Genomic DNA, 142,500 nt, shown 5'->3' on the forward strand with positions numbered 1-142,500 from the left:
TTTTGTATGTTTGTCCATATTCGCCCATTGATCGAGGTAACAGTGAATAAAACATTTTGCGTTTTGGCTCCTTGGTTGGTTGAGAGGAGATGCAGGCATTGTTCTCATCAATGAAAATCAGACTTATGCTTTAACTTAACCGAAATCATGCTCAATCATCCGGACTGTCATGAATGTAAACCTTAAAATACTGAACAGCTTACTGAATGAAAGCTTTTTCTCAGATTCATCTCCGTACAACATCTTTACCTCTCTGACTTCTTGTCAGACAAAATCAGAGCTACTGATAGAGCTCATCTCAGATTTTTCCTCAAGCATCAACTCTTCCTAATTTGTTTTATAAACTTTTATGGGTTCCCTCCGGGTACTCCGGCTTCCTCCCACCGTCCAAAGACATGCAGTTTGTGGGGATAGGTTAATTGGAAAATCCAAATTGTCACTAGGTGTGAATGTGCGAGTGAATGTGAGTATGAATGGTTGTCTGTCCTTGTGTGTTAGCCCTGTGACAGACTGGCGACCTGTCCAGGGTATACCCCGCCTCTCGCCCTACGACAGCTGGGATTGGCTCCAGCGCCCCCCGCGACCCTGAAAAGGAAAAGCGGTAGCGAATGGATGGATGGATGGAACTTTTATGATAAACCCCACCCACACATCAGATGCTACGTTACACACTCACATACCTCTGAATTCCCACCAGATTCAAAAGCAAATGGAAGGAAGTGGCCGTTCTGTCCATCTCTCCAACGCCAGCCGGTCGACTCTGACAGTGTGATTAAAGGTTTGTCATTTGTATGGTTCTCATCTGTGCTCGTGTGTCTGGATCCAGCAATACCACCAAAACCAAGAGAAAACCAGACCTCTCTGAGTGAGACCTGGAGGTAACGTTGACATTTCTGCAGTGCAGAGTCACGAAGGAATACATTAAATAAAGAAATGTAGGCAAACTTAAGTCTTAGGCTGCCTGTTGCTGATGAGCCGACTGTGAGCAGCTGGCTCTGGGAGCTGCCCCTGATGTTGAACGTTGTGTTGAGTTTCTTTCTGCTGTGTGGGTCTCGTGTGCACAGCTGATGATGGGGATTGGTCCCAGAGCCGGCTCCTTAGCAGGGTTGACTGCTTATAGCTAAACATTGTCATACTGTGGCTCTGAGCGACACCCCAGCATTACCACACTGCACTGCATACTTTCTGTGGCAGTGGATCATGGATCATGGTCAGTGAGTTGGATCACCTTGGTCACTTTATATGACTAAATAACTGACAGGTTATGTTAGAAAACAGCAAAAATGCCAGCGTTAATTATTGATCGCTGACTGCGGCGGTCTGTGTGCAGTAGACGAGCGGGGCTGTGTGCTTGTGGCACTGCATCGTAATGTTTGCATTAATATGTATGAAGCATGTTCATTATGCAACCATGAGTCTGTAAATGCAAAGTGGATGTGAACAGCAGTAATCAGAGCTGCAAACTTGGGCCGGCTGGTTAAGTCTCATGGCCCGAGGAGTCCGGACCGTGTCCCGCATCCATGCTCACACTTTCTCCTCAACATTTATTGTCTCTTAAACTGCTGCTATCAAACAGGAAGGACAACTTCCTGTAAACACGCAGCAGTTGAACAGTTCAGTTCAACACTTTTCATCTTCATGATTCATGAGGGCTGACCTCTGCACCAGACCTTTAAGCTGATCATTGCTAGCAAAGACTTGTGACTCAGGGTTCATTATGCCCGCTGGATTGGTTGATTCATATAATGACAGTGATGTCATCACACAGCGAAAAACACGTCTAGCCGCCATTAAAGTGTGGTTACAAAACTCAGGACGTGCACGGCCGGCTGAAACGACACCAAAGCGCGCCACACGTGAGTAGCTGTGACGTCATGTTTGTCGTACAAGAACAGCGAGCACGACGGCCCCATCATGGGGGCACGCTTGTGCAATGATTAGCACCGTCACCTGGTTTGGACCACCTGATTGGCTGGGACCTTTCTGCAGTTTGTATGTTTTTCTGTTTTTGTGTTTGCTCAGGTAGGTGTGGATGTGTTAGCCTGGCACGGTCCTTCCTCTGGTGAGAGGAGGCTTGACTACATCTGAATTTAAATAAAGTTATTTAAAAAGTTCACTCTGTGAAAACGAGGTAAATGCTCCAGTACATCAGTTTGTGGTGCTCCACCACTCGTGCTGTGTTGGGGTAATTGCGGCAGAACTAAACTGCAGGAAAAGTTGACAAAGTCATCTCTCCGTTTATAGTCACCAGGCTCAGGTCGGCTCTTTCCTTCCTGAAATCCACTATTTTCTTCTCGGTCTTCCTGGTGTTGAGGGGGAACTCTCTGGTGGAGCACCTCTTCCCTGTACACAGTCATTGTTGATTGCTGTTGCTTTTCTATGATGGTTTTAATTGCTTGGACAGCTTGAGTACACACAGGAGAGGAGATTTCTTTCCTGACTTACATGAACGTGCGTTTATATTTCCTGCTTTATGATGTCCTCTCAGTCTTTTGGATTCTGGAAAAGCTTTGTGTGTGAGTCATCGTTGAAAACAGTAAAATAAGTTTAATAAAGATGTTCGAGCTGTCAGGAGAGAGTAGTGGAAACATTTTCCTAGGACATTCGGTGAAGTAAACTTTAGTTTTAATTGAATTCCAGATTTGCTTGCACAGATTGTGTTTGTATGTGACAGTCAGCGGCTCCATGGGTGTCTCTGTTTGTTTGCATCCTAATTACACCTTGAACCCAGCAGTCAGCCGGCTGCACGGCTCTCTGAGCCTTACAGCACACCGTACAATATGCTTGGAAATCATTGCTGAGCTAGCGAGGGGTTACCAGGGAGCTAATTAGCCCCGAGTGTATCTTCAGTCTGTATTTATCAGGTTTTTTTCAGTTTGAATACTGAAGAAACATTTTCATCAGTACTTTTGAATCGACAGTCAAGATATTTAGTCTGAGGAGTCAGCTTTAGGATATCTGATATCTATGTTTGAGCACATGAGGGGCTCTGCAGAGGTTCAGGAGGGGTAACGCCACATTGCCTCATCAACATTTGGCTTTCTCATGATCTGGTTTCAGACCAGATCATTTTTTATAACTTGAGGTGCAAACTTATGTCCAAATTCAGCAAACAGCAACGTTATATATAAGTATTTACATTAACATGCAGGCAGTGCCTCTGGCGTTTCTTCTACAACTATTTGCAGAAGCATCAGGTGTCACAATAAGATGCAACACAGATTATTCGTCCCATTCTAGTTCCTGACCACAACGAGACAGAGGGGCACATTACAGGCCTGCCACACAGGTGTATCACTCCTCGTGGCTTTGGTGGCTCTTCGCCAGCACCTGCGACCCTCAGGAGTTGCCTCATGTTTCGATTATACTGCACACTAACTACGCAAAATGTCTAGAGTCTTTATACGCGCTGATAATATCGCTCTTCTCGCTTTTGCCATGACTTTCACAACTTTTCTTCCTCAGAAACAACTTCAAAGATTTGCCTTGACATTAAAGTGGTTACAGTTCATTTATTTTAAGGTATTTTTGTGCATCTAAAACTACAAACCATAAATGAAAGGAAATAATATCTGTGTTTAGTTTTTAATGTTTATGGATGACTCGTGTAAATTGCACGCCACTTAAGTTCAACCTTGAGTTCAAAGATGTTACTGAAAGAGGTCGCAGGTATTATTATTCCACCTGCAGTGAAGCCATTTTGCACATGTCAGGGATGCTCACAGCTAGGGTTGCCAACTCCCTGAAAAATAAATAAGGGACACCTCGTGGCCAGGGCCGGGCGACCCAGTTGTCTTCACCCTTCCCAGTGTGGTGAATTTTCTAGCTCTTTTTTTGTGTGTGAAATTATTTTTTTAACCATTTGACTTGAAGTTGATTTAAGTAGATGCATATTCTATTCTTTGTGATATGAACACATGTGAAACAAATGATCATTTAGCCATTTATTTTTAGCTCAAAATGACAACATTAACACGATAAAACAGGTCTCTTTCTTAAACAGAAGCCTGTCATGCTTAACTTTTGAGAATATAAGTAAATCTTTCTTTAAAAGAACTCTGTCCTGCTTAACTTAAAATAATAGAAAACAATAGAAAGAAAAACATTCTTGTAACAGTGCACATTTAGTGCATTTAGTACAATTGGCTTCAGTTGAGGTATTATTTCAGCTTTTCTAATGCTAATCAGCTGCTCCTGTTTGTAAACCCGCTTGTTCCCATGATTACGCATCATAACTCATCATCATTATTCATCTATGTATTACTTTTATGTATTAGTCATCTATTTGTTGTAATCATCTATCCTTGCAGTTGTTTATTACACAAAATAAATTATATTATCACACTTCTGGCCACATAGCGCTGATATTCACTGCACATGCCCATATTAACTTTTTCCAGCCAGGTGTTTTCCTTTTCCCATTCTTCCCTTTCTCTGAGGGGAACAAACATTGCTGCTCTAATGCTGGGCTCACACTGTGCGATTTTTGGCCCATTTTGAGCCGATTTTTGAGTGATCGGACCGATTTTGGCCTTCATCGTGCGTCGTGTAGTATACGTTGGGTAACGAGAAGTGATTAACACCTCACGACCAGCTCCCGATCATCAATCGCTCGTGAGGGTCTCACCACAGCCGCTCACACTGCTCGCGCGCAAACACGTAAACGTTGGTGTAAAAGACGGAGCAGCGCGGCTGTGCAGCGTGTGATCTGGACACAAGCGATGGAGGCACAACTTGTAGAACTTTGGAAAGCTCATCCGAGCCTTTTCGATGTGGCATCACAAAATTATCACGACCACAACAACCGTGAAAATAGTTGGATTTACACTGCTGCTCAATCACAGCTGCCTGATCAATGTTTTTCATTAGCAATTTAGCAAAGTTGATGGTAGTGGTGTGTCTGTGTGAGTGAAAGACAGAGAGAGCGAGCGACAGATTTTCTGTTATAACCTTCATTTTATGGAGGCACAGTGTGAGCACTCAGGTTGCATCAGAGCATCGGGCGGTATAGTGTGAGACCTGCATCGTGACCTATGAACGTCTAACCCCTGTGAGTCAATCGTGCAGTTTGAGCAGGAGCTGAATAACGTGACTGAAAAAATCGCACAGTGTTTGCCCAGCTTTAGGTTTACTGTCATCCGAGACTCGCACCGCAGAGTCGGCGTTTGTTCCCCTGTTGGCCATGCTTCTTGTTGTGGTCATCTGTTGTCTTCCGGTATTTTCTCCGCAAGCGACCTTTCCTCGACCAATGAGATGAGCGGTAATCTGAATTGTCATACTCGAATTGTCATAAGTGTGCTGTCAGCTCATTGGTCACAAAGCAGGAGAGGGGCTGGGAATTATGTTTTCAAACAAAGTGTTAATTCCATTAACATTTATAGACTACTTTTGATTCTCACTGTATTACGGGACAAAGTGCGTCCCTTATTAGCTCAATACGGGACGTGTACTTTTGTTTCGAAATACGGGACGATTCCGTATTTTAAGGGACGGTTGGCAACCCTACTCACAGCACTCTGATATTAAACTGAGATTTCTTTAAAAGCCCTTTCTTTTCCTTTCGAGGCTTTTTGTCGGAGCCCCCTGTAGTGACGTTGCTTGGCAACAAGATAAACACGTGGCCTGTGAGGCGATGTGGCGTTACGCTCACAGCTCTGCAGCATCAGACCAGCTCTCCAGTGTCCTAATGGAGGCACAGAATAAAGATACTCCACGCTTCTCCCATTTTATCTGATCTTGCCACTGCCACTCAAACCCACTTCTGCAGCATGTTGCAGTCACATGACTCACCCAACCAGCACTAAAATCACCTGCCGAATGTGAAGGATTATTACTTGGGGGAAGTGCAGTGACTGCCTCTGTTCGGAGTCCTGACTGAATCAGAGTAAATGGAGCTAAACAGCTTGTTCACCTCATTATTTGCACCATTTCAGTATTTGATGTTTTCCATGTATAGAATTCAGTACGTGAATTCCCTGTGACAGACTGGTGACCTGCCCACGGTACCCAACCTATCACCCAATAACAGCTGGGATAGGCCCCAGCCCCCCTGTGAACCCAAATAAGCGGATGGATGGGTTTTTGCCTTCATACCACCTTGAGCCTTTACATCACCTACACCCTGATTTGAGGCGTGAAACAAGCAGCAGCAGAAAAATGATAACAGCGAGTTGCTTCTTACCAAAGTATGTCTAAATTCCACCCATCCATCTTCTGCTGCTTATCATGGGGGCAGCAGTCCAAGTAGAGATGCCCAGACTTGCCTCTCCACAGCCACCACAGACGTTGGCTGATTTTTATATATTTGTAATATCAGTGAAAACCCCCAAAAGTTTATTCTGTTCATCTGGACGTAGCGCTTTCAGTGGGAGAAACGTTTCGTCACTCATCCAAGTGACTTCTTCAGTCTCAGCTGACTGCAGGTCTGACTGCCGAGCATAGTGTTACCAGTATTTTAGGGGTAAAGCCAAAGAATCATTATTTATTATTCATTTCTGACTGATGGCCGTCCTTCACTGAGTCTGATTCTTCCAGAGATGTTTCTTCTGTTTAAAAGGGAGTTTTTCCTTCCCATTGTCACCAAGTGCTTGCTCATAAGGTGGTCGCCTGATTGTTGGAGTTTCTCTATGTTATTGTAGGGTCTTTACTAGGGATGGGTACCGGTACTTTTGAAACGGTGCCGGTGCTTAAACGGTGCTCAAACCGGTGCTTAAAGAATGGAGAACACAAAATTGGTCCAAAAACCTCTCATGTTCAGCTGTTTTTTTTGTAAAAAGATAACAATGTTAGCCTTTTCTGCAGCTATGGGGCACATATGGTATCACTCTTGGCTGGAAGCAGTGCTTAAACAATGGAAAAAACACAAACTTTGTCCAAAAACCTCTCATGTTTAACTGTTTTCCACTTTTCCTTTGGTCATTTTAGCCTTTTTGGCCAGGGTGAAGGGAGTATCTGTCATGGTCCTGGGCCATGTTGGCCCAGTGTTCTTAGGTTCCTTGTATGTTTGTATTTTGTTCCTTGCTTAGGCCATGTTTTCTGAGTTGCCCTGTTGTGTTGTTCCCTAAGTGTTTTCCCTTCATGGCTTTTACCCCCTGTGTGCCCCTCTGTGTATCTGTGAGCCCTCATGCTGTGTGGATTTCCCTGTGTTCCTTGGTGAGCTTTATGTTAGTTTTTCCCAGTCTAGTTTTGTATCGCCTATCATCTTCTGTTACGCAATAAAGCTGCCTTTTGAGTTCATTCCCTCGTGCCTGTGAGTCCTGCATTTTGGGTCCTACTCCTGCCTGCCGCACAGCGATTCGTGACAGTACGACGTCACCAGATATGGACCCAGCAGCACTCAACCCACCAGAAGAACTGCGTCTGGACATTATCTACTCCGTGGAAAAACTCCTGCATCTGTGGCTCGAACATGAGGGGAAGGAATTTCGCCGTGCTGTGGAAACCAAACTACAGCGTTTAATCTCTGGTCTTCCCTGGCTACTCAGTGCGCTCCACCCACTCGAACAGGATTTAATCCACAACGAGCTCCACCTTCATCCCCCAGCTGCTACTACCCACCTGCCTGAAGGGCCGGATGTGGAGCCGCTCGGCCCGTCAGAGCCATCATCAAAAAAGAAACGGCATTCACGCCGCCGACGCGCCACCCCACAGCCGGACATTCGGCCTTCTAATTCACCTGCTGTGCTACCAGAAGCTCAGTCGGCTCCCTCGCAGCTACTTCCAGCTCGGTCAGCTCCCTCGCAGCCCTTCCCAGCTCAGTCAGCTCCCTCGCAGCCCTTCACAGCTCAGTCAGCTCCCTCGCAGCCCTTCACAGCTCAGTTAGCTCCCTCGCAGCCACCCTCAGTTCAGTCTCCAGTGTCCCCCTCAGTTCAGTCTCCTGTGTCCCCGCTAGCTCAGCCATTAACTCCACCACACGCTCCATTTTCACCTCTACCATCGCTTCAGTCATCAGTTCGGTCTGCCACTCAGTCGCCCTTAGTTCCGTCATCCACACTACCACCTGTTTCCCTTCCACCCCAACCATCACTACACCCAGCCATTCAGGCTGCTACTCAGTCAGACATTCAACCCATAGCCCTGCCGTTAATATGCTCTGTAGCTGAGCCACTAGCCGCCCGACCCGCAGCCACTTCAGCCACTCCTCCACCCGTCACACCTCCACTACAACCATCACTGCAGTCTCTAGCGCAGTCACCTGCAGCTCTGCTTTCCCCAGTGCAGTCTCCAGTGTCCCCAGTGCAGTCTCCAGTGTCCCCAGTGCAGCCTCCTGCAGCCCTGCTTTCCCCAGTGCAGTCTCCAGTGTCCCCAGTGCAGCCTCCTTTAGCACAGTCACCCACTCAACCACCAGCACCACAACCGTCACTACCTCTAGTTCATTCCCCTGTGAAGTCATTAACTCCACCACCTACTCCACTCTCACCACCACCGTTACTACAGACATCAGTTCAGGTCCCCGTGTGTCCAGCAGCTCAGGTCCCCGTGTGTCCAGCAGCTCAGGTCCCCGTGTGTCCAGCAGCTCAGCTCGCACCTGAACCTTTGGCCCAGTTCCCCGTAGCAGTGCGGTTTTCTAGCCAGCTTAACGTTGAGCCCGGGGTCCCAATTCTCTCTGGCTCTACATCGGCTCCTGCTGGAAGCTCGGATGAGCTCATCCAGCACTCCGTGGCTCCCGTGTCGCCATCTACCTTGTCCGCTGGGGGTTCCAGTGAGCCCAGCCAGCACCTCCTCGTCTCCGCTGGAGGGTCCGAGGGGCCCGTTCAGCCTCCTGTCTCCGCTGGAGGGTCCGAGGGGCCCGTTCAGCCTCCTGTCTCCGCTGGAGGGTCCGAGGGGCCCGTCCAGCCTCCTGTCTCCGCTGGAGGGTCCGAGGGGCCCGTTCAGCCTCCTGTCTCCGCTGGAGGGTCCGAGGGGCCCGTTCAGCCCCCTGTCTCCGCTGGAGGGTCCGAGGGGCCCGTTCAGCCCCCTGTCTCCGCTGGAGGGTCCGAGGGGCCCGTTCAGCCTCCTGTCTCCGCTGGAGGGTCCGAGGGGCCCGTCCAGCCTCCTGTCTCCGCTGGAGGGTCCGAGGGGCCCGTCCAGCCTCCTGTCTCCGCTGGAGGGTCCGAGGGGCCCGTTCAGCCTCCTGTCTCCGCTGGAGGGTCCGAGGGGCCCGTTCAGCCCCCTGTCTCCGCTGGAGGGTCCGAGGGGCCCGTTCAGCCCCCTGTCTCCGCTGGAGGGTCCGAGGGGCCCGTTCAGCCTCCTGTCTCCGCTGGAGGGTCCGAGGGGCCCGTTCAGCCTCACGCCGCATCAGCTGGAGGGCCCGAGGAGCCTGTCCAGCCGCCATCTGCGACCGCCTCGTCCTCGTCTGGTCCTGCCTCCGAGTCTTCGTCCTCGTCTGGTCCTGCCTCCGAGTCTTCGTCCTCGTCTGGTCCTGCCTCGTCTGGTCCTGTGCCCACCAGGCCATGGCCAGCACGCCTGGGACTGGAGGGCCGCCGCCGCCTTCCGCGCGGTCGGCCCCCTGAACTGCTCCGTTGTCTCCTTCGCCGCCGCCTTCCGCACGGTCGGCCTCCTGAACTGCTCCGTTGTCTCCTTCGCCGCCGCCGTTGCCTTGCGCACGGCCGGCCTCCTGAACTGTTTCCACGTCGCCGCCGTTGCCTTGCGCACGGCCGGCCTCCTGAACTGTTTCCACGTCTCCGCCGTTGCCTTCCGCATGGTCGGCCCCCTGAACTGCTCTGTGTTTGGGTTGTTTTCTTGGGCTCCGGTGTTTGCTGTGCTCTTCTTTTGTTTTCTGTTCCGAGCCCTCCGTCCTGGGCCCCCGCCGCCCGCCCTGGGTTGTTTTCTGTTTGGTTTTGTTTTTCTGTGTTTGGGCTGTCTGGAGCCAGCCCTTGAGGGGGGGGTACTGTCATGGTCCTGGGCCATGTTGGCCCAGTGTTCTTAGGTTCCTTGTATGTTTGTATTTTGTTCCTTGCTTAGGCCATGTTTTCTGAGTTGCCCTGTTGTGTTGTTCCCTAAGTGTTTTCCCTTCATGGCTTTTACCCCCTGTGTGCCCCTCTGTGTATCTGTGAGCCCTCATGCTGTGTGGATTTCCCTGTGTTCCTTGGTGAGCTTTATGTTAGTTTTTCCCAGTCTAGTTTTGTATCGCCTATCATCTTCTGTTACGCAATAAAGCTGCCTTTTGAGTTCATTCCCTCGTGCCTGTGAGTCCTGCATTTTGGGTCCTACTCCTGCCTGCCGCACAGCGACTCGTGACAGTATCTGCCATCAAACAAGAAGACAGCCACATGTAGCTATGATGGTGTTTGCTAGTTCACCTTACATGCATTAATTTAATAACGTGGTTAGCCTACTCAACGTAAATTACACATGAACAACATTAAGCTACTCACGCAGAGAAGAACGGCTGCTGCTGCCATCATCATTTCTGTTACACTGGCAGGGCTAGGGGCCAGGACTCTCCTCTTCGGGTTCTTGGGGGATGTTGCTAACTCCGGGTCCGATAACAGGCACCACACCCACAGTAGATGTGCTCGGTGTGAGATCTCACAGCAAGCTATCAAATACGGCGCATTTCTCGGCTTTTAAAAAAAAAAAAAAACGCTTTGCATCACCAGCTGTTTCATCGGATTTGAGGTGTTACCTCCTTTGACAGTATCACAGTATCAGCTTAAAGCACTTGTTGCAGGCTGCTGAGTTTGCATATTTTGCTGTGAAGTACAGCCAGACTTTTGACCACTTCGCCTTGGGCATTTTTAAGCTGTAGCTCTGCTCTAAAAGAACGTACGTACCTGGACCCGCCTACTATCCTCGGAAACGTAAAATGATTGGCTAGAAGTGTATCACAGCTCAGGAAAAAAAAAGCACCGAAATAAAGCACCGAAATGTGCGCTGCTTTTCGGTCTGGTTACTACCGTTTATGTCAGAACCGGCGCCATGATACCGGTACCCATCCCTAGTCTTTACAATATAGATCGCCATGAGGCAATTGTTGTGATTTGGCGCTATATAAATAAAATTGAATTGAATTCACTCCAAGCCAATGCAGAGGTCCTCAAACCTGCACTCTTTCTAATGGCCGTCACTCTGTGGTCTCTGTCTCGAAAACGTGTCAGTTCAGTGTTTCAAGTCGTACTGAATCCAAAGTTGTGTTTATTTTGTGTTTAATTATCGCTCCCATAGGGTACGCTGCAGGCACCGGCCTCGGAGCAGTGTGATGTTAACTCAAAGCCAACGACAAAAATCTAACCTGTGGCATAAACATGATGAAAATCTCAAAATTCACAAGACCATCATCTTAGGCCCTTCTGTTAAAAGATAATTACGTTTTCCAGAAGAAACCCGTTTCGAGCCGTATTCATGTTTTTTGAGTGTGGCTATCACAGAGAGTGGGAGCTCTCAAGAATGTAGAGGCTCTTCGGTGGAGAATTTTTCAGGTGGATCATCTTCAGTTCATCTTTCTGGAGGCATTGAGGTCAACTTTGGTAGAAGCAGCATGGAGAGCACAGCCTCATATTATTCCTCTTCAAGTGTGGAGCAGATGTGGAAGGTGGTATAAAGAAAACTGCGCTGTGACACGTGAGGTTTATTCTGCACAAGGTGAACTTATTTAACTTTTATTCAGAGGAAGCCAGCAGATCCATTTTATGGCAGCAAACAGTCAATACCCAGATGAGCCACTGCGCCCCAAAAGCCACTGAATTTGTACTCGAAGTACAATCTGAGCTTTCGTCAATACTCTCCACGGCCATGCACAGACAAGATGTCACAGATTTACCGAGATGCTGATTCAAGCGAGGCCAATAAAACCACATTCGACCAGGAAGAGGATCAAGATGGCGGCTCCAGTTTGATGCTGGCTGTGAAAATCGCTTTACAGCATTTTTATGGGATATTTTTTGTTTTCGATTTGCCGTTGTCGCCTTCCTGTGTCGAGTATTCTTCTGGTTTATCTTCCTGCTGTGATGTAGGGAGGACGTTTTTATTGTTTACCAGAATCACGGGTTGGTCTGTGGTCTGGAAAACATCCAGGCTAACAATTTTACAGCTGCACAGTTTGTTATTCGATAAATCTTTTTTCTGACACTGTGTACCGATCCAACTTCCTCTGTTTCTGATTTGATACCAGTACCTTGGCTTTGGCTGTCTGCCTGTGCCGAGCATGATCTGAGTTCAGTGTTAATTTAATACACAAGTGTCTTTTATGTTTAAGGCGGCATCAGGCCCAGGATAAATAAAATGAAAAGTAATTAGACTGAGGAAATTCATTTATTTGAACTAGCTCAGAGCTGTTTCTGTTTTCACTCTGTGTTACGTGCTGATAAGAGACAGGTAAATATTAATAACCGAGTTGATGGAAACATGTTACCGTGACCTTAAGTGTAATAAAAGTTTCCCAGAACTGTGAGGAGAACGCATCGTCATCGTCTCGACGATCCGTGGCAGCAGTTTGGGTTTAAGTAGAAAAAACATGCAAACGCACAAAGAGATGCTGATGATGTTGCTGCTGTTAGACCTCTGCTGCTGCTGCTGGCCTGCTGCATGAGTACGACACCGACCCAAGTCAGAAACCTCAGCTCTGTTTCCACCGTGCCCAATTCAGTTTCCTGAGTCTGGATCAGACCAATGTCCAGTCAACTTTCTCCAAATCCGCCAATAGAAAAGCAGAGATGAACTCATGGGTGCCTTTTTTGTGGAAAGCAAACTTGATTAAAAAAAAACCTTTTCATTTCGTATTTATTACCAAACACCTAAGCAAAATGTACTAAACAGTGAGTGCTGCACATGTACTATATCCACATAAAGTTTATGGTAGATTAAAACAAGTTTCAGTGGGGCAAAAGACACAATAAGCTGCACTTCACACTGGTTTTGCTGCACTACAAACGTCTTAAACTTAAAGGAACAAAGAAAACTGAATATACAGAAAATATAATACTAATTCCTTAAAAGTAAATACTGCCTGTTGTGCACTGCCTTGGCAGATGGTGGCATTCTCTGAGTGGATCTTGTTGTTCGTTGTTTTCGGGGCTCAGTTTTTGTTGTGCATGAGTTCTTGTTTTTTACGCTGGGTGATGCCGCCCTCTGCTCCAGATGTTTAAGAAGTCTGCAGATGAGCAGACGCTCCCACTAAAACGATGTAATCAGTCATTTGGTTAATCATTTCCACTGTAACTTGCATTCATTTTGGCCCTTTTCTTGTCATTTCACCTTTAACCCAGCAGCCCTTTCGTCACTTCACTGCATGTAGCTCAGAAGATCAAACTGAAGATCAAACCGGAGCTAATAACCCGACCTCTGTTTGAAACCTGCTGTGAGGAGTCGGCACTGATGCAATCAAACATCAACCAAACTCAGCGGTGAGAGGACGTTGATGGATTAATGTGATGGAAATGGAGTTTTCCACGTCGCTTGGTGCACGTTTCGCCCTTTTGTGCTGAGTTGGTCTAACCCAACGATCCCTGGCGGTATCAGACCCTCGCCTTTATCGTTGCTTTGACTTGGCACTGATCCCACCAACACAAATCCTTCCTCGTCCTTTGTACTCTGTAATTAAAGTGATTCTGATTCAGAAACTTCACTTCCCCCATCCATCTTCTATAATTATTTGTGAAGCCTATTTTAAGTGCAGGGTTATTAATCATGTCATGGTTGAAGCACCCCCGGGTCTCTGAGCATGCTCGGAGAGATTTCCTTTCATGAGCGGCAGGCTGCTGTTGGTATCGAGCCATCTCAAAAGCACTTCACACACCGTTAACCATCTGGCTTTTGTTGAGGGAAAATCTAATCTTCACAACAAACTATTGTGAAATGTTTGCATGAAAATTTATGCTGCAGAGAAGCAACGCTGATTTGGACGGCCGTGCTAAGACGCCGTTTTTACTTCTTATAAGTCACCTTTACTCTTTCATCTTCAGCATCATTCTGTCATCTGCACAATCTTTTTCCCCGATCCCCCTTTTTTTCTGGGGCAGAAAGTATTTCTTATCCTCCTCCTGCTCCAACTGTCATTTGCCAACGAGCCTCAAGGATAGAAAAGTGGGCGTGTGAGCAGCAAATCACTGGCTCCAACTTCCAGACCATCTGGGAAAAAATATGTGTGGGGAAATGAATGAATAATATTCCTCTCCTCCTCCACCTATATCTCATCAAAATGTTAATCCAAGTCATTTTTGATGTCTGCGTGGACGCTAAATTTTCTCCCCAAACTGATTTATGGCCTGTGACACCCTGCAAACAACTCACACGAACTCCGAAGCAGCCAAGAAATCCTGGACTGGCGATGTATAATCTCTACTAACTGTAAGTGTGTCACACCTTAAACCTTCATCGGCTCTTTGAACGGCACCGGTGCAGGCCAGCAGTCACTATGGGGCAGGGCTGGGACAAAACCCTGAGGTTAATGCCTCAGAACATGGAATGACATCAAGGTGTCATCATGCATTTTATGGTCACAATATCAAAGTGACCAAACCCCTAATTACAGCATCCAGAGCAGTGATTAAGCCCTAGTCATGGAGGCCTGGAGACTGGTCAGTGAGACCCTTGGTAACCACCAGCTGCTAGGGAAAAAAACTACATTTCTCTTCTGTTTGGCGAGTGGTTGCTGGTCGTTTTAGAAAACCCCTCAGGTAACCCGACAGTGGTTATGAAGAGATAGATTTCTTCAGAGAAGCCAAAACTCTTAAATATCAGGCTGTAAACAAGGCAGACTTTTTAACATGGAAGTCTTGGGGGGACTAACTCACCTAGAGCCTCAAGTGGACATTTGAGGAAGTGCAGTTTATGCCACCTCCATAGTCACTCAGCCCTCAAGATCGATTTTTTTGTTTTGTTTTCTGTTTAGAAAAATAGCACTCATAGTTTCAGTATCTTTTTCTGATTGGGTAGGTGGCTTACATCCTTCCTTCAGAATCACCTGCTGCTTTCTTCACTCTTCGTCTTTACCACCACACTAACCTAAAAATCCTTGGAAAAGTGATTGAAAGTGTTGGCTCGGAGGTCATACTTGAACATCTCTGAAACAGTGCCTTCGAGAAAAAGGGGCTAGTTCACAATAAAACCAATCATTTATTTTATAAAGTCATTTATTCACCAAAAATGTCTCATATAGAGAAACCTTGGCACCATTGTTTAACAGTAAAACCCTCATGTGGCTTTGCCTGATAATAGAAAACTTCAGGAGTGCTACTTAACTGAAGTGGGGGAGAATGGGTGCTAAGGGGTAGTCTCAGTCTCAGATGGGAAGTTCCTGGCTCCAGGTGGAAAATATTCCTGCCAGGTTGAAAAGAGTTATTTCCCAAAATGTTATACTGCTCCATTTTTCCGATGTGTTTAACTAAGTTTTGGTTTTCAGGCTCTCGGGTGCACAGGCTTACGTCAGAGCCGTACCGCGAAGCCAATGATAACAGCTCCCTCCTCGTCCTCGGAAATCCCGGAGAGCGGTGAGTGTGTTTGAATGCCGACTGTATTAGACTTGTAAATGCAATCTGCATTTACACCCAGCTCCCTGAAGGTCATCGTTTTGTTATGTTTTGTTTGTGATGCTCATTTTACTTTCACCCTCTACCCAAGAGTGGGGGATACATTTCCTGCTCGGAGGATGAAGGCTGTAATGATTTTTGAGCTCTTACTCCAACGTTGTTGTGCAGCTCAACACGTGAGGGACTGATTGACAACATGATTTATGCTTTTCTGTCCCAATGACATTTGGTCAGAGTTTAGTTTGTAGTAGAAGCACAAACAGAGGAAATCCATCTATCCATCCATGTATCGTCACTTCAGACCCCGAGACTGAAACGACATGGTGGCAGGCAGAACACCAGAGTCACTGCTGAAAACCAACAAGTGTGCCTTTATTCATATTTTAGGCTCTCGGTTGTACAACATGGTGACCTCTGGCTCCAAAGAGCATCCATCAATCAGCAGGTGATCAATTGCTGTGTCCACCTTTTATATTCAGTTCAATTCAGTTTTATTTGTATAGCATCAAATTACAACAACAGTCACCTAAAGGTGCTTTATATTGTAACGTGAGGTTCAGATTTAATGTGGAACTTGCAGGTTCAGTCTGCTCATATTGTAAGCCCAAAGCTCGGATCAGTGGGGGTAGGGGGGTGTCGAGAAGCACTCCAGTATAAAATCCTTTAAATGTAGCGGCTCCTCCAGGGAGGAGAAAAAGAGGAAGACCACAGAGGTTGTAGGTTGTAGTGAAGGAGGACGTCCAGAGGGTTGGAGTGACAGAGGAGGATGCTCGGATAGGGTGAGAACACGGCAGATGATCCACTTTGGTGACCCCTAAGAAAAGAAATCTTTATGAAACCAGGACACAGGGAGAAGATGCAAACTCTTCACACAGCAGAGCAAAGCATTTAATGGGCTCGTGTTGGGTTTTTACCAGATTTATTGCAATTTCATGACTAATAAAATACAGATGATCAGTAAAATCTGTGAGCTTTTGGCAGCTTTATTTTTATTGAGCTGCTTTCGCAGTATTTCCTGCTCATACATCTAATCAAATATTTTATTAATCCTCTCATCGTTTGACAAATGATGTGGAGCCCCTGAATATTTGTCTGTATTTCTGGGAAGTGCTGGTGAAAGCAGAAGAGTCAGAGGCTGGTTTAGGGAAGCAGATCTAAGTTTTCCATGTCTGTGGTCTTCAAAAGAAGAAAATGTGATTCCCAGGATATGTGACTGCGTTTGCAAACTGCAGATTTCATCCTCAGAAGCGTGGCTGCTCCGGTAGTGGTAATGATTGTCTTTGAACAGATAATAACCTTGATGGCTTTTTCTCAACATGAGAGGTGGAAAACGAGGAATGAAAACATCCAAGCTTTTCGTGTAGCGGAAATCACGAGATTCAGAGTGAATGTAAAAATAAAACTGTGTTTTTCTGGAAGATTGCCGTGTCTCTTTGTACCTACTGACATGTATTGATTGGGTGGTAGACGGGTACACCTGAGGCATCAGCGTATGAGGAGAAGAACACGCTCTCCATCATTTATGACATCTTGTTTTGTAGAGAAACCCCTTCCGGTGTTCCCCTTGCACCTCAGTTTGATTCTCCGTCCTCGGGGCCTCTCCGATGTCTTCGTTGCCTGTTTGGAAGGATTTCAGACACGGACGGGTTGACAGATTGAGTTGAAGCTGAGGTCTTGACTCTCAGCGGCTGTGACAGGGCAGCAGATCTCACCTCATCATCAGACCTCTTCCACGCTGTGCTCGCCGTGGGAGGCGCGTCGCTGGCAGCTGATGTGCGCCGACAGCCGGAGAGGAGATCGTGACGCAAATCGTGACAGGTGGCGAGCGGCGTGTTGGCGGGTGTTGAGCCTTCTTTAACCTGTAGTATCTCCCGTGTTCTGCTGACAGATGGGTTTCTCTGTAAATCACTGTGTTCACCACTCGCTGTTTGCTCCACCTCAGGTGAAGCAGCCTGTGTGGGGATTATCAGCTCTAGACTCTCAGACTATAAGTTGAAGCCACTACAATAATAACAACAGAACCTCGACAATCACATGATTCTCTATGGGCTGAATCTGGCGACAGTGGAGAGGAAGAACTCCTTTTTAACAGGAATAAATCGCTAAGAACAACAAACAGGAAAAACCACAAACTGCATAAAAGAGAGAAAAGACGATGGCAGTGTTGGAGGAACGTCAGTACAAGAGGAGTGGAGGTCATGTTAACAGCATTAATTTGACCATGGGAGGAGCAAATGTGGTGTCTCTGTATCATAACATTGAATAAAAATCCTCCAGTGTGGTCCATCTGTGACCATGAGAGAGTCAGAGGTCCCAAAGGAGCACGTGCAGCAGATTTCCTCCTGGTGAAGTGAACTTCTGACCATGACAGTATGGGTGAAATCCATCCTTCCACTTCAGGCTCGTGGCGAGCTGGTGCACACCTGGAGAGTGTGTCACAGAAAGACCATTCACACCTACGACCCATTTAAAGTCGCCACTGTGGGAGGAGGCCGGAGCACCCAGACAGGACCTATAAGGACACTGGAGGAACATGGGAACTCCACCCACACGGCCCTGGCCGACCCAGACAGACCCAGCAGTGTGAGACAGCAGTGCTAACCGCTGCACCACTGTGCCACCCTGTATCGATGAAATGGTGCTTATGTTGAACATGATAGAAACTATCACACAGAAGACGAAGGCCAGTATATTCTGAGAAACTGTTTGTGTCTTTTTGGCTAGAGTTATTTTTTGCGTGGCACAGGAGGGAAAATGTGTGTGATGTGACTCAGTATGAGTGTCAGATAAAAGTACGCCAAACAAAAGTCTGACTGCATCCAAACTGAAGCCCAAAAACTGTTCCCAGCAGGACAGCAGCTGAAATAAAAGGAGTGCAAGAAGACCATTGCACAAGACCTTAAGAACAAACCCGGGCTTCCTTTTTATCCTCATTGTATTTACTCAGGAAGAGAGTTAGGAATAATGTGATAGAGTTCGTCCTAAATGACAGGCAGTGTCATGCACAATTTATTAGATTTTGAAGTTGCATATGAAAGAGTGTTTGTGTTTGTTGGGATCTGGGACCTTAATAAAAACTGGATGTCAAGTACCTCAAAGTAAACAATGTAATTTGTCAGTTAATCGTTGAAACTTTGAGCCTTAATAAAATCCAAATGTTTGAGTCATTAGAAAAATCTCCCCTATAAGGCAGTTAATGAGTCACTGACTGTGTTGGGGTGCCTGGGTCGTCGACCCAGAGTTCTGAGTGTTCATTATTATTGTACTTTGATTTTTGCCTTTATTTATCATTTCTAGTCTTTTGGTTTCTTTGTCAGAGTTGTGCTTTCTGCTTTCTGTTCTGTTCCATAGTTGCTGTACCGCTGTGTCTGTCTACGTCTCTGTTCCCTCTGTTGCAGTGCCTGCCTGTGAGTCTGTGTCTGTAAGTTCAGTCTGTGTTATGTTTCCTGTTTTACTTTGAAAGTCCGTGTCTCATGTGAATGTGTCTGGTTGTGCTTCCTTTGTCTCATTAGGCCTGATTTACCCCAGCTGTGTTTCCCTCCTGTTACCCATTCCCTGATTGCTCCCTCTGTGTATTTAAGCCCTGTGTTTCTCTGTGTCAGTGTTGCGATCTACCGTTTACTATGCTGTGTGTCGTGCGTGCGTGCGTGCGTGCGTGCGTGCGTGCGTGCGTGCGTGCGTGCGTGCGTGCGTGCGTGCGTGCGTGCGTGCGTGCGTGCGTGCGTGCGTGCGTTTGTTTGTTTATTGTTTGCTGTTAGGGAAAATATTCTAAAACACTTCTTCAGTAAAGACTCAGAGAAGAGAAACACACAGAACTTCTTGCTAGCAAGGGCAGCCTCCAGACTGAGACTCGCACTAAGAAACTGCCCCGGTCTTTATTTATACTTGCGCGCGTGTGTGTGTGTGTGTGTGTGTGTGTGTGTGCTTTCATATAACATGAAGGCACAAAAGGTACATCCTTGGTCACAAAGAGGGCAGTCTCCCCCTCACCCTAAATAACATGGTGAGGAAGTCCAGCAGTTCATCTATATGTAAAGAAGCACTTAAACTAAAACAAACATAGCTACGTTAATCCTACCGTAAAACAATAAAACAAGGTACGAACTCTCATGCTCCCAGGACGTGGGGGTGCATTCCTGGAGTGCACACCAAGCCTGCAGCCTGTTAGAGATCACACACAATTGATTATATGCCTCTAAGTATACATGGTTGAATATTTCCTAATACAAATAACTACATGCAGTATTCTACTATATGCAAACTTATATCACTAAAAGATTATACTGACTACTAAATACAATTTTCCATTGACACTTGTATTTTGGAAGTTTGTTACTTTGAGTTCACGTCTGTTTCCGGAGTCTGCACTTTGGGTCCTTTTCCTGCCTGCACAAAACCGTTTCATAACAACACAAAAGATGGCCATTTCCTCTGTGACGCCAACCAGTTGTGTTAAGATTACTGCTTTGAAGCATCAAGCTGAGTGTTTTTGTTTTTGCCATCACCATCTTGTTTTGTTTTGTTTTGTTTTGTTTTTTGTTGTTTTTTTTAAACAAAGCTCGAACAAGAGATTCCCATTGTATCCTTGTATCACTCTGGTGAGTATCATAATTTCCCCCGAAAGAAAGAAAAACATGATTTTTCATTCAGTTAAACTTGAAATGAACAACTGAAACCATTAACCCACTGCTGGTCATTAGAAACCGTGCTTCTTCTGAACTGCCTCTTCACTAATGAACTCTTAAAGTTATAAGGTAAAGACCCTACAATAATACAAAGAAAACCCCAACAATCAAACGACCTTCTATAAGCTACTACTTGGCGACAGTGGGAAGGGAAAACTGCATTTTAACAGGAAGAACGGAGGGGTGGGCATCTGCCACAACCTGTTGGGGTGAGAGGAAAAGGACAGGACAAAGACACGCTGTGGAAGAGAGCATGAGATGAATAATAACGATTAAATGAAATCCAGAGTGATCGTAGCCAAAACTGTCCAGGTATCTTCTGCAGAGCGCAGGACACGAGTCACCTTCATCTACAGGGTCTCATCCCTCATACAGAACCTTGTGACTCAATTCCATTTTCCATCTTCTCCGAGGAAAAGGTGAAACAAGTTCACAAAGATGGCGGCTGATGTTCCGTCACCTTCGCCGTCGAATGGGTTTTAGGTGCAACAGAGAGAAGAAGAATGAATCCGTGGGGGCGCGCCGTCACTGCGTGCGGTATTAATGCAGGGCGAGCAGGATGAAGGCGTGAAGGAGGAGTTTTATTATTCGCCGTACGCCTGCTGCATTCTTGTCCTCCTGATACGTCCGGCCTCTCTCTGGAGAGCCGTTGTTATCCATCAGCCGGAGTACGAAAGGCTGAAAGGAAAAGGCTGCGTCACTCTGCTGGTCCACACACCCTCATCCATTTCCTTTATTCCCCCAGAGCAAGCGTCAAAATACCCAAACATCCCTCATGATAACAGACCAGCACCACCAGTCCATTATTCATACAAACACAGAGACACACATGGAGACAAATCAGCTTTAATTCTGCTTCACTTGTTACTCTTCTGCCTCTGAGAGGCTGGCCCAGACTCATCTCTATCATTCTACTGCCCTCTGCTGGACAAAGAAGGAAAGGTTCAGCAGGTTGGTGTCACAGGTAGGAGGCCAGAATACGGGGATCCAACAGAGGTCGACGAAAGGAGCCCAGCCTCTTAATGAAAAGTGGGCATAAATCTAAACCAGGCCATAAGCTCTGTGACACCTGTACCTGTTCTAAATGTCGTATTTGATTGACATCAGGCTTCGGGACAGTAACCAGGAAAACTCCATCAGAGCTCAGAAAACAAATAAACACCGCCAATATTTCAAACCTTTGGAAGGAAATCTTCTGTGACCCACCAAACCTCCACGCACGGCTCTGAATCAGAGCTGATGTGTTGTTGGACGGTTTGCAGCTGTTTTAAGGAAAGAGAAATGGTGACCTGCCCCCCATGTGGAGTCTTCATGGTGCGTTTGATCTCTGTGGGGGCATTTCATCTCATCTACATCGAGGTCAGATGCAAGCCAGCGCCGCTGAAATTAGAGGGGATTAATAAAAGCTGTGCTCATTAGTGGAGACACTGATTACCACCACGGGACTCCGTTTACTGCCTGATTCATTAGAACAACTTATTCACATCGAGTCAGACACAATTATCCAATTAGGAGGCTGCAACGCGTCCAGTTAACATTAATGAGACACAGAGAAAAGGTCTCTGCTCGTCTTCTCACTTCCACCTGGCGCACTCTGAAAAATGATCATGAATGTAGAGTCTGCGTTTGATTTTCCAGCATAGTTAACATCTTTGACATCTCTTCGGACCTCGCTGAAAATTCTAAAGGAAAGCTACCAAATCCTGTACTGTGCAAAAGTCTTGAGCCACCCCTGATTTATTTATATTTTGTTTCCAAGGAGACAGATTTTCTAGTCATTTTCAGGAGCGTCAGCTGATCATCTACTGTTCTCTGAAGCCTCATCACAGGATTTCTCAGAGGAAGGACGGCTGACAGGAAACCGTTCTTAATGAAGGGAAACAGGAGGAAAGGCTGAGTCTGAAGATCAGAAGAACAGTCTGATGGAGAGATGGATCCACATCATGATCAGTATATATAAGAGAGTATATATAAGGAGGAAGTCCAACTGTGAGAGTCTGCAGCCATCAGTGAAACAGGGTGGAGACTCTGTCATGGTTTCAGCTGCAGGTCAGTCAGTGGTGTTGGAGATCTTTGATGAACTGATGAATTATGAAAGAAGAAAAGTTCCATCAGAGTCTGATCCACCATCCAGTAACATCTGGAAACATCTGATTATAGTAGCTTCATGTTTCAGCCTGACAATGATCCAAACACACTGCTGTGGAGTAAAACCTGGATAGAAACACACAGGGGAACTCTATCAGAGCTCTGACCTCAGCATTACTGAAGCAGTGTGAGATCATCCTGGCAGAGAACACAACAAAAGGCAGAAACATCCAAAGAAGAGCTTTGAACATCCTTCCAGAAACCCGAAGAACTGTTCCTGGAGATCCTCACAGAGCTGCTCAGAGAGGTCAGCCTGAGCTGAAACAAACTCTGGAGTGTGAGTGTGTGTACATGTTAGGTATAGAAAAAGCATGTATATAATGTGTTTGAGTGAATGGGACTAGTAGTAAAAAGGCACAGTTTAGGTGAGCTTCTTTCTGGTTATCCAGATGTTGTTTCAGCTTTAAGTAGTCCTGACTTTAATCATTTCTTTTATGGAGCTTTGATTTCATCTGCTTTGCCTTTATTTTAATGTCCTCCATTTCTGCAGTGTGTTTCCCATCAAATGTCTTGGATGGTTGCAGTCACAGCGAAGGAGAGGGCGATGTTTGCTGTCCCATCCTTGTGTTCTGAGATGTGAAATATACATAATTATAATGCTAAGCTTACTTTCTATTGTAAATAATTTAAAAAAAAGACAGAAAGCAAAATTGAATTCACACATCTGGCACATTTTCAGGCCTTCCTTTTCTTGGACTAACTGAATTCACACTTGTTTCCTCCCAGAGTAGCATGTGATGCAAAATGGCAGTGTAAAGATTGGGAAGAGTATCCAGGCTCTCCACATCCATACAATCAAAGCTCTCAGAGGCAGGTTGATCTTCCTCCTCTAATCGAGCAGCTTAGCATTTCAAAGATTTATTTTGCTTCAGATGAATCATACAGTGAAGCAGTTTGCAGAAATGAAAGTGCAGCTGACGTGTAGAATTGGGAACAGTGGGCACTCCCTTTGAGGTTAATCAAGGGTTTGGAATGAGCTGCAGGTCTCGTATGTTTTAGGCGGTTTCCAAACATAATGAAATTCTCACAGACTTTAGCTGACAGGTTAGAATTTTTGCTTCTTTCATTTAAATCTGTTGTGCTCTGTGTGAGACTTGTACCTAAATTAATGCTTTCCCTGCCCTCTGCTGCCCTCTAGTGATACCAGACTGCAAAACTGAATCACATGACATGAAAGAGCACAGGAAGGAAAGTCGGCACAAACCCAGGAGACAAATGCAGTTGAACGTGCCCGGCCTGCAGGAGCTGCAGATCGGCTGTATGAGGCTCTGCCTCAGGTTTGGTTCAATTGATTGATTGATTGATTGATAATACTTTATTCATCCCGAGGGAACTTGGGTTAAGGCTGCCAGCCTTGCCAGCACCATCTTATCCTTCCGACCATACCTACATTACACAAACATCACGGGGAAGACAGGTCAGAGAGGTATAACAATGGAAAATGCACAACATGAGGAAAGACAAGGAGAAAAAAGAACTCCCCCCAGACTGAGCTCCAGCAGGGAGATCATGTGCTCAGCACATAGCCAATGAATCATCACATCTCACAACATAGAAGACATAAGCTTTGAAGGCGTTTGGACGGGGTGGGGGGGGGAGTGTAGGTGTGTGTGTGTGTGTGTGTGTGTGTGTGTTCCGTGTTCAACCGAGAGAAAGTGTTTTGAAAGGATTTTGAACAGCTGTAGCCGCTTCTTGTTCTTCGATAAGCCAGGTCTGAGCCAGCTCCATCAGCCAGAACTCTGTTACCGTAATTCCGAATTGGTAGATGTCGGTCAATGGTCAATATCCTCCAACAAGAGTATCGCTAGACACACAACGCAACCGACCATCGAGTATCCGGCAGCAAACATCTCTGCACGACAATCGGGCTCTCCCCAGCCCAGGAGGGTGTCAGTTTCATTAAGGTACCAGTTTGATCAAATCCATAATTCTTCTTTAGGTTTTTAGAGAACAAGTCTGGGAGACTCTCTTAGGGTTAGAGAATAAGTGAGACTATACAAAAGACATGAGAAGCCAAGCAGGAAAGATAAGGGAGAAGGAGAAAGTGCGACCACCTCTGTCAAGAGCCAAGAGTAGTATGGTCCATTTTCACTAAAACAAGCCTCATTGATGTGATTGAAGTCCTCTTACCTGGGTGTGCAGGCGCCGTAGTGCCCTGCTCTGTAGTAAGAGTTTGTCATTTTTAAGAGCTTGTGCTTATGAGTCTTCTGCTGCAGCACATAAGCTACTGTAAGGAGACTCCAACAAGCACAATGTTTCCAAGCTTTTTCACCATTTTCAGTGAAAACTAAGTTCCAGGTTTGGTGTTTTAGTGCTTGGAGCCAAAACCAAAGCCAACAGCTTGAAACTGAAGCCAGCGCCATTCAACAGCACTAACGCCGCTAATCAGTCTGCGGCTCAGAGCTTCTCCCATTAAATATTAAGTCTGTGTACTGTTTTGCTATCGTTGAGTGAAAAGCCTAGTTCACGGGTGAAAAAAGGCCCTCGCTGAGCAGATACCAGGCCTGAGGGAGAGCGCCGTCTGTGTGTGTGACTGGCTCGGGTTAGGAGTCACGCTGTGATTCATGCTGTGACTGCAGGCTGATTTCATGAGTGACACATGGGTAAAGATGATGACTGAGCTGTGGCACATTCACATGTCACATTTATGAGTAAAAGTTAGAGAACAACAACAGAAAGTCGTTTATTATTTCTCTTGTCACGTTCTCCCATTGAGAGAGAACTTGTTCACTTAAGTTGCTGAGCAGTGCTGTGGTGCAGGGATTATTGTTTTTTCCCCTCATATTTGTTCTTTTTTTTAACGTAAACCTGACCAGTGTTGCTGCTACAAGCATCACTTGGTGACAGTTTAAGGAAGAACTCTAATTAAACAGGAATAAACCTCTAATAGAACCAGGTAGCAAAGACTTCTGTTAATTTGTGTCTTCTGCAGTTCTTTCCTCTTGGAAAGACTTGAGTTATGCATTAAACAGCAGCATTAACTTCAGGGCTGAACACTAAGCACGCTGTTAGCAGATCATCCCGTTAAAAACGCCACATCTTTTATTCGTTTATCATAGTGAACGTGGTGAGGACTCACCGGGTCCATTTGATTTGTGGGTGTAAGTGTGCAGACAGTTTAACAAAACAAACGAACTGTGCTCAAGTCATCTGTTATTCAGGTTAGAAGGAGCAGCTCAGCGTAATGAGATGTTTTTGTGTCCGAGCTGCACTATAATTAAAGTCTGAGGTCGAGTGAATTATTGGGTTAAATTTGACTTCTGCTGAACAGCTGAAGCCAAACACAGAACTGAAGCTCGTTTCCTGTGTGGTCGCTTCTGCAGACACGGGGGAGGACTAACGCGTTCACAGACTTCATAATTTACCATAAAGCCGACCCCAGCACAGATGTTAGGGAGGTTTCTGTTCTGCTTGCTGAGAAACCACGAGATGACTGTGCACTCGTTACTGTGACGCAGAGTTTGTCCCATATTGGTGGTTTGAGAAGTTTAGCAGATTCACGATGACAGAACAACTTTTGGTCTCATTCCTCTCACCTCCGGTCACGGCAGGTGGAAGCCCTTTCCTGAGTGTGATTGGGGGATATCTGGCTGTGTTTATGCTTCAAGGAGCCACTTGAACCCAAAGACTGACCTTCAAGCCTCATATAGGAACATTTTTCACGTTGAGCCGCTGTCCCAGGTTCATGTGTAGACACTGTGCTGGTGTTCGAAGGGACAGCGGCACATATCGAACTTCTAACTGAACAGATTGTGGCTTACAAAGAGTCCATTTCAGCAAAGCCGTGGACGCTGTGAGGGAAAGCTCTGTCTGCATGTCTCAAAGTTTCTTCCATCGGTGATGGTGGTTTTCCAAATATGCTCACTCACAAAGATCCACCAGACTGTATATGAGCAGAAGGGGTTACACGAAGCATTAAAGGCTCACCACAGGGGGGATTCATGCACTTTGGAGAGAACAGAACTCATGAACATAAGTCCAGGGACTTATTCCTGTTCCATTCTTACTCCACCATTGCCGAGTTTTCAGCTCTCTCTTTCTTTTCTCTCGTCTTCCTGACTGCTCTGTTCTTTCTGTGCTCAGCATCATATTTTACAGACGTGTCTGTTGCGGATTCTGGTTAACATTACATTTTCTGGGGCTGAGGTTTGCATTGGTCTGTTCACAGAGCAGAAATTCACCTCCGAGTTCACAACTATGCTGGAGAGACTTCCTGAAACAGCAGAAGGAGCTCGTGGACTGTTTCATTGATGCAAACGTCGGGGTGACCATTATTAGATTTTATTGTCAACTGACAATTATTTCCCGGCCTGATGTCGGGTGTGAACTCAAACAGGCTTGCTGTACACCACATGAAACCACCCTGAGTCACATTTTTAATAAAATCTTTTCTTTCTTTCTTTTTTAACTTTGAGCAAAACACATCTGGGCACAATCTGTAATTTTTTTTCATCTTTTTCTTTGGTTTCATAATAAAGGAGCAAAAAGTAAGTCGACACCGCGGCACCTTCAGCTGTTTATTTCCTGCCCCATCTCAGTTCAGTCATCCATCAGCGAACGCTGTGAGGACATTTCGTTCCAGTCTGAGCGTCGCTGCAGGTGAAGCAGCTTCACTGAAGTGTTTGTGCACGATTAGAAATAATAAACAAGTGTAAAGCGAGCTGGAGGATAGATGAGCTTTATGTGTGTTTCTGCACATGGACACTGTGTGCATGTGTGCGTGCTGTGTACACAGAGGGTTCATGTCTGTATGAGGCAGTAAAACAGCTGTGTTTGTACAGCATGTGTCAAAGTGTTTTACAGGAGCAGAGGAGGGTAAATTTAAAGGTCGTGTCACTGCGGAGGACTGAGCTGCTCATGTAAGACGTGCTGAATGAAGTTAGAGAGCAGAGAGGGTCACAGGCCTGATGGATGTGCAGTGATATCCCTGCAGCCTCATTACGTCCTGTTTCACAGATCACCTGAAAATGATGCTGACATCCAAAAGGAGGCCACGGTCACGCTCACAACTCTGTTGTCTCCGTGCTGGCTTGGCTGTTTGTTCGTCATCACAGAGCAGGATGAAAATCTTTGAAAAGTATATTTATATATCAACAAAATCTGAATCGTAAAGATGTCAAACATTCCTGCTGTTTAGTTAAGTGTGTTGTGCAGTGAGCTGTAAATGGTTCTGTGTATGTAATGTTGGAAGAAAAGCTGCTTATTTTTATTTTTTATTTTTTTTAATGGATCCTTATGAAAGTGAAGATTCTCTTTACACCTGTAAGGATTTCAGATGGTTTTCTCCAAATCGGATGGAGAAAGATGGATGGATGTACTTGCTGTGATGGCCACCTTTATTGAACAGGGGTCCGTTCTTCGTACCTCGCTAAGTAAGTTAGCTGGATTTGATTGTTGACGATTTCGCGTGATCTTGGATCGTTCGGTTCTCCGAAGCTCATCCGGGACTTGCTGTCATAGCAACAGATCCGTAAGCGTAAACCTGCTCGGGAGCAGGTTCACTTTATGTAAACAGGATTAGATCGCGGCCACTCAGGTATGTCCGCTTCATTTATACGAAAGCAACAGCGATATTTTTCCACTGTTTTTCCATAAATAAATATTATCAATGTAACTAAAGCTAATGCAGTATTTGATTCTGTTATTGATTTCATACAGATACATACAGGTCATTTCCTAAAAGAAGGGAAATGTACTATTAATCATTCTATTCCATGTATTTGATTATTTCAGATGTAATTCATATTTTAGAGTAGTAATAGTAAATTACTTCGTGTAATCAAGATGAGAGACCACGGCTATAAAAGCGAAGGTGGATTTGGGAAGTCTGTCGCAGCCATGTCCTGTCCGTATACGCGAGCCACCCATTGCGGAAGGTGCAAGATTGATAAGGAGAGTCCTCAGAATTCAGCGTATATTGCGGGATAGACAGGATCCTTTAGCTCAGCGCGACAGTGTGCTCATAGAGAGATATCGATTTTCCCGTGAGGGTATTATTTACTTAACCAACTTGTTGACGAGGGGGTGCAGGACCACCACCTGTCTTTTTTTGCTCTGCCCTTTTCTTGGTTGCTGTTATAAACAAACAAACAGATTATTTCAGGGTCTCTTTCCAAGAGACTAAAAGCAATATAAGTGATAAATATTACCATTCTATAGAATATTCTTATATTTCACTTTTACTTGTTCCCATGTTCTAGTGGGTCCTGTTGTGGCTCTAATGTGAAAGAGGATTTAATGTAATATAATATAATAGATTTACCCTACCGCCTACTGGTGTTGGCCAGAGGGGCCGATGGCGCGATATGGCAGCCTGGCTTCTGTCAGTCTGCCCAGGGCAGCTGTGGCTACAACCGTAGCTGCCTCCACCAGTGTATGAATGTGAGAGTGAATGAATAGTGGCCTTGTAAAGCGCTTTGGGTGCTTTGAAAAGCGCTATATAAATCCAATCCATTATTATTATTATTATTATGTTACTTACGAGTTTAATTTGTCAGCAACTTTCTGCCAGCCTTGCTTTTGCAGCCTTTGCAGTGTTCCCTTGCGTTTTAATTAAACTCTGAAACTCCTGAAATCCCTCAATCAAGAGTTCTTGCTCTGCTGCCGAAAAATACTGAGCGCGCTCCTTCGACATTTTCGCCGCCCAATCAAAGGGTTGCCGATCAGTGTTTCTACTATCGATGCGTAGCCCCTGTTAAGCCACCCAGTGATCTCACATTACTTCATCCAGCTATACTAATCGTCAACAACAGGTGTGTTCGGAGAACCGGAATAGCGAGCTCAAAGTTGGCGCGATGATTTGATCTTGGATGTAGTAAGCGAGGTACGAAGAACGGACCCCAGGTTTCTTTCTGCTGTAAAGTTGGATATTTAGAGGACACTAGTGGACGTTAGAGGAACTGCAGTTTTTTTTAGCACATCTTTCAGCTCTGCAGGTCACACCCATTGGAACGTGCTTCAGGTAGGGGTGCTGCGGGGAGAGCTGTATAAATGAAGTTTTCTAATATGATGGTGGGTTTTAGGATGAAGTCAGATGTGGAATAAAAACTAATCTTGGTGTCTTTTTTGAAGTCTCAGGTTTTTTTTTTATGAATGGAGGAATGCACTACAAGATCAAACTGAGCTCTGTGGGACCGATTACACTCTTGCTTAAGAAGGAACTTTTCTGTCCAGCAGGGTTTGCACACTTGGTCTGTAAACCGGAAATCTCACCACAGTGAAATTTCTCACCTCTCTTTGTATTTTCTTTTTGTAGCTCTCTAAGACTCTGAATGCAGGATTATTCATTCATTCATTCATTGGAACTACCGTACAGACAGGGCAATGAGTTCTGGAACAATGACACATTTCTCTGTGATCTCTGCTCAGGAATTACAGTTTAGTATCTTTCCATGAAACTCTAAAATAAAAGCTCCAAAGAAAGGTCATTGCATTGATGGAGGCCATCATTAGGCTGAAAATTTAAAATAAACCAGAGAGAAAGCAAACATTTTAGAGGTGGAAAAATCAGAATGTCACTGAGCAGCTCGGCAACAACAAAAGGCCTGAAAACGTGCATGATGACAGAATTATTTCTGTGCTTAAAAAAATAACTTTTAACCCACGAAAGTGATGCTCGAGGGGCCAGAGTATCACTGTCCAGGTCTACATTCAAGAAATGCCTTCATGAAATACACAGACTTTACAACAAGGTGCAAACCGCTGGTTACACTCAGGAGTGGGAAGGTCAAAGTTCACAAAAAAGCATCTAAAGAGCTGTGCAGATCTCCAGAAAATCCTTTGGACAGTTGAAACCAATATATAAATCATTTTGACAATAAATGTGGAGATTATTAGATTGTTGTTTCACTGCCACGGCTGCTGTTCCCTTTCCAAAAGCCTTGGTGGGGAAAAAAAGTGCTACGATGGATGCATCGTCTTTATTTCAGGAGGCCATAACCGTCAATCACCCCACATCCGACCACCGCAGATATGTTTCATTTTGGACAAATAAACTCTTCCACATTTGGTTGTTTGTCCTTCTGACCAGATGCCGCTTTCTGCTACATCGCTATTCAGTTCATTTCAGTTTAGTTTATACAGCGCCAAATCACAATAAGGCGCTTTATATTGTAAGGTAGACATAATACAGACAAAAACCCAACAATCATATGACCCCCTATGAACAAGCACTTTGGTGTCCAGGGGACTGGATAATAAGGACTGATAAAAGGAGGTTTGATCCTTATATTTAAGGTTATGTGAGAGTGGCCGGTGTTCCTACTTTGGTAAAACATCCTACCGTAAGTAGTTTATGCACATTTCTGCTGTCACAGAGTCATTCCAGCACAAATGTAAGTAGGTATGACGGTTTGCCACTTAACTTTGCCCATCAGAGTATGCTTGTAGCTCACATTCATAAAGCCAGGATGGTTTGCCACTTCATTTTACCCGTTAAAGTGTGCTTGTAGGTCCCATTCAGAAAGGTAGCATGGTTTGGCACGTATTTATACCCGTCAGAGTATGTTTCTAGCTCTTATTAACAAAGGTAAGATGATTTGCCACTGAATTCTAGCTGTAAAATTATGCTTCTAGCTCATATTCACAAAGGTAGGATGGTTCGCCACTTAATTTCGTGTTGTGCGCATGCGTAGAAACAACGGGTAGGATGGATTCCCAGAACACCTGTTCGTTCTAAGAAAACTGGGCACTGGGTCTGAAATGTTTGTTGTTCTCAAACAGTGAATGCAGCACGTTCATCAAAGTCCGTGAACTCAACATCACACTGAGTGTTTCAGAACAAACATCAGGCGAATGTGAAGAAAGTTCAGAAAAAAGCAGGGATCGAGCATGTGTCCTGCCCCACAGTTCAAAGAAGGCGAAGCTCCAAAAAGATGAAAAACTTGCTCCAGGTTCTCATGCTCTGTTTGCCCCCTCACAGGGAGCAAGTAGCGGGTCTGAGGGCGGGGAGGAGGAGGAGGAGGAGAGGGAGCCGCCGTTCTCCGGGCTCCTCCTGCACTGTTTTTGCGCGCAGCGATGGAAGCGGTGTGCCTGCTCCCCCTCCTCCTCCTCCTGGGATTCTCCGTGTCCTCGTCGGCGGTCTGGGACCTGGTGCTGCTCCACACAAACGACGTACACGCTCGTGTGGAGGAGACCGACGTTAATTCCGGGAAATGCGGCGTTAACGGGCAGTGCTTCGCCGGCGTGGCCCGGAGAGCCACGGAGGTCAGCAGGATCCGCAGCACCGAGAACAACGTGCTGCTCCTGGACGCCGGGGACCAGTTCCAGGGTACCGTGTGGTTCAACGTCTACAAGGGGGCCGAGGCGGCACACTTCATGAACAAGCTGCGCTACGACGCCACGGTAGGAGCGCCTCCTGTCCTCCCCAGCTCCGCTGTTCAGGTCCTGTAGATGCTGGGTTAACTGAGTAATGCTGAGTAATCAGATTACTCTCTATGGTAGTGATCGTAATTACCCGTCCCACACAGACATGACCCCCCATCCACCTCCTTCATCTGCTCTCTGCTGCCAGACAAACAAGGATGGGGGGGGTCTAATGAAGTTCAGTGGAGGACTGAAATTTAGAAAATGTTTCTGAGCTGATGAGATCCAAAGTTTGAAGAAAAAAGCACAAAACAGGCAGAGAGCGAGCTGCTTACTCACATCTGGAGAGCACAGCCACATGTGCACCAGCTCAGAGGGGTGAAACAGAACATCTGACAGCCCGAGTGCATGGTGCTGCTGTCCCTGAGTTAGTGTAAGAGCTGAAGCATTCAGACGGTCTGATCTGATAATTACCCAAATAAATTACTGCAAGATCCTAATTGCTTTTATGCCTTTAGGGGCTTTATGGAAATCTTAGCATGAAGATGAAGAGCAGGAATATAAGCATCTCAAACACAATTTTGATCTCTGCAGAGATGGTGGGGTCCAATCATCGTGCTGGTTTTAATTGGGAGAGGCAGACGCAGGACTGCACTCAGTGAAAGGCTTGATTTATTGGTTCAGGTTTAAAGGTTGCACTCGATTTTAATTCATCTAATTATTCAGCTTCTTCTCTCTTCTGCTTTTTAACTCTCAGACAGAATCAGAGATCCAAGTTTAGAGTCTCCATTTAATTTACTTTTGGTGGGTAACAAAAGTACGTTTTTATTGGCTCAGCAAGTCTAAACATTTCGTCTTTTAAATTGTGAAAGTGGGAAGAAGGATTTGTTTCTACCGGCCAAGAGAGCTAAATGTTACACAGCTGAATACAAGTTCATGAATGAAAAATAAAAACACATTACATTTAATTAATTTATGTGAAAATATGAATGACCTCACTGAGTACACAACAAAGCAAGTTTCCATAAGGCAAAACAATTTGCGGCTTGGTGAAACACTACACCCACTTAAACTCACACCATCCAAATTTAAAGGTCATCTTTACCCCCGTCAAAGGTTTTTGGTTTGGCCTGGAAACTCCAGCTCATCTCCTGTCATCGTTCACCTTCAGAGGCTTCAGGGTGTTTTACTAGACGTTTCTGCACAAAGTGTCACCTCAGCAGCTGAATTCAAGGTGTACAATCCTGCACGGCAAACTCCTAAATAAGCGCTTGTGAGCTGATGAGCCCCCTCCAGACTTAAATGTGGCCGGTTCCACTAACTCTGCTGTTTGGTCTCCGAGTTGTTTGCTCAACTCTGATCACCAGAAACAGAAACTACACCAGCGCAGTTTAACAAGGTTAACGTTTTCTTTGTATGAAGGTTTGAGGTCTGTGATGAGTTTATAGAAGCGCAGGAAGTGCACACAGAAAGAAGAAAGGAGCTTTATAGATCACGTACGAAATCATACAGAGTACAACATTCAGTGACATGTGTCGTGTCCGAGCTGCGGACGTAGCCGCGGCATTCCGTGGCTTGGTGTTTTGGCATGGGGGGCCTAGCCAGGACCCTTACTGTATACTGGGAGGGAATCTGACTTGCGGCTTCTTACCACTACACCATCCAGCTGCAGCAGGATTTTTATTTTAGCCCCAAACACTGAAACAAGAAAATAATTACATTTTCAGAAGAAACTCTGTCTATATAACCAGAACAGGTTCAAAAGCAAGAGAAGGTTTTTCATATGAAAGCAATGTTTGAGAAGGTTCCGTGGTTTTAGTTGGTGAGTGGACGGCTTCATGGCCATGGGTGATGTGAAGGCAGTTATGGTGGTCCAAACCAGAAGAAACTGAAGGACAGAGCGTGAGCTTAGTTGGTGGGGTGTTTTGAGTAACAACCAACTTCTGCTGATCAGTTCGTTCTTTGTCTCCAAGCTCTTCATTCCTTGTTTTCTTTTTCAGGTTTTTGGGAACCATGAGTTCGATAATGGAGTCGAAGGACTCATGAAACCGTTCCTGGAACAGATCAAGTGTCCCATTCTCAGTGCTAACATCAAACCGGACCACACTCTGAACGCAACGTTTGGGATCACTTATTTACCTTATAAGATATTTACCATTGGCAGAGAGAAGGTGGGCGTGGTGGGATACACCACACAGGAAACACCGGCTCTCTCCAAGCCTGGTAAGTGGCTCCTCTGAGCTTCTGACACATTTATAGTAATGTGAAAAAACTCCCATGGAAACTGTTTAATGGTTTATTAATGAACAAATACATCAGTGGATGTAGTGTTTTCCTGTGAAAGGAAGTAACTGGTATCGGGAACTGGGATCACGCTTTAATTTGGAAAATAACACCACAGCATTTCCATGAGGATTAAAACCCAAGCTCTGAGTTGGGCCTTTCCATAATCCTCCATTCATCTTATTTATTAAGATCCTTTTAAATCAGGTTACAAAGTGTTTCACTGGACAAGATTGGAAACAACCATCAAATAAAACATCTAAAGTGTTAGATGTGTTCTGGTAATGACTGCACCCTGGCACAGTGGAGAAACCCCACAGCAGAACATTTCCACTGCCATGCTTCACAGTTGCTGTGAAGTTCTTCTTAAAGCTCTTTGTTTCCAAAAAAGCCAGCTGGGGCTGTGGCCAGACAAGAAGACCGTTGATCCATCTGCCCAGGTCACGTGACTTCAGAAGGCCCATTCTGTGTTGTAGTCGAGTATTTATTTCCCCAGGAAGCTTCCCGTGGAGGTCAGATTTGTTCAGATGTGCCTTTGACACGAAGACTGCAGATCTGCTGGCGATGTTTTGGGGCTACTGAAGACTTCTGTGTTTGAATGAGCTGCGACGGCCGGTCCCAGGTGTTGGAACGTGCAACATTTATTGTTCCTTACAATGGGATGAATATACTTTGTCTAACTCGAGCTGTTAAAACATCCTTGTCTGTTGGCCACCAAATGGTCTTCAGGCCTACATGAACACTGAAATAAGGACAGGACATAGAAATACTTTGTTCTTCTTCCTCTTCACAGAAGTTTGTTGGTCACAGCAGAAATAACTGTTACTTATGATAAATCACAGATATAAATATGAAAATAGTGCCTGTGCTGTTTTTTGGATTTGGCTGAAAAGCAGACAGACATGCACAAACTGACCGGTGCCAGTGTTTCTCCCCAGGACCTCACCTGCAGTTCCTGGACGAGGTGACCTCTCTACAGGTACAGGTGGACAAACTTCGGACTCTGGGGATCAATAAGATCATCGCTCTCGGTCACTCTGGCTTCACTGTAGATCAGATGATCGCCAAGAAGGTCCGTGGGGTCGACGTCGTCATCGGCGGACACACCAACACGTTCCTGTATACAGGTAGGAAGGCGGATAAAGCTGTCACATCTGCCACATCTGTCACCTACACTGTGGGGCTCACACTATTACTGAAGGCTCAGGCAGTTTTTAACGATTTAAACTGATCAGCAGGTTATTTAATGCATTTAAATAAAGTTTATTTTGCTTGTTTTTATGTTTCTTTTTTTAAGTAATCTCTTTCAGTGGTCTGTCAGTGTTGTAAGTCCTACAATGCTGATTAGCATTATAGGCGAAACAACAGATTTTACTTAGACGGGTAAAATCCTCCTCATACCTCAGCTGATTTTGCCCTGTTAATGGTCAGGCGGTAAAAACAGTGACCTGATTTTTCATCCAACCAATCTTAGTTTTGTTTTTTCGATCTGCTGCTGTGGCTCTGCTCTTTCATGCATCTTCATGAGCAAAATCATTTACATCTTGCTTCATGCATTTCATTCTCCCGCAGTCCATCTCTGTGAGGCATGTCTTTGTTTCTTCATGGGAGGAAACTTTGAGTCTTCATCCCTCTGGCTCGCTTTGGAGTAAACAGGCTGTCTGTGCGAGTGAGCCTCTTATAAATAACTCTGAAGTGTTGCATGTAAATGGGCAGGACGAGGTTTGGACCTCTAACTGCACAGATGTTTTCCTGCAGTGTGGAACTGCCTTCACTTAGTGGCTTGGGCAGCGCTTCATCACTATTTGGGGATCAGGAAGGAAGAGAGTCCTTGAAGTCTTCCTGTTGTGCTGATGTTGTGCAGATAAACCTGCACAGCGAATTGGACTTGTGTTTAGACAGCCAAGCATCATTAATCAGCGTTGGTTAGTGGATATTCTAAACGTTGCTCTTTTTAGCCTTTAGCTTCTTCGTGATGGTAAACATTCCCCTGGAAGTGTCACGAATGCACAGATTAGACCTCAGACAGTGAAAGGATGTTACTGAAGAACAGGAGAGTAAAAAAGAGAACTGTTTGGAATTTCATTGAATGAATGAATATTTATAAGTGCAGATTTCACATCTTTGTCTCGGAGTGATGTCATCAAACTGAGTTGATATCAGACTAGAAGAAGCTCTTTGAGCCGCCTGCCCAGGTCACATGACTTCAGAAGGCCCGTTCTGTGCTGTAGTTTTGAGGCTTCCTTCCAGGAAGATTACCGTGGAGGATGAATCTTTTCAAATGTGCCCTTTCACACAAAGAGCTGAGAATGTTTTGGGGTTCCTGGAGACTTCCAGGTATTCTGAAAGCTTCATTTGATGCAGTTTCATCCTTCATTTTTGAGAAACTGCCGCGTGATTAAGTGATGAGATGTTTAGACCATTAATGGAAGACCAGCTGACAACAGTCTTTACACTTTATGATGTGAATTACTGCTTTTTAAAAAGTGTGGTGAACATGTTTTAGTCGTAGGGGAAAAAAATCTGCGTGTAGTTTATATTCAATGACTTCAATAATTCAAGTTTATATTCAGAAAACTTATCGTCTTTTTCTTTCCATCTTTTGTTTTTTCTGCTGTTTTTCCAGGAACTCCTCCCTCTACTGAAGTCCCAGTTGGTACATATCCCTACATGGTGACCTCAGAGGAAGGGCGAAAGGTTCCTGTTGTGCAGGCCTACGCCTTTGGAAAATATCTGGGTTACCTGAAGGTCTCTTTTGATGATGCTGGGAATGTAGTGAAGTCAACTGGAAACCCCATCCTCTTGGACAGCACCATCGAACAGGGTAATGAAGCAGAGTCTGCCATCTTTGTTCTTCGTTTTCTGTTTTTTACCAGATTCTTAGTGCCGTCTTTGTGCTGTTGGAGGATTTCTGATTGTAGTTGTCACAGGGTGACAGGGCACATGAGGGATCTCTGGCGTCTTTTGTGGATGTTTTGCCTCAGCAGCTGAAATCTGAATGTTCCTTGAGAGAGTTTGTGGGATCTTTTATCTTCTACTTGGTGCAAATTGGACAAATCTGATTGGCTGTCACATTTAGAGCTCACATTCTCTGAATGTATTTTGCCATTTTTGTGCTACGGTTCTGATTTTAAATTTCATGAATAGCACAAAAGCCCCTGGGACACCCTCCGAGCTGCACAGCTGTTGATGTTAAAAGAAAATGCTGTTATGCATTAAAATTGTAGCTTCTACCCATTTCTATTACTGTGCTACAGAAGGCGTATAAAAGATGAGTGCGCTCACTGTCGCCGCCGTCTTTTATTAGTGTAATGTTGGCCATAATTTACATAGCAATCAAATATCAAACCTTCTTTAGTATTCAGTATAATTTGAAGCTACAATATGATACCATCAGTTCATCAGGAAAGTCTTTAAGGTCCCAGATAAGGGAGATATTTGTCTTTTGCAACCCCTGCTGATCATTAGCAAGAATCCAGGTTAAAGGCACTTCCATACTGACTTCATTGTTTAGATCCAGTCTCTATGTCCATCTTTTATACTTGCTATGCTGAAAATTGTGGATTATGGGGAGAGTAAGGACTTATTAAATGTGCTGGTTTCTATGTAGCATCTTTTTCTATGTCTTTCTATCCAACACTCACGGTCTAATGAATGCAGGCAGTATCTTGCCCAAAGATACTTTTTGGCCACCACCAACCTTCACATTAGTGGGTGGTCTGATCCGCCTCCTGAGCTACAACCACCTCTGAGGATCCACACTTAAAGTCCTCATCTTGTCATTAACCCGAGGATTCTGTCTGGAAGTATTTTTATCAGAATCAGAATCAGAATACTTTATTGATCCCTGGGGGAAATTATTTTTTGTTACAGTGCTCCATTTTAAACCAACATTAAGACATTATGACCTTGTGTATGCTTGCAAATAAAATTAGCTGCTGTCATGTGCATATACCAAAGCTCTGCTTTTTGCAAACAGACATCTTTTTTTTATCAGATTGTTTATTTTTTTTTGATATCAGAAGATTGTAAAACAGAAGCAGGGAGCTTGGATGGAGTGGAGTGGATTTTAGTCGGTCAGACAGAGTGGGTTATGTAAATGATGTGTAGATTAGGAGCTTGGTGTCAAAGCAGTAACGCAGGCATTTAAAACTGTTAACTGCTTGACTGTTTTTAAAACTGAATAATGTCTTGCACAGATTCGGAGGTGCTGGCTGATGTGGAGGAATGGAAGAAGAATCTGGCCAACTACTCGGCTCAGGTGGTGGGAAAGACTCTGGTCTTCCTGAACGGCTCGACTCAGGATTGCCGCTTTAAGGAATGCAACCTGGGAAATCTCATCTGCGACGCCATGGTGAGCCTTTAGAGAAATACTATTACTATTATGTTCCTCCTCCTAGCTCTCAGAGGCTTGTAGCTGAGGGTTAGCAGTTAGCATCATCTCCATGAATCAAACTTCAGACTAACTCCAGTTTAGCAGTTTAGGCAGTGCTATCTGTTCCAAAGTTCCAGAACTATGAATTAAACAGTATAAAAGCACTATAACAACGGCTAGCATATACATCTGTCAGAGGTGGAGAAGTTGTAGCAACATGCCATAGATCCACGTGTGACCGAGGAAATCTGCTTCCTGTTTCTGTTCCTCAGCTCGACAACTACATCAGCTTCTCAAATGATGTCCAGTGGAACCACGTCAGCGCCTGCATCTTGAACGGAGGAGGCGTTCGGGCATCTATCGACGAGCACACGAGGAATGGTGAAGTCAAATAAACAGAGCTGTATTTCATGTGCAGAGTCAGAACATTGGGACAACCTGTTATTGACTACTTGGGATTTTTCTTCAAAGCAGTTTCTGATTTGTGTCAAGAGGATTTTATAAAACTGTTTTCTGTGATGGACTTCCTGTAGGTTCAATCACAATGGAGGACCTGATAGCCGTCTTACCCTTTAGCGGAACCTTTGACCTGATGGAGCTAAAGGGCTCCACGCTGAGGAAAGCTTTCGAACACTCGGTGGAACGATACGGCCAGAGCACCGGAGAGTTCCTTCAAGTGTCCGGTATCTGCACGTTTACATCTACTCTGGTTATTTGGTTCATACAGAAATATCAGCGTTTTTTTTGGCACACAATTTTAATTGATGTCCAGTGGAACCATGTGATCTTCTGACTTTTACTCTGGTGCAGCTTTGAAGTGCACAATTGTGATTTTGTTGGTACAAAAACTTATGTCATTGCCCTCCAGCGCTTTCACTTCATAATTTCAGGTGGTCCAATATGAGGTTCAATAGGTTACTCAATGTCACTATAAAAGCCATACATTCTCTGATGTTCCCCTTCAACATCATCTTCCTGTGTATCTCTGTACAACTTCTGTACACCTCCACAAAGAGTAAATGAGCTAAACTTATATAAGCATTCTTTTTACTCTTTACATCCAGAACTGGGTCTGATCGATTGCATCTCATTTTGGACAAATTCAATTTTTAATATGACGATGGTACCGGATGGGAAGAGTTCAGTAAAGCATCTAAATCTGTTGAACCTGAACTTTTTTTGAGAAACCCTGAAGTAGGAAGAAATCTTTGTGGGAACATTGGGTTTGCTTTAGATAATAAAACCATTCGATAACATTTCCACAGCCCACCCATTCCTGCTGCTTTGGATTTGCTCTCCTTTTTAAAATACCTGCTTGTGTTCAGCTTATGAGAACAGTTTTTCGCTCATCCGGCCAAAGAAACAATGAGCTTAAGCCATTTCAAAGCGACTATCTCTCCAAATTTCACAGTGGCGCCCGCTGCTATATTATTGGTCAGAATCTAATCAACTTCTATACAGTGTTCACCAAATGGGTTTTCACCCAAACTGGCCACATTTTTTTGTTTTATAAAAAACTGTGAATTGTAAAGGATCCTGAGCCACATGAGCTACTGCATCATTGATAATCTGGTTTAAAGTTACAGTCTTCTTCATTCAGATGAAGAACTGTGAAAGATGGACTCAGTGTACATGTAGATGGTGACATTACTTAGTTTTTAGATTGTGCCATCAACATTTGCCTCATTGAGAAAACTTAAAGAAAATTCTTGTCTTTTGCAAGGCAACAGAATCTGAAGCTATGAATAACGTGGATGTACAGAACATCAGCTACATTTGATAGATTGTACCCTACTTACTTAAATCCAGTGTTGAAAAGCACAGCGTGCCTCAAATGTTGTCCAAGTACTAGAAACCGGGCAAGAACTTAAAAATATCATCATCTGGTTGGTTTCAATCAGGATCTATCTGACCCAGGAATTAGTCAGCACCAGAGAGAACCTGAGTACTCTGTTGTGTCAAGACTCTTTCACCACATTATACATATTCCTCATGTATAAGGAGCTGGAGAGAACGTTCTCTGTTCTTACTCTCCGGCTTCCCGTACAGTACATCTGATTCAGACTGATAGTGTCTCTGTTTCCTCCAACAGGAATTCGTGTAGAATTTGACCTCTCCAAACCACCGCAGCATCGCATCAAAAGCCTCAGCATCCTTTGCACCAAATGCCGCGTTCCTGTCTATGAACCCGTCGAGAATGAGATGGTTTACAAGGTGGTGCTGCCGTCATACATGGTGACAGGAGGCGATGGATTCTCGATGATCAAAGACGGGTTCCTCAAACATAACAGCGGTGAGGGTTTTGTTAGTCTTGCGCTTGGTTTAATGTTTTTCCAGCGCTTCTTTTCACACTTGTTTCTTTTGCTTCCAGGGGATTTGGACATTTCAGTCGTGTCCAGATACATCACACAAAGAAAACAAGTTTATCCCTCTGTCGAAGGACGCATCAAGCTGTACAACTCAGCTGCTGGACTTGAGGGCCAAACAGCTTCCCTGATTTTTATGGTTTCACTCGTGCTTCTCTGGAGTTTCCGTGGAAACATCTAACTTTTAAAAACTTTTTTCAAAGACAGTGAAACCACGACGGATTAAAATAACACCCTGATGTAATCATGTAGGACCGGGAAAACTTTCTTCATAAAACCCTGACATTAATGACTAATACTTTTTTTATAACGAAAAGGGAAGCCAGTGTGGTAATACCTTTCACTTCCCTCTAGGAACAAATGTGGACAAAAGTGCAAAAAACGCAGCCAAGAGTTGAAACAAGTGCTGCGGTTTCTCCAGTAATCACTGGCAGCCTCGAGGGGAAAAAAGTGCTGTGGTCAGAAGAAAAAGTGTAAAATATCTTTTGTGTGTAGCTATAACTCGTCTTCCGTATACTTTGGCCTCAAAATGAAATCAGCACCAACAAGGCTTTTTGTGTTTGATCTTTTTTAAGCTCTGCTAACTGTGAGATCCGGAGGAACCATCAGACTCCCCCACACCACAACATTAGCCAAATACCTGCCTACTGTGGCAGATGCACAGTGGTATTAATATTTTGCACATTTGGGTACTGACGGGTATTGCACTGCTAAGCTGGACAGTGCCGCCATTTCATAATAAACATATGGTAAAAACTGAGTGTGCGTGTTGAGTGTTTAGCTGTTAGCTGGTGGAAAGCTGGTCACTTGGTCTTTCTACCAAAATGGACCAGAGTGAAATACAGAGATTGTGTGTGTTTGTGTGGTGTGGTGGTGGGGACTTGCATATATTAGATGTTTCAGATCATCAAACTTTTTTTTAACATTAGACAAAGATAACCTGAGCAAACAGTTTTTAAATCGTGATTTCATTTATTCAGGAAAAACAGCTATCCAAACCTACCTGCCTCATGTAAAAAAAAGTCCCCCCATGATTCATGAATTGACTGTAATAAAGAAAATTTTTTGAAAAAGTTTAGTTTCACTGCTACACCCAGACCTGATTACTGCCAGACCTCTCAAGAAATCACTTCAACAGAACACATGGATGACTCACCTAGGTGGTCACAGGAGAACCAGAATAACATCTGAACAACTGCAGGCCTCACTTGGCTCAGTTAAAGTCAGAGGTCATGATTCAAGAATGAGAAAGAGATTGGCCAAAAATAGCCTCCGCGGGAGAACTCAAGGAGAAAACCACTGCTGACCAAAAAGATCACAATGACTCGTCTCATATCTGCCAACAAACATCTGGGAAAATATTCTGCGGACTGATAAAGTGTTTGTTTATCCACCTTGAGGAATCACCAGTGAAGCACTTCTTTTGATTATTTATCAAAGCATTGAATGATTAAGACAGTTCGCTGCAGCCAACTTTCCAGAAGAGCTTAGCCTCCCTAGCAGTTCACAGAGCTTTATATGAGAATGTGCATCTATCTAACCAGTTAAAACTGGTGGAATGAAGCTGCTTGTTTTTTGCAGGCCCTGAGCTAAGAAGTGGCTATGATGGATATCAGGCACCAGTCATCGTGTCTACAACTGCCTCAGCACATTCTTTTATACTGATATGTCTGCAAGTAATTATTCAATCAGTGAAAAACTAAACATTCTATTAATCCCGAATGATAATCAAACCCAAAGGGATTGATACGGTGGCCCTGAGAGGCCAAACGGACTGCAACTTCAGAAAACACTTGCAAAAAGAAAAACACCTGCAAAAAGAAAAACATGTCACTCCTGGTCCAGGAGTGACATGTTTAGCCGCATGTTCTCCTTAAATTGCTGGCTGTCTGAGTGGTGTCCCAGAAACGATGTGGGCTTCATAGATAATTGGCAAACCTTCTGGAGGAAACCTGGTCTTGTTAGGAGAGACGGCATCCATCCCACTTTGGATGGAGCAGCTCTCATTTCTAGAAATATGGACAAATTCATTAAACCCCCCAAAATATGACTATCCAGAGTTGGGACCAGGAAGCAGACTTGCAGTCTTACACGCCTCTCTGCAGCTTCTCTCCTCCTGCTACCCCCCAAAAACCCATCTCCATAGAGACTGTGTCAGCTCCCAAACAGACAAACTAAAAACCAGCAACAAACAACTTAAACATAAACAATCACAAAGGAAGAACAATACAGTATCCACATCTGAACCAAAGAGTAAAACAGTGAAATGTGGATTATTAAATATTAGGTCTCTCTCCTCCAAGTCTCTGTTAGTACATGACTTAATAATTGATCAACAAATCGATTTACTCTGCCTTACAGAAACCTGGTTGCAGCAGGATGATTATGTTAGTTTAAATGAATCAACACCCCCGAGCCATTCTAACTACCAGAAATCTCGAAGCACAGGCCGAGGGGGCGGTGTGGCAGCAATTTTTCACACCAGCCTATTAATTAATGAAAGACCAAGACAGACTTTTAATTCATTTGAAAGCCTGATGCTTAACATTGTCCACCCCAGCTGTAAAACTCAGAAACCAGTCTTACTTGTTATCATCTATCGTCCACCTGGGCCTTACACAGAGTTTCTGTCTGATTTCTCAGACTTTATATCTAATTTAGTTCTGAGCTCAGATAAAATAATTATTGTGGGTGATTTTAACATTCATGTAGATGCTAAAAGTGACAGCCTCAACATGGCATTTAATCTGTTATTAGACTCAATTGGTTTCTCTCAAAATGTAAAAGAACCCACCCACCACTTTAATCACACTCTAGATCTTGTTTTAACATATGGCATAGAAACTGAACATTTAACAGTGTTTCCTGAAAACCCTCTCCTGTCTGATCATTTCCTGATAACATTTACTTTTACAATAATTGATTACACAGCGGTGGAGAGTAGACTTTATCAAAGTAGATGTCTTTCTGAAAGCGTTGTAACTAAGTTTAAGAATATAATCCACCCACTGTTATCATCTTCAATGCCCTGTACCAACACAGAGCAGAGCAGCTATCTGAACGCTACCCCAACAGAGGTCGATTATCTTGTTAATAATTTCACCTCCTCACTACGTACGACTCTGGATACTGTAGCTCCTGTGAAAACTAAGGCCTCAAATCAGAAGTACCTGACTCCGTGGTATAATTCTCAAACACGTACCCTAAAGCAGATGACTCGTAATCTGGAGAGGAAATGGCGTGTCACAAATTTAGAGGATCATCATTTAGCCTGGAGAAATAGTTTGCTGCTTTATAAGAAAGCCCTCCACAAAGCCAGAACATCTTACTATTCATCACTGACTGAAGAAAATAAGAACAACCCCAGTTTCTCTTCAGCACTGTAGCCAGGCTGACAAACAGTCAGAGCTCTGTTGAGCCAACCATCCCTTTAACGTTAACTAGTAATGACTTCATGAAATTCTTCACAAATAAAATTTTTATCATTAGAGGAAAAATTACCAATAATCATCCCACAGGTGTAATATTATCTACAGTTACTCTTAGTACCATTGATATTACGTTAGACTCTTTTTCTCTAATTGATCTTTCTGAGTTAACTTCAATAATTACTTCCTCCAAACCATCAACGTGTCTTTTAGACCCCATTCCTACAAAACTGCTCAAAGAAGTCCTGCCATTAATTAATTCTTCGATCTTAAATATGATCAACCTATCTCTAATGATCGGCTATGTACCACAGGCCTTCAAGCTTGCTGTAGTTACCCTTTACTCAAAAAGCCATCTCTAGACCCAGCAGTCTTAGCTAATTATAGGCCAATCTCCAACCTTCCTTTCATATCAAAAATACTTGAAAGAGTAGTTGTCAAACAGCTAACAGATCATCTGCAGAGGAATGGTTTATTTGAAGAGTTTCAGTCAGGTTTCAGAGTTCATCACAGCACAGAAACAGCTTTAGTGAAGGTTACAAATGATCTTCTTATGGCCTCTGACAGTGGACTCATCTCTGTGCTTGTCCTGCTAGACCTTAGTGCAGCGTTCGATACTGTCGACCATAATATCCTATTAGAGCGATTAGAACACGCTGTAGGTATTACAGGTACTGCACTGCAGTGGTTTGTATCATATCTATCTAATAGACTCCAATTTGTGCATGTAAATGGAGAGTCCTCTTCACACACTGAGGTTAATTATGGAGTTCCACAGGGTTCAGTGCTAGGACCAATTCTGTTTACATTATACATGCTTCCCTTAGGCAGTATCATTAGAAGACATAGCATACATTTTCACTGCTATGCAGATGACACCCAGCTCTATCTGTCCATGAAGCCAGATAACACACCAATTAGTTAAACTGCAGGAATGTCTTAAAGACATAAAGACCTGGATGGCCGCTAACTTTTTGCTTCTAAGTTCAGATAAAACTGAGGTTATTGTACTCGGCCCTGAAAAGCTTAGAAATATGGTATCTAAGCAGATTCTTACTCTGGATGGCATTACCTTGGCCTCCAGTAATGCTGTGAGGAACCTTGGAGTCATTTTTGACCAGGACATGTCCTTCAACACACATATTAAACAAATATGTAAGACTGCGTTCTTCCATTTGCGCAACATCTCTAAAATGAGAAATATCCTGTCTCAGAGTGACGCTGAAAACTAGTTCATGCATTTATTACTTCCAGGCTGGACTACTGCAATTCATTATTATCAGGATGTCCAAAAAACTCGCTGAAAAGCCTTCAGCTAATCCAAAATGCTGCAGCAAGAGTACTTCCTGTTACTTTACACATTAGTCATGCAGAAAACTGAAAGGTATTGTTGAAATTGCACTTCATTTTGTTATATTAAGATATGTCAGAGATTAAATATTCTATATCAAAGTCTTTGCACCAACAGAAAAAGGAGTTTCACTGGTTCAGCCTGCCTGAGATTAAAGTGAGCCACTTTTAAACGCACTAAAGAGTGTTTTCATCATGTGGGATTGAAGCTGTGAAAGGGTGTCCTATCCCTGCTGTCACAGGCAACAGCTGGGATAAACCGCTGACAGGTGTGTGACAGGTGTATGTCACAGGATTTGTGAAAAAGTGTGTTTTAGTTGCCAAAGAGAAAAATGAATTAACAACCAGCTAAAATCTTCATAAGCTTTTAGGGGTTCAGAACTTTTAAACTCACGAAACAAGGGTTTAATAACAGCTGGTTTACAGTGTCATGTCTATAACCCCATCTCAGACTTTAAATTCAGTTTCATGTTGCCTTTCCTGTTTTTCTGTTTGGATACTTGGCACTGTGGGGTTTCCTTTCACGTCTCTGTATCTAAATGCTCCAACTTGCAGATAAATAAATTTTCTTTCAAGGAAAGTCAAGCCAAGTTTCCACATCTTTGGGAATTTTAGGCCTTTGAAGTGTGGAAGCTGGCAGAAATGGTTGTTTAATTTCAAAATGAAATATGTAAAAACAGTAAACGGATAATTGTGACCTTCAAATCTATGTGTTGCACAGATGTTTCCACTCAACTTTAAGTAGTTTACAAACCCTTAAAGAGCTCAGCGACGTCTTTTCACTGCAGTGATTGAGTAGTTAACTTTCTTACTACATGCATGAAAGATGGTAAATTTAACATTAAGCTGTTGAAATAAACTCAGATTCCTCTGTGCAGATTAAAAAGAAATGATTTGAAAGGCGAATTGAATGTTTGCAAGGGTTAAAGATGAAAGTGTCAGCAGCAGTAAAGTGAATTTCATACAGTTCGGTTGGTTTACGCCGTCCTGACTCGGAGTTTATGCAAAGCTCTGGAGTGATTTAGCTTTGTTAATTGAATTTGTGACAGAGCACAAATGCTGCCTGCTTGCTCTTCCCTTTTAATAATAATAATAAAAAAATAAATAAAAAAAAATCGGTCCTGCAAAATGTTTAAATTGCTTTATCTGCAGTATTTGAACTCAACTATCACATGACGTCACAATTCTGCATAAAAACAAAAATGGTCAAAATCAGAAAAGCTGAAATAAGCAAAGCTAAAACCTCTACAGATCATGTCTCAATGGTAAATATGAAGCTAGAGCTAATAAAACCACACCTGTGATGATGGATGAATTGCATATACTACATATTTAAACAGGATTTTGGATTCAAGTTAAAAGTTTTAAAAGTGTTTACATTATACTGAGCCATTTAAAGTATTACTGAAAGCTACAACACATGTAAAAGTATTTTGTAAATTTGCCAGTTTTCTCATAATCTTTCCTTAGTTTTAATTTTTCTTTCAAAATCTACATTTGTCATAAATTTGTTTTTTTTCCCTAATGAAACTGCCTATTTTGTCACGGAAATGTTACATTTTCCACATTTTTTTTTCCTTTTGTCTCCGTTTAGCATGAGTATTTAAGGAAGATTTTACTGCCAGCCCTTTAATTTTGCCCCTAAAACAAAAAAATCAAAGATGTGCAAAGACTGTTTTTAGGGTAGAAAATAGGCTGTGCCATTTCCCTCATGTCTTTTTTTGTCCTGTAGCAGAGTTCAGGAAATTCCTGTGGCTGTCAGGACTTCTCTCATTTTCCTTTTTAACCAGAGCTTCCCAGCGATACCCTAAACAAGGCCTCCTCTGTGTCAGGGATCTCTCAAACAACGCTCGCTGCCTGCTAATGTTGGAAGCACCTTATTAGTTGCTGCACTGAACATCTACTTAGCTGGCTCCGGCCTGCACCAGGACAAGCTGCCAAAGGCTGGAAAACAAGCTCATTAAAACCGCAGAACTGCTCTCTGTCTGCGTTCTTTGAGAGTGCAGCCGACAATGAAACACACTCAGGACAGGTTTTATGTTTCTTTTTACTTTTGGAGAACCCCTGAAAGGAGCTTTCAGGGGTTCTCCGAACTCATGTTGGTCTGTTTGTGGTCCTCTAACTGTAAACTCATACAGAGAGGATGATAATCACCACTCTTTGATTGCCAGCCAGAATGTTTCCAGTAACTGTTTCTTATCTAAGGAGTGTTATTTGAAGGTCCACCCACAGATGGAAAAAAAAACAAAAAAACGAACTCTGTTGCTTAATTCTTGTATTCGTTGACCTTGTTTTTATGGAAATTCTGACTCACTTTGGCACATTGTTGTGCATTAGAAGTCTTCACAGAGCTTGTTTTTCTCTCTGCAGGCAATAATGTAATAAATAACTTTATTACAGAATCCATCACTTTTATGTTGTTTGCACATATATTTGTTTGTCCAGATGGTTTTGTCTTCTTCTGTTTGCACACAGAAATCGGAAACAGGAAAAAGTCTGAACTATCCTAAAGTTATACCTTATGGCTTCCTGCAGCTTACAACAACTTGGCAGTTCACGGTCCGTAGAGACTGGAAACTAGCCAGTTTGTAGCTGAGGTTTGAACTCCTAACACAGATCAACTGAAACTAGCTGGGTTTGAAAGAGAGCAAGGTAGCTTGTTTCAGTGTGAAACAGACCAAGCAAGCCTTTCATTACAGTTCAGCTAAAGCAGAAGTGAAAATATGTGAAGCTGAGCTGGGATGAAGCAGCAAAAAGTTCTGATGAGCAGATGAGCTCCTTGGTGTTTGCAGAGAAGACGACTGGCAGTGTGATATCAATAAATATCTCTTTATTAGTGCATTAATGTACATCGGAATGCAGAGATGGTCTCAGAGCCTTTGGAAATATTCTGACAGTATTGCACATTCCAGCATGGAGTTCGGTTCCTCGTCCGGGTCACACGATGAACGCCTCCTTCGCCCCCTGCTGAGGAGGAAACAGAAAACACCTGTGAGGTCACATTCGAGTGTTTGAGAGAACGAGGCCCGCCCGATCTGTGACAATCTAAAATATCACCCTAAACTATCACAGCATTCAGGGTTAGGACCGAGGTCGGCATGACGAAGAAGTGTGTTATTGTGGAAAGCATGAAAGCACAGTTGTGTCATGTGCTCACGGAAAACTAGCTGGGGTGTGGATGTCCACATGGACCCTCACGCTAACTCTCTGATGATGAAATTTACTGGCTTGAGGAGATTTGGAGGAGGTAGCTGGGGAGAGGGAGGTGTGGGCGTGTGAGCTGCATGTGAGCTGTGGTTTCTCACAGAGAGAAAGTTCCAGGCTCTCGGCTGCATCTGAATCCAGCTGACCTAACTCTGCCTATGTTACTAGCTTTAAAGACGCTTTACAACAAAGAAGGAAGAAGAACAACAACAACAACAAAAATCAGGGCTGATGGAAGCATTTCGTTTTTCGTTTCACTTGCTTGGGACATGGAGGAAAGATGCTAACTAAACGTAGCATTAACTGAAGAGCTGCTTCAGGTGAAACCAGCCTGAATCCCTTATCACCTGGTTTCCCGTCACAGCTGCAGTGAAAGGAGATGCATTTCTCTGCTCACAATGTGAAATTAGTCTGGCTTTAAAGTAAAATGAACAGTTATGAGAAGCTGATTTTAGAAGCAACAAAATCAATGTTTGGGGGATGAAAAACAAAATAAAGCCTGATCGTGACACAATAAATCATCCATTAATTTTCTTTGATTTATCCAGGTCTGGGCAGCCTAAGCAGAGAAGCCCAGATCTCCCTGTCCCCGGGCACCTCCTCCAGTTTATTTGGGGAAACACTAAGGCATTCCCAGGACAGCCCAAGAGATATAATCTCTCCAGCATGTCCTGATGGGATGTGCCTGGAAAACCTCATCTAGGAAACCCCGAGAGGCATCCTTGTCAGATGCCCAAACCACTCTCAAATGACTGAACTCCTTACCCTCTCTCTAATGCCTGATCTGATCTCCTGCAGGAAATCTTTCTAAAGGTACGAGATCGCCTACTTAAGTAGAGAGATCCTTGGCGCTACTGATGCTCACAATGGTGCATTATGTGCTAGTTGCTATGTGTTTGTGTCCCAGTGTCAGCCGACTGAAACATAACATGTTGGGCATTTTTTCCCTCCTGCATCCTCGCTCTTTGTTGTGGTCAGGTTTCTATGGAAGCGGACAACAGTTTATACCAGTTTCCTCCACATGTATCTGCAACATCCTGGTTCCTTTGGTCACTACTCACTCCTTTTATCTCAATCATCATGTTTTAATAACGATAAGTCAAATTAAAATTCAGTTTAATGCATAGGCTTTGCTATCTGTAGATTTTCTCTGCTTATTCACACTCAGCTGCAGAAATCTGCAGCCTCAGTTTGACTATCACGACATTGATTCATCAGAACAAATCCAATTAGATATTGATTCGAGCATCATAAACTGCTAAATGAGCACTAAGCACTTAGTGTAGATGCCAACAGGAGCCTCCACAGCTGTAGCCAGCAGCACTAATGGTTAGCAGACTCACTGAGAATCTGAGCTGCTTACAACAGTTTATTTCCTGTCTAAGCAACAAATCTGCTCACTAACACACAAAATAAGTCCAGCATTCCCTAAGTATCCATTAAATGCCTTCAAATGTATTTCCATCACTATGTGGATGACAGGATAAAAAAAATGCAGTTAAAGATTGCACAATGAGGATCTGCTGTTAAAACTGTATTTTCAAGATGCACAGATGTCTGTCGGTGAAGGTCAAACAGACCTTTTTGCTTTTGCAGACCACGTGCACTTAAATGTGCAGTAAAACATCTGTTTTGACCAGGAAAAAAAAACTCATGTTTGGAAATGCACACGTGCACATACAGTGAACTCCTGAACAGGTCTTTTCCTGCCTGATATATTCTGAGAATGGCGTCTTATCTTAACTTCCAGCTCATCCTGTTTTATTTCTTTACATTCCCCACTGTCAGCTGTTTACCTTGCTGAGTTCAGGAAAAAGCTCCAGCACGGCGATGTCCAGCAGGACGTACGTCATCTGAGGAAGAGAAATGATCAGGCCAGTTAGAGTCAGAGGGGAAACGTTAATCTCCTCTGACTGTTCATTGTGCCAGTAAGACAAAGTGAAAGTGTGTGTGTGTGTGTGTGTGTGTGTGTGTGTGCGCGCGCGCTTTATAAAAGAACACTTCCAGTGGGGGGGGGGGGGAAAGAAAAAAAAGGCACCTGACTTCAATAACCTCGTGTTTTCTGTTTTCACTGTGTGTGCATGTGTCTGCACTTATGTGCAAACAAACTACACAATGCAGCAGAGCTCGCAAGCAAACATGTAGAAGAACTCATCTGTTTAACAGATATAGAAAAATCCAACATGAATGCACAGAAATTTGCATTGCTGCGGTGGTCGTTTAACACATGTTTACAGCATTTACACTGGAAGAAAAGTGTGATTAACTGAAGCTCAGATTCAGGACCGCTCACAGGAACTTAAAAACTTTCGTGGACTGACAGGGAATTAAGGGAAACATTCACATGTAAGTGAAAAAGCTGGGACCAGTAAACATGTAAATCAGGACAGCTGTGAGCACAGCCTACACAGGCTGCAGGTCTGCAGTGATTCTGTCTTTTGCAGCTTTGTATAAAATCAAGTCAATCTGAATAAACTTCCCACCCCACTCATTTAGAACCAGCTGATTTACAGTAACAGTGACAAGTTGAATTAATCCATGTAAGATTTTACCTTTGTACTATGAATATTTTCAGTTACAGCCCCTCTAAGTTACTTGAGTGGGTCCAAACGTGGCGTTTGCCAACATTTCTGAGTATAAGAGCCAGCGACACAAAGTATATTTTCTAACACAGTGGTTTTAAACACTTCCTGTTAGTTAGTGTCTTTAAATTCTTCTCTGATAGGATGAAGGTCTGCTTGCATCAGAGTAATCAAGCTATCAAACAATTTCTGCACTTTTCTACAAAGTGAAAGCGCTTAGTGCAAGGCGTCATGCATAGGGAAGGGTATCGTTTAAGTTTTATCCGATACCGGTGCCAAATCAGTACTTTTGAAACGATGCTTAAAGAATGGAGAACACAAACTTTGGACCCACCCTGATGCTAATGGAAAAATGCACCCTAACATTACATTACACATCACCGTTGAACCTGCCTGAACATACAGGAAGCTCTCGTAAATGCTGAGCTGAACCGTGGATTAGGAGAACGACTGTTTACCTGCTTGTTGAGCAACGGCTGCTGAAAACTGTCAAACAGCAGCTGGATACCTTCATACTTCGACTCCTCGCCGATGCACTTCACCACAAAGTCTGAAATCGAAGCACATCGTCCAGCTTTATTAAGCCATGAGTATGTGAAGCATGCAGATTTATTGAGTTTGACCCGAAACCTGTTAAAAACACACAGCAAAGACCAGGACTGTTTGTCTATAAGATCAGAGTAGAAGAGTTGGAGGACAGTCGGCAGAGACACTCTTCAAACTTCCAAGCCCTTTGTGACTGTGTGTTTTATGAAGTGCTAGGCTAATACAAGTTATTCATATTATTACACTGGAAACTCTTGTCTGAGCAGAGCAACCTGGAACTGCAGTCCAGAACTTTAGATGTAAGAAACAAAATACTCAAATTGATAACAGGAAGGAGATAAAGTGGCGCTCTCGTTTCCAGGTTGTAGTTAAAGCAGCTACGTTCTGTGCAGGAATCCAGCTGTAAGAAAACCTCTGTGTCTTTAAAAGCAGATGAATCTCTTCCGTACCGTGAATGACAAAAGGAAAAGCATCACGGACAATGCCAGTGTTTAAACTGGGACTTTAGATCCAGTATGACTGGCAAACTGGGAGGTGAGAACACCTCAAAGGTCTTGTGGTTTCATTTCCACTTTTACTTTTAAAGTCACAGATCAAAAGAAACTGCCTGCACGCTCACAGCTAACTAAATGTTATTACCCCCTTTAAATCAGATTTGTGACGTGTTTAAAACAGGCTCTGAGATGTTCACTGGCACTTTAGAAGAGTCGGATTTTAACACGGATACAGTAACATACTTTATTATCTTTATTGATGTTCTGATATGATAGGGTATACTGCGATGTTGTGCTGATATGCACAGCCATTATTAATTATAATGTCTCCGAGTGAGCAGATAAACTTTGAGCACAGCTTCGGGTCAGAGTTTTGAAGCTGGAAGTTCAGGATGTGACGTCATAAACCGGCGTGGCCTGGTCTGCAGAGACAGCCTCACTGAATACTTCAACGTGAAACATACCAGGAGATGATTATTGATTATTAATGATTACTGTGACTGAACTAAAACCCGACCTGGCAGGTACTTCATCATCTCCTCGAACGTCTGCTTGGCTCTGGCTTGTTTGGCCTCTGCTGTTCGTTCCTCGCTGTTTTCACAGAAGACGGCATCTGCAGAAATGAACAGGAACAAATCACAGAGTTAATGTTTCCTCCTTTGTTTTTGGAAACTGAAACATCTGCACAGAAGCAGAGATTTTCTGTAGGGTCACACAAGATGAATCATCTTCAAAAACAAGTTTTTTTGTCCAATTAAAAGGTGCTTCGTTCTCTGCATCAACACATCGCTGCTGATCACGTGTGCTGAGTGCTCCGATTTCACCTCAGCTGAAGATTTGTTAAGAAGTTCAGTGGCATCAACCGAACGCACTGCCTAGAGGCAGTGGGTTTGGTGAGGAATTGACAATTCCCAGAAATTCAATTTCCTGGCAGGAATGTAATGATGGCAGCATGCTGGAAGCTGTCTGGGCACACCTGAGGAGATGGGAGATCTGCCAAACCTAAATCAGATGCAGCTTCTGAGATTTATGTGCAGTTATAACCTTCTCTCTGATTAGCCTTTTGAGCCCTTTGCAGGATGAGGAAGGATAAAAGGAATCATTCTGGAATAAAAAAAAAACAACCCTTTGATGTACTAACTGCAGGTTTATATTGCTGACAGGATTCAGATCTGCATTTTTATGATTTGAACGTTAATAAAATACTCAGACTCTCTTTTCTTTCCGGTTCACTCACTGTTGACTCAAATCCTGAGCTCGATAAGTTTAACTCCTACCAGCTCAGATCAAGGAACAGCTATCGTGGTGATGCAGGAGCTTAAAATGATGCTCAGGTTGAGTCGTGAGGCTTTTTTTTGTGTAACATTTAAAAAGCAAGAAAAGACCTTTCCACATACTGACGCTTCTTTTGGGGTCATAAACAATCCGAACACCTTGGAAATCATCTTAAAAGCAGCGATACTGAAGCCGGAAATAAGAAAAGACTTCATCGGTGCGGGTGGCGTCCTACCTCGGAGCTGAGTGATGAGGGAGACCACGCGGTGCTCCTGAAGGATCTGCTCCAGTTTCAACTGCATGTACTGATCCATGTAGGCTTCGAATGTGCTCTTCAACAAGATCCTCCCAGCAGACAGAATGTGATGCAGCCAGTCCGGCATGCGAAACACCACCCGGCCTGCGAGTTCAAACACCAAGACGGATACAGACAGTCAGGCCCGAATCAGTTCAAGAAACACAGATCGAAACATCTCAGAGGCTTTAGGTGACCAATCTAAAGTCTTCTAATCATAACAGGTCTGCGCGTTCAAAGCAAAATCTCTGCTTAAAGAAACGAAAGTAAAAAGAGCTTCGGTGGGACAAGTTAGCACGATGGCTGCTTTCTAAGCTAAACTGTGGGTCTGTGATTAATGGAAGTGTCTTCATCCCTGCTTTGATTATCAGTACAACGTGTATCATGTTACCATTAAAGGCCACAGTATCTGCTGCAGGAGGAGTGAAACGTAGAAAGGAAATCATTGGATGCTTTCCTGCAGTAATTTTTCCCTCAAATGTTCTGACTGCAGGAAATTCCAGCTTCCAGCATGCGATTTGGTCCCGTCATCGTCGTGTTTCTGACTTCGATTACTTACACGGACACTGTGACAGAGGCTGTACAGACTTCCTGTAAAGCTGTGATCTTGCCTTTAGAGGCTGCTAACGGCTCCTCGGGCTCACTCACCGACATACATCATGTAGTCGTACATGCCGTCCACAGTGAACGTCTCTGCGAAGAAGTTGGGGTTGTGCTTCCTCTCCGACAGGTTGCCGTTGTTCTTGAACAGGTTGCTAACGAGCTGCAGGACAACGAGCACATACCGTTACCTCGTAACGATTAAAATGCTCGACGTAATTTAAAACACGAAGAAATATTGAAAAAACAAGGCTAAGCTACAGACGAGTACATGCAGAGGATCTTTAGTTCATAACACACAGGAGACAAAGTCTTGAACAATCAGGCCCCATCTTATCCTAGTGACCCCACAATACCGTGTTACTTTCATAGAGCATATACTTCAAAATAGAATGGGACACAGAACCTTCAGTTTTCAGGCTCCCATCTTGGATTCAGGAGACACAATCTGTACTTTTGAGATTAGGATTAAACTTTCCTTTTCACCGGTTGCGGCAAGTGGCCGCCCCTCCCTGAGCCTGGTTCTGCTGGAGGTTTCTTCCTGTTAAAAGGGAGTTTTTCCTTCCCACTGTCGCCAAAGTCCTTGCTCATGGGGGGTCCTATGATTGTTGGGATTTTCTCCATATGTACTATTGTAGGGTCTACCTTACAATAAGACCTTGAGGTGACTGTTGTTGTGATTTGGTGCTGTATAAAAAAAACTGAATTGACTGATTATATCTTCTTTTCTTTGAACCAGGCTTCTACAAGTATTCATGACTAAATGCCACTGAGGCTCAGACATGGCGTTAAAGCTTCCATATGCATTTATAGGACAGATGTTTATTACCTTCTTGTTCCCCGCTGTGGGGCTGATGATGGTCAGCTCGGGCCGGCTCGGTTTGGGTTTGGGAGACTCGCATGAGTTGACGAAGGACTGAAGGAACCGCTCCAGGTTCTGTCCTCTCTGCAAAACACACGTCAGCGAGTTTCACAACATGTGCAACATATCTGCAGAAAGTCTATTATAGCTTATCACCTACTATCATTAAAGCTGCTGATATTGAGATTGTGGAGTGTTTACAAGTATTTAGGGATTTTTCTAAACCGTAAACTGTGTTTTGAACCTCATGCTGATGCCACTAAGTTCACCAAACACTGTTCTTTTTACGGAAAATGAGATCTTTTATCTGAAATGTTGTCCTTATTTTACAGGAGTTTTATTGAACCTGTTATTTCTTTCTGTATCACTGCCTGGTTCGGTAACATGACTCTGAAGAACAAGAATCAGTTGGGACTTTTGGTGAAAACTGCCAGCAAATTCTCAGGGAGTTGGCAAGACAGAGTTTTGGCCGTTTATAACAAGTATGTGAGGAAGGTTCATTCTATTGTTAATTGTTTTAAGCATCCACTTCACAATGACTTTGACTTGCTTCCCTCTGGCCGTCAGTGCAGGAGCACTGATGAATAGGATGTTTGTCGTATCGGTTCCTGAAATTCTTCTCACGATTTTCTCAACACAAATTTTTATTTTTATTTTATTTTTTTTAACTGAAACAGTTGTTTTACTTGAAGATATTTCCCACTCATTTGCTCGAGATTCATTACATATTCATTTATTATTCATGTATGGTGGGACACAGCAAAATTTGTGGGTCACAGAAAAAAGAAAAAGTTCAAGCACTGCCCCCAGGTCAGACTTTTTAAGCTTACAGCTATATACACTGCCAACCAAGACAACCATAACCAAAATACATCTCCGTCCTTGAATGTACAAGAAAGCTCTACTCTGTGGGTAAATTCCACCTTAAATGAAAAAACCAGGGCAACAACATCAGGAACAGGAAACGATTAGATGTATTTTTAGACATCGTTTTTCTTCGAGACCCTGTGAATTTGTCCTAGAGGTCGGGTCAGCTGCATGACACCAGATGTCATTGATTACAGACTCTGTTTGTGGGGTTTGGCATGTTTCCGGCTGTTTCTGTATATCTGTGTGTATATTCCCAATGCTTGTGACTGCCTGCGACTCTAGAGGTTAGACAAAACGAATCGTGAGTAATTTTGCTTTCTGGTTTTGGCTCACAGTGAAATTCTGGGTCTGCAGAGGGAAATATCAGCTTACCAATAAGACGTGGCTTTTAAAGGTGGGACACAGAGAAGCTGCACTTTCACACGCTTCTAAAATCACTCCAGATAACGGGAGACGTTTGCTTCATTAACTGAGATAATGCCTTCGCAAAGTCAAAAGAAAAACAGAGAAGATCCCCGGCTCAGGAAGAGATACTCACCTCCTTTATCAGCTTTCCAGGAACAGACTTGAAGATTTTTCCTGTAGAAAAAAAACAAAACACTTTAGTCACAAACCGAACACAGAAAGATGGCGGCAGCGAGCGCTGAATGAAAAATTATGATATTTGCTCCCATAGTAACATTAACTGCTTTATACAGATTACAATGCAGAAGCACTGATGTTAACAGTGCACAAATTCAATTAATACAAAAGCATGACACGGCCACTGACACCAATGCTATTTACTTATTTCATCACTTTCTTAAGTCAGTCTGAGTTTTATACAAATGTTTCACAATAAAATTATTTTAAAAGAAAAAAGTAATAATGAGAGATTTTAATTTGCAAAAGAAAATGTTGAGTAAAGACAGACATGATGGCATCACTGTCTGATTATTAATCACACGAAGTAGAAAAAGGTCAGGCGTGTTCACTGTGAGTAAAAGTCAGTGAGTACAAGCTGATTAAAGCCCATTTACCAGTAAACCAGCAGCTACCGCCAGCTTTCAAGGTAGAGTGCTTTGTTACTTCATGCAAGAGATGACTTCAGTCATGGCGTTGAGCCATCCATCCACAATGTCAGTTTGAATTTGAACCAGAGTAACCGACAGTGACTGTCTTATTTCTTTAGTGGGAGAAGATGAACTCTCTTAGACTGCACGTGTGCAAGACATGCAGCACAAAGTCTTCATTTTGACTTCATACTCATGCTGCTTTGCAACATTAAATAATGGAGCAGCTTCCTCCGAAGGGTGGCTGGCCTCTCCCTTAGAGATAGGGTGAGAAGTTCGGCCATCCGGGAGGGGCTCAGAGTAGAGCAGCTGCTGCTCCACATCGAAAGGAGCCAGCTGAGGTGGTTCGGGCATCTGACAAGGATGCCCCCTGGGCGCCTCCTGGGTGAGGTGTTCCAAGCATGTCCCACCGGGAGGAGGCCCCGGGGCAGACCCAGGACACGCTGGAGAGATTATATCTCTCGGCTGGCCTGGGAACGCCTTGGTATTCCCCAGGATAAGCTGGAGGAGGTGGCTGGGGAGAGGGAGGTCTGCTTAGGCTGCTGCCCCCGCGACCCGGCCCCGGACAAAGCGGATGAAGATGGATGTTAGCTACCATTCTCAGATTGCAGTTTCTGGCGGTGGTCGTTCTGCTCTGCAGCTGTGGCGAGATCAATGTAGTGACACATGGACCAGGTCTCCACCGGCTACAGGTGAGCTAAAAGCACCCTTTATTAGCGCAGCTACTCTGAAATAGTCACATAAAAAAAACCCCCAAAAAAAACAGAGGGCATGTGTGATGCGTTGGTTACGTACCCAGGTTGACATCGGGCAGCATCCTGTCCAGGAACTGATGCTCCACAAGAGGAGACAGGAAGTCGAACAGCAGCTGGCTGTTGCTGAGCTCCGGATGCTGTAGGAGAGCCTGCGCACAAACACAAAGAGCCAAGAGTCAGACTGATGCTCACCTCTCAAATAAAGACTTACAGAAAAATACAACAAGTCATCAGGCCAAGCAGCGGTGGATAGACTAACTGATAACTTTACTGCTTCTCTTAGGTTTGTTTTTCTGGGGGCGAGATGCTTTATAGACTAAGAGAACCTGCATATGGAATAAAGAGTCTACAGCAGCCGTACTTCATTAGCTTCTTTAATGCTCCTCAAACTTCCAATACCTGCAAATATTTCTCAAATTCTTCCCTTTTAGATAGGAGGAACTCATAGTTCTTTGGTCCGATGATTCTTTTGGATGGAAGCTGTGCATCTTCAAATGGGCCTGAGAACAAAGTCAAGCGGGGGGAAAACGGGGTAAAATACCAACAGCTGAAATATAACACGGTCATTTGATAAAGTGAGGTAGGTACATAGACTGTATACGAAGAAAGGACATAGCCAGCCTGTGGTTTGTGGAATCCTTTAACATTAAAACCAGATGCAAGAGCCATCACAGAGTCTCCATCTGTTGGCCATTACAAAGAACTTCACTTTCCACTTTTACCTTTCAGCCCTTTTTCAGCAGAGTCCATCTCTTATATACAGTCTCTGGTTTTGTAAACACTGTATTACCGTGGAATTCGGTGAGTTTTGACTCCAGGACGTAGAACTCCATGTACTTCCTTTGCACCAACCACTTGTCTGCTTCGTGATCAGCTAAAGTAGACGAGAGCAAAAGCCATTACATCATCTGACTGATGAGTCACTGAGTCTGGGCTACCTCACAGGACTATTTCTGATTATATAATAAACAAATGTCTGCTCTGAGCAAATAAAACCTCATTAAAGGTTATTTTCCTACAAACATCTTCAGGTTCGTCTGTGCAGGAAGAACCTGAACCTTCCTCTCCGCTTGCTCACCGTTCTTTTTGTCGTTGCGCTCGACGTGGATGGAGAAGACTAGGATCCGCTCCTTCTTGATGTCGTCGTCGTAGAAGTCGATGTAGGGGATGGTGATACTCCAGGCCAGAAGGTTCCTCTGGGGTTCAGGTGGGATGGCCGGCTCGTCGGGGGAGTCGTCTTCCATCACAACTGTGGCCTCCTCCACCTTCAGGACGGACAGAGGAGACTCACAACTAAGACATCGAGCACCGATGTGGAAAAACCATCGATCTATATTTAAACGCCGCTGCACTCACCATATCGTCGTCGACGTCATTCATGGCGCTGGACGGCAGTAAGGCGCCCTCCATGGTCGTGCTCTTAAACACGCCTTTGATTTTACTGCCAATTCCTCTGATACCGAACGACTCCCCTCTTTTGGACGTGTTTCTAAAGATAACAGAATATTTCATCTCGTTTCTCTGGACTCCATTTACTGCAGGACAAATTCACACGGAGGATTTCTCTGTGCGCTAGGACGTGTAAGTAAAATGTAATCAGAATACAATGATCTGCAAATCATGTCAAACTCGTATGAAGTTAAGTACAAAAGAGCACTTTGCTGAATCACCGTTCCGTTAACAGCACTCTGTCTGCGCTTGGAAACTTGATAAACACTCTTTAGACTCAACAGCTCAGTTTGCTTTCATAGCACTCCAGATGTTTTCATATCTGGACTCAAACTTAAATCATCATAAACTTCCCGCGGTCTCGCTCTCCTTTACTTCTCTAAAGCGTCTTCATACACGATCATCTTAGTAATTAACTTCTTCTTTTAACCATTACACGATTTTTCCAGCCTGTGCCAGAATTTTTTTTAAAGATATGTCATTAGATTTTGGGTTTGTATCTTTTTTATGTAACACAGGTTTGAAATGACTTGCAGAGGAGTGCATTCTTTTTTCATCATTATATTATCATTATTATTGACAGTTCTTTGCCCTCAATTCTTTGGAAACGTGTTGTGTGGTGCACAAGTCATGCAGCAGGCATGAACTAAGAAAGGAAGCCAGCATCAGCATGTCTGTACTTCTTCCTCAAGAATTTTGTATTTAGTAGGACATCTGGGGAAAATCTGTTTGCCTTTCTAGCACTAAACGCACGACTGCTGAGTCCTGAATCAAGAACAGTGACTAAAAACGAAAAATCAGTGTCAGGCAAAAATGCAAATGCGATGCAAAGACTCAGTGCTGCTCATCCGACCACAAGGAGAAATTCTAATGACTCTCCAGCATCTTTATTCCATCTTCTCAAGCAGGAAGTTAAAATCGCTGAGCGAGCATCACGCAAACAAATCTGCGGTCAGCAGTGCTCTATCCGCATGCATCGTACCGTGTGCTGTTTGCAGGCAGTTTCAGTGCAGACGAGCAACATGCTGCTCGAGTGCTTACCTGGTCTCGTCCCAGCTGAAGCTTCTGGAATAAGAAGCGCATCTAAAGACGGGCGTTTGGACAAAAGACAACCTCAAAGAAATAAACATGAGCACAGTGAGCTGCTCTGATTGTGTGCTGCCTCACAGTGAAAGGTTTACGGTGGTCACTGCGAACACAACGCTCAAAATGAGGAGGAACAAACCAAATTACTCGGACGTGTTTGTGTTTATGCACGTGTTGACAAATTTGTGTTTTCAGAATAAATGCTTCCCCCCCACCCCCTTTCATTGTTACTTTTTTTTTTAAAATTTTAAACACCTATCAAAATAAACACGTGAAGTTTAGTGCAAATCACAAACCTGCTGACTTTCGAGCTCCTCGCTGGAGACTCCACCCCCTTCAGCAGGTGTCTGAAGTACTGCACGGAGAAGAGAAAAAGGTACATAAGTAGTGACTAATATGAGATTCTGAAAGTCCTGAGAAATGTACGATGGAGTGTGATCAAGATATTTCAGAGAAAAGGAGAAGAGCAGTCAAATTTAAATCGGGTACGTTTTTGGACAAATTGGTGAAAAAGAATCTGTAAATAATCCTGTAAAAAAGTATTTTAAGTGTAACAAATAGAAGTCAGATCAACTTCCTCTTCATTTATATAACTTACAGCTTCGTGTATATATAGCTATTACCTCAACACTGTTAATGAATAAGAAATTAAACTCACTAACGGCTCCAGAATTCTATTCTTGGACTCTAGAGTAACTTTGCATGATTCACAGTTCAGAATAATCTTTATGTGTCACACACTGGACCTTGGATGCAGAGCCTTAGTTAATATGATAAAAAACTTTTTAGGTCCCTGTGTTTGAGCTGATTCTTCTGATTTCTCCTGATTGGCTGCCCCTCACAAACGTAACGTCAACCATATTAGGGATATCGGCTCTTAAGCTGAGAGTATGGAGGAGGCTGGGCTTTTGGCTCAGGTTAACCCGTGCACCTATGACAAAGTGGAACAAACAAGGCAGCTAGCAGCTGAAGCACAAACTGGTGACCTTGTGATGTTGTGCTTTGATGTGCTGCGTTTGTGTGGGTCAGTCTGGTTGCAGAGGTCTTACCTCATCGCTGTGACAGAATATGGGCGTGAAGACTCTTTCCAGTAGAGACAGGACATGCTCGTACGCCTCAAACAGGCAGCACATCTGCTGCAGCTTCACCACCTCAGTGTACGGACCTTTGGCGACTGACAGAGAACACGAGCTGATGTCACTGCGTGCTTCCGCTTACTGAGTTACAGAGCTTAGAGAACATGCTATATACATAGGTAACACAGGCACGTCAAACACCATCGTAACAGTCATGTTTCACAGTTTCTATGAACTGAATAATAATTTAGTAGTTTTTGGTGACCTTTTCTTTTTCTTTTTTTTTTTTTTTAGGTCAAATCAGTGACAGTTTGTTACTGGATTTAAAAAAAAAAAAAAAAAAAAAACTTGTGTAGAATTGGACATTAATCGCTTCCAAAACACTCTGTATCAAGAAATTTGATGGAATTTGAAGAATATTTCATAAGAAAATTCACAATTAAATTTTCAGAAATGTGAATGAAATCGTTCACAATCTGCCGCTTGCAGTTACAGAGCATCATACAACACAGCTCGTCTCTGAGCTTTCACATTTAGCTTCAGGTCAGGTGACAGGTGTTAAAGCCTAAAGGCGAGGTAACGATCATGCAAACAGCAACTCTCACCGTTCCTTATCTCTTCTACGATGAACGGGTCGAAGCTGATCTTGTCGATGCTCTCCTCGAGGCAGTACGTCTCGTACATGTGCACCACCTCGCCGTGCAAATGCAGCAGCTCAGAGTCGCTCAGTTCCGGACGAAGGATCTTATCGTTAAGCTCCTCTGGGGGAAAAAAAGTTTTATATAGTCAGTCCGACACATTTATATAACAGGCTCCAACAGGGACCTCACTGCATGTCTTAGAACTCATAATAATGATAAAAAAAAAACAAAAAAACTTTATTAATCAAGTTACAAACTGCTTGACAGAGAAACATTTTCATGCTTGCTGCATGTAAGTGGAGCAAAACTGTTTACAGGATGAGCTGTATGAGGAGATCAAATGTATGGACTCCTACCGACGGCGAGGCAGAACTGCAGCACATGCACGGCTCCTTCCTGCTTCAGGAAGTTCATGAAACGAAAGAGGAGATCCTGCTGCTCCCTGATCTCTTTCAGCTCCAGCTTCAGCACCTGTAGCACCACACAGGGAGGGTCAGACAAGCTTCAAAAATAAATCTGCGCCACATTCACACTGTGTGGAAACTGATCAGAAAATTTTTATTTTTTTTATAAATCACTACATGTTTATACAACTTATAAATAACACCTTACACCAGCCTCCAGACCTCAAATTAGACCCTCGATTATTATTCAGGCTAAGAACAAAAGGGGATCATGTTTTAGGGATCAACGTTGTGGCTATTTACCATATAAGGTTTATTATTATTGTTATTAGAAACACCAGTTCAGTAAATGTATATACACTTGAATTTACTTATTACATTTATGAAGTTGGGAAAGCGCTGTTTAAGTTGACTTAAATTGCTTTAAATAGAAACAATTCCCAGCTCTATCAGGAGAAGTGTGATCAGACCTTCATTCTTAGTTTGAGCTGCTGAAGTCACAGCAGTCTGGAGGAAAAGCTTTTCTCCTGCCCTGTCGCACTCTGAGGTACTTACAGACGGCTTCTGGCTTCTGATTTGATGCGTTTCTTCGTATTTCTGTAAAAATGGAACCAGTGGAGACGGAGGCTCTGTGGCTGGCTCCGGCTGGACAGGACAGATTCAAAGAGGCCATTAATTCAGAACACTTGACTACAATTAAATTAATTGATTTGAGTATAAACGAGTGAAAAAAAAAAAAAAAAAAAAAAAGACTCTTCATCTTTAATGTGTTTGTTTTCCATGCTGGACACATTGTATGTTATAGGTCCACTGTGCAGGATTTAGATCACCTACTGGCTGGACTCAGGTCTGATGTTTAGAGCTTTGTTCATAACGGTAAACCTCAACGCGGAGCTTATAAAGGAGCTGACAGGCTGAAGTGAAAGGTTTTGGTTTCAAATCCGGGGACCAGGAGGCATACAGTGCTGCCAGGGCCAACCTGAGAAGAGGCATCAAGACTGCCAAGCAGCAGCACAGGAGGCGTATCGAGGCCAGGTTTGAGAACAACACAAACCCAAGGCAGGTCTGGGAGGGCATCAGGGCTATCACGGACTACAAAAGGAGAACACCATCACCCTCAGCCGACAGTTCTACTCTGGCTGAGGATTTAAATCTCTTTTATGCCCGTTTTGATAGGGAGAACACCGACCCTGTCCTGTCCCCTCTCCCCTCAACCGACCCTGCTCCAGTCCTGAGCACTCATGAGCTGAGGCGTGTGTTCCGGAGCACTAACACCAGGAAGGCGGCCGGGCCAGATGGAGTGCTGGGACGGGTGCTAAAAGACGGTGCTGCGGAACTGGCGGATGTCTTCACCTCTATATATATATAACACCTCGTTGTCCTGTTCACTGGTACCATCCTGTTTCAAAGCAGCAACCATCGTTCCCATCCCAAAACAGTCAAATGTCACAGGTCTGAACGATTTCAGACCTGTGGCACTCACCCCCATTCCCGCCAAATGCCTGGAGAGACTGGTCATCAAACACATCAGAGCTGCTTTTCCACCATCCCTGGACTCGTACCAGTTTGCATACAGGGAGAACCGGTCAACCGAGGATGCGATCGCCATAGTGCTGCACACATTACTGGAGCACCTGGAACACAGGAACACCTATGCACAGCTCCTCTTTGTAGACTACAGCTCGGCTTTTAATACCATCCGGCCATATAAACTCCGTCCCAAACTCCACCAACTGGGACTTAACTCCTCTCTGTGCAACTGGATTGTGGACTTCCTCACTAACCGTAGACAGAGTGTCAGAGTGGGTAAGAACACCTCTTCCACCCTTGTGGTCAACACCGGTGCCCCTCAGGGGTGTGTTCTGAGCCCTCTGCTATACACTCTCTTCACCCATGACTGTATTTCCTCCTGCGCGTCCAATCTCATTGTTAAGTTTGCAGATGACACCACAGTGCTCGGACTTATATCCAACAACGATGAGACAAACTACAGGACAGAGGTGCAACAACTAGAGTCATGGTGCCACGACAATAACTTGGTCTTAAACACCAAAAAGACCAAGGAGATCATTGTAGATTTCCGGAGGAAGGGTCATAACAACCATCTGCCTCTCTTCATCGGCAGTGAGGCGGTGGAGAGGGTGAGCAGTTTTAAATTCTTGGGGGTAACTGTGACCAAGGACCTGTCCTGGGGCAACCATATCACCTCAGTTGCACGGAAAGCCCAACAGCGCCTCTACTACCTGAGGAGACTGCGGAGCGCACACATTCCCAGATCTCTGATGTTGAACTTCTACAACTGTGCCATCAGCAGCGTTCTGACGTATGGATTTCTAGTGTGGTTCCCCAGCTGCACCAAGGCCGATCAGCAAGCACTCCAGCGGGTGGTGAAAGAAGCTGGCAGAATTATTGGAATAAGTCTGCCAGAGATTAGTAATATCTTCCCCACTCGCTGTCTGAGACGGGTGCACAGTATTGTGCGGGACCAACATCACCCTGCGCGCCACCTTTTCCACCTGCTGCCCTCAGGGAGAAGGTACAGGTCTATACAGGCCAGAACATCCAGACTGGCCAACAGCCTGTATCCACAGGCTGTGAGGCTCCTGAACTCTCTGCCCCCCTCTCACGGACAATAACCATATCCAACTTCTTAATAGCACTGAACTTACTTGTCATGTTCTCATGTTGTTGCTAATGATTGTCTTATTGCACTGGAGTCACACTGGGTTAAATATTTACACTTGGGTTTTAAGCGGTATTTATTATTTTCTTCATTATTTTATTTACGGGTTGTACGGAAGCCCCAAATGCAATTTCATTGTTCTCTGACAATGACAATAAATAAATAAATACTAAATACTAAATACTAATTCAGCTGGAGATAACTGGATTAAAATGAGCCTCCTGAATCTACACTGTGACACGGTCTCTCATAGCAATGTCGGCTCTCCTCCACACTTGACCTTTAAATTTTGTGGGGCGCAGATAAAAGGAAGGCGGTTCACTTACTGGAGTATCATCAACAAATAGAAGCACCATGAGGTTCACTGTATCCTGAAAAGGAGGAGAAACAGGACATGATGTAAAAAAAGTTTTATACTGTCACAGCGTTTCATCATCACATTAGGATTCATATTGTATAAAACATTTATAATTTCACCAATTTAACAGATAATCTTGATTAATTTTGTTTTAATTTAATATATTTTTATGTGATTGAGAAAATGCAGTTCAACAGTTCAAAACACTGAACTGATTTGGGGATTTTACATACACATATTTGTTTTGTTTTTTTTAAATCAAACTCTGATGCACCAAAGATACAGACCAACGCGATCATGTGGCTACTTACAGGGTCGGCCATGAAGTCCATGGTTGGTAGGATGACGGATCCAGCCATCACCTCCCGCAGCAGCAGAGCCAGAGACCTGCACCACATGAAGCAAAAACCAAAGCTCAGAAATTTATCAGAAACTCTGCCTGAGACTCCCGCGATGCATTAAAGTCGTATAAGAACACCTAACGAGGCAAGAGAGAAGGTTTATGGTTTTTTAGATCCAACCGACTTGGAACTTGATGGACAGATTAGAACATTTGAAGGTATCTGAGAAGAAACCAACTGCAAACCAACTTCAGATAAGTGGAAGAAATCAATGGATGGCTGGAAACTGGACTGAAAATCTCCTGTTCAGAGTTTGAGAGCTACAATGGAAATCTAAGAGAAAGAACAGAAATCGTCTCTGTACGGCGGAACGATGAAGGTGTGAAAATATCAAAAAGTCTCAGATGCAGAAAAACACTTCATTCGGTCGTCTCTGTACCTGCAGTCTGTGGCTTTGGGAGGCATGACATAGGGAAACAGCATCTCCGTGAGCTTCCTCAGGTACAGCAGCTCGTCTCTCCGGCTGTGCAGAGCGACGTGGAGGTCGGCGCCATATTCGTCCAGAGCCGCCTGCTGCAGGCCGTCTACAGTCTTCACTACAAACAGACATAAATATTAGGGTGCAACCCTGCACCGAGTGAACCCCACGCCACACAACCACAGCCAGCATGCTTCCCACAGACGACTGAATATAACACGCATATTAGAAATGAAGCACGAGCGGACACGTGCATACCTCTTTGGTGGGCTTTTGCAATAATTTCAATGTGCTTCATCGCAGCTTTCATCACTTTGTCTGCAAACACAGCAGGGATATCAATCTGCCAACAGTGAGAAACACACAAAAAGTAACGATTAACACAAAAATCATCAAAAATAGGCACCAGACACGGCGGGTGGCAATCATTAAAAACAGCACTGCATCCGATCCGTTTGAGATTTGGAACATGTTTCTGAACGGAAATCTGAGTAATCCAGTTGATTTAATTTCACTGCAGCAAACAGAAAACTGACAGTCGGCTCCAGGAGAGTTCACTGACACTTCCAACAAAATAGAGCCAAACAAGCTTTGTTACTAAATATATTATTAATTATTATCTTTATTATCATTATTATTATGTAGCATTTTACTATATAGATTATTTTTTTCCTGTCTTTCAGCTCGGCTATAATCAAATAAACTTCACACGTTACCTGTAATTGGATAAGTAATTAAAACAAAGCTGATTAGTTTAAGGCCCGAGGAATTACAGCGAGGAATTATACTTCTGTTTATTTCTAAAAATCAACCACATAAACAATGTCATAAAAACTTGTGGCTTTGGAAACACATTGAAGGTTTTTTTTAATATTATTTCATACTATTTATAAACTGGATTTCACTCTAAACCAGCTGCTGATCTCATTTTCAGTGGAGCAAATCTGTAATCCTCACAGTTTGTTTTGTGAGAAAGAACATCACCTTCTGAGCTCGGCGGACAAGCACCGACGCGAAGAAGCGAAAAGTCATCCTCAGTTCATCCAAACACGCCTCGTCATCTGTGATGTCTCTGAAACCAGAGGCGGCAGTTTAAAAAAAAAAAAGAAACACAAACGTCTTTACCAGTACATGGGTAAAAACATGCTTTGAGCTGTCCTCCTACCTGTACCAGGGGTACACAAAGTTCTCAAGGACTAACTCGAACACCTGCGAGGGGGGGGCAGTAGAGAGGTCAGAGAGGACCACATAATCACATCTGGATGTTTCACTTAAGCACATGTCCAGCTGTTGAGCTGAGGTACCTCTGCTACTGAGGCGTCCACCTTTGAATGAACCTTCAGGTCCAACCATGGCTGATAGTTTTCTAGGAGCAGTGTCGGCCTGCAGTTAATGAAAGAAAGTCAGTCAGGTTTATGATTGATTGTTTCGTCTGTTTGCAGGATTTTTACAAAAAGACTGATGGAGCTGCACGAATCTTTGCTCAGTTGTGGGGATTGTTCTGATCTTTGAAGTTGATCTGGTGGGGGAGGTGTGGGATGCCAGATCAGGCGCCTCCTTCCAGCCCTCCTCTCTGCTCTCTCCTATCTTGTCTCTTTTGTCTAAATTCTCTCTATCACCTTTTCTATTCCTTTGAAGAAGTCAGGCTCCATAAATATTAAGGAGGTAAATATTACTTCTCAGTTGCAGTGAATTGATAGAAGAAAATAAATTGTAGAAAACTAAACAGAAGAAAGTAGAAGAGAAATAACAATTTAACATAAACCAGTGACACACCCCGGGGCCTGATCAACCCTGGCAGGGCCTTCTTAGATGAGGGTGTCTAGTGATAATGGCAAAAACACCCGATGAATCCAAGGTCCACTACTGATCGAGATGATTTTAATATGATCATCTCGATCGGATCTCTTAATCCCTAAACCTAAACAAGGAAGGAAAAAAATGGTAGAATAGCTTGGGATAAAAGAGCGAAACACCCTGTGAAGTTGAGGCACACAACGATGTGTCCCGCTGGTTAACTTTCTGGGATGCCTTTCCTCATAACAGCCGTCCCTCAAGACTTTCTTACGGAAATAGGAAAAAAGAAAACATAAATAGGAAAAAAAAACTGATTTCCAAAAGCACAAGGGATATGTTTCTGGGGAGACAATAACCTGACGGACCAGTTGCAGGAACCAAAATATGCTAAGAATTGCGCTGGGAGACACTTAAAAGAAGTGGAGGATCTATCGATTTTGTGAGGAGAGAAAAGATGAGAGGTAAGTGTGTCAGCCTGACTATTAGCCTAAAAATCCATCATCATTATTATACGAATCATGATAAAACACACCTATCATATTTTGGGTTCCTGCAACTGGTCCGTCGGGTTATTGTCTCCCCAGAAACACTTCCCTTGTGTTTTTTCCTATTTCTGTTTTGTTTTTTCTATTTCTGTTGTGTTTTGTGTGCTTTTGCAGCATTTTTCTTATTGCTGGTGTTTTCTTAAGTGGCATTCCGTTTGGCCTCTCAGGGTCACCGTACTTTCTCCATTTGAAGCAATGCACTATCAGGGATTGTAACATCTAGTCCTTTTACTGAATCTGTCAGGACAAGCAAGGCATGCAGTGGCTGCCTTGTCAGATCTAAAAATAGGCATAAATTAAAATGTACCAAAGTAAAGCAACCTCTCTCCTTTCATCTCAGACAGCGCTGTCATAAAACTCCTCACCTGTTGATTAACAAATGCATCCAGGCTTTAAATCGCTGCCATCTTGTGGCAGCAGTCAGCAATTGTTGTTGAAAGCTTCTTAAAAATCGCATAGAATTTGTTTAAAGGGCGTGTCCATCTCCCATCAACAATCACTGGAGCTGGGCAAGCGGAGAGGCCAGAAGCCTGTTTCTGGCGGTTTGCACATGCATTGTGGAAAAATCTGACAGCAGTAAACCGATAAGAGACCAGCGTGCGTGACAAGGTGTCAGTGGCTGTACTTTCACTGCTCTGAGTGTAGTCACGGCCAGCAATCCATAACAGTAGTTATAACTTACAATTCTTCAGCCAGGAAGGAGTGCAGAAAGGTGAACATATCCATGTAGAGCCCAGACAGGCGGCACAAACTGTATGTTAATATCTAATCAAAATGTATTTAGTTAAATTGGTACATAAATAAATTGCAGAGGAATTGAGGTACAGTTATCATCTGGCTTATTCTGAGGTTTGAAAAATGATGGTTATCTTCTCAGTTTAACCAGTCAGTGTCAAGCCCCACACAGGAATTTACAAGTGGAGGTTTTCATGTTGTGAATGCATTTAAAGATGTTGCCAGATTTTTAAAAATAACAATAACAATAGTTGAGAACTATTACCTCTTCTCTGCAGTTTGATTTACTTTGAAACATCTCAGAGCTCAGCCATCTCTGCGAAGCTCTCGAAAAAATCCACAAATAAAGTTTGATTATTTGATCGTGAAGTGCGTTTCCTTGATTAAGACCAAATCTTTTCTGCTGTTAACCAATCAGCCGACAGTACTGTTAATCTTTCAGACTAACACCGTCTGTTAAACATTTTCTAGTCTGAACATGTGGGGTCAGAGGTCAGGTGAACGTACCGGTGACGCTTGCATTTGACCTTCCCGCACACGGCACAGCTGTGACCCAGAGGAAACAGTTCCTGCTCCCGTTGCTGTGCAAAGGAAGAGAAACATCAGTCAGTAAGGATGTACACTTCATCACAGAAAACCTGTCTGTGTGCAGAAATCATCATTCAGTCAGAGCCTCTCAGGTAAAGGTGTGTGCCTCACTCTGCTCCTGGGCTTCGCGGTGAACAGGACGCTGGGAAGGAGAGTCTCTGGTCTGAGGGAGCAGTAGAAAGTGGCAAAACCAGCCAGGAGCGACCAGAACACCATCAGGATGTGAATATACCTGCAGGGAGAGCATTACACAGACTCTCCATGTGAATGAGGAGATGAACTAGGGCACCACCTAGCCACCTGAGCTACAGCCACCCCTGTAGCTCAGGTGGCAGAGCAGGTCAGCCACTAACCTGAAGGTCAGCGGTTCGATCCCAGGCTGCCTCCTGGCGGCATGCCAAATGTCCTTAGGCAAGATACTAACCCCATTAATTTAGAACAAACATCTGAGGCAGAGTAGCTCCACCCATCTGCTGTTCAAACCTTCTGTTTATGAGGGGACAGCCAATCAGAACAAAGCTGGCTTAAAAGTGGAGCTTAAACAGCTTGTTTTAGATACACCTTGAACCAAGGGGCTGCATTAAGGCCCAGTATAAGACAGACTCATACAAAACTATTTCATTAGAGTCCAAGAATAAAAAGACAGCTGAGTTCAAGCTGAAAGTGGGAGAGTTGAAGATGTTAACATTTTCTATGGGAGTGACCAGGATGGAAATGGAAAGAATATAAATGAGTCGATCAGAGGTACAGCTCAGAGCTGCCAGGCAGGTGGAAAAGAACTAGACCTCAGAGGAGATTCATGGATGTAATGAAGGAGTACAGGCAGAGGGTTGACAGAGGAGGATGCTGGGATAGGGTGAGATGGAGGCAGATGGTCCACTGTGACGACCTCTAAAGAAGATTTGTACCCAACAGGGGTTTTACTAGTTTACAGTGGACCTTTGAGGGGGACGCTGTACACCTAAGCATGACTGGACTGCATTTAGTTTAGGCAAAGAGTGTATGTTACCTGGCTTTGCCGATGCCTGTGCACTTCCCATTTTACTTTTTGGTCATTTCTAAGAAAAACTTAAGCAAATTAAATCTGATTTTTCTTTGGAGGAAACCCATAACCAAAAAAGGCAGATACACAGGAAAGACCTGCCTAATAAACTGCCACCTGTGGTGTTTGAGGAAATTTCAAGTGTTAAGATTTTGTGAAATAAAGTATGCCGAATTTGCCTTTGGCACCTCTTTGTTTGTTCTGTGACTTCTGTTGTACAGATATATGTCGGGGAGGTGCTCTGACAGAGAACAAAGCTTAAAAACTAAATATTCTCAGGCAGGTTCTGCCCTGCGCCTGCTCCTTGGTCTACTGACTGACCAGGTGCAGGTCACAGTGCTACACACGAACCGCCTGACACTTTGCACGTCGGTGAATCTTCCAGGTGAATGGGGTCATGTGAGCTCACCTGTTGAGCACCACCGTTAGCGCGAGCATAGACACCAGGACGAAGCAGGTGAGCGGATACTGACGGCCGGCTTCCCGCAGGACGTGCACTTTAAGCCGCCGCTTCACGTCCTCCACACACGTTAGTATTCCCGCCATCCGGTCAGAGCAGCGGCAGCTCGGACATGACCAGAAACAGCCGGGCACGGCTCGGGCCTGATCCGGACTTTCTCCCGCACAGCTTGACAGTACACGGCTGACCCTCCGGGTGTCGCGGGCATTAGCCTGAACGTAGCGCTTAGCGTCAGAGCCGTGACTCTAACAGCCACAAAACAGGCTCCGTGGCACGAGCCGAGGCTGCTGCGCACTCTGCTCCCGAACAAAATCCACTCTCTTCACTTTATAAAGTTTTCACTTCGTGGTTTCAGAATAATTTCCGACGTCTGACACACTTCCTCAACAGATGGAAAGAGTTGTAATCGCACCGCGAGTTGCCAGGTCTATGGAAAAACGTAAAAATTATCGGCACCCGCCTCTTTAAAGGCTCTCTGATGGGCGCATGACCAGCAGATAAACACGTTTCAAGCACAGTCAGCTGAAGCTGAGGGTGGGATTTTTCCACTTGATACGTCAGTAAACAGGGATTACTATTTATTTTATTTACGTGTGTACAAAGAAGTGTCCTTTAAAGTGTAAACAATAAAGAAATATCAGATTCATCTAGTTACTTTGATTTTAGGACAGTCGGAATTTTATTTTTTGATATTAGCATTACTTATCTTTTTTTTTTTAAGTTTAAATGTCAAAATTAGATAATAATACTAATAGAATATACTGATTAAGTCAGTTATATGCCAAGAAACAAAATTATTGTATATTTATTTTCTATTGAAACACTGGACTCCCAGTATTGCTTATAAATCAGTTAAACATCGAGCTGTGAATTACTTTGGGTCACGTGATTTAATCTGTATATTAGCTGAATAAAAAAAATGATTTGATTATCTTTCTTGAGTAAAGCATTTTACTGTAACTGTATGAAACCGTAACTTCTTCAGCAGACATGGCAACCCTTGACCCAAGCAACGCCACTTCCGGTAAGGCGGTTTGTTTTGATAAGTTGGGGGTTGATCATTAGAAAGCGAGTTTCTGTTCTTTAACTAGTAAATAATCTGAGATCAGGCTTTTCATAACAAGTTTATTGTGCGATAATTTAATGCTCAGGGGGACAGGACATTCTCATTTCTGATGTGATTTAAATTGGATATTCAAAACTGTTTGGGTATCTACAGCAGGGGCGGATCTAGAAGGGTGGCATGGGGTGGCAAGTGCCACCCTAAAATGATCCCTTGCCACCCCAAGTGCCACCCCAGTTTTGCATATGACAGTGCTGTTTATTAAAATAAGATAGCATTAACAGTTTGAGCGTAGTTACAGTCAACAGTGAATATAAATGCTAAAATTGAAAATATTGCATAGTGTTACCCCCCCTCCACCATTAACAAATGGTTCAGCCCATAGCAGGATCGGGTGTTGTGCCAAAAAGTGATTGTCTGCCAAAAACTGATTTCCAATGTTTCTGTGTATTTTTTATGTGTGATATCTTTACGTATATTCGTAAATAGACTTCGGTGAACAGGGTTTACAAAGGGGTTATATAGAGAATTAAAAAATTATCCATTTTTCAAGTATCTTTACAACTCTGTGTTATTGTACTTACATTATAACCACTTAAAATATTTTTACAGAACTATTGTAATATTTGCTGCCATTTCTGCTGTGCTCTTGGCCAACTTACTCTTACAAAAGACATTTTAATGTTAATGAGATTTTTTTAACTGCATAAATAAAGGTTATATAAAAGTCACTGCCAAAAACTGATTGCGCCTTCTACCTTGTTACACGAATGTTGTTTGTGGCTCAAGATGACTTTATGTCATCCATAAGGGATGCAATTGACATATGTTTCACATAGTATAGCCCAACAAGTTACTTATAGCAGTTTAAATACAAGCAATCAGTTTTTGGCACAACACCGGCTTTTTTCTTGTTTTCAGTAGCAAGCGATGCTTATGATTGTGCCAGAGCACATTCTGAACCACACCATGGGAATTTCGCTTTTTACACAGGTGGGTGGATGTTACACTCTGGAAATGGAAGGAAGGTGAGTGTTATTAACCCTCTGTGGTCCACGGACACGCTGCACCTCCAAATCACATGACTGATGTAAGCTGACATAGCAACAAGCTGCAGCCACGCTGAGTTTCTATTTCAGCCCACATTGAAAATTCGGACTTCAAAGTTTTTAAATTTTAACTACAGGCCAGTAAATCCAGAGTTATGATAATATATATAAGCCATGCTTTGTTCTAAATACTGTCATCACGTTTGTGTGTGTTTTAAGTGTTTTGTAAGGACAGCCAACCGTCCAGTAAAATACAGAATCGTCCCACATTCAGAGAAAATATACTTAAACTAGAATGGAAAAAGACACAAAGCTGGGGTTTTTCTGCGTCTTTATGCTGCACAGCTGCCTCTTCTCTCATTCTCTCCCCCTCCCTCTCCTGTTACTACTTCAATCATGAAACTGATCAATGATCAGCTGATCGGCTTTTCTCTCGTTTATTTATCGCCCACTTTGCACCAGAAGGAGGAAACCAGCGGATGTTGCGCTAAACAACAGCAGCACGTTTAAGCTTGATCAGCTGTTGTTAGAATTTATTTAATATTCATTTCTAGTATCAGCTGATGTTTGCTGGAGCCACAGCTGTAAAAGCTGCTGGTCATGATATCGGTTTGTATATGTGGTGAGAAAGAAACATGAGGATGAAACCAGGAGATGTCCTTACTGAATCATCGGAGCTGAACAGGTGATGGAGAAACAGGTTTACCTTAGGTGACATGAATGAGTTGAAGGGAAGTTATGAACTGTTTCTGAGAGACAAATAACACCAGGATCCCTTTTTTATGTAGCCGACAGCTGGTAACTGTGCAGGGGCGGGTCTAGCAAAGTGTTGCCAGGGGGCCAGTTAGGGTGTTAACAGGGAAAGGGGGGCACAAAGAAGTACATTTCTTTCTTATTCGCATTTAAAATGTCTAGCTTTTATTAGATGAATCTTACAACCAAAGTTTTTATCTGACATAAAATGTATAGAAATCATACATATACCAACAAGACTGTACATCACTGTCACAACAGTGTTTGTTTTCATTCAAAGGCTTTATGGCTTTAATACCTGGTGGGTCTGTCTCGTCAAAATGCTCAGGCCGATTTTTTGTCCCAGTCCAACTCTGGGCACGACACGCAGTGAAATAATCTGAGAAGGTGCATTAAAAAAAATAAATGGTCGGGCCAGCGGTGCACATCGCAAATTAGCTCGCATAGAAACAGTTGTGCTGCTTCTTAATGACGGTATCTTAGCTAACAACCCCAACTATCAGATTCAGGTTGTAATTGGCTAAAAATAAGTTTAACTGTCTTCAGAACATTGCAAATGCCTTATTGACAGTATTTGGCTCTACATATCTGTGTGAGCAGATTTTCTCTCACACGAGTCCTCAGGTAGCCGTCTGAACGCTGGACACTCGGGGACCTGTGTCTCTGAGTGGGAGACCAGAGATCACATTAACATGTGTATCTCTGTATTAACAAACATGCCATATTGGCCCAGTTTTTTCTTATCATTGTTGTGAGGAGACCATAAATAGCATTTGCATTTTCTGTTGTACAGTTCATTTGCTGTTATGGATAAAAAGTCTTTTTTGTTTCAAAATAGCTGAAAACTAGTCGCTGATAGCTGCCAACATCTGCGCACAAATATAATTGTATAAAGTTGTTCTATATAGTGTGTAACTATTGATATAGAGCATAAGTAAATTTATTGCTAATGCAATCATATGGCACACTGACTTCTGAGGAAATTTTAGATGGCACTCATCAGAAAGGTTGCCTACCCCTGCTCTTTCTTTTGAGCTTGGGTTGAGCTAAGGCATTTAATAAATGTTAAACATCACCAATATATTTCTAGGCTCTCTGAAATGTGATTATGCACTGGCAAAATTCAAAATAGAAGAAGACAGAGCCGAGTTCAAAGTCCATGGCTTTATTAGAAAAATAGGTTTACGTCACCTCGCTGTACAGTATAAAACAATTCATCTGCAAACTGCAAACACACTCGTTAGCAAAAACAAACAAAAACACATTGTTGACCCATAAAATTAAGTCTGGTCTAACATGGAAACAAACACTAATGTGGCTCTATTTTTCCCCATAGAGGAGGTGGCGGCGGCGGCAGCAGCAGCACGGCCCTCAGAGATGGGACAAAGCTCAACATGAGACCAAGCCTCTGGGCTCATGTCAAAGGTCAAAGGTCACAACACAAGGCAGAGACACAAAAATGCACTGAAAGGAGCTTAAAGGAGAAATCCAACCTCACATTGTCCTTCCAAAGGCTACAATGCAGTGACTCTGGAGCCGCCGATCTCCCAGAATTCCTCTACTTTAAAGGGACGTGTAACAGATCATTCTTTTCTTTCTACTAATCGATCAGAGTGATTGATCTCTCTGCGAGGTAGAACAAAGATGAAAGCGTCATGGTGGGGGTAACACCACCAAAACCTAGCGACCAAACCATTTACCTCCAAACAAGTTTCTAAACAAAATAATTTAATTATTCATTCATTATATTGTCATTATTAAAAGTTCTGAAATTATTCAAAATGGTCAAACTGGCGTTTATCGATGTCATAGCGGCATACATTTCAACTTTCATGCTCAGAGATCATTTCTCTCACGAGAGCAGATGCAACATAATTAAAATTTCAGCTCTAAAGGACGAGTACGTGTTTAGAGACAAGTGTTTTTAAAAACACTGACTTATGGGTGTTTCTACAAAAGATGAAGGGGGGGAGGCATCACCCCTTTTACTAAATATTTTCCAAATATAGTATTTTAACAGAAACATCAAGCGGAAAACAAGTTACGAGTATTCCTGCAGAACACATTTTAAAATGTTTTTAAACGATGGCCGACCCTGTAAGTAGCCTTGTTCGAGTGGCTTGACGACAAAACTGCAGTGGCCTTTTACGGCTGTTCGATATAACGATATATATCATAAGATGATATAAAAACGTCTATTGTTTCCTATTACGCTATCGTTTGTTTCGTAGTGTCCTAAAATAAAGTGTTTACAGCAATATTTTTTCATCGTTTTGATGGTCACTGTAGTGGCTATATTAATTTCTTAAAGTTCTCTCTTTCTCATATTTAATATAACCACACTACTGACGGACAAGCGTCTGTTTTTACGTGTTGTCGTTAGCAACAACGACGGTAACACCATGGCGTGGCTCCGCTGTCCGCTTGTTTGTTTTCCACGTAAACCTTTCACAATAAAGCTCAAGATCCTGTTGAGACTTTTCAAAATAAACTGAATCATGTCAAAGAGTATGCAGAGAGTTTACGGATGAGAAGAAAAAAAAAAAAAAAAAGCCGTCAGGTGCTAAAAATAAACCTTAGACTCAAACTTCGAAAGAAAATGGTGGCCGTTACAACTTATGTCTAAAAATGTATAGTTTCATGCATCGGTTAAAACACTCGAATCAGGGTAAAGGACGCCTAGCTGGAAAAACTTCATGCAAGTCGAGTTGGACGAGAGTCAGAATTTACAGAAAATATGACATGTTTGTGATTTATATCGTTGTCAGGACGATAAATGTCTTCTATCGGGATATGAGATTTGTCATATCGCACAGCCCTATCTGTCAGGGTTAAAAAAATAAATAAACAAAGAAAAAGCTTTTATCTGACACTGAGCATAAAAACTTGTTTTAAATTTTGTTTTCTGAAGAAATTAATTTTCTCCTTTTGATTCAAATAAAACCACAGATCAAGGTCTGCATTTCCCTTCAACGTTTAACGCTGAAAGAACAGACAGATGTTAAAATGTTTTACTCTCATTCTAACACGTCTGACTATATTTTTACTCTTTTTAACCAGTTTTAAATCGCAGGAGTATAAAACTAAGTGTTAAAACTACTTTTAGGCTCTTTGGTTGGTCATCTTCTCAATCAAAACAAGCCTTAAACTCCCACCCTTCCAAATACTGAGCAGCCAGCAGTAAATTTCTCCTTTACACTCGCACCAGTGAGAAGTCATGAGTCAACACCACAGGTAAATTTCTCATAAGCACATACATACATGGCATGATAGTCTACAGAGGCATACATACAATGCAAAACATGTAACCCATTTTCTTCCAGACCCTCTTAGACATGGCAGGATGTCACATGACATCCTAAATCTGTAGTTAAGACAGCTGTTGGGTCAGGCTGTGGAAGACATGAAGAAGAGGAGGGCTGTGGTTTTCAAGCCTTACAAATAAAAGACAAAACAATCTGTCCGTTAACTTCATTGTCACTCAGTTCATGTACAAAGACAGCAAAAAAAGGCATGTTCAGGCTCGCTCCCACAGGACCGGCCGGTGCCAGGTCTCAGCGAGAGCCTCAATTAAATCAAGTGCTCTGCTGCAAGGCCAGAGAGGCTCGAGCCCTGTCTCAGTTTCCTTAAGTAGATGATCTGAGGCGTTTCCGTGAAACCGAGGTAGCTCGTGAACCAGTTTTCCTGCGAGACCCAGGTGTCGGCACCTCACACGTCTCAGTCCAAAAACTCAGAAACAACAAGTCCCACTGCACCACTCCAAGCCTCAATTTAAAAAAGTGCAAAGCCTTTTCCAGAAGGATGTCCACCGTGACCTCAGTACATCTCACATGGCTGCCTTAGGGTTGGAGGAGGTGGGGTTTACTCTTCTGATCATCTTCAAACATGGCAGTTCGAAGATGATCAAAAACAAAATGAAAAAAAACCTTCCTTTACATTGAAAATCAAAAAAATCAAAAAATAAATAAAATAAAAGGCTGGACAACCATTGGACCATTGAGTCAGCTGACCTTACCATTTCATCCACCGAAGCCCGCAGCGTGCGTCGCCGTCAGTCCTCATAGCAACACATCAGGACCAGCCTCGCCCCCTTTTTCCTGCTAGTCAGGTAACAAAAGGAAGCAATTAGAGAACTGAAAACAGGATCGCATCACATCTACACACATTTACAGTTTCTGGAGCTCACACGCACAAGCTCAGACGTTAACATGCACATGGCAATGCCTTAAAGAGAAGACGGCGAGCAGAGTCAGCCGGGCCGGTTATTAAACGTAAAACCGAGGTGCAGTAGGTGAGACGCGGCTCAAGACAGACAGAGGGAGGGAGGAGGGGGAGCAAGGTAAGGGGGTAGGTGGGGGGGGGGTAAGAGCAGCCATCATTATCAGTAAAAGCAAAAGGGGAGTAAAATAAAAACAAAACACCTAGAAGCAGGTCATGCACAAGAGCACAATTATCAGACCTCCAGAGTAAAACATGCAAGATTAGTATCCAGGCCTTCAACAGCTAAGTAGATCCTTCTGGGACAAGGAAAAGCTTCACTTTGAAACAAATCAAATTGTGCTTTTATGCCCCCCCTCCCAAAAAAACCCCCAACCAAAGCTGATAACAAGGACTAAGAGACTTGTAGGGGGCGGGGCTTAACCCTGACGCTGCTGAGAGTGAATTTCGGACACCAATTTGTGAAACAATGTTCTTTGGACATGAGAGAAACTCATAAGGATGGAGTATGTCACTACACATACAGAGCACTTGAGAGATGCCGACTATCAGAAGGTGATTTGAATTTGATGGCATGCAAGGTGACACTGTAGCACGTGGCCAAACATTTGGCAAACCTTTGGTCCATTTTCTTCCACAAGGAGCCTTAAATTTGAAGGTAATTTGAAGAGAGAATTTGCCGAAACATGAATTTGCAACACAATTTGAAGTTTTGTACACGAGTGCGTGTATGTTTATTAAAGCAGACAAACAGCAAAGAATACAAGCCAAAATGTAAAGCCAAAAAAAGAAAAACCATAGGACTACGATGGTCCTTTTTTTCTTCTTTTCAATAACAAGACACGCATTACTTTTTGACAATACAAATCGTATTCATTGGATTTAAATACATGTTTAGGAGACATATGCTTTGTTGCCGTTAGCTACTTAAAACATGGTAACCAGAATTTCTAAAAACAGACATAAAGCTATAGCCAAATAGACAGCTCGAGCACATTTGCATCTAAAAATTTTTTCAAATTCCGTTATGGAAAATCTTTTAAACGCCCATTGTATTTTTTCTCTTTTCGTCGTTTTAAAAAAATAAAAAATAAAAACCCCAAAAGGAAGAGAGAAAACCAGTTCGCCAGAAACAGGTGGGAGTGTGACTAAGACGAGTCCAAGCGGATTATTAAAATATGTACAAAAAGGAGATCTTGCCAGATGTCACCAATTTTGAGGAAAACAAAAAGAAAAAAAATGCAGGCAACCGTATGGGATTGAGGGCCAATCAGATCAAGTCTCTAAATAAAAAGACAAAAACAAACACGGGTTTTGTTATCAAAGCACTACGGGGTTTACTTCCACTGCTGCCCAAAAGAATCCTGATAAAATTCCTGGTTGTCAGATTTGTAACCGGAATAGTTACCAGAATGATCACCACCTTGGAGCGGTTGCTGAGCAATGGGTTGAGAGCCCCAGTTCTGATTATTGGTCTGGCGACGCTTGGAATCTGGCTGGTTGTACCCATCAGCTTTGCGCTTTCCTCCTACATTTCCACCGCGGCCACCCCGTGCACCACGTACCCCTCCTCGCCCTCTCAGCTGCACGCCTCCTCTTGCGCCGCGCCCGCCACGACCTGGTCCTGGCCCGCCGCGCTGCGAGAAGTTTGCTCTCCCTCTGGGTGCCCCCGAGCCGCCACGTCCTCTGGCCGGGGAGGATCCGCCCCGTGCGCCCCTGCTCCCGCCCCGCCCCCGGCTTGGGGCCTGGAAGTCATCGTACCCATAGTAGGGGTCATCGTAGCCACCGCGGTAGTTGTGATAGTCATAGCCGTAGTAATCGTAGTAGTCCTCGTAACCGTAGTAGTCAGGAGGGTAGGCGTAGCCGCCTCTGTTCCCTCCTCGACCCCGATTTCTGCTGGGAGGGGGCATGTGGGGAGGGGGAGGGTAGTAGTAATAGTCATCGTACCTGATGAGAGTAAGACGGCACGGGTTAGAAAGACAGGTCTGACAAAAACAAAGGTTTGATTGCTCAGAATGCTTCGAGAAGACATTTCTTACATTTGCGTTTTAGCCGCTTGCCTCTGGGCTTTGCGCTCCTTCCTTTTCTGATCGGGCGGCTTGGCGAACACTATCTCGATTGGCTCTCCCTCCAACTCCTTCCCGTTCATTTCCTCCAGTGCCTGGACACAGAATACAAGACTTAACGTCTCTGCACCTCGTTTCTAATCCAGCGCCAACCATCAGGGTAACACATACCTTCACCGCACCGTCCCGCTCCTCAAAGTGAATGAAGGCGTAGTCTTTGAGCTTCTTCACTCGCTCCAGCTTTCCAAACTCACTGAAGGACGTCTCCAGGAGTTCCTCCGTGACGCCATTAGCGAGATTTCTCACAAATAAAACCTTCACCTGCAACAAAGTAAAGCTCAGATTTAATCAGCTCATCTCCTCCTGCACATTTATCAGCAGGCAGTAAAATCACATATTTTGGAAAATTTGATTGATTTAAAGAAGACAAAGGGTCACAATATGAACAAACAGATTTATGTTCAACAACACGAATGTAGTTAAATGTTAATATTTTATTATTATTTATATAACCTGCCTTAAAATTATACAGAGAAATGGCAAAGATTTGTGATTTCAGTGGTATTGCTTGTTTAGCGGCACTTTCTGCATCACTGAATTAAGAGGGGAAAAAAGGGCAAGATTCAGTTTTTATGAACCCACCGTCACATTTAAAAATACAACAGTTCATTATAATGCCGATGTGTGTCATCTAGCTTGTTATCTCGTGTTTAAAAACAAAAAACAAAGACAGCACAAAGGGCATAAGCACTGATGTTTTGCTGCCAGTGCAGGGCCTCCTACTGGAATCAGCAACACAGACATGGTTTGCTTTGGAGAGTCAGCTACAAATGCAAGAATTTGACATCCGATCATCAAAAGGAGCCAAAGATTGAGATCTGATCTTAACATTTTCCTTCTTCATTAACAGCTTTAACTCTGGCTCTGCTGTCGTTTCAATAGAAACGAGTTCAGCATTTAAAAAAAAAAAAGGGGGGGGGGGGGGGGGAATAACTTGTAATCTTTAAATCCCACAGCTTTAGGTTATTTTTAGTTACTGGTTATTTAATGGAGCTTTTAATCACTAATTGGACAAAAGCCTTTCAGACCTTAAAGTGAGAGGTGGGATTAAGTTCATGGGTGGTTGGCTTAAAGCAGGGGTGTCAAACTCAAATACACAGTGGGCCAAAATTAAAATCTGGAACAAAGTCGTGGGCTAACATTAATATTTATTGAAATATATTTATTGCTCCAGATATAAGAATGAATCTTTTCTTATGGACTCAAACAAGTTTTGCTGAAAAACTGAATATGGAACAAGCAAAGCTTAATACTAAACTATATTTATGTTAGCTGTATAATACCAGTAGGCCAGCTCTAATGGTCATTTGGTATGGCTTCGCGGGCCAAATGTAATTAGGCTGCGGGCCAAATTTGGCCCGCGGGCCAGAGTTTGACACCTATGGCTTAAAGACTGAAGAACACTTCAGATTCCCAATGCTCACCTTGGCCATGACTTCTGGGTCGGGGTCTTCGATGGGGTCTGCCCACTCCACGGTCACGAGGTTGCCCCAAACTTTCACCTTGCCGCTCATTAGCCGGCGACGGGCCTGAGCGGCCGTTTTGTGGTCTTCATACTCTAAGAAGCAGAAGCCTCGGTTCTTCTTTTTGTCGTCGGGCTGATGGTAGAGTATGACATCACTCAGGCCCTCTGGGTGAAGAAAGAAAACAAAAACATTGCCTGTGGTTCAATATTAAGAGTCTGGGTGTTTCTGAGCAGAATAACGAGGACAGCAGGGCATTCTTAGAAAAACAAAACTGTCAGAAAGCATTACCTGTGACTTTGGAAAACTCTTCAACAATCTGCTCCTTTGTTTTACTCTTGGGAATTGAACCAACAAATAGCCGGTTGTTGGCAACAGATATGCACACCCCGATGTGCTTGCCAGGGCGAATCTCATGATTATTGCACTGCAAAAAATAAAGCCGATGGACTCTCATTAGACTCAAAACCTTTCCAGCACACAGGTTTTTGAGGTAACCTATTCTCATAGAGCAGAACAACACGCCTCATTCACGCATTCATGCAGCACTTTTCTCTATGGTTTTCATGCGAAAGTGCTTTATATCTAATATTCACAGATTCATGAGCAACCTGGGGTTAGCATCTTGCCCAAGAATATTTGGCATGCAGACTGGAGCAGGGATCGAACCACCAGCAAAACCCATTCCAATCAGAATATAACCCCCTTCACCTCCTGAGCTACAGCTTCCTCCGTTACAAAGTGACAGGTCTCCTGAACGCCGTCACTTTATAGAAAAGCGACATGCTCAGCCGCGTGCTCCTGACAAACTCACCAGCTTTACAGCCTCCTGGGCACCCTCTTTACTGCAGAACGTGATGAAGGCATAGCCCCTGTTCAGGCTACTCAGCGGATCCATCATTAGCCGAAGGTCCCAGATCGGACCGGCCTTCTCAAACAGAGGAACCAGCTCGTCTTCGTACAGATCACGGGGAATCTTCCCAACAAAGATCTACAAGAGGACAAAAAAGAAAGAAGGATATTCTAAATATAAACACCCACAAGCAACTGGTTTTATTGAATATTTATTAGTTAACCAGCTGAAAATGGTTTCATTTCAAAAGTGCAGTTTATGTTAATTAGGAGTTACTCTTAAAGTTGCTTCAGTGAAGTGGACTGAAAACACTTCATGTCTGTACAGCTTTTTCCTATAAACGCTGCCCAACAGGAAAATCACATTTTACGCCTTTTTAAACACGTGCATGTTAAAAAGCTCAGTAAAGTTATATTGATATAAAATATGCACAGAAATATTTGCAGTCTTATGCATCCTTGCATTTTGACATTGGTAAACACTGAGACAGTGTCGGGTTAGCTTGTGCTGCACACTTTAAGAAGTTTAAAACTGGCTACGCTCAGTCTTGTGATAATGCCGAAACAAATATTACTGCACCATAACTCATGAAAAGCGAAGAAAAACCTCGTGTGAGATACTGATATTGAGGAGGAGAACATGTGAGGAGGTAAAGGTGACCACACTGTGTGGAGAACCCCACGTAAAAACAGCTGAAGGGAAAAACTAGGCAGGAATAACTGAGCTGGACCGTCAGGGGCCTTCTGCACAAACGCCTCATCTGTTAAGATGAGTTAACCGGTGCTAGTATCGGACCACAGGAACTACAGAGAATGCTGAAACTGTTCATGCTATAGAAGAACTGACAGCCCAAACTTTACTAATCTCCACTTAATCCAGCAAAGAAATGCTCCTTGTTCTGCACCGTTAGGTGACTGTATGACAGGATAAACTGAGCAGTGCATTCGTTCCCCCCGTCCACGTGAGGCCAATGACACGCAAACAATTCACATCAACATCTACGGATCCAAAGCCCACATCACATTGCGAGACCTGTCACAGCGAAGTCAGCATATCTGAATACACCAAATATATATCCCAGTGCAGCTAAAACTCAAAGTACATCTCGTTAGGTCCTCAGAGTTTAATTTATACATCTTTTTTTCTCAGCAGTAAGAAACTGAAGCCTCGCATAATTTTCACCTCGTTAAAAGAAACTCTTCTTCTTCTGCTTCATGTTCTTCCCAACACTTTTTATAAATCAAACTCAGTGTTGATGTATCAGTTTTAAAACCTCTGTGAATAAAATTTCAGACCAAATATTGTCAAAATCATTGGTGGTGGTTTATAAAATCTTAAATACAAGTAAGTTTACTTTAGCTACGTTTATGCCTGTTCAGCAGAGCAGTGATTCCTGCTTCACAGAAGCTAATGAAGTGAATCTTGACGCCACTCTGATCGTGGGTTTAACCATTTAAAGCACCTCTGTCTGTGCCTGCCTTTTGTTTACAGCTTCCTAATTTCAAAACAACCAAATTCTCCAATGACATGATGTGAAAATGTAACATCTCAGGAAATAATACAAGACCCTATTTTCTATGAATTGACGAGGAGTACCTCTGTGCCAACAGGGGGCTGAGAACCCGAGTACACGGACTCTGGCGGGGGTCCGCCGTATTTCCTCTGGCCGGTTGTAACATCGAGTGTGTAGCTGGTTCTCTCGAGGAGTTCTTTGATTTTAGCCTCATCTGGTCCTTTGATGGAGTCTGAAACTTTAGTCCCTTGTTTCTCTCTCTGTCTGTAAGTCTTCATCACCCCACAGAGAAAGGCACTTTTATTCTGGGGAATAAGAAACAACAGAAAATTAGAAACCTGGACATTTAGCTGCCGTTAGGGGGTAAAAATAAACAGCCGAGCGTTCCCTTCATGTCTCGCATGATTTAAAACTCACCTGCACGTGTGACAGGTCACTCTCTTTGAACTGCACCAACACCTGCAGGGCTCCATCTTCGTTGAATTCTTTCAAAGCCTCAATAGCTCTTTCATCGAGGTCACCGTGTGCTACCAGGCCTGACGGACACAAAACACACCTCAAAATAACTGGCAAACGCACATGACCCCACCAGAAACACCCCCATACAACTTTAGAAACCCGATCAACTTCATCAATACTCAGCACAGGTGAGAAGGTTCACAGAGGCAGTGGGACTCGTGCAGTTGTGCAACAGAGGATTGAGGATGGATCATCAATGTGATCCAAAAGGAAGCAAAGTAAAACAGCTGACGGTATGAAGCAGTTTCATTATTATGGACATAAAAGTTTTCCTGTCATACTGCCAGGTTTCAGGAGGCTGAAGAAGCCCTGAGGTCTCCTTTCAGTGTTTGTCACCATCTGCTGGAGGTTCAGACAGTCCTGTTGACCTGCCGTGGACACACAGCTGCTCTTTTGTTCCTGCCAGCTGGCCTCCATCTACCTTCACCCAGGCCTTTGTAGTAACAGGAGTTATTTCATTTGCTCTGATTTCTATACTTCAGTGTGACAATGATCAATCTGATGCTCCCTCAGCCATCTGTCAGCAGCTGATACGACTGGTTTAACTACTTTGAATCAGCTCCCTGTTCACTGTTGTTCATTTAGGGTGTTGCTTAATTCACTGTCATCGTTTTATTTTATTACTGGTTAACAAAATAACCAGTAAAGACACGAAAAAGAGTTAATATTGCTCTGAATTACAAATTTCATTAACTTGTGCTGACATTCCTTCAGGAGCAGGAAGGTTTTAGTGGTAATTAAACACTAATAAACATACCTGAACAACAAAGGAGAAAGTGGCAGAGGATTTCAAAGAGTTCATGACAAATATTTTAACTCAGTCAAACTCAACTTTGGTTCATGGGCTACCCCATGTCATCTCAAGCAGGCTAGACCAGCACACCACTCCTGTGTTTGTAATGTTTGCATCACCTCTCCAGGTACTGTACTACATTTCATTCACAAATTTCAGATACTACTGACTTTCACACTGTGTGCTGGAGGGTGGATTTATCTGTGCACACACTGTGAGCTGAAAACGGAGGCAGGGCGTTCTCTTACCTGCTACATAAAGTTCATCCAGCTTCTCAGCGACATTCTGAGGTAAACCTGCCTCCAGTAAAGCCTGGAAGTGTTCCGAGTGGGTCACCTCGGCTGTAGTGTCCATCGGCTCCTCCGTCCCGTTCCCGTTAACGTGATCTGTGGCCATGTCTTCAGACATCTGCGCAGAGAAGTGAGCAAACATTTACCACCAGCAGCAACGCACTCGCCGGACTAAAGTGGGACAACAACATCAAGCGTGCAGTTTGGCGCCATCGTCCACTTGGTTTACAGGCAAGTCCTGCAGACGCTGCGAAACTAACACCACGTGTTAGACGCCAGCGGAAAAACAAACTTGCCCAAACAGCACACAAACAAGCAGCTAAGCAGTGAGCAGAAAAGGCGGCATCCATGTAGTCACCACGCGTCTGTGAGCTAACATCTGTGGCTCGTACAGATCACAGGCCTCACCGAGCGCGGTACGCATGGAAGTGCACAATGCACGAGATTAGCATTAGTTAAACAAGATCCAAAGGTCAAGCACGTGCAATTTGTGGTGATTCCGTGTGTTTGGCCCATTACTCATAACGTAGAGCACATTTATTTTCCCATTAGTATATGCAAACAGGCCCGTTATTTTTCCAAAATGCCGGCTAGCCATGAAAACGAGCTGCTATGCTAACAGCACCCGGTCGTGCAATGCATCGAACATTAGAGTGCAGAAAGCTGCAGGTTAATAGCCGAATTTAACATCCCCTCTCGTTGCCTCGAGAGCGTACGTACCATGCGAATCTGAATTTGGGTGCACGATGCAGCTCCGCCGTAATTTAGGTAGTCCGAATGAGGGGAAATTTTCACGCCGGGGCTCTCAGGCTGGCTTCTTTACTCCCGGTGAAACAAAATGGCGGCTACGTAACGTCGCAAACTCCGCTTCTCCACCCCACCCCCTGCGTGTACGGGGCTTCTGAAACTGCTTTTCATGGGCTACTTTGGGGCTTCGAACGGTGGCGTTGAACCAGTGATTCTTTATTTTATTTTATTTTATTTTATTTTATTTTATTTTATTTTATTTTATTTTATTTTATTTTACAACAAAGAGATGTCTGTATTTTAGTTTAAATATACTGCTTGTTTAAATGTATATTCTATACAATGTACGTGTAAATGTAACACTGCTTTTAGAGTAAATTAATTAATTTCAGATGATTATTTTTTCTCTTGCAATTTTATTATGAAGATGTTTAAGCACATAGACACCAGGTGCTTCCGGATTATTTCGAAGTAAAGTCTTATTTACTTTGATCCTTCAACTGGAGAACCTGTAAATTAAAATCATGGCGTTCGTCCATTTCAAATTTTCAATAGTAAAACTTAGCATTGTTTTCTCAGTAAAATAAACTGAATCTCACAGAAAGGGCAATATAGACGGCACTTTGTGTGATCTTTTTTAGTTTTTAATACCTTTTGTTTAATTTTTTTTACGCCTGTGCGTCACGTGTTATGGGCGTGGATTTCCCACGCCCTCTGAAACGCTATTGGCTTAGCGCGAAATTTGAAATGTAAGGGGAACGTTAGCGGCTCGGAGGACAACAACAAGTCTAAATATGCGAATTTTTTAGATAGCAAACAATCAAACCAGAGGAATTAAGTGCTACAAAAAAGTTTACTATCGGTTTTCTTGGGAGAACTTTTTTTTTAACTTAAAGCGAAATGGATATCGCCTCGTATTTACAGTAAGTCACGATGGAACATGGACGTTAGCCGCTGTTAGCTCAATTGAAGGGGTTAGCTTCAGTGCTAACATGAATGTATGGATCTTTTATAACTAATTCATAAACAACGTAGCTGTCAGACATGTTTTAATTACTCATACTTCTACCCTTCAGGCGTTTTGAAAACAGTTTGACCTCATACACAGGTGACGACCCACTGGACGCCTGGATCAAGTGAGAATTTCGACTGTTTTCATTGATGTGTAATGTTTTATAGTAATTTAGGAAAAGTTATTAGTCCTGCAGCCATTGAAATCATATTGAAACCTGTAAGAGTGTAAGAGACAGCCTTAACACAGGAGGTACATAACAAATGATCGTCCGCTTATTTCATTTTTGAGTGTTGACGTCGGAAGTAGACCTGGATTTACTTTTCAAAGTCACACTTCCTGTTCTTTACCGTCTATTTCCAGCTTTAGGTTATTTAATAACACTTTTGGATATTAAGGCTGAATATATGTATCACAAATGTTTGCTTGTCTCAGAGCACACAAAACAGCAAACCAACCAGCCTCAAAGATAAATAACTGCGTAATATCTTAATAAAATACAATAATAGTCTGTCTTAAAAATATTGTGAATCATTTTTTGATGATTTAATACAAAAAGATGCACACAAAATGAGAAGTACTGAAGGCAAGTTTCTCTGGGTGCTTCTTTAGGTTTGTGGAGTACCTGGAGCAGAGGCTACCTACAGATGGTGGCAGAGGGATGTTGCTGGTGTTTGAGCGTCTCATCCAGAGATTTTTGAATGTCGAGCAATACGCGAATGACATCAGATATGTGAACTACTGCATCAAATGTGTAAGTCTGATTAAAACATTGTATTTTTACAGTTGTCTCCATAGTTTGTATCTTTTTAAGTTGGATAAAGTCTTACTCGAGCTCTTTTCTTGCCTCACTGTGTCTTACAGGCAAGTTATTACGTGGACCCTGTTTCCCTGTACAGTCAGGTCTTCAGTAGGGGCGTCGGCACCAGGACAGCTGGCCTGTATGTGGCCTGGGCTCAGCACTTTGAACAGAGAGGACTGCATGAACAGGCTGATGCAGTATACCAGAAAGCGCTGGAGAACCAAGCTCATCCAGCCAGCACTGTTCTCCATGAATACAAGTAAGCATTTGAAGAGTGAGACGAAGTTTCTCATGGTAACCTCAGACGGTTAAATACAAAGCTGTCTGTGCCAGTGTCGGTGGGAGTCTGGCCTATGTAGATACCTTTCAGAGTGTTTTGTAGAGAAAGTATGCCAGTTGAAATGTGTGGAAGTGGTTTAACCTCTGTGTTGTGGTGTAGCTGTTGTTAAACCAACCTCCAGCCTGTTACTGTATTAAAAGTATTAAAACGACACACACATATGTGGTCTCACTAGTGGGCAGCTATCATCATGGTGGCCGGTGGTTTGTTTTCAGTGTAACTACTAAAAAAGTTGAGGAACCTGCAGACATCAGATACTGTAGTATTTGTTTGAGTTTACAGTGCTCTTGAAAGCGCTGAATTCTAGAACGCTGAACATCTGCCATCAGCTCTGCAGGACATGAGATTTGCCGATGTTCATCTGTCAGGCATCACCACTGGTGTGGTCTTGGTATTTGGATATAGTTTCTTCAGTTTGTATGACTAAGATCAGAATTACACTTGTACGCAGACATAGGCAGCTGTCAAACACAAGTTTGGTCCCAAGTCCCAAGTTTGAGACCCCTGGTCTAAAAGAAGCATGAAAGCAGCGTGAAAGTCCTGGCAGTAATAAAGTGTGAACATCCGCTCTGAGCCTCGTGTTCACTCTCTGATGACGTCATTTACATCACTCTGGTCTGAGCAAGACGTTCCGGGGCCCTAATTTCTCAGTGGTGCAACTAAAAAAAAAAATTCTTGTGTCACACACGGTGCGACTAGCCGGTTGAAAGGTTTGGGTGTACCTAACTTTTGTGCTGGTGCACCTAAGAAAAAAAGTTAGGCACACCAGTGCAACCACGGCAAAAAGTTAGTCTAGAGCAGGGGTGGGCAACTCCAGGCCTCGAGGTCCAGTGTCCTGCAGGTTTTAGATCTCACCTTGGGTCAACACACCTGAATCACATGATTAGTTCGTTACCAGGCCTCTGGAGAACTTAAAGACATGTTGAGGAGCTAATTTAGCCATTTAAATCAGCTGTGTTGGTTCAAGGACACATCTAAAACCTGCAGGGACACTGACTCTCGAGACCTGGAGTTGCCCACCCCTGGTTTGGAGCCCTGCATGAGGTGACCGTGCCAGCAGTGGCCCACAGCTCATTTAAGTTTGAGACTCCTGGTCTAAAGGAAGCGTGATGGAAAGCCCCAGCAGTAATAAAGTGTGAGCATCTGCTCTGAGCCTCGCGTTCACCCTCTGATGATGGCATTTACGTCACTCTCGTCTGGGCAGGACGTTCACATAATCTGGGGTATGGAAACTCTAATATTGCTGTAATCTTTTAGGGATAGTGCAATTAAGAAGTGAAAGAATTTAAAGTCTGTGTTAACAACTGAAGCCTGGATATTAATCTGGCCTTCTAATGTGAATGATATCTGGCTGTGTGTAGTCACTCTACACATGCAGTGACAGCGGTATGTTACTGTGCTGCATGTTATATACTGTGGGCTAACAGAAACTCTGATCTGCAGGCAGTTTCAGACCAGAACCAGAAGTGAGACGGCAGTGTCCGGTAAGATGGTTTATTTAAAAGTTCCTTTATTATATAATGTTGGATTTCTTTCTTTAGAAATTTTTATTGTTGCTCTACTGTCTGACTATTTTTATATGTCTATTTTATGAAGGAGGAAGTCGAAACCCTTTGCAGAACTCCAATTTAACCAATCAGGTGCCCCACAGAGAGCCTGTCACTCAGAACAAGGTGTGTTTATCTCTGGTTTTTCATCCTAATTGTGCATGAATGCCATTTTCTGCTTTTCCATTCACACTGTGCGTCCTCTGTCACAGATGTCTGTGGACTGTCCCTCCAAACCACCTGCGAGTAAATTCATCGACATGTGAGTGAAACACTGAACTCAGTTTTTGGGGTTCCTGTTTCTGATGTCAGCAGAGTGCGCTCGTACCAACACAACATGTTACAGCCATGAGATGAAAAAGGAAGAGGCTCAAAGACAGAAATAGGGGGGGGGGGAAGAGTTTAAGTCACCCTTTAACTGTGTTTCTGGAAGCAAATTAGATTTACATTAACCACAGGAACAGTAAATAAAAGTGTCTTAGGAGGGTTTGTTTGTTTTATTTGGAATTTTTTGGAAAAAGATCTTCTGTTTTTTAAATCTGTCTTCCTTTATCTCATCAAAGGTGGAATAAGCATCTTAGAAATTCATAATGTGGCAAATGTCAGCTGTTGCTCCTAGAGTAGCTTTGCCTGATGATGGCTTTGGGCTCACAGGGATTGATTCATGTGGAATTTCTTCCAGTTAATGTAAAAATTCGTGTACTGGGATGGGCTTTCTGTGACAGAGAATAGAAGCAGAAGAGCTTCACTTTACATTCATCTACACTCGCACAGTTTCGAGGATCTTAACAGCATGATGTCACCTGATTTCTTCTGTCGCTCACAGAGTCTCTCGCTCTGAGACTTCCGGGACAATTCCCACCAGTCAGGGCTCTGGCATTCAGACCGTGTCCGAGTACACGGTAGAAGATCTCGTCTGCGACGAATCTGAGCTATGCTTCGAAGAGGCCCGAGCTCAGAATTACTTCCGCAAGCTCCGTGAGCAGGAGGAGAAAGACAAGACAGACTTCAGTGAGTTTTTAATTCTGCAGCTAAAATAAATCCGTGCTGCGAACACTTGTCTGGATTTCTAGTAAATGTCCTTTTTATTGTTTTCATGTCAGCGCTGACACCGAGCGAGTTTGAGGAGAGGAATAAATGGTTGATGGAGAAAGTTTTCTGCGATCTTGAAATCAGACAGACTTCATCTCAAAAGGTAAGACAAAAGCATCCTGATGCAATAGGCTGTGCTGAATGTGCATCAGAGCCCTAAGCTTCAGGCTCAAAGCCAAAGTGCCAGCAAAAATAGACAAATAAGGATTAGTCTGAGCTGCGAATCATGCAAAGTTGCTCTAGCAGCATCCAAGAATGAAAACAGTGAGTGATAAGCACATCGGGTTCACTGCGTCAGTCTGAGAGGCTTTTCTTCTTCTTTATTTCAGCCGCCTGCAGCAGAAACTGCTGCCGATGTAAACCCGAGTCTTACCCAACCCTCCTTCAAGCAACCTCCGCCCTCAAACCGTCTGAGCAGCCGGCGCTCTCTTGGCTTGAGATTAAACACCGAGCCGACCTTCATCCAAGAGGCCGCCGCCAGCATTCCCGAACCTCCTCACCAGCAGAACATTGACACGCTAAGTTCGGTGGCATCCCATCATCCCTCTGTCCCAGCTGAGCGGGACATGGGTTTGCAGAAGTCTGCAGATCGGGAGCCGCTCCCCTGGGCCTCAGCGGTCCCACATACGCCACTTCATCAGCCTGTGAGCTTTGAGAGCACAGACAGGCTCCCACCCCCAGAGAACAATGCAACGTGGGTACCTTCTAACTCCCTCGACACTGCTTCTGATACTCTGTGGAGCATAGGTTTCTGGTTGTGCAAGGAAAACATTGAACCTAATATTTAATATCATGAAAATGCGAGATATAAGAACAGCTACAGAGACGTTTTTTAGGAACCCCCCCCCCCCCCCCCCCCCCCCCCCCCCCCGTGTTTCCCACACAAGTTTATTTTTATTTTTCTGTCCCTCATCGTTTTATTATTGGACAGTCTGATTTCTGTTAAAGTTCAAGCCCTGCTGATGGGCTCATCACTACATGATGCCTGTGCCATAAAGTTTGTGACAATAAGTAATGGAGTAATAAGCAGCTTTCTCTTTAGTCAGTTAGTGTATGAATTGTATTCCGATTTTATTAGAAATTCTCCTGCACACATGATGATGATTTCGATGGCTGATTGAAATGATTTTAGATGCGTTACTGATCTTGTCTTTCTCTCAGGGATGTGGGTCTGCCTGCAGAGCCTGAGGACAAGCTTGATGGTAAGTGTGCTTTTATTTTGTCGAGCTGTTGCGTGTCTCTGGTAGATGTAGTCACAGCCCTCTCTGTCCCTCTCAGTGTCGCAGGGAGCCACAGCTAACCTGTCTCACGTCACTCCTAATAACTCGCTCGGCTTCGTTCAGGCCACGCCGTCGCGGGTGCTGCCATCACCTACTGTCAACACACGAGAGGCGCTGGGTGAGCACGACAGTTTGTCTCTTTGCTGTCACGTCAGAGGTGTTTTTATATCAAATTTAATGTTTTTGGATTCAAAGAGTTACTTTCATGTTATGTCTCTGTCCTTTAATCAAACTGCTCTTCACTGCTGCTCAGGCTTTGGTGGCTGTGGTAAAAACTCCTTCACTGAGTTCTTTTCTTCTTTGTGTCGACTCAGGCGTGATCATGGACATGTTCCAGGCTCCGACCTTACTCGAGGAACCGTTCAGCAGCACATCAGTCCTCCACGCTGCCGAGAAGGAGTCTGAAGCCGGATTCTGGATAGGCGGTAAATAGGCTCTGAACACAGTCGGGATAATAACAGAATCTAACTGGATCCGGTCACCAGTGCTTAAAATTAATGTTCCTCCTGTTTGAGTCAAAGCAAACTCAGGCCTGAACCTCTGAGACTGATTCTTGGTCTCGCTCCAGATAACCTAATTATTCTGTCTCTGATGATTAGCAGGAGGAGCCTCCTCATTATCTAAGCCTCCCACCACGACTCCATTCACCATCTTTCAGGATGACGACAACAAAGAAAACGGCAGGTAAATATGGCCCCCACACTGTGGACACCCTAAACCCCAGCTGTGATGTTACACTCCCATGTAACCTGTGTGATATTCTGTCTGTGCTGGATGTCCTGTATCCATCCATCTTCTTCTGCTTATCCAGGATAAGAGAATTTTGTGCTTCAGCCTGAGAAGACTCGGGGACACTTTAGTGCTTTTAATTTTGAATATGAATAATAAAGGTGGTAATTTATAGACTTTTTTTTAACAGTTGTTTACTCTGTTAGCTCGTGTAGTGAATGCAATAAAAGAGCTTTCAGGAGGATTTAACTTTTGATTTCCACTCAGATGTTGGTGTGATCTCCAGCTTCAGGTCTCACTGAACTCACACTGAGATTTAAATGTCATTACTAGGAAAGACCTAGTTCACAAACACTCAAGGCTTCTGGGAAATGGTGTTTGCTAAAGGCTGCTAAAACAAACACAGACATATTTTTCATTTATTTTATGAGAAAAACCCACAAACCCCCGTTTTTAAATAATTCCTGTTTGTCGTGGACTCTTTCAGCTGCTGGGGTCAAGGTGCAGAACGGCACACATTTCATTCTGTCGTATGTTTTTTGTAGATCAGTTCATCTTAATGTTTGTGCTGCTGTGAAACCTTGAGGATAAAATGAAGTGCATCTTCATGACAGCCAAGTGTTCCTGTTATTTTTGTCTCTGTGCTGTTTAGTGCCGCTGCTCCTGCTGATGCCGAGAAGCCTAAAGGAGTCAGAGCTCTGGCTGAAATCCCGGTGTCAAAGGCAGACAAACCCAACGTGAGTGAATTTACTCATGTTAAGCTAAATTCCAGATTTCTGGACGAGTGTTTGGTGTGTTTGTTTCAGGTTCACATCCTCGTGTTTTTCTTATCCTCATCAGGAGACTCCTTCAGATCTGATCCCAGATGAGAGCACCATGTGGGGAGCTCGCTACAACTCGCTCAACTCGCTCGCTGCCTGTCCCAACAGCACCACAGACTTCGCCATGCTGGCTCAGTTCGTCTCCACGCCATTCACTTGCAAAACCTTTATCAGCAGCGACTTCCTCGAGGACCGAGGTAAGAGGAGCCAAACCTGCGGCTTATTCCTCCCGCAGCCTCCGCACCTGTCTCGTTTTAACAACAAGCTGAAAGTAATCTAAAGTTTCCCTAAATAATAAATGTTTCTGCCCCACAGAGAATAAATGTGAGGGGGAAGCTGATGAAGAAGCTTACCTGAGGCGTCAGACCAAAAAGCTGAGGTAATCAGTCTTCAGGTATCCACTGCCCATTCGTGTCACTGTTATCAGTGCAGATGTCACAGATGTGTCCTCTCCTCTGTTAGCCCCATCCTGGAGCAGAGTCCGACCGACGAAAGCACCGTCGGCCAGACGGTGCCCTCCTCTGCCAGGCAGGGCACCATCGTGGGAGAGGAGTTTGCAGCGGCCCAGCACTGCCTTACTGCGTCCTCACTCACCATGGTGCAGCCTCCTCCTCCCGGCGTGCTCTCCTTCAGGGACCAGACGCTCTGTCCTGCCGACTCCTCTAGGACAGCGGGGCCCGGCTGGGAGGTGTATGCAAGCCCCGAGCAGCCACCCAAACAGGCCTCCTTCATCTCAGGCAGACCCATGAGCGAACCTTTTCAGATCATGGAGGACCTAGAGACCCCCAGCAGCCCCCAGCAAGCCCAGAATCAGGTCTGTGACGTTCCCATGAGCCCCGAGGGTGCTCTCAAACCAGACTGGCTAGCCATCAGGAGCCCAGAGGCCATGGCCGAGCCAGACCTGGATGCCTTCCTGAGTCCCCATCAGCCCAAGAATCTGGACTTCCCCATGAGTCCAGGGCACCCACAGCTCTGTGCTGACGTGCCCATGAGCCCGACATCAATCAGCAGGGAGGATGAACCCATGAGTCCAGAGAGGGGGCTGAGGCTGAGCGCTGACATCTCAATGAACAGTGACACGCCGCAGAAAGCCCAGACGGGGGCAGTCCAGCTGATGTCGGATCCCTGGGACACCGAACTGATCTCCAGCCTGCTGTCTGGACTCAGCCCGCCTCTCGCCACACGTCCGCGCTGCACCACCTGGCAGTGCAACATACCGAACATCACTTCAAAAATGACCATCAGCATGGGTAAGATCTGCAGCGCCTGCTCCGTTAGGTGTGGAAGTCTGGCTTTGATCCAGCTGCAGAGAAAAACTGTACGCTGTGTTGATTGAAACGATGAATGTTTGTGTCGTGACAGGAAAGGAGTCCCTCAGAGTGGACTGCGTTCTTGGAGAGGGAGCCTTTGCGACAGTTTACCAGGCCACGAACCCCGTGACCTTAGAGAAGACCGTTTTAAAGGTGAGGCTGCGGATGAAGAGTGCCGCGTCCCTGTCTCGTGTGTTACTCAGCTCCTTTTTTTTAATGTAGTGGTGAAACAAATCTTATTGAATCATCTCAGAAATGAACAGTGTTCTCAGAGACATTTGGACATGACCGCAGGATTCACATGTGTCCTCGCTGCAGGTTCAGAAGCCGGCCAATCCCTGGGAGTTTTACATCAACACCCAGCTCGACGCTCGGCTGAGGCCCGACGTCCGTCACCTCTACAGCAGTATGCACTCAGCTCACCTCTTCCATAACGGGAGCGTGCTGCTCGGTGAGCTTCACAGCTACGGCACCCTACTGGTCAGTTACCGTCAGTGTGGATTTATGGATATGAATTTACTTTTGTATATATGTTTTTAAAATCCAGTAATTTGTTGGTTTCTTAGTTTTTGCGCCATAATTTCGGATTTGATCTGTGTTTACGTAACTTGACTTTTGTTACAGAATTTTCTAGTGGTCACTTTTCAGTGAATTAAACAATAAGTTGAGCACATAATGAATCCATAACATGGATGACAAAGACTGTTAATCAGTATGAAGGAAGAGAAACTTTAAATACTAGAGTTTTGCTTGCCACAGCTGAGCTTGGACATGTGGGTCGGTCTGTTGGCACGGTAACCTCACAGCAGCCTTGTTATTCGTCAGATGATGTCATTAAAAATGCTCCAAAAAGGCTAAAACAGTACACAGTCCAGACGTCCAGTTCAGGGGCTCTAATTAGTGGAATTGAAGCCAAGCAGCCTATTTGGTATCAAATTTTACAAATACAAGCCTTAATAATAAAAACAGTTTCCCCCCATAAGTTGTTATGAGGGTTTAAACCATTGTTGTGGAGTCTGCAGAGACTATTCGGTCGGTTTAAAGCTTCTCTGTTTCACTGTAATGCTGTTGCTCCACCTGCAGAACGCTGTGAACATGTACAGAACCCTCAGTGACAAAGTGATGCCTCAGCCCCTCGTCATGTACTTCACCGTCTGCATCCTCCACATGGTGGAGCTGCTGCACAGGATCCACATCATCCACGCCGACATCAAACCTGACAACTTCCTGCTGGGAGAGAGGTACCAATCACACGCTGTTTTTATCTCTGTGCTGCTCGTATTTGCAGCTTAAAAGTGTCAGAGGTGAGGCGGGCAGGCCCGGTCCTCCCCTCGCGACACTTCAGTTTCAGGCTCTGTTGAAACGCCTCGTCATCACTCGTGTCCTTCAGGTTCTTGGAGAACAAGCGTTTTGATTCAGAGAGCACGGACCACGGCCTGGTCCTTGTCGACCTCGGGCAGAGCATCGACATGGAGCTCTTCCCAGCAGGCACTGCATTCACTGCCAAGTGCCTGACGTCGGGCTTCCAGTGCACAGAGATGCTGAGTGGAAAACCGTGGAACTACCAGGTGAGCACAGCAAGGACAAGAAGAGGCATTAACATACACAGGGAGGGTCGAACACTGCCACGTTTCAGCAGCATTGGACAGTAGTGCGGTTTTTCCTGAGCTGCAGCTTCTCTCATACTCTGTATGTGTTTGAGAGCTAAGAGTAATGTCTCTGTGGGTTAGCGCCCAGTGTTTGTTGTTTCTGTCCCTGGAGTTGTGTACGGGAAACTTTGTAGTGTTGTTAATCTAATGGAAAGTCCAAAACTCAGCTTATCAAGTTTCCAGGTTCATTAAAAAGGTCTTGCTGGTCTCATTTTCCTCGCGATAATTCATATTTAGATTTGCACAGCTGATAGTTTGTGATGGTAGCCTGTGTCTTTGTATGATGAGTTTCATCTCTGCAGGTCACTCAGTCAGCTGGCTGAATGAAAAGAGCATGATGTTATGGGAAATGATCTTGTAGCTCTTGTAGATCTTGTATGAACCGAGTTCTCTCGATTTAAAGGAGATTATAGGGTTCAGCTGATCATCACTCTCAGGCGTCCCTCAGACACTCAGAGGAACACCGGGAAGTGTCATGAACACATTTCATGACCTGATGACTGTTTTTGATGGTTAATAGGAGGCTATTTTCAGCTGTGCCTTCATATAGCCGATCATTTCCTGACACAAAGCCAAAAGGCTTGTCGCCTTCTGTTCTCAAACAGAGAGCTTTTGCATGTCACCCGATGTGTGAACCACGACATCTGGAGCCCCACATGTTTTATAGAAAGAAACATCTGGAGATTTTGTTGAAGACTCCTTTTAAAGATGGAAAACGAGTTTTATTCTGAAGGTCTGACTGTTGTTTGGGTTTCAGACCGACTACTTTGGCATTGCGGGGACCGTGTACTGCATGCTGTTTGGGACGTACATGCAGGTGACCAACGAAGGAGGCGTGTGGAAGACGAACGGCGTGTTTAGAAGGTGAGTGCTCAAAGGAAGCTCCCATTTGTCTTTATTTGACCTCGTTTTTTGTGCATATGTGTGCTGATGGTAAACCCCCCCCCCCCCCCCCCCCCAGAAACCCTCACAGCGACCTGTGGCTGGACTTGTTCCACACGCTGCTGAACATTCCAGACTCCGGCTCGCTGCCGAGCCTGCGGAGCCTCCGCTGCCGGATGAACACGGTTCTGCAGGAGAACTATGGCAACAAACTACCCACGCTTAAGAGCCGGCTGGTGGTGCTGCTGCTGGAGAACCGCAAGACGGTGCGGAGATAACGGATATGCCTCGCTCTGAAAAAAGGCTGCTGTTTATCCTCCGTTTGCACTCGTTTAAGCGCACACTCTTTGACACATCGGACTGTGAACGCATCGCGGGAGGAGTGAAGCATTTCAGCTCGTACAAATGCATAAATGTATATTTCTCTTAGGTCACTTTTTAAATTGAATTTGTTCCCATTTTGTGAAACAATTTTATTTTGTTTTTTTTTCCCTTGAAAAACAAACGATAGTCTGTTTGAAGCTTCACTGTAACACGTTTTTCAGTGTTTTGTTTTTGACCTTTTTCTTCTCTCATTAAAACAACCGGACAAATCAAAACATATAAAAATTTGATGTTGTTGTCTCACTGACAATCTCAGGAAGTAAGTGAGGCAGGGACTTTGGTAAATGTCCCAGCCTGAAAACAGGGATTAAGATGACAGGAGACAAACATAAACTGATAAAGCATAAATGTTGACCTGCTTTTATTCTAAATTTTAAAAACAGCATTGAATTCAGCTTCTTTCATTCATCTTATGATGAGAAACATTAAACATCAAAATGTTTTTGTGTGATTTTAGTGGAAAGATGGTCGTAGTTCATGGGTTTATTTCTGGATTATCAGTCACATGTAAAGATATTTGTACCTGTGAGTGTTTTATGTTCACTGTACACAAGTTGTAATGTTTCATGTTCTGTTAAACGGCGTTTATTTTTATCTTTCTGTCATTGACGCAGGTGTAATAATAATTTTAATAATAATAACAAGCATGCCTCACTGAGAAGGAGAATTGTGTCAAAGTTATGTTGAACGAAAATGGATTTCATATATAAAGCTTCATTTTTTGTCTATATTTTTACATTTAAATGAAAGATAAGGGGGCTTTTCTGATCAGATGATCCCCTATCAGCAACAGTGGGAAGGAAAAACTCCCTTTTAGCAGAACGAGACAGAACCAGGATCACAGACAAGCAGCAATCTTCTGATAGGAGCAGAGATGAGAACGAAACAAACCTGAGAAGAGAGAAATCAAGTTAATGAAAGGGAGTGGTGACGTATAAAATTCCCAGTGCATCATGGGAAGTCTTGTAGCAGCCTGAGTCTGGCAGCATAACTAAAGGATGGTGATGATGATATTGATGATTCAGTAATAACTGAATTGAGAACCTTTGGGGAAGTTTACAAAAATGGACAACAGTTCCAGACAGTAGATGCCCCTCGTGTGGCCATCTTCACCACTTGGAAAAATATTCCCACTCACCTCATGCATCAAGCATGCCGCAATGAATTTTTAAAGTGATCAACAATAACGGTGGAGCTACTCATTACTCTTTTTTTGGAGGTGTGTTCCTAAATTTTTTATCAGCTGTAAAACAGCCTGTTTCAGTTTAAGCTTTGTTTTCAGTAAATTGCATGCTCATTAAATGTTTTGTCTCACTCCCATTTCTTCTTGCTGCATGTTGAAGCTGTACTTGGAACTTGTTAAGATCCAACCATGCAAAATATGATTTTTTTTTGCCATTTTTCAAGTGGTCTTAGACTTTTGATCAGGAGTGTGTTTACTGTAGATGATTCCATATTTAAAGTCTTTTTTTGTTTTTCTGTCCAGTCATGTTACTTTTGCTGCCCCGTTGAGACGTGTCGCTGCCTTTTTATGATGAATAGTTACAAATCTTTACATTCTGTTTTTATGGATATTTTTCACAGCGTCCCAGCTTTTTAGAATCTGGTGATTTCAGCTCGGATTATCATCAGATAATGAAGACTTTAAAGAGACTAATGTGTACTGTATAATCTCAAACTATGCATTTTACTTTAAATGGCTTTTTAATCACACCCCCAGTTCACCACCTGCATGTTTATTTATAGAGACATCATGATTTCATCTTTTAAAATAAATTTTAAAACAACTTTTTTCTCTTTTTTAAAGTCTCAACTTCAACAAAAAAAACCCAAAACTTACCCAGCGTGTGTGTTTCATGTTTAGAAATGACTGAAAGATTTGTTGAAGTGAAGTGTTTTGAGTTTTGTTCAAAAAAGAATGACTTCATATAGGAAAAAATATATATCACATATGCAGGACACCTTAAACTAGTTTTTTAATTAAGCAGCAAGGCAGAACAAAATCAGGGCTGCATCACGACACGAGGACTAAACCCCAAATCAACCAGACCCAGAACTGATCCGGAATTAAAACAGGACACAACAGTTCAAAATCAGGACTACTGAGGACTTAACCAAGACAGAACCAGAATCAGAACTAGATGATAGTAGCACTAAAAATCATCATAGACCTGCACTACACTTATTTTTTAATTCTACCAAAGTCCACTATTTAGATTGAGAAAAGTTTATATAATTATTTAGCCTTGTTGTGCAAACAAGCCTGCATAACTTAATAAATGTAGAATTTGAAAAGTAACAAATGGTATTTAAAAAGTTACACTAGGTACGAGATACATGTTCTGATGAGTTTTGGCAAACAACCGTTTGACTAACATGTGTGTCTCGCCTGCTCTCTCTCCCTCTTTGTGCTGACAATCAAGCCAAACATCAACATCATCAAACATACAGTGGAAACCAGATATTTACACACTCTTCAGATAAAAACACAAACACTTTTTTAATTGTAACATCAAATCAGACTAAATGTTTATTTTTTTTAGATTGATAAATATAAAAAACATATTTGTTAGCTTTCAGAGTAAAGAGAGAAACTATCTGTATTTCTTAATTGCAAATGGCACCAAATTGTATTCAAAACTGAGCCACACTTATGGAGCTCCACAGTTCTTTTCCTGGTGTTTTGGTTGACATCTCTTGATGTTCCCATGGCAAAGAAACAGGCTCTGTGTTTTGCCTTATATGCATCCACAGCTGTGCCACCAATTTACTCACATGGACTCTACGAACCTATCAGAAGCTTCTTCAGCTCAGAATGGAATCGTCTGCAGTTTTCTTATTAATTAACAATAAACTTAGTGTATATGTGCTCCTACATTTGATGAAAGTGATAAAAAATAGACAGCTCTCTCTCTTTATTCTGACATTTAACTAATTCAAAAGATCTTTCAATATTTATTTATCCAAAACAAGTTTACTCTAAATTGGTGTTTACCAAATGTTGGGGGAAAACTCTGCAAAAGACCCAGGAGAAATAAAGACACAATGAGACAAAGTTACTTTCTTTATCAAACGTGTACACGGGTGAGCTGCTAAGAACAACTCACACCATGCACAGTGGCTTGGTAATTTTTATAGGCACAGAGCACAGAGACAGTGAGAACAGGATAACAAATAATAAACAGATAAAATAAAACAACTCCATATATGGTGCTAGTCTCGTCAGCAGAGAGCTAGGGAAGATAAAACAATCTAAAACAATATGTCCCAGAAACAAGATGTGTTTGCTGGGAAAGTCTAAAAAGATAATTCTAAACTAATCTAACCATAGGCAGAGGGCAGACAAAAGGCATCTTTGTACATTTAAAAGAAGGTAAAGAAACATAGAATCATTTTTCCTGTAACATTCCCTCCTGTTTTAACTTATTTTAAATGCATACAACAATTGTCTGTGAAGGTTATTTATTAAGTATCTTAAGCGATTTTTTAATTTTCAAAATGTCAGCATAGCAGAAATGGAAGTCATTTGGTCTAAAGAATAAAACAAAAGAAAATAATAAAAAGAAAAACATAGTAAATGAAAGTCATAGTAAATGAAATAACAAGTGGAATAAACAAGAAAAAATAATAAAACTAAAACTACAAAAAATAAAGGATAAAAACCTTATATTTTAAAACGAAAACTACAAAAAATAAAAGGATGAAAACTAAAATGAAAACTTTGTATTTGAAAATGATGAAAACCTAATATGTAAAATGAAAACTTCAAAAAATACAAGGATGAAAACCTTATATTTAAAATGATGCAAACCTTAAATTGAAAACTTTATATGTAAAATGATGAAAACTTCATATTTAAAATGAAAACTTCAAAAAAATACAAGGATGAAAACCTTATATTTAAAATGAAAACTTCAAAAAATAAAATGATGAAAACCTTATATTGTACTTGCATAAACTACTAATGTGTTAATCAGTGCATGATCACTTGAAAAAGGCAGAAGTCATTTTTAATCACCACGTCATTCATTAGCAGTTATTACAAGTTCTCCTCTAACAGAATTGCAACAGGATGCTGGTCTTCTTGAGGCACGGCAACATAAGCAGTCATTGTAGTTATCATCTTTGAAATCATTACTCTTAGACATGGCGGTGTAGCTGCTCCAGATGTGTGGTCAGTGACATATTTTTGCAGAATGGACAAATTCTGCAAAGCTTCATAAATGTCTCCTCCAGCTTTGTATCCATCAGGGATAAAAGTGCAACATGTTTCCCCGATCAGCTTGCAAACTCCTCCTTGTGATGCTGTTAGCAGGTCTAGTGTCAGTGTGTTCTTCAACACCATCGTTCTGATGGCCTTCTGTTCTCCTGCTAAGGCCGTTCCCAGGGCCTTAGTTAAGTTGATGTGTCGTAGCAGAGCATATCGGTTGATTTCCACGTGATCCCGCACCTCGGCAACTCCAATGCCGGGGATCAAGCTCTGTAAGAATTTCACTCCTCCTCAGATGCGAAACTCTGGTTCCTTTACTGCTTGGTGCCGTCCGTGCACATCCTGTCTGGTAATGAGTCTTTGTTTGTAGTATCATTCGGTAGCTGTAGTTGGAGCGACAGTTGAGGCTCATCAGTGTCGCGTTACTGGCACAGGTTTCGTTGAGTGAACAGTCAATACACTTCCTCTCGTTCCTCGGTGGGCAGAAAGTGTATATGTATTTGCATAGCAGTCAGTTTTATTATTCAAGTGAGCTGTAGTGTTCATAAACTGCCACCAGAAATTAGTGGCATAGCCATGGGGAAACTTGGTGTACTTTCCTTTGTCATACAGTGTCTGCCTTTTCTTCATATAGCGTGACTTATTGTCCCTCACGGAAGCAAAGATGAGGAGCCCGGCCATGGTCAGGGCCGCTGCAGTTGTTAAGAGCCACCACCTCATGACGACGGGACACACCCTCCTGTCGCGAGTAGACCCCCCGGCCAGGAAAGCTGACCCCTCCACCGGGCGAGATCACAACAAGTGGGCAAGCCTGTGTCAGCTGTGTTTAGATGGCTTCACTGACTCGCCTGCAGTGACTCTGATGGATCCAGGATGGTCGTTCCGCAATTTTGCAAGCTCCAGTTTTTCCTTTGGAGCACTTTGATCAGAACCCAGTCACCGGGCTGTGATCTGCAAGACACTTGATAGACATCATTACATTCTTCGTCATTTACAATCATCTCTTTATTTTCCTACAACTTAGACATACATTTTGCTACTGAAATTGTATCTGCCTTTTTCACTGGGTAGATTTCTGGCCACTTTGAGAATACATCTATAACCACTAGGGTGTATTTTTACCCTTGGCATTCATTTAGCTCAATAAAGTCCATATGAATTGTGTGGTCTCAGGTTTCCCTGAGCATTATATTTTTGACACGTCATGCACGTTCTGACAAATTGTTTTGCTGAGGTTTCAAAATTTACAGTGTAGAAATGAGAGTTGACAATACAGGTCATTCCCCCCGATGACAAATGCGTACAGCCATGAGTCACTAATGCCGCCATCTTGTGGAGCGATTTTGGCAACACTGGCTTGCCATAACACATCATTAAATCGTTTGTCAGAACTGCACCGTGTTTTAGCCATTTTGCCTGTGGCATAGCCGGCTCTGGCCTTGGGACTGTGTGTTTTTATACAATTCTTAAGTGGGACACTGGACTGTTTTATCTTTTATCTCTTGATATATTTTTCGTCAATAAATTATCTTTTAGAATTTTATTGACTGACATCTTTTTGCCCATGACTGAAACGGTTGGTCAGACCTAGAGTCTTTCTTTGGGCAGAATAGCAGCTTCTGCTCTAAAAGAAACAAATAAATAAAAAGAAAAGAAAATGTGGAACATGCTCATCAGCTTAGCAGTGTCTACATATTTAATTCAGCTTCTCAATCCTGTAGTTTTAGCTGTTATCTACAGGGTTTTGCTTATTGGTTGTTATTATAGGTGTGCTCTATATCTCAGCAATGTGTCATTCTAGGATGATAGGTTTCAAGCTGGTCAAGTGCCTCTATGCACTTCATTAGTTTAGTTATTCTCTGTATTGTCTTCATCTCACATGTCATTACACTGAGTTTCAGCAAACCTTAAGCTTGATGCAGACTACTGCTTAACAGTTATCCACCTCACATCATAACCGATTTAGGTGCCTCTTCATATTAATATTATGTCATTGTTAATATTATCCTCTTTGTCTTATATGACAGCAATAGCATATTATAATATTTTATCAGTGTGTACCACTATACTACTACTGAGCCAATTTGTTAGTTAGGATCATCTTATTCAGCAAACAGATAATTTAGAATTCATCCAATCTGCGGTCACATTTGTTCTCTCTGTTGCATGGCGGACCAGGCAGTTCTATTATAATATATTATTTATTTTTTATTTTGTATCCATCAAGGGCTTCAGATGACCTGCAGAATCATCCTTTTCCCAAGGTGGAGACAGTTACCTTTTCACACACTGTCCTTGGCTGAACAGTGACACAGCCTTAATATACTTTATTTATGTTATTAAAATATTTTCGTGTGAATTATTTGCTTTATATTCATTTTATACATTGTGGGCATGGTCATCATGCCAACTGTGTTTCATTGATAATATCACTTTACAGGTTGTTATCCTTGCTGTTATTAATTTCAAATACTCCAAAGATAATTTCTACTGTAATTTTCCCTTTGTTTATCTTTATTTCGTACTTTTTATATTTATATCTACTCAGTGGGGTCTGTTTTCAACCCTTTTAAACTACTTCAAACTACTTTGATCTCTAGTTTTCACTTAATAAGGGATTATTATGTTATTATGTTCTTCCTGATATGGGTGTTGCTGCACATGCGGCTGCAGGAATGAGTGATGGTTTACTAAAAGGATTGTGGACACTGCACAGTGTCTCGTCTTCTGGTTTTACTAAACTGGCAGTTGGATTCTGTTCTTCTGACTGTTTATATTTTGTTTTCTTAAATCTCTCAGTTTACAGACACTGTTTTTGTCCGGCGTCTGGACTTTTCTTTTCTCACCACTGCTCGTCAGCAGGAGTGAGTTTTAATTTCACTTGCTTGATTACCCATCTTATTTATGTATTTACTTATTTTTGTTTAAGTAATATATACACGATACAGCTGCTATCACCTTCGCTGGTATTAGAGACGAGAGTGGTTGCTCACACGCCCTTCTACTTTCGGACTATTTCCAAAAGCGGTGTGAACTTTACGAGACGGAACTCGACCGTTCTCTCAACTCACCAGCACGTCAGTGAATAGCAGTAAAAGAAAAACACAGTATGAGCAGCTCAGTCTCTTATTGGACCGTGAAAATTCAGCTTGCTCCGTTAATTAAAACAATACACACACACACATTCACATTCACACCTATTCGCGCGATCGGAACCCTTATCATAAGGGGAGCTGCCAGTCTTTCTGTAGACGAGCTACTTATTCCCTAGACCCTGTCTAGACCCAGCTGGGGGAGCTACCCAGAGCTCCAAACCTAACCCACAGAAGTGGGGAGCTTCCAGTCGACGAGCTCCAAGCTACCAGCCGACGAGCTACTTTAAACCCACAGAGGTGGGGAGCTTCCAGTCGCGACGAGCTACTTTCGCTATTTTAAATTCCCTGAATTTAAAATACGCTTTTACGCAAGATTGTGTCAGTGTGTCTGTATCTACCTGGTCGGTGTCGCCGGGTCTGGTCCACCTCGATCGGGCCCCACCACCGTGGGTCGCTTTCTAGAACGTTGGCCAAGACTCGAATTTAACGCCCTTGGTCTTTGACCACACACCTAGTGTGTGGGCTGTCGACAGACGAACAACGTGGACTGGTCACGGAGATGGGACACGATGGAGGCGATCCGGCTCGAAGGACCAAGAAATGTTGGGGGAAAACTCTGCAAAAGACCCAGGAGAAATAAAGACACAATGAGACAAAGTTACTTTCTTTATCAAACGTGTACACGGGTGAGCTGCTAAGAACAACTCACACCATGCACAGTGGCTTGGTAATTTTTATAGGCACAGAGCACAGAGACAGTGAGAACAGGATAACAAATAATAAACAGATAAAATAAAACAACTCCATATATGGTGCTAGTCTCGTCAGCAGAGAGCTAGGGAAGATAAAACAATCTAAAACAATATGTCCCAGAAACAAGATGTGTTTGCTGGGAAAGTCTAAAAAGATAATTCTAAACTAATCTAACCATAGGCAGAGGGCAGACAAAAGGCATCTTTGTACATTTAAAAGAAGGTAAAGAAACATAGAATCATTTTTCCTGTAACACCAAAAAAAAAGGTTTTTATGTTTTTCCCTAAAGTGTATGTAAATATCTGGTTTCAACTGTGAATATACTGCTGTGTATTGAAGTTCCTCTTGTTTTGCATAGAAATATACTGAACAACATACAAAGCATAATATATAAAATAACATCTACTTGAGTTTTTTTCTTTGAAAGAAGCCCCTTATGTCCATTGTTGTGTTCATCAGTAAATAACTGAAACCGATCAGTGTTTGTTTAGCCCAGTAAGCTACCCCCCCCGCTCCGCTGATGGCGTTCATCAGTGGAATCTGAGAAATGGACGAGGCTGCATCTACCGCCTGCTCAGAGGGACACGCCCTTACTAAGGTCAGTTCTTCAAACCTCACAGCTCAGATTTGATTCTATAGCTCGGGCACAGGGTCAAAAGTCAGGACTGATCGCTGAATGGCTGTGTGTAAACATGCAGGAGACCACAGCAACACTCACAGGCAGGCTAAACACCTGAAACTCAGGTAAAGTTGAGAGGTTTGTTAAAATAATGAGTATAAAAGCCATAATTGCAAATTATCTTAAGGGCTTTATGTGAAGCTGCAGTTTTATGTGAAAATGTTGTTATCGTTCCACCATCAGACTGAAGGCGTCCTGCCCATCCCCAACCAGCACCTGTGGAATGTACCTGAGTACACAGACTTACAGACTGATGCCACAGCACATTCACAGCCTGTTCTGGGAGCTGTAAGCCAGTCACTGTGTGTGACTCTCCCCAACCGGCCACCACTCCCCGAGCCTGGTACTGTGGGAGGTTTCTTCCTGTTCAAAGGGAGTTTTTCCTTCCCACTGTCGCCAAAGTGCTTGTTCATAGTGGGACATTGTTGGGTTTTTCTCATATGTATGGGTCTACCTTACAATATAAGTTGACTGTTGTTGTGATTTGGCGCTGCTAAATAAAAATTGAATTGAACTGAATTGGTCAGAGCGAGTCAGGGCGCTGCTCCTGACTCGCCCGTCGTGTTATCCTGAATCTCACTGCATTCATGTTAAAGTTCATTTTCCGTGTCCTCCTATGTGTTACACTGAAACACACAAAAGTGATACAAAGTGACATAAAACGACGTCTGGATGACACGAAATGACAAATTTCATGTGGATTCTGGTTTGTGTTTCCTGCTCTTATTTTGAAGTGCACAGGCACAGAGGAGTCCAGTGTTTACCCTTCTTTCAGCTCTGCTTTGGTCTCCCCCACCTGCTCTCTGCAGGACTACATGCTGCAGCAGACGATGCTGAGGGTCAAAGATCCGGCTCGCTCACTGGACTTCTACACTCGAATCCTGGGAATGATGTAATTCCTCAGTCTGATCCCAAACTTCTCCCGTGCTGCTCTGCCTTCACCTTCTACTCCCTGGGTTACGAGGACAAGGCGGACACCCCGGCAGATGTCAAGGAGAGGACAGTGTGGACATTTTCCCGCAGAGCCACCCTGGAGCTCACGCAGTACGTATGGAAACAACCAGTTCAACAGTTAAACTCGATATGAGTATTATTTATAATAAATAATATTCCTCCACCTGTCAGTAACTGGGGCACGGAGTCTGATGCAGATCTGTCGTACCACAACGGGAACAATGAGCCGTGAGGATTTGGTGAGAACTTGTTTGTTCAACGTTCAGACCGTTTCGTTTGCTTCTCAATGCTTGACTTGTTGTGGTTGTCACTGCTGTCCCGCTTCCACGCAGGTCACATCGGCATTGCTGTTCCTGATGTTTACGCTGCCTGCAAGTTATTTGAAGAGCAAGGAGTGAGGTTTGTCAAGAAACCAGAGACAGGTGAGTTTTTCAGTCAGCGGTCCAGCCTCAAAACACCACCATAGTGAAGCCAAACTCCACTGTTCATCAATCAGCCCCTACCTGTCCTGCAGGTGGCCTTTCATTAACTGATTTTTTTAAAACTGAAAAAGCTTTTGAGCCTCTGTGACTGGTGATTAGATTAAACATTGTGAAGTTTGAAAAAGTAAAAAAATCTTCCTCAGTCTTGAAGAACCTCGTCTGCGCTCTGCTGCTGACACATCTGTACCAGCAGGGGGCGCACAGACACAGCTGGTCAGGTCGCCTGTTTGAGTTGAGGCCTGTACTTTGCAAGGAGTGGATGGAAGTCAGCTTCTATCCTTGAACTTCACTGATGACAGTCTGTTTCTGCTGTCGCAGGTAGAAGGAAGGGTCTGGCCTTTGTTCAGGATCGAGATCTTAAGTCCAAACAACACGTTCTCCCTCATGTCGTCTTAGAGTCGCATCACTGAAACAGAGGAGGACTGTACGTTATGAACGTTATGTCATGTTAACAGTAAAGGATATAATAAAGTAATGTGGCACATTTACGCTTTAAATGGATAAAAGCACAGATGGTCAAACCTGCTCACTGTTTGTGCTGTTTTTTTCATTATTCCAGATGTGCAGCACTTCGCTGAACAGCTGTTTTTAAATGTGCCATAGAAATAAACTCACTTGACTTTGAGTGTTTCTATGTCATGCTGCTTTCTACTTGAATTCCACTATATGTTGGGTGTAACTGTCATACTTTTTACTTCATGACATTTATTTGAAATGGTATGTAGTAAGAGTGATATACATATATTAAGCTGTGTTTTTTCATGTCAGACATCTGTATGAGTGCACAGAGCTGCACGCACATAGACATCCTGCTTACTGTATTTATTTCTGATCAAATTACTTGTTTTTGCACAAATTCAGTTTTCAGAATTATGTTTGCAGCACACACTGTCTGTATATAAAAGATGGAAGATTTCCTGCTCTGAAAAATAAGGCTGAAGCACCTTAAACCTGTGTTCTTTGTCTTGGCCAGCAGAGGGCGACTCCTGCGTCAGCAAACAGGTCTCAGCTCTGATCTGAGGGAGGGTTTAAAGATGGTAGACGGAGACCATGTTCAGCTTGAGACTTCCGAAACTGTCACTGTGTATTTTATACAGTTATCAGTACTTTTACTTGTAATGGAGTATTTTTATTGTGTGGTATTTGCACTTTTAACTGAAGTCAAACAGCCGAGCAGTAAATGGAATCTGATGAATTTAAGAGATGAAAATGTGTCATCAGTTTGTAAGTACTCACTACAGTGCCCAGCTCACGTCCTCCTCGCTGTAATCCGTCCTCTCCCTCTGTGAGGATATAAAGCATGAATCATGTCACCTAATTTACTGCCGCTTGATTCAAAGCCGCGTCGCAGCGTGAGAACCATGTCGGCTGACCGGAGCAGATTTACGGCCCGCAGCGTCGTTCCCAGGGCTGTCGGCCTTTAATCCTCCACTGAGCTGGAAGTGACACTGTTTTGTGCTCTGGGAGGATTTACCGGCTGTAACGGCGATTGAGCCACAAGACGAAGGCAAAGACAAGTGTGTGTGTGTGTGTGCGTGCATGTGTGTACAGTGTGGTTGGTCACACATGCCATCATACTGAGGTAAAAACGTTTGCCTTGTGGTGGACGACCTGCTGTTTTGTCCAGCCCTGAGGAAGATCACGTGACCTGACTGAATAGGTGAAGTCAGCTCACCTGGTCTCACACATGTAAAAGCTCCTCCCCCCTCACTGTAGTGTTGTCTCTGCAAGATAGTCTGTCTCATTTTTGTGCGTCTTTGTATTCATGTCACTTTGTCTCAGGATTGTTTTGTTACGGTCCTTTCCTCGTGTCTTTCTGGTTTCTCTGAACTTTTTCATCTCATGTTGTGAAAGGAGTAATTTTCTCTTTGTTTTTGGTTACCATCATTTTGTGACTCCTGGTAGAAGTGTTGTTTTTGTCGTTGCATTTTTCTGTCATTTTGCTGTTTTTCTGGTGTATATTTGCAGCTCTGTCTCTTTGTACTTTGCCCTTTATGGCCAATTTTTTTGATTTGTTTCTGGAATTTTTAAAGCGTCTTTTTGTATTGTTTTTGCTACTTTCTGGTCATTTTATAGTCATTGTGTCTTTTTGTGGTCATTTTCTTTTGTCTTTGTGCCTTTTTCTGTCAAATAACTAAGGATATTATTTCTCTCATGGTAGCTTACGTGTTTGTCATTGTGTCTATTTAAGGACATTTTTCTGTTACTTTTTTACATTTTGTGATCGTTTTTAATTTTGTCTGGTCTTTTTATTGTCAGTAAGTCTCTTTATGGTTCAGTGAAACACAATGATGAAACATGCATGTAATTGCCACCTCATTACTGTGGTAATTATGACGTTATGAGGTGGCATTTACATTGTGAGAGATCTCATGCCTTACCTGAGATCTCTCTCTGAACACTAACCCTCAGTAACTGCTGAGAGTTGTTTCTTATTTTTTTGTTAAAAAATAGTCATAAACTCTTTACTGCAAACACATTTCTGAATATTCTGTCCACCATATTAACACACATGATGGTGGAAAAATATCGGAGACGCTTGTCAGTACACAAAAAAACACCTTTTATGAAGCAGAAAAATCATTTTACAGACTTCAACGCTGCCTGACACGTCAGAGTCAAAAACAGCGGCAGAGCTGCTGTTTCGGGTTGCAGTAGAGCAACAGGTAAAGAGCCTGGTTCACAATTTAATTATAGATATAAAAAAAATAAATAAGTAAAATAAGAAAAAGACGTCACGACTCGAGCTTTCACTACAGCAGCAATCTGTTTAGTCGTCTTTATTTGTACAAGGCACACAAGGTTCAGTGACAGTTCACCTTTAACCTTTAAAGAAGATTTCATATAATCAAATAGCAATATTATTTATTTAATATTGAGCTTTCTGAAGTCTGCTGGGGAACACTTTTCTGTCACTTCATAGATTCTCCATCAAAACGATCAAATACGACAGAAGTCTGTTTGTGTTAGTCAGGTTAAACGTGAACGTGAGTTTGTGTCAGGTTTGCTTTAAAAGACGCTGGTGTGCTGGAGTCTGTGGTTAATCACCTGTAGATGGAGCTTCATACCTGTGTGGACAGATTTCTTTAACACCATCAAACTGCAGCTGAGAGAGTCAAAGAGTCAAACTCAAGCGTCCCGGCTGGGTGCACAGTAAGCTGGTGGTGCGGCTTGGTTATGTGTCCCTCACGCTGACAGCCGTTTTTCAGCGTACAGGGTTTCTGCTGTGAAGGGCTGTATTTTAAATACAGGAAGCAGAAGTAGAAACACCAACCACAGCCTGCTGGCTGTTAAACCTGACACATGAGACCAGTGCCTACCCCGGCCCTGCTGCCCCCTGATGTGGACCGCACAGCAGGTGCATCAAAGTGAAAAAACACCTGGTGTGTGGTGGTGCAATGGGATGTGATAAGCAGCATTACCTGGCGTCTTGTCGGTAGCTTCTCAGTTTTAAAAACTGGAACAATAAGCTAGTTTTTAACAAACAGGAGGAAACTGGGCATCTGTTGGGACCTATTTTCAGTGGCAGACTCATTCACATCTCACCTTTTAGTGAGCATTTGGGCAAGTAGCATTGTATATGTGGGGTTGAGGTAAATTAGTAATAAACAATATTTAACCTGACTTATCTCGGTTAAACAACAAAGTTTTTGTGAGTTTGAAGCAGCTGAAACATGAAAACTATGCTCAGAGGAGACAAACCACACGTTCCTGTTCTGAATCGAGCCAGTGTGTGAAAGCAGCAGGTGGAAGTCAGTCACAAACATCCCCAAGAAGTTAATAACGAGATGCTAACACCAGCCGTGGAGCTCAAACATTTCCAGGCTGTTAAACTGTCAGCAGAGGTTAGTGAGCAGCACACAGTCAGAAAGCTCCGACCTCGGTTCCCCACGGCCTGTAGGGTTTACCGCTGCTGCTGTGTGGAGTCTGCGAGGAAGAGGAGACGGGGGGACTGGCAGCAGAGGAGGTGAAGGAGGAGTGAGGGAGGATGGGAATGCCTCCGTGGAGGGCGATGGGAAACGACGCTGAGAGGGAAAGCAGGGAGGCGGAGAGAGGGGTGGGGGTGCAGGGGAGCAAGAGGGATGAGGAAGAGGAGGAAGAAGGCGAGGAGGAGGTGGAGTCTGCATGGGAAGAAAAGGAGGAGGAGACAACACCGCGCTGGGAGCCTCCGCCCCCTCCAACGTCTGGAGAAACCAGCCCGCTAAGTCTGTAGGGCAAAGGACGAAAGGCGGCCAAAGCAGCCGCCCAATGGTGCGGGTGGTGGAACGGGTGAGGCAGGGGGTGGGGCTGCTGGGGGTGGTGTGACGAATGGGAGGCAGTTGTAAGGGCGGCGGCGTCACGCTGGGAGGCACAGGAGGCAAGGTGGGAGAGAAGACGGGAGCGCAGTGGGTCGCCGGAGTCGAGCCCCTCCACAGCGCTCAGGTAGCGGGAAACCTCAGTCACGCACTCCCTGAAGCCCAGAGACAGGAAGTCCAGGGCGAGAGCGTGGGCGTCGAAATAACCTGCAGGCAGAAAAGGGTGGGGTTAACATCATGGAGGGAGGTGGGGCTTAAAATCAGATTCTAAATCAAATTGAAAAATTATGAGGGCAGCCAGTCATTACAAACTCCACCAGAAACACAAACGTCACCAGAAACACTAAACAGGTTTCCCTCAGTCACTTTGGGGTGACGGGGTGTTGGTTTAAGCTCAGCTGTGGGAGGACAGGTGAGCACAGGTGAAGCTGAAGGTTCAGGGTTCAGTGTCTGATCAGTCTCCTATTTATGCACCATGCTGGGATCTATGCAATGTAGCAGTAGTGCACCTGTAAACTGGTTTGTTAATTGGCCAGTAAAATTAGAATAATAATTTTTTTTAAAAGAGTAGAAGACAACAAAGAAGAGTCGATCACCTGAGCAGGTGATGCAAACACTGTGCCTGTGTGTCATGTTGGGACACACAGAGCAGTGCTGACATCAGTTACACATTAAAATGTCTATGAAATAAAAGTCTGCTCATGTCTTCATTGAGCAGACTTTTATTTCATAGACATTTGAAATAAAAGTCCCCCCGCACAATCACAACCTCCAACCACAACAGACATATTTTGTTTTCAAAATCCCGTGCGGTTCATTTCATACCTCAAACATTTAGTAAACAATTAAACAAATAAAAGTAAACTGCAAGAAATTACAGGTAGCAATAAAATAAACTACTGACTCTTTTACGCCTCGTCCACACCTACACAGGTATTTTTGAAAACGCAGCCGTTTCTATGCGTTTGGCCCTTTCGTCCACACGTAAACAGCGTTTCGAATCACCGAAAACTGAGACTTTTTTAAAACTCCTGTCAGGTTGGAGATTTTTGCGTTTAACTGTGGACCAGGAATACGGAGTTCGTCACGCAACGTCAAAGGTATGTGCCCGTTTTCACGTCACGCTGTGCGCCACGTTATTGTTTACATGAGACGAATTTCTACAATGGTGGATAGAGATAAAATACTGTTACTGTTACTCTGACTATCTGCAATTTTTACACGCTTACATATACACACGCAGTTACTGTCCCTCTATTTAGAGAGGCAGAGGCGTCATGGTGTAATTATTTTATGTGTAGTTGTTTTTTTTCCTGTGTAATAATATTAAACATCGCTATCAATACATTTTTTTTTAAAATGCCTCTCTGTGCAAAAACATAAACAGCTGTGGGATACTGTTTGTCTGTGATTTGAACCGGGGGAACAAATCGTGGCAGGATCACCCTAATATTATTTGTATCCCACTGTAACTTTACTGTTTAAAGAGCTGACATCTCCAAAATGACAGGAGTAGTTAGTCATTATAAGAAGTGTTTGTGAACTAAAATTCCACAATGTGGGATACTGTTTGTCCCTCTTTGGGAACCTCTGGATCTGGGGTGTCAAACTCCAGGCCTCGAGGGCTGGTGTCCTGCAGGTTTTAGATCTCACCCTGGGTCAACACACCTGAATCAAATGATTAGTTCATTACCAGGCCTTTGGAGAACTTCAAGACATGTTGAGGAGGTAATTTAGCCATTTAAATCAGCTGGACGTGTCTAAAACCTGCAGGACACCAGCCCTTGAGGCCTGGAGTTCAACACCTGTGCTCTGGATTAACCAATAATCTGAGCTTTCGTGTTCTTCTCTGTCTCGGTCCTCTGTTTCCATTCTCTTTGGCGTCTAATGATGATGTTAAGGTTGTCAGTCCTGTTTTTCTGTCACTGTCTCTGTGTTCACTGCGGGTCTTCTTGTGTCTGTTTCAGTTTCCTTTGGTTATTTCTTGTTCATGTCTTGTGTTACCTTTGCTCCCGTGTGTGTGTGTGACTGCTTTTACTTTTGTCTTGTTGCACTGCTGCTGGATGTTCAGGCTAGTGTGTATAAATAGTCCTTCCCCTGTATTCCCTGCCATGCTCCCTCTTTTTGTTTGACTTTTCCGCCTCATTCTTTCTTATTTATTGATTTATTTGTAGACGTCTTTATGCCTGAGCTGTATTTTGTTTCTTTGTTTTTGCAGTAATTCAGGAAAATAAGTCTCATCTTCTATTTACCTTGGCTTTTCTTCAGGAGCGGACTGGAAGGTAACTGGCTGCAGGCACTTTCCAAAATCAGCGCTGCACACTTTTAAGCATGCAGTACAGCAGAGATGCCTAAATTTCTTTAAAAAAATGTTGACCATGGAGGCAGGCATGATCCCTTCAGATGTAACATAAAAAGTACTGTGCATAAGTTTTGCGTTTACTGTGGCTTGGTTCATTTATGTTTGTCTGAAGCTCTGAGGAGCATTAAAACAAAAGTGGCCTGAGTCTGAATCCCAGAAACCCGACACGTTCTTTTTGTGACGCATCTCATTACTGAAAAGGTCTGCAGTGGAGTGAAGATCGGAAGTGATGTAAGCCTGTGGAGTGACAATATTCAACACTTTCAAGTGACGCTCAGCTTCACTGTGCGTGACAAACGGCCGTCATTGCTTCCCAAACACTTCCAGAGAAACGTTTGCACTAAGATTTCAGTTTGTGAGAGCCAGACGTACTCTCAGCTCCGTCTCTGCTGCTGTAAACCCAAACAAATGCTGCACAGACCGCCTGTGAACGCAGCCAACACTGCCCGCCCCCCACCTCCACCAATCCGCTTTATGAAAGCAAACAGCGCTGCTCAGGGTCAAGTACTACTTTTATCCCTGCAGCGTTTTCCCATGGACTCACCACCGCCCTCTCTCTCTCTCTCTCTCTCTCTCTCAATAACACACACACACACACACACACACACACACACAGTCCTGTTTGTATCACTTCAGAGGACATCACACTGACGTACATTCAGTCACTTTCTGCCTACTTAACTTAGAATATTCCAAAACCTGACTGTGCATCACTTCCACACTGACGACCTCCCAGTACATACCCAAACTCTGTTTTTATGCGAGGTCAGCAGAACAAAATCCAAACCCTGATCAGTCATGGCCTAGCTACCAATCAGCTGTTGTTACCATAGCGTAGAAAATCATATTGTGGTAGTATGGAGTAATGTGGGTACCTTTTCCTCCTGTGGCCTGCAGCATCTTCAGGTGATCCACAGTCATCTGGAGGATTTCTGCCTTCTCCAGTTTAGCTGAACTCTGACAGAGAGGGACGACAGATAACAGTTCACACCGATTCCAGTAAAACATCCTCTTTTGAGGGTGAATCCAAACCAGGCCTGCGGGTTGATCCACTTTCACCAAGTACTGAAGTTTTACATGAAATAAAAACCATGTTTGCAGCACACTTGGAGTGAGTTTATTGCAGCTGTCCATGCACAAAAGCTTCTGATCAAAAGTCCGATTAAAATGTAACTGCTAAGCAAAGAAAACTCATGTAATGCATCATCTGTAAAATCTTCCACTTGGAGCGTAACATCCAAGTGATTAATGCTTAGTAATCTAAAAATACAAACTGCTGTAGATTATATCTGTGTTTTTGTAAAATCCATTAAGACTGCGATAGTTTAATGCACTGAGCAACAATTTGTAAACAAGCCCACATGCACGCTGCGATAAATGTTTTCAAGACAACTACGCTGATTATTTCAGGTTTCTTCTCGCATGTACGTGAAACTCCTCACTGCCTACTTCACCTGTCTAGTGTTTAGTTTTAGACCTCATGATTTATTAATCCATCTGTCTGCTACTTCTAAGGTCAAATCTTGAAATTTCCCATATAAGAAAACATTTCTTTGCAGATGACACTCAAATGTGTTTTGGAGTGGAGTGGAAGCGCTGCACAGACACGTGGCTGTGTCTCAATTCAGGGACTGCATCCTTTGGAGGCCGCATTTGAAGGCTGATTACGTCAAAGTGACGTGACAAAGGATGTCCCTATTAGAAGGCTGCTCCAAATTAGGCTGACAAATGCGTCCTTCATTTCCCCGAATTTGAAAGATGGGTCGATGTATCCTTAGTGGCCCAACCTATCCCAGAATTCATAGTGTGGCCCAGCCATTTCCAGTTTCCAACAATGGCGGCAGCTACTTAGTTGTAATATTACTCTTATTACTCTTTTCAATACTAGTATTTTCATAATGATATAAAATTCTTGTCAAATGTGGCAATGGTGGAGGAGCGCAGCTAAAGAGTTTGAAATATTGCTCTTTCTGGGTCACAATATAAAGTTTTAACATATTTTCAGGCGAGAAAGTAGGTGTGTAAACTTCAAATATCTGCTCGGTTTATCAAGACATCACATATCGCCAAAAGTGCTCTGTCGTTTTCGGAGAAGTCTGTTACCCGCCAACTTGATAGCTGACTGGGTGATGAAGGCTCACTAGAGCCCGGCAAGAACAGCAAACTCCCGGCACATCGTTTTCAGACCCCGCGTGGTCTTTCACTACTCAGGTTAAACATGATATATAAGTCACTTAGATAACTTAAAAATGTTATTGTTTGGATTTTTTTTGGTTTTTATTTGGTTTATACAGCCCCTGAATTGAGACACACCCACTGAGCACGCAGCAGGTAAACAGGAGACTGTCGGTCGGTACCTGTTTCTCAAACGCTGTTGGGACAAGTCTCCGTAACTCCGACAGGCTGTTATTGATTCTGTCTCTGCGTCTCTTCTCGATAATCTTAAGAAAAAATATTAAAATCAGTTGAAATCATCACCGTTGGATACTCCAGTACACATCCGCTGACAGAAACAGTGACCTTACCCCTCTGCGTTTCTTCCTCGCCATCACTTGCGTCGTCGTGGTTGGAGAGCCACATCTTACCAAAGATTCTTTCATGTGTCTGTGGAAAATAAACGAACTGTGGAATTTGGTTTTCTCAGACCTTTTCAGGCATGCTCAGAAGAAGAAAAGAAGCCCATGATGCACACAAGAAATTTTTTATGAATAACTAAAAATAAAAAGTTCGATTTTATTAAAATAATGTCAGGAAATCATCAGTGACCCCCCCCTCTCTCACACACACACACACACACACACACACACACACACACACACACACACACACACACACACACACACACATAAATTATCACCTCAGTCTCTCTGCATAATTTTCCTGGTGGTGCGCAAAGATCCCTGCAGTGTCTTTGTGCCCCACCAGGGGGACCCGCCCCAGAGTTTGAGCGCCGCTGTGTCGACATAAACATGTGAACACCGGGACTGCAAAGTTTATTCCTCTGCTTATTTATGAGAGATGAAGGTTAGAGAGAGAAGAGTAAACGCTGCAAAAATCTGTGTGACAGATTTTTTATATTTATTTATATTTCATCATGTGTTTGTCTTCATTTCTTATCTCTAACCCATCATCCACTCACTCCTCTGCAGATCACCCCACTTAGTGTAGAATATTAATAACACTGCATGCTTGGATAAAATATAGTAGATTTTATTAGACTAAACTGCCCAATTTTATATTAACATATAATAAACGAGCACCGCATACTTCTTACAGAAGACATTTACTAGAGTGTAAGTCTGACGTATTTAACTTCACTGTTTCCATTTCATGCTTTGTTCGTTTCACCACCTTTAAGATATTAATACTGCGACAATTAAATTTAGATAACGACAAAGATTGTTCAGTTTTACAGAAATAGTCTTGTAACAATTTTGTAACACATTTAATAAAATGTATGCCGTGATTTCTTTATACAGTGGTCTTTGAACTGTTCCGGTGAAAAAGCAGCTCCTTTAAACTCTGCAAATTACTACACAAGATTTCGGAGAGACGAAGCTGGTTTTGATTTCCTTTCCTCTCATCTTCTTCTGACACCGAAGGTTTATCAGGCGATCCTTTGAATGGGGAGTAACCCTTAACTTGGGAACCGCTCAACTAAACTGATCGTATTAAAAGCAGATAAAAGCAGCTGATTACACGCTGATGGATTTCTATTAAATGCATGCATTTGACTGCACCAGTTCACTTTAAAGGTATTTATAAGGGTGTATTTAGAATCTGCAGTACCTTTATTTTTACTGAAGAGCATTTCACCAACAGTGAACATAGAATAGAATAGAATAGAATAGAATAGAATAGAATAGCCCGTTATTTCCATTATACATGTACAACGAAATTGTGGGTGCTCCACTCCAGCTGTGCAGGAATAAAGTAAAATATAAATAGTAGAACATGTGGAATAAACCGAGCCCTTTAAATTCACTTTTAAATTCAGAAATACAAAACTGAACAAAACCAAAACAAACAAACCATGAAAAGTAATTTGGAGGGAAAATTAGCTGAAAGTAAAATTTTATTGTTTTGAACTTTTTCCAGCTTTGAGCGGATTTTAAGGTTCAGTGACGTCACTCGGTAAAAACGAGCGCAGTTTTCATCATGTTTATTCTCCTTTGCCTTTTCTTTCAGGAATAATTAAAAGCTTGTGCTCATCTCGGTTTTTAGGAGATCTGCTGAATTAGCAAACGTTTTTGTTTGACTCATTTTTGAAGCACAAAGTCCCTGTATTTACATGTCTTATTTATGTTCCTTTTTTGTCTCATTCACTGGAAAATCTGATTAGAAATGAAAGGTTTGCCAATAATCTTTTGTGACATTTTATGAACCGCTAAAATTCCTCACATTTATTTTTAGGGCGATTAATGTTTGTTTAGACACATCAGTAATAAAGAGCTCCGTGAGCGTCAACATTTAGGTTGAAACGATGTGAAATATAAAGACATAAGCTAAACGAACTGCGATGTTTTCATTTCTGTCATAAGAAAAAGAGAAACGTGTGTGAAATCTCACCCCGGATAAATGTTCTCGCTGCCCACATCGATGGTCTCCTCTACCTCGCTCTCCGCGGAGCTGCTGTCCTCGCACGGCCGCTTCATAGCGCGTTGTTGGCGGGGAAATGTGGCCGTCTGTCCCGGGAGGAGACGCGAAGGTTTCAAAGACTTCTTTTATTCCTGCGAATTTGCTGACCGGAGATCAGACCGGAGTGAATGAATGATCGAAACCCGGTGGGTCCTGATGATCTGGTGTTAATGTGCCCTAAGAGCGTGTGCGGTTAATCCACGGGGTCAGGTTCCTGAGACAAAAAACGTTTTCTCCAAATAAAAGTCACGTTAGTTTCACAGGGTTCCGGTTTCTCTCAGCGGTGCGTGTCCGGCCAGAAGTCCGGGACAGGTGGCCTGGATGTCGGCTGCAGACTGGACTGTTGACCGGTGAGTCCTTCTCCTCCTTCTCCTGCTTCTCCTCCTCCTCCTCTGCCGCTGGAGCTTTCCCACGAAGCCTGGGAATCACACACACACACACACACACACACACACACACACACACACTGTGAGGTGCGTCTGGTTCGGAGGCAGTACGCACGTACACGAGCGTGCGCATGCGTGCATGTATGGGAACGAGGCCATCAGAAAACAACGATTATATCAGGCAGCAGGTCTGAGAGTGACTGCTGCACCGCAAACCTGAGGTCCTCTGAAGCTCTGAGGTCCTTTTATTTCCAGCAGCTCACCCCACTGATGCTTTATTCCATAGTATAAAATACTTTTAAAAAAGTTTATAAAGTACTTTTCTCGTCTTACTGACTGCTCAGAGCACTTTAGCAAGAGGCTGATAGAGCAGAAGGCTGAAATGGCATCATGAAGGTTTTGGGTACATTCAGCTTCAGCCCACTGGAGGCAGGAGGTCAGTGAAGGTGGTGACCAAGCGTCCTCAGGCACGTCTTAACAGTGAAAACCTGCAGCTTGAGCGTTGGTCTCTGTGGTGTGATGGAATTAGAGATACATCAAATATTTTGGTCCAAATATCTTTTTTTTCCCTCAAAACAATAATAACATTTTCTTTAACACTCCATTTAACTCTAACACTCCATCCTAGAAGGACGTTGGTCAGGAAGCTGAATGTGGTCAGTAGGAAAAACGACACGAACTTGGAAGCGTTGGCCGGATTTGTGCAGGATGAAAGAGACTGATGCACAGACATCAGCGGTTACCATCGTGCAGTAAAGAGGGGTGAGTTGTATCTCAAGACACAGTAAGATGTTGGACCTCAGCTTGACATAAATGCTAGGAGAGATGAGCACGAAACACCCACAGTCAGCTGACGGACATGAAGCAGAGAGGGCCAAACGTCCTGACCGAGAGAAGTCACTCACCAAATCGTTACTTCAAGTTCTTGTCTGTGAGTCTGAACTGCGTTTTGTGTATGTGATGTTACTTTGCTTTTGCGCCCCAGGGCAGCTGTGGCTACAATGTAGCTTGCCATCGCCAGTGTGTGAATGCGTGTGTGAATGGGTGAATGACTGAATGTAGTGTGAAGCGCTTTGGGGTCCTTAGGGACTAGAAAAGCGCTATACAAATGCAGGCCATTTACCATTTATTGATTTTTACACCAGATTCAATCTTCACTTTAAAATGAGGCTCTGACCCACTGGACCTGCATCCACCAATCCTTTGCTGCCATGCCGGAAAGATGCTTTAGCCAGAAACATTACGTATGACATGTCAGAAAAAGGCTAGTGTGTGTGTGTGTGTGTGTGTGTGTCTGGTCTCTCTCACACGATGATTGGGTTTCAGTGAACACAGCCAGGAGCTGTGGGAATATCACACACACACACACACACACACACACACACACACACACACACACACACACACACACACACACACACACACACACAGAAGCATCTGTCTTTTCACACCTGCTAATCTGTTAGCGGTGCAACAAGGATTTAATGCAGGAATTATACTGTACCAACACACACACTGATACACACACTGATACACAGACTGGTCTCACTGCGAGGACTAACTAAAACCAAACTGGTCCTCACATTGATGCAGATACGAGCACACAGACTCACACAGGACCCCCCCTCCACCGTTTCTCCGTTCGTTCTGATAGCTTCAAGTGGGCTTGTCAGCACCCTCTCATTGGCTGAGCTCCTCCTCTTTCTGTCCGGGTAATTACTGTAACAGTGAGTCTGTCTACACATCTACACAGCAAGGCTTTCATTAAAGCTCAAATCTGAAATGCAATGAAATCTCAGATTTTTCCTGCGGGGTGGAAACCTCTGCTGCGGGTCAGTTAATGAAGACAGCAAGAACTCCAGGTGTTATCCAAGACATGAGTGATGAATCCTGACTCAGTTTAAAAATCAGTAATTACATTTTTGAATCTTAAAAGGTCTGCTTACTTTATGCGTGCCTGCACGAAGTCATGAAATGACAGTACTGCACTTCTAACAAATTACCAGTCGAGTAACAACTTTAATTTAGCTGGAGTCAAATAGTCCGTACACATTCCGAGAACATCAGAATTTTTATTTCATCACTTCAAAAATGAAGCAGTCAGCTGTCCTCAGGTTTCGCTCTCCTGGAAGGTCAAGTCTAAGGGACAAAAGACTTACAGGAGAGGAGGTGAACTAAACCCATCAACTTTCAAAATAAAATACTTTAGGATTGTGATGGTCCTTCATATATCCATCCTGCAGGTCTCTCTCATTGCACCGCTGATGAGGCCGCCCGGTGAAACCGTAGTTATGATTTTTGCTGTTGTTGTGCTTCATTTCTGTTGTTTTGAATTTGGTAAAGCTAAAGTTTGGAACAACTCTGACTCATTTTATGAGGCTCGTATTCGCCCTCTAACTTGGGAGTTGTGACTTAAAGTAATACGCATTACTCTGTACTTTTAAGAAAGAAAAAGAAAAAGTAATGCATTATTTCACTTGTTGCTGCATGTTTTCAAGAATGAGGCTGATGTGCAGAGCTGCAGTAAGCACAGAGGGATGATGAACTTCTCCAAGAAGACCTCTGTGAAGCTCTAAGAAGAGCTACACTCATTACATCACTTAAGCATTATTCATATGAAGTCCACAGTGTATCTACACAAACCCGTACCATAATAGGAAAATCTTTCTTTATTACCACAAAGCTGAGAGCCAAGCTCACAGAGGAGCTCAGATAAAGTGCCAGCTTTGGGGTTGTGCTGAGTTTGCGCTTCATCGTCACATTCTTGTCACTTTGTGGCACTGAGCATGGTCCAGAAGTTTTAGCTCAAGCTGCTGTTTTAGTTCCATCTCCCACATGAATGACGTGTGAGACAGCACACAGGAAATGGAATATTTGACTGTCCATCCACCCATCATGGAGATAAACAAAGTACAATAACTGTTATATTAGTTAGAGTGGCACCAAACACTGACAGAAACAGAAGCTTGGGTTTCTGCTGGACTGAAAAGTCTCACTCCAAGGTGTTGCCTTGCAGCTGTGGAGCTCAGGTGAAACTTTCCCAGAGTTCAGCTGTGGACTGCATCTGGGACAAACTAACACAGCTCAGTTCATGCAGCCTCACACGGCGTCAGTCAGAAAACCTCTGCTTCTGAGCTGAGACGGAAAACAAAGGAACAAACGAACAAACGAAAATAAATGAGCAGAAACTCAGATGTCAATTAAACACAGTTAGTTTCAGTTAAAGTTGTTTTACAAGAGAAGCTGCTGCCAACGCACTCCCGGTTCTGTGTGTGTTGATGATATCAGAGGTTTATTGGTGTCGGGGGTCACAGAGGACAAGCAGGGCCATCCTATAGCAGGAAACGCAGCGTGTCAAGGGAGGAATATCTCTGTGTGTAGAGGGTAATATCTCAGGGAGCGCTGAGCCAGAGTGCTGGGCCATGAGTCGGAAATCCTTTTGGAACAAGGGAACATGACTGGGAGGTGTGTGTGTGTGTCTGTTTATACACTGTGTGTGTGTGAGAGAGAGAGAGAATGGGAGGAAATGGTGTATTATTCTCAGTTAAATGGTGCTCGCCGCCCGTCCGTCGTTACGACGCCTCGGACCTCACACCACTCGACCCCTCGTTCCCACAGGACGTCCATTACACACACACACACACGCACACACACACACACACACCATAATTGTCATCTTTTTTCCAGAAAATAAGAAGAAACTCAATTTTTATTGCAATAACTTGTTAAAGTGATTAAAAGATGTTTTTTTCTTTTCTGTCTTCTTTTTTTATGTTTATCAGGCTTATCATGTTACAGTGTCCTTACAGACTGTTCAATGAACCCTCACACAGTTAGTTAAACATCTTTTCCTTGGGCTGAATCACAGACGTTATATGGTTTCAGACTCCTTCAGGCTTTAAGCACTGCTTCGGGCACATCACTTTTTATAGTAAGGCAGTGTGCTCAGAAACAACATGGAGCACGGCTCGTGTCTGAGCAGATAACTGCTCCCGCAGAGGCTTCAGAGTCCTCTGTGCAGTTTCAGCTCATGCTGTTTCACCTCACAACTCCTTTGAATTTTGGGAGGACCTGTGAGACTCCAAGCAGCACCATGGACATGCAAATCATGCAGCAGAAACCCTTTCAGCCTCTCTGCCTGTTTTCAGGGTGTTGCATCTGCAGCTGTCTGGAGTTTGATCCTTTTTCTTTCAGTTTTGTGTCGCTCTCCTTTGTCTCCTCCACAGCAGGACCGTTTTGTTTGCAGAGCTGAGTTTTCCACAGTTACATGGCATTTCCTCTGCTGCTGGGGTCCATTAGTGCAAATCTTATAATGGATGCGGAGCAGTATGGGGACGATGTTCATCAGCTCCAGATGAAGATGGTGGCGTTGGAGCACTCCCACGACTGGTACAGAAATCCTTGAGTTTTGCTGCCTGACCCTTTACGTAGAATGTGGGTCGTTGAATTTGCAGAGATTGTGGGACTTTTGTTCATCCATCCATCCATCCATCCGCACCACAAAGCTAACAGCATGTAGCCGTGTACATCGAATGCTAACTGCTCGAAAAGTTCATCAAGACAAAGAAGCTAAAAACAAATCAAACACACGTTAAAAGCTCAGACGATGACTGATGCAGTGGGCAGTGTTCACCGATTTCCTTAGTTTCACTTTCAGCACAGAGACACTCTTGGTATCCTCACACGTCTGTCTCATCCGCAGGAGACAAAGTACCAAAAACAGCTCATCACTGCTGTTAGCCTTCCTCCTGGTGACCTTACAAACCTGCAGCATGTACACATATATAAAATCTACAGACCAATGATACACAACCACACCTAGACACTGAGTCTGCATCAGTTCACAGACAGAATTTGAACGTGGAACCAGTTGGAACGCTGATGCGCTGTTCTGTAGGAACTGCGCAGCTCCTTGTTGCCACTGCACAGCATCCCGTCTTCTTCTGTCTACATCTGTGAGCTGAGGAGAGTAGCTGTAAACTTTAACAGAGGAGCGTTGCCCCGTTCTGGTCTGATGGAGGATTCTAGCTGCTCAGCAGTCCTGCCACTGCTTTGTCCTGTTGTGGGTTTCATGATGCTCCAGATGTTCTCAGCTGGTCAAAGGTCTGGACTGCAAGCAGATCAGTTCAGCACCCGGACTCTTCTGTTACAAAGCCGTGCTGCTGGAGTAGATGCAGTCTGTGGTTTAGCATCCTCCTGCTGAAATATGCAGGCCTTCCATGAAATGCACGTCTGGATGTGGACGTGTTTCTGTGTTCTATTGTCTATGAAATTTGGATTCATGAGATTAGCATTGCATTGTATTTATATTTAGATCTTAAACAGCATCATGACAGTGGTGGAACGTGCACAGTAAATAACTTGCCTGCTGTCTGAGGATGCTCTCTGAAACAGCAGATCTGTGGATTCTTCTGGTAAAAGGAAATCAGCTTCTCTGTGAATACACACATTGAGTGATTGATGCCTGACATGTTTTTATTAGCAGCTTCCTGTGATTTGGTGTTTGGACAAAGCCAAGCCAGACACATCCTGCCCAGATACCATCTCTTGAAACACCTCCGAGTCCTGAATTCTCCAAGTCCTGAATACTCTCTATAAATACATATACATATGGCCGATGTGTAAAAGAACACGATACAGCACCAACCACATTCTGTTTGGTGTGGAATGAATATGCTGACACTTTAGAGGGCGTATTCATGTTTTTATTCTTTGCGGTGGTTGGATTATTTCACATTCCTGCTGTGAATTAGCCCGGGGACAGACTGGTGACCCGTTCTGAGCGCACCCAACCTCCAGCCAGCCTCCTTGACCCTGAGTAGAATAAGCATTCAGAAAAATGGATAGATGTGAATTCTGTACTTGCATTAAAACAGTCTGACACATTTGTTCTGCTTTCCCCCAAAACAACAATAAAATTACAATTTATTTAATTATTTAAACCTCTACATGTGTCTTGTATTGCTGATGATCGTGTGCTGTGTTGCCGACACTCAGATAGGAAGTAGATTTAATTGAAAATGCTCACCAGCAGTACCAGATATTAAAACATCAGCACATCGATGGCGAAACTTTAAACCAAAGAGTAGATGCAGAAACGACATCTGACCACTTTATATGTGAGAGCTCTTTATTTTCAAAGCGAAAAACTGAAGCGCGTTCTTAACACCTTTACAGGACGTCTGCATGCCGGTGGAGGTGGGGCTGAGGGGTGTTTATCAGCAGCTTTAATGCACTCCCACAGACTGTATGAATGTCTGCTGTCTGAGGACAGAATGCTCCATTGTTGTGATGAAGGAAGCTCACAGACGCGTCCTCTGGGAGCCGTGCGGTACGAATAACCTGCAGGTGCAGCACTACCCCGCTTCCTTCCTGTCACCTGACCTGTGTTTCTCATCGGGACACGATGCAGATGTGTGTGTGTGCGTGTGTGTATGTGTGTGAATCAGCTGTGTTTAAATGTCTCGCAGAGATTGTGGTATTAAAACATGACAGAGAGTGTTTGAAGAGCGACTGAGATGTAAACGCTGACCGTTATTGACTCTTAGGGTCATTTTAACACTCACTTGACCACTGACCTTTCCTCCACCTCCCCTCTAAGAAAAGAAAAGCTAAGTTAAGCAGAAGCTGTCTCATCAAGAACAGAAACAGAAGGAGAGAAGCACAGCGCCAAATCACAACAGCAGTCGCCTTAAGACGCTCAAAAACCCCCCAACAACAATCATTAGCACTATGCACTATGAGCAGGAATTGTAGCAGAACTGGACTTCCTCTCAGAAACACGAGTGTAGTAACAGTCCAGTTTAGTCCTGTGGATTTTTTTTGTAGTTCATTTTGGAACTTTTATACCTTGTCAGATATGCGCATGCACTTGGAATAAGTCAGTAAATATAACCTCCCAGCTCAGCGAAGAACCCTTGAAGACCCTTCACTTTATCAGCAGAGGAGGAGAACTGAGAGGAGAAGATGAGAAGTTCCCAGCAGAGATGAAGGTGGAAGAGTGTTGAAGGAGTTTAAGCCTCTAATCTCCAAACACCTCATCACACACTCAGGAACTCTCCGGAAAATCTGCAGTAAATATGTGAGAGGTGAGGTTGTTACAGTCCAGGCTGGAGAAAATACCTGTCAGCAGCTCCATCACACACACACACACACACACACACACACACACACACACACACACACACACACACACACACACACACACACACACACACACACACCTTCCTATATTACCAACACGTACCTGGACTTTCATGTCTCATCATTTTAAAAAGTGAGAATGATAGAAAGCAGTAATTAATCCAAGTGCATCAAATTTAATGGGGTTTTTTTAGTCATCATCATCAGTGTGTGTTTTCCCTTGAATAAACTGCATATTTGCATGTTTGCATACAATTTTAAGCAATAAATTGTACAAAAACATATTTAAATTCAAAGGTATTTTATAAATATAAACCGACATTTAAATGTAATTTTTTTTATTTGCCAGACAAAATTATAGTTTTCTGGCAGTTATTTGACGGCTCAGGCTTCGCGGGGTTAAAATCTTTTTACTAGGATTTAAGCTCTGAAACAAAGAAAAGACGTTTACAACAATGCAAACAAACTCAATGCTCTGATAAAACTTCTAAAACTGAATAATTATGATTTTGTTTTATTTAAATGTCTGTTTCAGTAAATTGCAATGAGAATAAATAAATGTTTCTTTCCTTCAACAGTTACTATGCAATATTTCCATATTTCAGTGTTTTCAGAATTTGAACACATATTTTCTAACTCTCACACTGCCTAGCCGTCACTGTTGATATGCAATACAAAATATTATAAAATATTTTTATAGGTATATAATTTGAGACTTTCATTTTTTTATTTAGCTAAATTGTGCTTTTCATTGTGTTACTCTGCTACATGCAGCAAAATGACACACTTATCAAGCACTTTAAAACCAGATCTATTGATATAAATACTATATGCTTATATTATTGCATGTTTATAACCCCCCCCCCCCACACACACACACACACACACACATATGTATATAAAAAAACCCCACCCAGCACGCCCCTGCGGGCGGTTTATCCTTCAAGCTCGGGTCCTCTACCAGAGGCCTGGGAGCTTGAGGGTCCTGCGCAGTATCTTAGCTGTTCCCAGGACTGCGCTCTTCTGGACAGAGATCTCCTATGTTGTTCCCGGGATCTGCTGGAGCCACTCGCCTAGCTTGGGAGTCACCTAGTGCTCCGATTACCACTGGGACCACCGTTACCTTCACCCTCCACATCCTCTCGAGCTCTTCTCTGAGCCCTTGGTATTTCTCCAGCTTCTCGTGTTCCTTCTTCCTGATATTGCTGTCATTCGGAACCGCTACATCGGTCACTACGGCCGTCTTCTCATGTTTGTCTACCACCACTATGTCCGGTTGGTTAGCCACCACCATTTTGTCCGTCTGTATCTGGAAGTCCCACAGGATCTTAGCTCGGTCATTCTCCACCACCCTTGGGGGCATCTCCCATTTTGACCTCAGGACTTCCAGGTTATACTTGGCACAGATGTTTCTGTACACTATGCCGGCCACTTGGTTATGGCGTTCCATGTATGCCCTGCCAGCTAGCATCTTGCACCCTGCTGTTATGTGCTGGATTGTCTCTGGGGCATCTTTACACAGCCTGCACCTGGGGTCTTGCCTGGTGTGATAGACCCCAGCCTCTATGGATCTTGTACTCAGAGCTTGTTCTTGTGCTGCCATGATTAGTGCCTCTGTGCTGTCTTTCAGTCCAGCTTTGTCCAGCCACTGGTAGGATTTCTGGATATCAGCCACCTCCTCTATCTGCCGGTGGTACATACTGTGCAGGGGCCTGTCCTTCCATGATGGTTCCTCGTCTCCCTCCTCTTTCTTGGGTTTCTGGGTGCTGGACTTGGGGTGGAACCCTCCATGCATGGTAAGGAGCTTTCTTGTCTTTATGTCAGTGGCTTCTATCTCCTCCTTTGGCCAACTTATTATACCAGCAGGGTACCTGATCACGGGCAGGGCGTGGGTGTTGATAGCCCGGATCTTGTTCTTACAGTTCAGCTGACTCCTCAGGACTTGCCTGACCCTCTGCAGGTACTTGGTGGTTGCAGCTTTTCTAGCGGCCTCTTCATGGTTCCCATTCGCCTGCGGGATCCCCAGGTACTTGTAACTGTCCTCTATGTCTGCAATGTTGCCTTCTGGCAGTTTGATCCCCTCCGCTCTGACTTCCCTCTCTTTGTTATTATCCGACTACACTTCTCCAGCCCGAATGACATCCCGATGTCATTGCTGTATATCCTGGTGATGTGGATCAGTGAATCGATGTCTCGTTCACTCTTGGCATACAGTTTGATGTCATCCATGTACAGGAGGTGGCTGACAAAAGCTCGGTTGCGTAGTCGGTATCCGTAGCCAGTATCCGTAGCCAGTCTTGTCAAATATCTCACTGAGGGGGTTCAGGCCTATGCAGAACAGCAGTGGGGACAGAGCATCTCCTTGGTAGATCCCGCACTTGAAGGTGAAGTTACTTTAAAATAGTAACTTAGTTACATTACTAGTTACTTCTACCAACACGAAAACTGCAGTCGTGGTGCTTTCGATTGTACTCAGAGCTCGGAAATTCTTCCTTCTGAATAGGAAGATGTAGGTAACACCAGACTGCAGATGAGCTGCATACAGGGCTGGACTGGGACAAAAAAATCGGCCCGGGCGTTTTGACTGACCGGTCCTCCATTATAGGAAAAATCATAAAGCCTTTGAATGAAAACAAACACTGTTGTGACAGTGATGTACACTGTTCTGATGGTATATATGTATCAATCGTTTGTTGTAAGATTCAGATAATTACTTTTTAAAAGCTAGACATTTTAAATGAGAATAAGAAAAAAGTATTTCTTTGTGCCCCCCTTTCCCTGTTAACGCCCTAACTGGCCTCCTGGCAACACTTTGCTAGACCTGCCCCTGCACAGTTACCAGCTGTCAGCTACATAGAAAAGGATCCTGGGGTTATTTGTCTCTCAGAAACAGTTCATAACTTCCCTTCACCTCATTCATGTCACCTAAAAGGTAAACCTGTTTCTCCATCACCTGTTCAGCTCTGATGGTTCAGTAAGGACATCTCCTGGTTTCATCTTCATGTTTCCCTCTCACCACATAACCAAACCATATCATGACCAGCAGCTTTTACAGCTGTGGCTCCAGCAAACATCAGCTGATACTAGAAATTAATATTGACTAAATTCTAACAACAGCTTAAACGTGCTGCTGTTGTTTAGCGCGACATTGGTTTCTTCTTTCTGGCGCGAAGTGGGCAATAAACAAACAAGAGAGAAAAGCTGATCAGCTGATCATTGATCAGTTTCATGATTGAAGTAGAAACGGGGGAGAGAGAGAATAAGAGGAGAGGAGGCAGCTGTGCAGCAAAGACACAGAATAAATACAGCTTTGTGTCTTTTTCATTCTAGCTGAAGTCCGGGACAAACTGTGTTCCTTTTCACCTCAATACGAAACGAAAATATTACAAAACGCGTAATATTTTCTCTGAATACAGAACGATTCCATTTTTTACGGGACGGTTGGCAACTCTAATAATTAACCTTATGAATAAAACAAAGTTCAGTATCAGTAACATCATAGCACCCACCCAGCTGTATAGAAACTCTGTCATGCTAGCTAGTACGCAGTACGAGTTAATGTAACTGACTATAAAAAGTCAGCACAACGAAAATAAACTCCACCTAAACTTGGTTTATATCTGACCCAGATAGACTGCAGGTCATAACTTCTTACCTGAAGTTCAGCCGCTTCGGGTCTCTCCTCCTCCTGCCTCCCCTTTCCCTCATCCACCTGCTGGCCTCCACCACTTGCTAATGTTACTGAATCTGTGGAAGCTCCGCCATAGCCACCACACGAAGTAACGAATAAGGAGCCTATCTAAATCCCAGTAATGATTAACGCGTTCCTGATTTTGGCATAATAACTAGTTACCGTGCTCGTTACCACAATAATAACGTAGTTACTGTAACGCGTTACCCCCAACACTGTATATATGTATATATATATATATATATATATATATATATATATATATATATATATATATATATATATATATATTAGGGGTGCAACGATATTCGTATCGATATTGAACCGTTCGATACAGTGCTTTCGGTTCGGTACGCATACGTATCGAACAATACAATTTTTTTCAAATTTTTTTTTTTTTCAATTTTTTTTCAATTTTTTTTTTTTTTTTTTGTGTCCCGTTTGGATCTATAGCCATCAGAATTGTTGTCTTGAGGCCAAGAAAGATGCCAAGAGGATTTATTTTAAGTGGATCATCATATTGGTCCATTTGATTGACCTTTATTATAATTCTGAATTTATTTTATTTTCAGTTGCAAACGGGACAGACATGACTGTGGGATAGGACAGGGGGAAAGAATGAAAGAAAGAGGGGGAGAGAAAGAAAGAAAACCAAAGGGGAGAAAAAAAAAGAACAATACAAAATTTGTAATTTATTTTATCAACTTTCCTTCTGACGATGCTGTCTGTGTTGAGCGCTCAGTGAATCTGCATTTGACTACTCCGCCTAGGCTCGAGAGTGCAGCCTAGGCGGAGTAGTCGAACGCAGATTCACTGAGCACTCAACACAGACAGCATGGTCAGAAGGAAGAGCGCAGGGCAAGCTAGCGAGACAGAAGTGGACCTCCCCACCCTCATTCAGATCTGGCGTTTGGAATTATTTTGGTTTTCATGTGACGTATGACCCTGAAGGTAAGCGAGTCATGGACTAAAGTAAAACAGTATGTTGGATGTGCCATGCAATGCTCAATTACATGGGTGGGAGCTAGTGTGTTAGCGCAGTTAGCTCGTTAACGTGTTGGCCGTCTAGCCCCTCTGTATAGGGTAGCTCGTTAACGGAGATTTGCCGTGTTGTGGCGTTAAGGTTATTTCAACGAGATTAACCTGAAAGCACTAGTGGGAACACAACGAATATGACTGCACATTTACACCGACATCATCCTAGTGCAAAGACAAAAACAACAAGCATGCTACTAACTTTAGCCGAGTCATTTAGACAGCTGTTAGCACAGGATTCTCCTTATGGAGACCTGATATGTTTAATATGCTGCTGAGAATATAGCCCAGAAGAAGCGGATAGTATAGCTTTTATTTTGGAAAGAGACATTTCTCTGTAATAAACTCTCTTTTCCAAAGATGAGTGATTCCTCAATCAGATACAGGGCTCGCAATATCGCTAGCCCGACGTCCCGGGGCTATCTCTCCCCTGCCTGTCGGGCTATTGTAGGAAGGAAAAATATATGTCAATGCTTTTGCATTCTTTCAGAAATGTAGCTGGGTAATTATGTCATTGGGTGAGCCACTGTCAATATGTGACATATTGAAATCGTGTTTGAATTTGCGCTTGTTTTTTTGCTTTCACTTTGCAATCGCGCGAACTGTGTATAGAGAGCGACAGCACTGATCTGTGAGTGATGATAATTTGTGCACCAATTCCTCTGACATCGTCTTATTAATTGTTAGCTTACTATGCAAACATGACAAGTGAAATCTCCCGCAGCTTAAACATGTGAGAGGTTGATCGCGCAGAGAATCGCTGAGCTTATGTGAGTGCGGCAGGATATATATTTCACTACGATGACCTGGATGATTGAGAACCTTCACAGACAGATATATATTTTAGTTCTGCTGAGCCAAATAAGACAGGTCAGGGTGAAGAAGTGACAGCCAAAGAAAAGCTTACCACAAAACGGAGAAGTTATGACAAATCAGACTATAAGGCAAAAGAAGGGACTGCTCTCACAGCTAGAGATTGACGAGGTACAACACAAATGCTACGGCAAGGAGGAGTCAGGACGCCAGGTCAGGGGGGAGATATCATCACCCCCACCCGAGATTGGGTACATAGCCCCAAGTGTGATAGGAGAAGGATCGTTGAGTGCGAGAGGAACTGACCTGAAAAATAGGATCATGGCCAAGCTTGAAACCTGGATCCCCCGTAGCCGGTTACCAAGATTACGTGAAGTACCCTCAGAAGGTCTGCTAGATGATGTTAATGCAGCACTACGGGCAATACCTACAACCACGATTACCGACACTAACAAGCTGATCTACAATACGGCAGCAGTGATCAGTGAGATGCTTGGCTACAAGTTGAACAGCCACAAGGGGCAGTACCCTCCATGGAAAAGGAGGCTAGAGGGCAAGATCAAAGTAGCACGGAGAGAGGTTAGCCAACTAACGGAGTTGCAGAAAGGTGCGACGAATAAGGTGCCTAAGAAATACAGCAAGCTGTCCATACCTGAGGCCTTGGAAACTGCCAAGCAAAGACTCACAGCCTTGGCCAGCCGCTTGAGGAGGTACACCAGAGAGATAGAAGGCAGGAGAATAAACCAGCTGTTCTCCACAGAACCAGCAAAGGTGTACTCTCAGTGGCAAGGGAACAATAAGAGAACAGCACCACCAAGGCTGGAGACGGAGCAATACTGGAAGAGCATATGGGAGAAGGATGCAACCCATAACGGCAATGCTCAGTGGCTAGAGGATCTGAGGGCAGACCACAGCGACCTCCCTGAACAGGGTCCAGTAACCATCACAGTGGCAGATATCCAAGAAAGGGTCTCCAGTATGAAGAGTTGGACAGCACCAGGGCCCGACATGGTTCACGCCTACTGGCTGAAGAAGCTAACTGCACTCCACGAGCGTCTGGCAGCACAAATGAACCAGCTGCTAGTTAACGAGATACACCCGGAATGGCTAACTGAAGGCCGGACGGTCCTGATCCCCAAGGACCCCAAGAAGGGACCGGTCCCCTCCAACTACCGACCAATAACCTGCCTCAGTACTACATGGAAGCTCCTGTCAGGCATCATATCGGCTAAGATGAACAGGCACATGGGTCAATACATGAGCGGGACACAGAAAGGAATTGGCAAGAATACCAGAGGCGCAAAACACCAGCTACTGGTAGACAGAACAATCAGCCGAGACTGCAAGACCAGACTGACCAACCTGTGCACTGCCTGGATTGATTACAAGAAGGCCTATGACTCAATGCCCCACAGCTGGATACTGGAATGCCTAGAATTGTACAAGATCAATGGGACCCTAAGAGCCTTCATCAGGAACTCAATGGGGATGTGGCGTACAACACTAGAGGCCAACTCCAAGCCCATAGCACAAGTCACCATCAAGTGCGGGATCTACCAAGGAGATGCTCTGTCCCCACTGCTGTTCTGCATAGGCCTGAACCCCCTCAGTGAGATCATTAACAAGACTGGCTACGGATACCGACTACGGAACGGAGCAGTTGTCAGCCACCTCCTGTACATGGATGACATCAAGCTGTATGCCAAGAGTGAACGAGACATCGATTCACTGATCCACACTACCAGGATATACAGCAATGACATTGGAATGTCGTTCGGACTGGAGAAGTGTAGTCGGATGGTAATAAGAGAGGGAAGGTAGTCAGAACTGAGGGGATTGAACTACCAGAAGGCAACATTGCAGACATAGAGGACAGTTACAAGTACTTGGGGATCCCGCAGGCGAATGGGAACCATGAAGAGGCCGCTAGAAAAGCTGCAACCACCAAGTACCTGCAGAGGGTCAGGCAAGTCCTGAGGAGTCAGCTGAATGGTAAGAACAAGATCCGGGCCATCAACACGTACGCCCTGCCCGTGATCAGGTACCCTGCTGGGGTAATAGGCTGGCCAAAGGAGGAGATAGAAGCCACTGACATAAAGACAAGAAAGCTCCTTACCATGCATGGAGGGTTTCACCCCAAGTCCAGCACCCTGAGGCTGTACGCTAAGCGGAAGGAAGGGGGCCGGGGACTGGTGAGTGTCAGCACCACAGTCCAGGATGAGACAACGAACATCCAAGAATACATTGGGAAGATGGCCCCAACTGACCGAGTGCTCAGTGAATACCTCAGGCAGCAGAAACCCAAGAAAGAGGAGGGAGACGAGGAACCAGCATGGAAGGACAGGCCCCTGCACGGTATGTACCACCGGCAGATAGAGGAGGTGGCTGATATCCAGAAATCCTACCAGTGGCTGGACAAAGCTGGACTGAAAGACAGCACAGAGGCACTAATCATGGCAGCACAAGAACAAGCTCTGAGCACAAGATCCATAGAGGCTGGGGTCTATCACACCAGGCAAGACCCCAGGTGCAGGCTGTGTAAAGATGCCCCAGAGACAATCCAGCACATAACAGCAGGGTGCAAGATGCTAGCTAGCAGGCAAGGCATACATGGAACGCCATAACCAAGTGGCCGGCATAGTGTACAGGAACATCTGTGCCGAGTATAACCTGGAAGTCCCGAGGTCAAAATGGGAGATGCCCCCAAGGGTGGTGGAGAATGACCGAGCTAAGATCCTGTGGGACTTCCAGATACAGACGGACAAAATGGTGGTGGCTAACCAACCGGACATAGTGGTGGTAGACAAACAGAAGAAGACGGCCGTAGTGATCGATGTAGCGGTTCCGAATGACAGCAATATCAGGAAGAAGGAACACAAGAAGCTGGAGAAATACCAAGGGCTCAGAGAAGAGCTCGAGAGGATGTGGAGGGTGAAGGTAACGGTGGTCCCAGTGGTAATCGGAGCACTAGGTGCGGTGACTCCCAAGATAGGCGAGTGGCTCCAGCAGATCCCGGGAACAACATCGGAGATCTCTGTCCAGAAGAGCGCAGTCCTGGGAACAGCTAAGATACTGCGCAGGACCCTCAAGCTCCCAGGCCTCTGGTAGAGGACCCGAGCTTGAAGGATAAACCGCCCGCAGGGGCGTGCTGGGTGTTTTTTTATATATATACATATATATAAAATTTAGTTATCTAATTGTGTTTAGAACATTGGAAATAATAACCAATCTAAATAAAAAAGGACTCAAGTCAGTTTTGCTTTGAACATATTTACAACATAAATCACCTGAAGGAGTGCTGCTGTATGATTTAAACTAAACTGGTTTAAACTGAACATAGTCTATTAATATAACCAGGTGATTTATACTGTACACACCTGGAGGTGAGTATTGCTGTGTGGATAAACGTGTCTGCAGAGCCTTCAGCGGACGTGTTCTTTCTCTAATGACGGTAATTCTGTGTGAAGTTTAATTAAACCATCATCACATGTTGGGAAAAGAAAGAGAGAGCTGGTGTAGATTTCTCCCATTCTTTCCTTATCTCTCTCGCCCACAGTCGTCCCTTCTGCACTGATACAACTCGTCTGGTTTTGAACTTATCAGAGGCAACACCCAGTCTGGAAATTCACACACACTGAAGTGCTTTTATAAACTCTTTATTAGTCCAGCGCAGGCCTGCTGAGACTTTAGCGTGCTTCACACCATCATCATCCTCCATCCTCGTGAGAATATTTGAACTTCTGTGGCTGGTGTTTGGGTCATTTCTTCCTTCGATCTTTAGGGACAGAGCTGCATCCAAATCCATTTTTTTTTCTTATTTTAAGTACAAAAGAAATAAAATATAGACATGAAGATGAAACATAAGTATGTTTCCACTTACATGAAGTACAATTTAATCGTTTTACTGATTAATTAATTAATTTGATTTACATTTAAATGTATTTACAAAAGAAAGAAACGTGACAAGCCTGCTGAAAGCTCAAAGTTTCGGCACCTTTTCTTCTTCTGGTAACTATTTTATTTTCCCTCAGTCAACATTTAAAGAGTAAAATGCTGTCCATCAACCTCGCCCCCCATCACTGAAACAAAACCCTCCTGTCTTCATGTCGGGAGGTGTGAGAGCTGATGTTTGTAGCAAGAGCTGCTCTGTTCTCTCCGACGTCCTGTTCAGCATTAGTCTCACCTCGGGAGGCTCGGGCACTTCCATCAGACTGACACGACACACACCACACACATGCATGCGTATAAGAACACATTCACACACAGTGTTCACAACTGGAATGTGTGGGAAATGAAGTTCAGCAGCACCTTTGTCCGATAAATCAGACAGGCCGTGGAGCTCCAGGTGATCGGGATTCTCCTCTTCTGTTTCTCTGCTGTGGTGTGCATGTGTGCGTTGTATGTGTCATGTGCATTTATTTTTTGTGCTGATGTGCGATGGGCAGTGACAGCGTAGGCTCTGTTACAATAAGAGCCTGTGTAGCAGTAGCAGGGGGCAGGAAGCACCAAAAGGGGCAGAAAGAGGGCATAGAGGGGCACGAAGTCAGGTCAAACACCCTGGGAGAGCAGGCCTGGGAAAACCATGGGAACAGGGAAGGGAAGGGGCAACGGAGGAGAGAGAGGGGGATTTAATAGAACTTGAAGAAGGCTGGGGAGTCACGTCTCAAAGTATGATTCAGTGCTGATATTTCCAAATATCAGCGCCAAGTCGCTCGCCTATTTTTTGAGAAAAACCTTGAAGTCACCACAGGCTGACCATCCCTGCTTGCACTGCCAATGTAATAAAATCCAGCATCATGTTTGATGTTTCAGTAACATTAGATTATGTGCTGCGCATTATTTATATTAACCATCCGTTCCAATCGCATCCTTCAAGGGCTGATTTAGATTCTGAGGTGAACTTGTTGAAAGCCGTCAGTCACAGTCGTGTAGAGTCAGACATGTCCATCACTGACTCGTAAGCCAAGCTGTAATAAAATTAACTACAACTAAGGACATTTCCTCTGTTCATTTTATTTCAGTTTTTCAAGTTCACAGAATCGTTTCAATTGGTTGAAATTTTTTGATTTTAGTAAATTAAAAAATATTTTCATGTTTTTTTGTAATGTATCCTGAGATGTCCGACAACAATTCAATTCAATTAAATTTTATATATACAGGACCAAATCACAACAACAGTCACCTCAAGGTGCTTTATATTGTATGGTAAACCCTGCAATAAGTATCATTACTGCTAAAGGAGGCTGAGGAGTAACTAAACATCTCACACAATGAGAAGGATAGTGCAGGGGGTACAGGTGAAGAGGCCATGCTGCTAGCGAGTCGGCTATGAGCTAAGCTAAGCTAGCAAAACAATAAAGACACGGTGAGTGAATACTTTGGCTGTAAATTAGCGAGTGAGTACATGAAAAGTGTGCTTCTGATGAAGCACGTGAGGATTACACTATGAAATAAGAATTTATCTAAAGGGTTTTAATTTAATTGCTAGAAAAACAGCACTGTGTGTTGGAACAGGAAGAGGAAGTGATACTCTACTACAGAGAGAGCAAAAACCAAGTGACAGTGCCACATTTGTGAGTCCTTATACTGAAGTTATGATTATTTTAATATAGTGACACATGTATTGTTATTTCCTGAATGAAAACGTAGCCAGAAATGAACAGGAGGAATCAATGGTAGGGAACAGGCCAGCTAGAGGCAGCGTTGACCTGGCGTGTAGGTACTTATCTGAAGCATAAATCCCCAGTTAGGCCCCAGCCTCATGGGACCACATACCTAACTCCACAGTAACCAGCTATGCAGAAAAATGTATTTTTGTCAGCTGGCACCACGCATGAAACACTGGGATACGATCACACAGTAAATATCACATAATGCACCAGCTCGAGCATTAACACCAGCATCATATCAGCCACTTATGTATGTTACATACACATGTATGCAACATGTTTTAAATCAAGTCAATAACACCAGCAACCACACAAAATGAGGCGCTGTAAGCGGAGATTAAGCCAACCACTCCTTCCTTTCAGCCACTTCGTAAACACTGTAATGGCCGTGGACCAAACTGGACTTGGAAGCAGGGATCAAAACAACAAACTGAAGTCCAGCATTTTTAGTTCAATAAGCAAACAGTGAGTCGACACGCACGCAGGCAACCGGGGAAGCAAAGGACAGAATCCAAAAATACACAATGCATTAGAAGTCAAGCTGCAGACAACATCACGGGTCAAGAATGGGCAGTAGCCATACACAAATAACCCCTGGAAGCACGAGCGAAGGCTGGAACATTTGGAGCAATCTGGTGACTGAACTGGAGTTACGTCTGGATTGTTTGGTTTAAAATGGTTTAAATTTGGTTATACAAATACGTTTGGAGCTGACTGCAAGTTTCCTTCATGTTCTGTTTAGTCTCAATCAGATTTCTGAGACCAAGTGTACAAATAAAACATCAACAAACCTTGAGGCAGATTTTAGGAAAAAGCTTTTTAATTCTCTAGATTCCTTTTACTGGACCAGGCCAAACAACAAAAAGCACAAACCTGGAATTTTATATAATGGTTCGGATGTTTTGGGCTATTACAGATGATAAATGAACAGATAAAGACACAGCGACCAGATGGGCTTCATCTCTCTGCAGTTTCCTGTCGAATCCGGGAGATAATCTTGGGTAAGCCTCCTCCGGCAGCTCGTGGATGTCAGGTCTGAGGGCGACTATCGGGATGTGTGATCTCTCATGACTGGTCCCACTTGTAAACTCCACTAAACAATGACCGCCTCTCAGCAGCACCAAAGAATAACAGTCTTTCACTGCAGGGACACACAATTATCCTTTTCTCTCTTCATCCACCGCACTAGCTCCCTCAAACTCTCTCAGTCTTTCTTTCATCGGTCAAGATGTTAATTCACTTAAAGAACAACTTTTCGCACAAAGAAACCTCCTCTGTCCTCTATGTGAGTGTTAGTCACCATCAAAGCTGTTCTCATGTTCAGTATTTATAGAAATGGATGGGAAAAAGGAAGAAATGGGACGTTTTCTAATGTAAAAGTTCTTTTTTGTTGTTCTTTCTTTCTCAGAAGACCTTTTTCCCTCGCCGAGTTCCAAACTAGAAGCTAACCACATGTTGCTCAACCCAAAGCTGCCAATTTTACATATTTATACTGTAATTAATAATTCAAACTGACAAAACAGAATTTACTGAAGCATTACAATACTTCCCACAAAGGTTTCTGAAGTTCTACTATTTATTTATTTGTTAACCACCAAAATAGTACTGTAAGCAGAAAGGACCCAGAGCTGTATGGTATCATATATTCAGGACGTCCGTATTGCCGGCGCCAGCCTGTTACAACAGTAAGGTTTTCTTTGAGAATGGAACACGAGCAGCATGGAGTGGCTGCCACTAACAACACACACCCACTAGGAGACTCCCAAAGCTATTACAATAGTAGGGCAACCCCCCCCCCCCAGTGGTGCTATAACCCAAAAGGGTTGTTACAATTGCTGATGACATCATCAATAATAACCCATCATCACAGCACAAGCAAGTTGAACCTTGGTTAGCTGTTAGCATTAGCCTGTTAGTAACGTGAATTTTACAGTGTTTATTTATCAGATAAAATAAGCTTAATGTCGCCGTTATTACTGTCCAGCCGGAAACAGCGGGGATGTCCAAATTCAGGCTGCATCCTCCTGAGGACCTGGCCTTTGTGGTCTACGTGGGCCAGGTCCTCCGAAAGCCGGGTAGGCCGGAAGTGAGCGACTGTGAAATTTGACCGTCTACCCTTCAGAATTACGTCACAAGCTCTCTCGGTGGAGTGAAACTCTGCCGTCTGCTCCTTGCTATCTAAAATATGACCGTACGCTGCCGTAAATTCTCGACCATCTCACACTTCTGTTTAATCAGTTTTCTGTTTGATGTTTATTCATCCCTCCATCCATCCATGTTTATTCAGCTGTGTGAAAACCCCAGAGTAATCCTCCCGAGGGATTAAAACAGTTATATTTAATCTAATCTAATCTACTAACTTTAATCTTAGCCAAACCGATTTACTCACGAACAAATAAAACACTGAAAAAAGCCAAACAATAACATTTTTAAGTTATCTTAAGTGACTTATATATCATGTTTAATCTGACTAGTTAAAGACCGCGGGCGGTCTGCAAACGATGTGCCGGGAGTAGGGATGGGTATGGAAACCCGGTTCTTGTTGAGAACCGGTTCCCACTGTTTCAGTTCCTTGGAATTGTTTGCCATTTTTGCAAACGATTCCTTTATCGATTCCAGTCGCCCCGAATGACGTCACCACGTTGCGGAGCGTCATTTACCTGGCAGGAAACACGGCGTGTAAGCGGCTCAAACGCTAAAAAGTTTGGCTATACTTTACGAGAATGGATGACAACAGGGCAACTTGCAATACTTGCAAAGTAGCTATTTCATTTAAGGGAGGAAACACTATGAATATGCAAAAGCATTTGCTCACAAAACACGCGATGACCTTAAATGAATGTCGTGTTTTTAATTCCGCTCCGGACTCGTGAATCTCACCCAGCAGCAACGGTAACGTTTGAAAGTCCTCTCCCGTTAACGCGGCAGGTAAATAATCAACTAACAGTGCATATTATGTTAGTGCGATCTGCCTTATTACAAAACCTGCCATTACTGTGCATTTAGGTGACCATGATGAGACAGACAGAGTCTGGCTCAGATGCTGGCAGTTGTTGCTGCAGTCTACCGGTAGCGTCTATATATAAGTCACTTAAGATAACTCCTAAATTTCTATCTTGTTCAGCGAGAAGATATAAAACAAAGTTCTAAGCTAATCGACCTTAGTGTTCTCCTTTTTTAAAAAGAATCGATAAGAGAATCGATAAAGAATCGAATCGTTAAACAGAATCGAAAAGGGAATCGGAATCGTGAAAATCTTATCAATACCCATCCCTAGCTGGGAGTTCGCTGTTCTTGCTGGCTCAGATATTTGAAGGTTACACAGCTACATTCTTGACTGAAAATCTGTTAAAAGTTTGTTTTACGACCCAGAAAGAGTAATAAGAGTAATATTGAAACTAAGTAGCTGCCACCATTGTTTGAAATTGGCTGGGCTGCGATATGAAATCTGGGATATG

At 43.5% G+C, this 142,500-nt stretch overlaps 6 protein-coding genes across 19 annotated transcripts; 3 read left to right on the forward strand and 3 right to left on the reverse strand.

Annotated features, from left to right (window-relative positions):
- Positions 1–7,320: 7,320 nt before the first annotated feature.
- On the forward strand, positions 7,321–18,047 carry LOC146558470 (uncharacterized). The gene is made up of 6 exons (XM_085247806.1): positions 7,321–8,226; positions 8,293–9,128; positions 15,336–15,407; positions 17,132–17,219; positions 17,335–17,388; positions 17,847–18,047. Exons 1-6 carry the CDS (start codon positions 7,321–7,323, stop codon positions 18,045–18,047), a joined length of 2,157 nt encoding a protein of 718 aa, XP_085103932.1.
- Positions 18,048–31,037: 12,990 nt separating this feature from the next.
- nt5e (5'-nucleotidase, ecto (CD73)) lies at positions 31,038–41,679 on the forward strand. The gene is made up of 9 exons (XM_085247050.1): positions 31,038–31,621; positions 33,583–33,805; positions 34,804–34,992; positions 36,492–36,689; positions 38,065–38,219; positions 38,513–38,621; positions 38,774–38,923; positions 40,333–40,533; positions 40,612–41,679. The coding sequence occupies exons 1-9, from the start codon at positions 31,295–31,297 to the stop codon at positions 40,785–40,787; spliced, it is 1,728 nt and encodes a 575-aa protein (XP_085103176.1). The 5' UTR covers positions 31,038–31,294; the 3' UTR covers positions 40,788–41,679.
- A 6,515-nt stretch (positions 41,680–48,194) lies between these two features.
- On the reverse strand, positions 48,195–72,066 carry LOC146558472 (sorting nexin-14-like). Of its 5 annotated transcripts, none has more exons than XM_085246474.1 (29): positions 71,552–72,066; positions 70,212–70,332; positions 70,020–70,093; positions 67,740–67,818; positions 67,601–67,644; positions 67,420–67,507; positions 66,694–66,778; positions 66,397–66,553; positions 65,928–66,003; positions 65,585–65,629; positions 63,131–63,220; positions 62,528–62,642; positions 62,136–62,291; positions 61,504–61,628; positions 60,751–60,809; positions 60,410–60,481; positions 59,276–59,408; positions 58,998–59,184; positions 58,710–58,793; positions 58,319–58,419; positions 57,960–58,068; positions 56,651–56,691; positions 55,210–55,326; positions 54,429–54,543; positions 53,721–53,885; positions 52,728–52,823; positions 51,629–51,720; positions 50,385–50,441; positions 48,195–48,348 (listed from the first exon to the last, which is right to left on the reverse strand). In XM_085246474.1, the coding sequence occupies exons 1-29, from the start codon at positions 71,686–71,688 to the stop codon at positions 48,322–48,324; spliced, it is 2,847 nt and encodes a 948-aa protein (XP_085102600.1). In that variant the 5' UTR covers positions 71,689–72,066; the 3' UTR covers positions 48,195–48,321. The 5 variants fall into 5 exon arrangements, with proteins under 5 accessions (XP_085102600.1, XP_085102599.1, XP_085102602.1 ...); XM_085246473.1 differs by having other exon boundaries at positions 48,195–48,351; XM_085246476.1 differs by having other exon boundaries at positions 48,195–48,351; positions 60,410–60,433; positions 71,552–72,065.
- Positions 72,067–75,616: 3,550 nt separating this feature from the next.
- Positions 75,617–87,119, reverse strand: LOC146558473 (heterogeneous nuclear ribonucleoprotein Q-like). 7 transcript variants are annotated; one of them, XR_014888504.1, is made up of 12 exons: positions 86,963–87,119; positions 86,201–86,360; positions 85,058–85,176; positions 84,724–84,945; positions 83,089–83,265; positions 82,566–82,701; positions 82,236–82,441; positions 80,923–81,072; positions 80,725–80,846; positions 80,094–80,632; positions 78,483–78,567; positions 75,617–78,344 (listed from the first exon to the last, which is right to left on the reverse strand). XR_014888504.1 is itself a non-coding variant. In XM_085246380.1 (12 exons), the coding sequence occupies exons 1-11, from the start codon at positions 86,963–86,965 to the stop codon at positions 78,526–78,528; spliced, it is 1,719 nt and encodes a 572-aa protein (XP_085102506.1). In that variant the 5' UTR covers positions 86,966–87,119; the 3' UTR covers positions 75,617–78,344; positions 78,483–78,525. The 7 variants fall into 7 exon arrangements, 6 of the variants coding, with proteins under 6 accessions (XP_085102506.1, XP_085102507.1, XP_085102505.1 ...); XM_085246380.1 differs by having other exon boundaries at positions 80,251–80,632; XM_085246381.1 differs by having other exon boundaries at positions 75,617–78,564; positions 80,251–80,632.
- A 576-nt stretch (positions 87,120–87,695) lies between these two features.
- bub1 (BUB1 mitotic checkpoint serine/threonine kinase) lies at positions 87,696–100,623 on the forward strand. 4 transcript variants are annotated; one of them, XM_085247416.1, is made up of 24 exons: positions 87,699–87,912; positions 88,066–88,125; positions 88,614–88,755; positions 88,866–89,062; positions 90,587–90,627; positions 90,740–90,816; positions 90,903–90,952; positions 91,517–91,701; positions 91,794–91,885; positions 92,112–92,476; positions 92,944–92,984; positions 93,061–93,180; positions 93,377–93,487; positions 93,665–93,746; positions 94,444–94,528; positions 94,632–94,809; positions 94,928–94,991; positions 95,075–95,862; positions 95,975–96,075; positions 96,241–96,402; positions 97,006–97,163; positions 97,313–97,490; positions 98,329–98,435; positions 98,533–100,623. In XM_085247416.1, the coding sequence occupies exons 1-24, from the start codon at positions 87,890–87,892 to the stop codon at positions 98,729–98,731; spliced, it is 3,606 nt and encodes a 1,201-aa protein (XP_085103542.1). In that variant the 5' UTR covers positions 87,699–87,889; the 3' UTR covers positions 98,732–100,623. The 4 variants fall into 4 exon arrangements, 3 of the variants coding, with proteins under 3 accessions (XP_085103542.1, XP_085103541.1, XP_085103543.1); XM_085247415.1 differs by having other exon boundaries at positions 87,700–87,912; positions 93,662–93,746; XR_014888630.1 differs by lacking the exons at positions 98,329–98,435; positions 98,533–100,623 and having other exon boundaries at positions 87,696–87,912; positions 93,662–93,746; positions 96,241–96,373; positions 97,313–97,450.
- A 10,926-nt stretch (positions 100,624–111,549) lies between these two features.
- Positions 111,550–120,711, reverse strand: hey2 (hes-related family bHLH transcription factor with YRPW motif 2). The gene is made up of 5 exons (XM_085247810.1): positions 120,237–120,711; positions 118,193–118,271; positions 118,025–118,108; positions 116,543–116,624; positions 111,550–113,512 (listed from the first exon to the last, which is right to left on the reverse strand). The coding sequence occupies exons 1-5, from the start codon at positions 120,320–120,322 to the stop codon at positions 112,875–112,877; spliced, it is 969 nt and encodes a 322-aa protein (XP_085103936.1). The 5' UTR covers positions 120,323–120,711; the 3' UTR covers positions 111,550–112,874.
- Positions 120,712–142,500: the final 21,789 nt, after the last annotated feature.

This window comes from Mchenga conophoros, linkage group LG15 (assembly GCF_057382185.1).
Source record: "Mchenga conophoros isolate Kocher_MC1m ecotype Shallow Benthic linkage group LG15, M_conophoros_male_GT1.1, whole genome shotgun sequence".
NCBI lineage: Eukaryota > Metazoa > Chordata > Actinopteri > Cichliformes > Cichlidae > Mchenga > Mchenga conophoros.

Excerpts from the sequence above, each read along its gene's own strand:
- bub1 (XM_085247415.1), top strand. The coding sequence starts at position 87,890 with ATGGATATCGCCTCGTATTTACA. Across the intron at positions 91,702-91,793 it reads GAAAGACAAGACAGACTTCA|CGCTGACACCGAGCGAGTTT; the intron begins GTGAGTTTTTAA and ends TTTTCATGTCAG. Across the intron at positions 93,747-94,443 it reads GACAACAAAGAAAACGGCAG|TGCCGCTGCTCCTGCTGATG; the intron begins GTAAATATGGCC and ends TGTGCTGTTTAG.
- LOC146558472 (XM_085246473.1), bottom strand. The coding sequence starts at position 71,688 with ATGGCGGGAATACTAACGTGTGTGGAGGACGTGAAGCGGCGGCTTAAA. Across the intron at positions 61,629-62,135 it reads CGTAGAAGAGATAAGGAACG|TCGCCAAAGGTCCGTACACT; the intron begins GTGAGAGTTGCT and ends GTTCTCTGTCAG. Across the intron at positions 59,409-60,409 it reads TTCAGCTGGGACGAGACCAG|AAACACGTCCAAAAGAGGGG; the intron begins GTAAGCACTCGA and ends TGTTATCTTTAG.
- nt5e (XM_085247050.1), top strand. The coding sequence starts at position 31,295 with ATGGAAGCGGTGTGCCTGCTCCCCCTCCTCCTCCTCCTGGGATTCTCC. Across the intron at positions 34,993-36,491 it reads CAACACGTTCCTGTATACAG|GAACTCCTCCCTCTACTGAA; the intron begins GTAGGAAGGCGG and ends CTGTTTTTCCAG. Across the intron at positions 40,534-40,611 it reads GTTCCTCAAACATAACAGCG|GGGATTTGGACATTTCAGTC; the intron begins GTGAGGGTTTTG and ends TTTTGCTTCCAG.
- hey2 (XM_085247810.1), bottom strand. The coding sequence starts at position 120,322 with ATGAAGCGGCCGTGCGAGGACAGCAGCTCCGCGGAGAGCGAGGTAGAG. Across the intron at positions 118,272-120,236 it reads AGCGAGAACATTTATCCGGG|ACACATGAAAGAATCTTTGG; the intron begins GTGAGATTTCAC and ends TATTTTCCACAG. Across the intron at positions 116,625-118,024 it reads CAACAGCGTTTGAGAAACAG|AGTTCAGCTAAACTGGAGAA; the intron begins GTACCGACCGAC and ends CCTCTCTGTCAG.
- LOC146558473 (XM_085246376.1), bottom strand. Across the intron at positions 82,702-83,088 it reads CCCAGGAGGCTGTAAAGCTG|TGCAATAATCATGAGATTCG; the intron begins GTGAGTTTGTCA and ends TATTTTTTGCAG. Across the intron at positions 80,847-80,922 it reads AGCGGGACGGTGCGGTGAAG|GCACTGGAGGAAATGAACGG; the intron begins GTATGTGTTACC and ends TTCTGTGTCCAG.
- LOC146558470 (XM_085247806.1), top strand. The coding sequence starts at position 7,321 with ATGGACCCAGCAGCACTCAACCCACCAGAAGAACTGCGTCTGGACATT. Across the intron at positions 9,129-15,335 it reads CCTCCTGTCTCCGCTGGAGG|GCTTACGTCAGAGCCGTACC; the intron begins GTCCGAGGGGCC and ends TCGGGTGCACAG. Across the intron at positions 17,220-17,334 it reads GCGCGTCGCTGGCAGCTGAT|ATGGGTTTCTCTGTAAATCA; the intron begins GTGCGCCGACAG and ends TTCTGCTGACAG.